General features: G+C 38.5%; 1 protein-coding gene across 2 annotated transcripts; it reads right to left on the bottom strand.

Moving 5' to 3' along the window:
• Positions 1-51,153: 51,153 nt before the first annotated feature.
• Positions 51,154-121,614, bottom strand: SEPTIN7 (septin 7). Of its 2 annotated transcripts, XM_031455176.2 has the most exons (14): positions 121,596-121,614; positions 120,171-120,273; positions 90,957-91,063; positions 82,396-82,496; positions 81,355-81,489; positions 76,113-76,230; positions 73,978-74,070; positions 72,705-72,801; positions 71,389-71,440; positions 64,576-64,701; positions 58,567-58,587; positions 55,782-55,917; positions 53,226-53,365; positions 51,154-52,217 (listed from the first exon to the last, which is right to left on the bottom strand). In XM_031455176.2, the coding sequence occupies exons 2-14, from the start codon at positions 120,178-120,180 to the stop codon at positions 52,178-52,180; spliced, it is 1,176 nt and encodes a 391-aa protein (XP_031311036.2). In that variant the 5' UTR covers positions 120,181-120,273; positions 121,596-121,614; the 3' UTR covers positions 51,154-52,177. The 2 variants fall into 2 exon arrangements, with proteins under 2 accessions (XP_031311036.2, XP_010986385.2); XM_010988083.3 differs by lacking the exon at positions 58,567-58,587.
• Positions 121,615-121,896: the final 282 nt, after the last annotated feature.

The raw sequence follows: 121,896 nt of genomic DNA on the forward strand, positions 1-121,896 counted from the left end.
CAGGAAGGCGGGGGGGGGGGGGGCGTGGAGAACGGTACTCCAGACTCCAGCGAGGCCTCCCTGCCCCTCCAGCTCGGGGTCTGTCCTGTCTCTGTTTTGCCCACGTCATGGAGTGCAAAGCTCAGCCCCTTCCCTCGCTCCCCCCGTAAAATTAAAAACCCACTTGCACCAAGCACTGCCTAAGGCTAACCACTTCAGTGGCCGTGAAATCGTGCGGGGTAGGAGCTGACTCCCACACCCCCTCCTTCCCTCACTGCTTGCCCCGCCGCCTCCGGGGGGGCACAGACCTCTTCTGGTCCCTGTGGCTTCAGCCACGATCCTCAGGCTTGACCATGCCCTCGGGGCCTTCTCCCTCCCAAGAGGCCGAGCAAACAATTTCTCTCCAAACAGTGTAGTATTTTCTCCAAGAGGAAGCGTGAGGAATAGAATTTCTCCATCCCATTACATAACCGTGACTGGGACAAATTTGACAAGGGCAAAGGTTTTTTTGAAGCCCAGAGATGGGACTGATTTCATACAAAAACTAGGGGAGTGAGAAGTTCACGGGGAGGCTGCGAAACTCAAGTTTGGGCCACTATTTCTTTAAACCTGCTGCCAGGGAGCCTGTGCCGTGAACACATTTCTGCCTCACACCCTCCGTCGGGCCACGTTGTACTCAAGTTGCCTTGCAGTCTGGGACAAAGGCCTGATTTCTCAACGTGAAATCCAGAGATGCCAGAATATTCTCTCCTTTAAAGACAGAGGTCATTCATACTTCCCGTTTGCCTTCATCTTTGACAATCTCGATTCTGCCAGATGCTTAATAAATGCTTGTTGAATGAATACATGAAGGAATGAGTGAGTGAATGCATAGGTCCTAATTGTTAGCCAAACTCTAGAAAGCTCTTGGCACCTTCATCTTGAACTTCTCAGCTTCCAGACACATGTATATACGTGTGTGTGTGTGTGTGTGTGTGTGTGTGTGTGTGTTGGCTGGTTCTGTTGGTTCTACTTCTCTGGAGAACCCTAATATGCCATAGAATAAAATAAATGTCCACAATCCCATACTGATATAAATAAATAATTGAATAAATAAATAACTGAATGAGAGGAAAAGAGACATCTCCTTATTACAGAGGCATTCCAGTTAATGAAAGAAGAAAGAATGAGGGAAATACAAAACCATTAGCAGGCAAACACAACAGTGAGAATTATTGCAGGCAACGTCCACTGTTTAGATCCTAAAATCAGGAGGTGGAAGTTTGCACAGTTTCACAGTAGCCTCCTCAAGGTATTTATCAATTGCAAGACGAAAATAATAACTTTATAGTGGAGATGCCCAGCTGACACCACCTTAATCAAGTGATAAAGATAAATACAGCCAGTAACAAGACATACTGACAACATGTGCCCCCGGAGATGACGCACTGAGAGCGCATTGCCTCTGTGGTATTCTTGCCGAAAGTTCACAGCCACAATCTAATCATGTGAAAGCATTAGATAACCCAAATCAAGACACATTCTATAAAGTAACTGACCAGTGTCCTTTAAAAGTGGCAAGATTTTAAAGACAAAGACAGAGGAATTATCACAGATTGGAAGAGACCAAGAAGATGCAACAATCAAATGCAGTGTGGGATAGCAAATCGGATCCCGGAACAGAAAAAGGATATTAGGGCAAAAACTGGTAAAGTTAAAATAAACATTGTTGTTTAGTTAAAAGCATTGTACTAATGCTAATGTCCTGGCTTTGATCATTCTGAGATTATTATCCAAATCGTTAACAGTAGAGAAAGCTGGGTAAAGGGTATGTATAAGCTTTCTTTAAATTTTTGGCAACATTTCTGTAAGCATGTAATTATTTCAAAATAAAACAGTGTTTAAAAGCAGGGAAATAAGGTGAAACTTTCCAAGCAACACCTTCATTAAAGGTCTAAGCAGAGAGAGCTTTGAAATAGTTGGTTTGAGTTGTTGTAAAGACCCCAGAACTCTGCCCAGACTTTCTAGCCCGTGAACTTGGCATCGTGTATGTCTCATTCTTTCTCAGATAGACCAGGCCAGGAAGATAAGCACCAAGGAACAGAAACCAACCCTCTGTGGCTCTCAGGGCACCATCTCCCCAGGCCGTTCACTGGCCCAAAGTCATTTTGAAGATACTTCTCTCTCAGCCCCCTCCGCATACCCCAGGCCCAGTCTCATGTGAAAAGCAATTAATTTTTTGGAGTTTTTCCCCTTCCTCTTCTTTTTTAAACCTACAAACTCTCACTCTGTCTCCCCACTCGGGCCAATGCTCCCCATAACTCAACCAGAAATGGAGACAGCTCACAAATCTTGCCTTTGGAAAATGCAACCTTTGACGTTCCTTCAACATGTGATCAGCAGCCTAGTAAGGGAGCGTAAATGGATGTCAAAAGGTCTCTCCACCCTCTGCAGCAGAGGTGTTCTGGTAAATGTTCAGCAATTAACTATCAAAAAAAAAAAAAAACAAAAAAAACCCCACAAACCCTTGATTCGTAGCGTTTGCTATTTTCCGTGGTAGAAATACCCGCGCCACGCAGACTTGCAGCTGAGACAGTGTCACTGAATGGGGTTCTGGGAAGGGATTGTGGCATCGGCTCTGCCAGGGGGGCCCGCTCCAGCACACCACTGCCCTGAGGTCTGTTAAGAGCTCTTCTATCCCCTCGAGAAGGGCAGCTTCTCTCCAGGCTTCCTGCTGACGCCAGTTCTGCGCGCGGAGGGGCTTCAATCTCCCATTCTCAGGGCCACCTTGGGTCCGGGGTCCTGGTTCTACACAGGCTGAACCTGCTCCTCACCACATGGAAGCAGACAAGGAAATAACCCTTTTCTGTAGCCTCTGCAAACAAACTCTACCCGTGAAAACAATTATCAGAGTTTCAAGCAGGCATAGGGAGCACATGGCCACTGACAACCGGAGATTTCCCCCGGGCACTTGGAGTCCTTTAGCCCCAGGCTGGCTCAGCATCTTGCTGACCGGCTTCCCCTCCTCTCCTCTCTGCCGCCTGCCCCTTACCCCACAGCGGGCAGCCAAGCTTCTGCTCTGTTCTCCTAGCTGACACTCCTCCCCTTCTGGCCTTATTACCCCTAAGGTGTTTATAAAGCTATCTAAGCAAATAAAGACATTCCCTCTCTAAAAAACATTTCAGCGTCTGCTATAAACAATAAAAATTTAATTCTATTAATCCACATTCTTTGCCTTCCCTGAACCTCGGTGCTCTGATCTGCAAAATGGGTATGATAGTAACTACCTGTAGAGTCATGGTAAATTAGAAATGAAATTATATATGTAAACTGTAGTCCCCCCCCCCAATAGCTGGCCTCCAATAATTCTAGTCCCCTTTGCCTTCTCTTCCCTGGACTTAGAGGGTTGAATATAACCTCCTTTTGTCCACCAAAGAGAGGTGATGGGGAAGCTGGCCTGGGCAGCCTTTCTGCCACATGCGGGAAGCATTTGAGAGCCTTTAGGAAGGTCTGCTGGAGCTGGGAAGCTTTTCCCTCTCTGAAACCCAAGATCAAAGTCAGGAGAAGAGAGCAGGGCAGCCCTGTCCCTCTGAGCTTATGTGTAGTGAGAGGGCCCCAGACCCACAATATGTGGCCAAACTTCATCACTCATTCATTCCACAGCACTTGTATCCCTTGCATGATCAAAGGTGTGGGGGTAGTTGCTATTTTTTTTTTTTATAAAGGCACATTCTGGGCTCTACTAGCTATTATGGAGACAGCCCATTTCCTGCAGGAGTCAGTGAGGCACAGACTTAGGTACAAATCCCAGCCTCACCACTTAGCATCTGTATTGTTTTGGGCAAGTCACTTCAACTTTCCGAGGATCATTTCCTCACCTTCAATTTCCCTTCCACTTTCTGCAACTCTGCAGGGCCATTAAAACCCACACAGCACCTTTCTCTACAAACTGTTTTGTTTTGAATCTCCTAGGAGTTCTTTTTTAGATCCTTCCTGGGTAATCCAGCCTGCTTTCTAAATTCATACGAAGCACAGAGGCCAACACAGGGCATCTGGTGAGCCAAGAGATGGTCATGGCAGGAAGCAAGGGAGAGTGGGAGTATTGGAAACAGAGCCCCAGTGGCCTCTGCAGGACCCCTGGGCCAGCACGTGGGGCCAGCCTGGATGTCATATCAGACCCTCCTGCAGCGCTGGGCAGCCTTCAGTGGGTAGAGACTGAGCATCCCAGAGGCTCAGCCGAGTCTACTGCTGGGGCGGGGGGAGGGGGTGTGGCATTGGGAATTCCAGCACCACTGGCCTGGCCCTTGCTGCTTAACAGACAAAGTAGGCTGCCAAGCCCATCTCCATTTCTCAATACTGTGCGATCCACTCAGAGACCTTGGAGGGGGAGGCTGCCAGACCCAGCTTTCAGGCCACCAGTTTTCAGCACAAAGGAAACTGTTCCTCAGCACAAATCATTAAGGAACTGATAACAATCTGTTGCCAAGGTAGCTATTCTTCTGAGACAGGTCAAACAGAGAAATTACTCAGATAGTCAATAGTGATGTAATTTTGAACCCAGTGGTTATCTGGCATTGAGTCAGGAAGCACAGCCAAAAGCCCATGCGCATTTTCCCCTTTGCTTGTGATTTTCCTAAGAGCCCAGGCATGGGAACCTTGTCCACAGCCCCCCCGACCCTTACAGCCAGGGGGAGCAGCAGTATTTGTCATCATGCCTGGGAAAGAGAAGAGGTCCTTTGTGGACCAGCTCGAGAAGGCTCCCGTGCCAGTCTCCTCTTCCAGCTCCGCCAATGCTCCCTGCAGAGGGGAGCCCAGAGAACAGCCTGTCAGCTCTTTTCAGGGCTGTGAAAGTCAGGCTTTCTGTCGCCTTGGCTGGGCCGCGGGACTGGGATCACTGGTCGGCAGCCCAGGATTTACACAGAGAGGAGCAAAGAGGGATGGGAAAGCTCAGACCTTTCACTGATGGAGAATCAGGGACTCGGAGCTGGAAGAAACGTCCAGCCAGCCCGCTCCCTTGACTGATGAGAAACGGAGCCCCGGGAGAGTCACACAGCTTAGTGGCCGTGGCTCCCGCCTGCCCAGAGCCAGATGGTCTGAGTGCAGAGGGCGTCCAGCCTGGCGTCTCCGTTTGCTGGGCAGCCCACAGCTTCAGCTCCACCTCTGTCACCTGACTCCTCAGAGCTGTGCCGTGACGCCCCCGACTCTGTCGTCCCCCAGTAAGAGGGGATTCATATCCAAACTTCTTCTCCACCTCCAACACCGCGGCCAGCCAGGCCTTCCCAGCTCAGCGTCAGTAGGGATGCAGATTCCCGGAAAGGCAAGTCCAGACTCAGGATGTGACTTCAGACGCCGTGACAGTGGAAAGAGTACAGCCAGGCAAGGGCTTGAAATCCGACTCTACCCCTTTCTCACATTTTATGTTGGTCAAGTTACTTTACTTTTTCCGAGCCTCAATGACCTCATCAGTAAAACACAGATAGTAAGATGTACCAAGGAAGGTTTTAAGACCCAAATGCGAGTCTACAGAGCCCACACAGCGTCGTGCCTCCGCCCCATGACGGACGGCTTTAGGGTCTTCCGTCTTACCGGGCAGCCCCGTCTCCCTGAGGGTCCCTGTAGAACCCTTCACATTGGCCATTATTGTGTGCTCTCCGGTGATCCTGGCTGTGACTGTTTTTCATTCCAAGTAAATACAGTTCATTAGACGCAGTTTCCTGAACACCTACTGTGCGCAGGCCCATGTGGCGGGCTGGGGGTGCAGAAACCACTCAGCTGCAGTTCCTGCCCCATGGATGCTCACGGCCCAGCAGGAAGGCAGAGGGAAAAGTCAAGCACAGAGCAGCAGCTCCACAGGGCAGAGAGGGTCCTGAGCGACGTACAGATACGACCTGGAGAAGTCAGATGGGGGTTGGGGTGCTTTGTGGTTTGAGTGTTATCTAAACAAACGCCTCTCCTGTTCCAGCAGGAATCAGGTTCCCCTTCCCATGCTAGAGATCCAGGGCCTGGGCTGGGCGCAAGGGTGGCCTTCTTGGGCCCACAGCATAGGTCCCAGACTTGATCATGTCTGAGGGGAAGCCTGGACGGAGAACTAAGCAGAGTATCTGTCGTGGACCATGTGCCCAAGAGCCTGGGGCAGGGATTCAGGGCACTTGATATATTGCAGAGATGCTCTTAAGGCAATGGGAGTGAGGGAGGGAGGGTAAGGCTGGGGTGTGGCCTTAGCTGGTGTGTGGCTTCAGCCTTCCCACAGATCATTTTAGAGGGAGAATTGCAGCGTGGAGTTGACTTCACCACAAGACAAAGAGGCCAGACTTCTACACCTGTCCCAGTCAGTCATTAGCTGGGCTTTGGAAGGGGGACATTGCCCCTGGGTGAGATGGTTCCTGTTGGGCTAAGGAAAGGAGGCAGCTTCGAGTCCTCAGCAGCCCATAGCCACAGCTCCTGGGGGATGTGCACCCTGGCCCACTGCACTGTCCAATTGGAGGTTTTCAAATCACAAAAGAGGCCCTGAAATGCTGGAGTGTGTGTGTGTGTGTGTGTGTGTGTGTGTGTGTGTGTGTGTGTGTGTGAAAGAGAGAGAAGTAATTCTAGCAGTTAACATTGACTGAGCGCTCACTGAACACTTGTGCCGGGCCTTTTATAAATATGCATTTTATACCTAAAACCTCACTTAATCCTCTGAAAAGCCTTATTAAAAAAATACATTTTGTATATAAGGAAACTGAGGCTCAGAGAAGCTAAGTCAGTTGCCCAAGTTCACACAGACAGGGCCAGTGCTGGGAGTTGAACTCAGATCTGGATTACTTTACCAATCTTACTCCCAGCCACGATGCCTGCTAAGGCTGCCAGGTCTGTTTCCACAGGCAGATTTTGAGAGGGGTCTTGCGTGGTAACTCGGGACTTATCCAGATAGAGGAGGTTGTGGCTGAGGCAAATCCAGGAGCTCAGCATGAGCGAGGCCTGGCGGTGGGAAGGTGCCAGCAGGGTTGTGTGTGGGGAGCAGAAGGTATTCAGTGCTGGAGATCGTGGGACCTAAGCTAGAAGGAAAAGTTGGTGCCAGGCTGGGTGAGCCCTCAAAGGCCTGCCTGTGGATCCCAACATCCCTTAGCCAGGAGGCCTCCAAGAGCCTGAGCACAGGGCACTGCGTCCAGAGTCATCTGTGGGGATGGGATCCTTGCAGATGAACAGAGGCCTCAAGCAACCTTCCCAAGGCTCCAAAGCTGGAGTCACTTTAACTCTCGCTGCACCCTCTTTCCTCCCAGCCATGTGTGGCCAAGTCCTGCCACCTGGGCCCTTGCAGCCACCACATCCTCTGTCCTTTCTCTCTGCCCCGTGGTCCCCAGCAGCTCAGGCCCCTTCCTTTCCCATTTAGAGCTGGACTGGCCTCTCCTACTGGGTCTCTCCTCCTGTCTCATCGCCTTCCCTCCCAGCCATGTACACAGCCCCACCAAAGTCATCTTGAAAACCCAGCTCCAATCATGTCTATTCCCTGTAAGGCTTTTCCCAACCCCTCCCCCCACCCCACATCACCGGCCGCGGTAACCACACGCACATCAGCCTGGCATTCAGGGCCTCCCAGGCATGACCCCAGACGTAGTGCCAAGCCTTGTCTCTGCTTCAGACTAATGAATGAATTCCCCTCATCCCTGCAGGCTCCTGACTCTGTGATGTGGCCTCTCCCAGGACATTTGCCTGTTGAAATTGGACCGTTTTTGAATTAAGGGAACCCTAGAACTTAGGATAAAAGCCTGATTTTCCAGATGAGAAAAATGAGACTCAAAAATACATATGTGCCCACAGCTGTTACGCAGGTGCATGAATGTGTACACACGTATACACACCCTCACTCTTGGAGTCTGTATCCTTAGGTTCTTGCATGTATTTCACTCTGGACCTTGGCCACTGGGGCAGGCTGTACCCCAGCTGGTTTAATAAAGAGCACACAGTTTGTCCTGGTGAGAGGAGAGATTAAGAAATGGGAGAGCAATTTCGACAATGGAGATTAGATCACAGTCATGGTCTCGGCCCTGACTACATGCTAGAATCATCTGGGGAACTTTTAAAACTCTTAATGCCTAAGCTGCAATGCAGACCAACTGTATCAGATGTCCGAAAGGGGGACCCAGGCATCAGTATTTTTCACACGAAAACAGTGTCCAGAAACAAAAAATTTTGCCTTGAACAAGCAACGAGAGAACCACCAAACTTTGCATTCTATTCTAGGAACACAACCAACATTCCTTTTGCAAATCATTTGTTGATTATCTACAATGTGCCTCGAACACGCAGGCTTTGAGACTGGAAGCTGGCGCCTGAGGACATGAAAATGAAAGGACACACATTCTGACCTGAAGGAGCCCCCAGTCCACGGGGGAGACGCCCACACTGAGCAGCTGGCAAGTCCCGCACGAGAGGCACACCTGGGGAATCTGGGAAGAAAGAGGATACAAATTAATACTCTTCCAGGAAAAGACTGCACCAAAGGAGCTGACTCTTAATCTAAGTCTTACAAGATGAAGCTGGAGAGAAGGTGATGGACTGGGTTTTCAGGAGAAGCACACGGATGTGTGCTCTGACAAAGGCCCACGGCTGTGTGCGTTGCACCCACATTGGAGGAGCAGTCAGTACTCTGAGGTGGTTCTACTGAAGGTTTTGACATTTATCCGAGAAAGCACCTCCGTTTTGCCCTTTGAAGGACTCTTGCTTCCATTGGTTTTCTAAGGCAAGGCCTGCTTATCTCCTCCCTGATTTAGTATAGACTCTTCTTTGGACTCCTTGCCTCTAGTCTCTCCTGCAGCATAGCAGCTCCAGGCGTACCTCAGGGATGCTGCGGGTCTGGTTCCAGACCACCGCAGTGAGAAGAATATTGCAATAAAGTGAGTCACGTGAATTTTTTGTTTCCCAGGGCACTTAAAAATTATGTTTACACTATACTGTAGTCCATTAAGTGTGCAAAAGCATTATGTCTAAAAAACAATATACACACCTTAATTTAAAAATACTTTGTTGCTAAAAAAAAAATGCTATCATCTGAGCCCTTAGTGAGTTGTAATCTTTTTGCAATACTAACCTCAAAGATCACTGATCTCAGCACCATAATGATGGAAAAGTTTGAAATATTGTGAGAATTACCAAAACGTGACAGGCACAAAATGAGCAAGTGCTGCTGGGAAAATGGCACCGACAGACTTGCTCGATGCCAGGTTGCCACAAACCTTCAATTTGTGAAAAACACAGTATCCACGAAGCACGATAAAGCAAAAGGCAACAAAGCAAGGTATGCCTGGACTGTAAAATTCAGTGTTTTCAAACAACAACCATTTTGTTACATCTTAAGATTGTGTTTGCATCTGAGCTGGGCTTAGCTGGGTGATTCTTCTGCTCCACGTGGGGTCCACTTTGGTCACGCAGGGCTTCACCGCTTGGCAGATAGGCTGGTCTGGGGGGGTCTAAGACAGCTTCACCCACAGGTCTGTCCGCCATTGTGGTCGGGCTGGCTGGAAGGTGGAGTGCCCAGATGTAGCCTGTCTTTCTACATGGCTCAGGGCTCCTGGAGAAGAGTTCTCAAGACCCTTGAGGAGATGGAAGCTGCCAGTTTCCAAGCTCAGGTGTTACTCCCACCAAATCCGTCTTAGGATCTGTTCAGCATCAAGGGGAGGGCGAAAAAGACCTTACCTCTCCGGGCAAGGAATGCCCAGGAACATGTGGATATCTTTAATCTGCCCCAGCCTTACACCCGTTTCCAGATTAACACCTCCCCTCAATTTAACAGTCCTTCCTTACTCCAAAAAGTTTAAGCAGTTTTCCTTTATCTACAGGATAAATTCCAAATTGCTTATCTTGGATCCATGGCCCTTCCGCATTTAACACAAAATATCCTTTCCAGTGTTGAGAGACTCTTGTCTAGGGGTCTCCTGCCAAGGCCTAGATCTCTCTTTAGCTGGTCCCAGCCTGTCTCTCCAGGCTGTGTCTGCAGCAAGCACCCCTGAGGGATGAGATAACGCCTCTTTTGGACAAAGAGCAGGCTGCTATACGGTAGTGGCTCCCAGGCCCAGAGTTCCTTTCCTGTGTATAACCTACCATGTGAGGGGCATCTGTCTAGACCCTCTGCCGGGCCCCTGTGGGCCTTGGAGCTCAGGAAACTGACATGACCCCACTGACCTCTGGATCCTGCTATGGCTACGAGTAAGGGAGTCCTTGGTCCCCGACTCAGGAGCCACTGGTCCTCTGTCAGCATCCTTGCACTATGGCAGGCTAACTCATCAGTGTGCAATGAGGAAAAATCTCAACCCCTTCCTAGCCCTTGGCATCCAGCATTAGTCATGACTGCTTCCAGCTACCGCAGTCTACTCACTGCACCCACGAACGCGTTGAAAATTCCTCCTCCGACTCTTACTGAGCCTCGGTCTCATTTCTTTCCACTGTTAAAGCCGAGTTGCACCTCATTAGTTTTTATTCATATCAAGTGTCTTCGTAGCACCCCTGCTCCTGCCTCTGGCTGGTGGTTCCTTCAGGAAAGTCTACGCAGCCCTGTGGGATCTACCCTTCCAGCTGTTATGGTCTCGTCTCTGAGCTCTCACTGCAGCTAAACCAAATCCCCCTCTTTCCAAAGCCCTTTTATGCTGTTCCTTCTGCCTGGAATTATCCTTCACTCTCTTTGTTGGACTCATTCTTCAAGGTCCAGTTCCAGAGACACTTCCTCTGGAAGGTGTCCCCTCTGGTCTAGCTGGCTCAGTTGGGCCCTCCCCCATCCCTCCCTCTCCCCCACCCTTCCCCCTCCTCCCCTCCCCTCACTGCACGCCACACACAGCAGCACTAACAAGAACCAGAGCCCTAAGTACTGGCTGAGTCTGCTCTTCTAGTATCATGAGCTCCATAGAACCAAATCTCGCTCATCCCAATATCAGTGCTTAGCTAGGGTGATGCCCAGAAATATTAAAAAAAAAAAAAAAAAGAATGAATTAATGATGCCCACTCCCTACATAAACACTTCCCTCACCACCTCTGGGCAAAATCATCTTACTCCTCTGAATTGCCATAGGACTGTTTTCCAACAGTATATATGGGGATGATCCGGCATTTCTCACATGCACCCCATGAGGGTCAAGAGCTTATCTCCTTGTTCAGATCGATCTTAGATCACTTTGGAGTTTTTCTAGCTTTCAGTTTTCTAGATACACTATTTTCAAACCCCTAAAAACCTAACCCAAGGATAAGAAGAAGAGCTATGGAATATGTTAAATTTTATTTGGATTAATGGACAGATTTCCAGCCAGTTCTGAGGACATGCTAATTTGCATTTCTATTTCTAATAGAACCAAATCAATCTCCCAGGAGAAGAGAAGGGTACTTTTTCTCACTCCTCTCTGTCTATTTACCATCTCTGAGTAGGTTTCAGGGGGTGAATTTATTCAAGATTCAACAAATATTTATGGAGCATCTAATAACATGCCTGCCCCCGGCACCTGGCTGGTGTCCCAGGCAGCATATTGGCAGGGAATGGAGCTCTGATTTTATTTATAGGTTGGAGACGGAGCGGAATCCCCATTGCAGCAGTGACATGCAAGCTTCCTAGCAGTTAAATGGAAAATCTGAGAATCCAAAAAGATTATGAACAAACATATGAATAGACGGATGGATGGCCATTTAGCAGCTACACTCCAAATGTGGTTTGTTCTGCTTTCTCCACTCATCAGAACACACTTCTCCCAGAAGCAGTCTGGAACGTTCAGCAGCTCAGTTCAGAGAAGGGCTCTCTCTGGGCAGCAGCGGAGGGTGGGAAGCGTGGAACCCGTCACTGGGCAGAGCTGCTCCCAGGCAACAAGGCAGAGAAGTCCTGTGAGGAGAGAGCCAGGCTTCCTTGTTAAGTCACCTTGAATCTCCTTTCATTCTAGTTTAGTTCCTTAAGAAAGAAAGACACCTCTGCTATTTTGTCACACCCAGGGGTGTAAGACGGAAAATGACAACATGTTGAAGTTAGAGTCCAGTCAGTTTCGTCACGATCACTGTGAGGTACAGCAGGCTCTGTGGTCCGAGACCCAAGATCTGGATGTAGCTGGTAAAACTGGGAGAAAGTGATGTCTCAGTTAAGAGCAGTAGTGTGGTGCGGGGTTTAAAATGTAGCCTTTCAAGTCGGACAGAGAAGGATTCCAGTCCTGCTTCTGCCACTTACCAATAAGGTGATCACGGGTGTGCAAAATGCAGTTCATCTTTGAGCTGCATCTTTCCAGGTCATTACGCTTTTGCCATGTGATGAATTCTACCCCTCTTGAAGTTCCTACTCTTCTCGACATACCCCTCAAACATTTGTGAGGTTTTCCCTGACACACACCCCCCAGTCCCAAGAAGAGGTGTGCTGGCCTCTGATCTGCCTTCCTGTCAGGCTCCTTTAACAAACAGGGCCAGTACCTGGTTCCTCTCATCTCTGTAGGACGGAGGGATTGTGACCGAGCCAGGTTTGTTTTGCCAGATGCACAGCAAGCCGAGACGCTGAGATGATGAGGTTTGTGGCAGAAAGAGGGTTTAGCTGCTAGGCTTGGGGCATTTATAGGATATCTAATAAAGCGGCAGGGCGGACTTGAGGCGTGGGGAGCATGATGAGCATGGGGCGAAGCGACTGACAAGAGGTGCAATGATCATTCTGTGCAGGTGTAACTGAGTGACGGCCTCTGCACGTTCAAAATGGAGCCACTTAGCACAATCTGAGGGTGGGGTTCTTGGCCCTCTGACGTCAAAAGGTCACTAAGCAGACATGCACATCCAATTGGAGGGTCAGTGGTCTTAACCAGTCTGAACCAGCTCAGCTTGAACTAGACACAGCTGACACCAGGTTCCTGGCAAACAGCTCGGGAAAACATCTTATTAAGCTACGTGCCACTTGGAGGACATGCGAGTCTCTTGCAGCAACAATTAAAACAACCTTGATGGGTGAGGGCAGGTTACAGGTGAAATGGATTTAACTCATGACTACCCATGGATTCAGAATGTTCCCTCTCTCCTCCGGCCCCTAACCAGCTACAGATAAGCTTGTCTGCCCCTTACTCCCTAAAACAGAGCTTAGTCTTTACTAACCAAGTTATCAAATGTTTATGGTAACACTGGAGACATGGGTAGAGAGAAACAGGCCCTGAACTGTAGGAGGAAACTGTGCATCAGAAAGTGCGCAGAGGGAATCTGACAAGCGGGATCTGGAGCGTCTGCTATCTGCTGGAAAAGAGACAGAAGAGACTTCAGAAGGGTTTGAGGAGTTATGGATTTGTCCCTTATTAATAATTCATTAATTCTTTGGGAAAGCAAAAAATTATAATTTGGTTTGAATTAATTTGGGACTGTGTGGTCTTAAATGTGTCTCGTTAACTAAACTGAGTCATACTGAGACTGAAAATGTGTCTGGGTGACACCCACAACTTCGGAGGCTAGGATGGTATTTGACACATACCAGGTATTACAGTTTGTGGTTGGACTGACTGCCAGAGCCCTGGGGGCCGAGGGGGAAACACCTTAATACCATTTCCTGTTGTCTGAGCCATTCCATCGTCACAGTCACAGTGATGTCACGATGGAGGGGGCTGTGGTAGCAAGGTCTGGACATTTGGAGGGACACGCTCAATTTGGTCACTGATAAACTTAGGGGTATATTTTCAGCCCTCAACAGTCCCCTGGAAGCCATCTTTCTATGACATGACAATGACTCCCAGACACAGTTCATTCAAATGAAGACCATCAGATTCTCTCTTTGGCACTTGGAGCTGGGATTAACACATTGGTCTCAGCCTGGGCTGCTTAGCTCAGACCAGTCAGTGGAAACCTGTCTGGAGAGAGAGAAGGAAAGACGAGAAAGAGGGAGAAAGAGGCCTGTGTACCCAGGGGTCTCTCTTTCCAAGCAAAGCGAGTTTGAGATGGCTTCTCTTACCTGCAACCTTGATCAAGGCAATGACATCAGTGTCCTGAGCCCCAGTATCTGCACTGCTGTTGGTCCTTCCATCGGCCCCGTCCCCACCGCCCTGGGAAGCCGAGGGGGAGCACTACAGAATCATGAGGGTCTTACAGGCCACGCTAGTGCCTCCTGCTGGAACTCGCTCCTTCCTGCCTGGCGGAGGGGGAGGAGGGAAGAGCCCTCACTGCTTCAGCCTCCCCTTGACGCCAGTGAAAAGAAAAACACCTCTTCCAAACAGCGAGCGGGCAGGACTCACAGAGCAGCCAGTCATCCCTTTTTCTAGGCAGCTGGCAATCACTTTTGGAGAGCGTTAAAGATAACCAGACATAAAAATAAGGTTTCACTTGGCACTAGCTTTGCCCTCAGGAAAACGGTACCGAAAGATAAAATGCACAGGCTTTGAAGAGAAAGCTTTCCGGGGGATCAATAAAAGAAGCCGGTGTTACCTGACGGCTATTTCTCTCCAAGTCCAGAGAACAACCTATTTCTTTTTTGGCTGTGTTTTTATTCTTACTTGATATCAAACGAAAACCACCCCCTCATAACTCTGCAAGCCCGTGGTCGGGGTGACCCCACCCTGAAGGCCTGGGGAGGTGGGGACCCACAGACGCGCCCGTCGTGAACACTGCAGAGATCTCCCCAGCGGAGTGCTCTTCAGGGAGAACCCGAGGGGGGCTGCCATGTGTAAAACCTTGGTGTGACTGAATGCAATGTTCTTTAAAGAAAATGAAACAAAAAGTAATGCAAGGCATTTTAAAAATTATTATTCTATAAGAATGTTGGGGAAAGGAAAAGATGAGGTTCTGCTTAGTTATTTATGAACTTCTTCTGTGTGGCCCTGGGTGACCATGGGCCAGCCCGGGCACACCCTCCCTGGTTCCGTGGCCCCTCCAGTCCACTCAGACCCCATGGCCTGTGTCATGCTCCCACCACACCCCCTCCTCTCTTCACTGGGCATTTCAACAACATACTGGTAACCATCAGCTGAGGTCCCTCAAAGACCCCACAATTAATCCAGCTCCCTTTGGATCTCTTTTTATATAGTGGAGTTTGCCTAAGATTTTATTTCAAAAAGGGTTCTGCGGCTAAAGAGAGGCTTGGAGACCCCTGCGGACGGCACTCCAGACAGAAGGGTGAGGAATTTTCACTTCTTTGCAAGAGATTCACCACATGTATGGACAGCACCCCAACCCCTGCCACCCCCACGTCCCCATCTGCACTTGGGAAGGGAAGCAGCAACCCTGGGGTTGCTCTGAAAGGTGGATAATTCACCCTCTTCTCCCATTTCCAGAAACAGAGAATGTTATCCAGAGAAAAAGCCCAGATGCTCCAGCCTGAAGCTCTGACCAAAAATTTCTTCCAAAGAAATAGTCATTTTCCAGTGTGTTTTACCCAACAGGGTGACTTCTGAGTAGGTCTTCTCTGAAAAGAAGTTAACTGCTCTTTCGCTGTGAAAGTTGAAACCCAGGACAGAGTTTGAATGAGGAGGTTGAGGCAAAAGAAGAAAATTTCCAGTTTCTCCCAGAATTTGTGGGGAGGAGGAGGGTGAGAAGGTGGCCTCTGGGGGGTGAGGGGGTGGAGCCACAAGAGGAACAGCGGACTCAGGACAGAGACTGGGGCCAGCACCCTGGCAGCACGGTCTGGGCTGAAGGGGAGGGTAGCCTGTCGGAGACTCTGCTATGGGACGAGGGGTGAGTTTTTGGAACAGTGACACCAGGTGCTCAAGCTCATGGTCTGTGCTGGCATCACCCTCCACTGTCTCCAAACCTTCAGTAAAATCTGTGACACACAAAGGAGGGTTGGGTGAATGTTCTGGAATGAGCCAGAGAGCTGCAACAACACAGAGAGGGAGCAGGAAGGTACCCAGAGGTGGTCAGGGAGAGGCCTGGCACGGGGTTCTGGGCGAGAGTCAGCGTCCCCGCTCCTCTCCTGTCCCAGAGCTCCCGCCTTCTCAGACCTGTTCCTGGACTTACCACGTTTATGTGGCAAAAGAGGGAGATTGGAGAGTTTGGTTATTAAAACAAATGGTGATCCCAGAAGGCTGGTGAACTTGGGGGTACCTGGGACGCAGCTGTCTCCAGCAGTTTATGCTCTAATCTCTCTTCCCTTAGTATTGCCACCTTTCCTTATTTCCCGGGGATGCAGGGGGCCAACTGTAAGGGACTTAAGCATCCACACATTTTGGTTCTTGTGGGGGTGGGGCTAGGGCTGGGGTGGAGGTGGTCCTGGAATCGATCCCTGGTGAATGCCTAGGGACAACTGTGCACACACAATAAGTCTCAAATGTATGCTAATGTGCATGTGTATTTATTTATTTACTTATGTAGCACTTAAATACGTCAGATACTTTACCCACGCGAGCTCCAGTCTTCGGGTCTCTGCAGGGCCACTATCTCCATCTCACAGTGAAGGTGCTGGGGCCCATAGGCACTTAATCCCAGACTAGTCAGGAGGATCTGGGAGCTGACCCCGAGCCTGTCTGGCTCCCAGAAGCCTGTGCACCACACTCTGCCACGTGTGTTTTTTTTTGTGTGTGCAAATTACCCCTCCTTTGACAAGAATTTCTGGTCATTTTTCTCCTCATGTCCAGCCAGGCTGACATCATTAAGAGACCACTCTGCTGGAAAGCTTCCTTCCTCACATTTTGTTTCATTTGGGCAGTTAAAACTTGACTAGTGAATCCAAGACATCAAAAACTCAGAAAAAATCAAAATTCTTCTAAAAAGGACACAGAAAGTGAAGAAAGTGAAAGACCATGTAACTGAATAAAAAGACTGCCTGTAATAAGGCTAGCAAACTTCCCTCCAACGAGTTCAGATTCATACGCTTAATTATAATAAGCACTCTGGTGGGATTTCTAAAACTTGTCCAAATAACCCTAAACTTTATCAGAAAGAAAAAAGTATTATTTGAATAGCTAGAATTAAAAAAAAAAAAAAACAGAATGAGAGGATCCTGTTCTACATAATATTGTAGTATCGTAAAGCTATGCCGACAATCTAAGAAGGCAGAAGGGCAACATTGATATACAACTCCACGGGGCAAAATAAATACCAGTGAAAGAAAACTCAAGTTACAGGAAAATTAAATATTAACTGGTATTCAAATCAGTGAAGAAAGAGAAGCTTGCTTAATAAATGAAGCTGAGATGATTGGTTAATTATTTAGGGAAAAATTAAACTTAGATCCTCACTAAAAAAACTTTAAAATTTCTGTATACTAAAAACACTATAGACAAAATTTAAAGACAAACCAGATTGAGAGAATTTTACAACAAATATGATCCATGACTGATAGTTTTGATTTACAGCTGACTCTTACAAATTAATCAGGAGACCACTAACATCTCGCAATGAACAAAGGACACACATAGTCTAAGAAATATTAAATAGAAATAGCCAATAAACCTTTAAAAGAAAGTCAGTCTCTGTAGTAATTGAGAAAGTACAAATAAAAACAACAAAAAGGTATTAACTCAACAGTCAAGTGACAGTTTTCTATTTGTTGTCCTTCATCGTAATAGCAAACTTTGACAGTTTTAGGAAAGCAACATTTTCATTTCTATTGGAGAAATAAATCCATGAAAATATTCTTGGATCAATTTGAAAATATCCATCAAAAGCCTTAAAAATATTTATTTATTTTTATCCAACAATAATAGTACTAGGAATTTTTCCTTTGAAAAATGGAAAAAGAAAAAAAGATAAGGGGAAAAAAATTATAGAAACCCAAAAAAGAGATTGGTAAAACACATTAGAGTACAAACATTCTATAAACAATGTCGTAGCCTTTAAAAATGATGTAGAACAGAATTGGCAAACTGTTTCAACGTACAGGCCTTCTGGAGTAAGCACCCAAGAGGGCTGTGTTAGGAAAGATTCTGAGGTCTTACCTGGGTTGGAGCACCGTCATTACTTCCTATCCCTGTGGTGGGACCCGTAATGATATGGAAAGATGTTCTGTTTTTTGTCAAATAAAATTATGTGAATAGACACATTGACAAAGAAGGGCACTTCACTTCTGCGTCTTCTCCCCCAAAGTCTATAACCCAAATGTCATCATGAGAAAAACATCAGACAAACCCAAATTGAGGATATCCTACAAAATACTTGATCAGTACTCTTCAGAAGTGCCAAGGTCTTGAAAAACAAGGAAAGACTGAGAAATTTTCACGGATTGGAGAAGGTTAAGGATGGTGTCCTGGACATGATCCTGGAACAGAAAGGGAACCTAAATGGACAAACTGATAAAATCCCAATAAAATCTAGTTTTATTTAGTAGCTTGGTTAATAGTTTCGCAGCCATGTGAATTTCTTATCTTTGACAAACGTACCACTGTTCTGTAAGATGTCAATGTGATGGGAAGCTGGGTGAAGGGCATATGGGCACTCTCTGTACTATCTTTGTCACTTCTCTGTAAATCTAAAATTATTACAAAATTTTAAAAATTAATGAGGGAAATGCATGAAAATGAGTCAATAGTTAAGCAAATAGTCAAGCTGGTATAATTCTATTTGGAGTTTTTTTTTTCCCTAATAATCATTAACAGGTTGAAAAAAAAAGACTAGACACACCCCTAGCAAAATGCTAATAGATGTTTGTGAAAGGCAGTTATAGATTACTTGTTTCCTGTATTTCTCAATTTCCTTCTAAGAATATATTTATTAATTTCGTAATAATTGTTTTAAAAAGAAAACATTATTTTAAAAATCATACGATGAAAAAGTGACCCAAGCTCTGGTTGTGGATCTGAGAAGGCCCGGATGCCAGGAGATGGTGGTACCCATTGCGATGGTGTCTGGGGCTGAGCAGACAGGAGACAAGCACTGGAGGCAGAGAGCTTTCCAGGAAAGCGGGGCATTGGAATGCAAAGCCTGTTCAGCTCTGACCCCCACAGTGGGACACAAAGGCCTTCAGCACTTTTGGCAGGAAATGTACTCCCTGCGTGAGCAAGAAAAGCATCTCAGCTGGGTCAGTCATAGTGGCCTCTCTGGTCCTCCCTGCCGACAGTCAGGAGGCAGGAAAGGGTTTCCAGGCTCAGGTGGCCTGTTGCCCATCCCTGAAAGGGAAACAGGGAAAACGTGGTCTGGCTGCCTGGTGGCGTGACCAAGGCATATGTGCAGGTGGGTGGCGGGCCGGGCAAGATGGCGCTCTGTCCACTGGGGACAATGACGTGCCAGATTCCACAGTAAAGGGGAGTTGAGGGTGGCACAGCGGCAGGTGTGGGAAGCATGGCTGCCTCACACAGCAGAGAAAGGCTCTCTGGTGAGTTTAGAAGCAACCAGACTGAAGGGCAAGTTCAGTCAGCAAAGCGCAGACATGTAACATTTCTCTCCTCCACCTTCCAGAGGTACTTGATGAGGCCATAGGACCCAGGGGAAGATTTTGCACCAGGAGTCAATCTCTTAGGTTTAATTAACCAGAGAACACAGAGATTCCATTTCTTGCAGAGAGGTGCCACAAAGGGATTTGGCAAAATGCAGCAGTTTCCTCATTCCATATCATAATCTTGGTGAGAATGAAGTGAGCCATTGCTTCATTCACTTAATGCATTCATTCCTAAAACCCGTGTGAGCATCTGTTTTGTGCCATATTACAGCAGTACCGACGTGCCCTCCTTGGCAAGCTAAGACATGGAGAGAGACAAGCTGAAGTTGGGGTCTGGAAGAAACAGAGCATCCCAGCAGAGTGTGCTGAGCTGGTGGCTTAGGTCCCCAGGCAAACTAGCAGCAGCAGATTTAATATGACAGGGCCCTGGTTTTTCCCAGATGCATTAACCTCAGGAATGCATCTGGGAAAAGGAAAAGAAAAAAAGAAAAAAGAAAAAAAATAATAATAATAGCAAAAGAAAGATCTTGTCAGAGCCAAGAGGAAAACTCCTAAGATTTCACTGTAGCTTCAAAAGGCTTCTCTCATTGCTGTGGAATCATGGCCTAAGGCAAAGGGCAAGTGATAGAAGCTTGTTTGACCATAATGACCAGCTAGGAAGTTTCAAAGAGGATTTCCTAAGTTTTGGTGGCAGAGCACCTGGAAGTTGTGAGACCAGGACTCCCTTCCCAAAGCCCCAGTTTCCGCTTCTATGTAATGGTGGTCATGGTACCCACCTCACAGGGTCCCTGCAAGGACGAAATAGATTCTGTGTAGGACTCAGTTAGCACTTGTCTGACACATAGTAGGGCTCAACAAATGTTACATATGAATTTAATATGGAAGCACTGTGACACATTATGTTAAATTCCATCACATAAACTAATTTTACCAAATGAAAATATGGCCATGTTCCAGGTATGCAGGACTTTTTACCTCATTTAAAATGCATAAATTATCAAACAGTTTCTTGAATTTTTAAAAATTTATACTCACTTAACATCTGTATATTTGTTTACCTGCCAGTTGACAAGTGGGGTCAGCTACCAAAGGTGTGTAAAAACTTGTTGGAAAAAAAAGTGAACTTGAATCCATTCTGTCCTCTGGCTTAAACCTTCCTTGCGCCATGGGACATGGCCACTGTTACGCGGTGCCCTCCTGCAGGGCTCTTCAGCAGTGTCCTTTGTAAGCAGAGTCTGAGAGCCACTTAGTTTAGACAGAATATTTATAACCTCTTTCTTGGATTTTAAAGAGAACCAGTTAGGATTCAAAATGAGGCCATGAAAATTGCCCTGCTTTCTGCCAACGTCTCTAAGAATCTAGTAAATCTGAGAAATCCTAGAAGTCAGGGAAATCAGTGCACGTGTGCAGGCTGATGGGCTCGGCAGCGAGGTACCAGACTGCTGCCGACTGGACCTTACCACTTATCTTATTAAGTGACGGGACATTTTAAGAGTGAAAGGGGCCCTATTAATCATTCCAAGAGAGCAGATACACACACAGCTTGTCCCTGGCAAACCAGGACACGTGTTAACCTCCTCCGCAGGCAGCTGAGCCCCTGGAATACTTCTTGGGAGCAGATGGTGCAGGGACTCAAGTGCTCACACGTGCTTCTCCACGTGGTCGGTGAGGGAAGGGAGAAGGCTGAAAGGCTCTGCGTGTGCACGCACACGCACACAGACACACACACGAGGGCAGCTCAGAGGTTGGAAGTGCTACCTTCAGCCCTCACTGCAACTAATGAAACTGACCTTTCAGAGCAAGCACTGAATTTTCCAAAGGAAACCAGAGTTTGGGGATATATATCAGAGGAGGCCTCCAAAGCCTTCCTCCCACAATTACCAAAATGATTCAGTCCGGTCCATAAGCCAGTCTTTAAATGGTGTCCCTGTGCCAGGAACGGTGCCCAGCAGCTGGGGACCCAGAGGAGAATGAGGTGCCGTATATGGGAGAGACAAAGCTTTCTGTCCATACCAGCAGTTTAGTGACTGGTTCCAGACCAGAGGCAGCAGACAAGCATTGGGGCATGGAGGAGGGAGGGGGGGACTCCACCTGGGGGGACCAGGGATGCTTTGCTGAGGAGAGCACACCTGCACTGAGCCTGGAAGGCTGGGCAGGAGGCTGGGAGGCAGGCAAGGAGAGGGCACTGCTGCTGGAGAGAACAGGTGTATAGTCTCAGAGACATGCAATAAGGGGTGATTTCGAGACCACAGTTAATGCATTCAAGGGAGAAGCTAAGTCGAAGAATGAAAATTAGGGGCACATGCCAGGCCTGCCCTCAATCACTGTGGTAATTGGAGCAAGAACACAGATGAAGGTCCCTGGCCCCAGCCCATCCCAACCCCCACTTCCCAGCCCCGACCACAAATGCATGCACGTGGATAGCTCAGCCCAATCCATTCACACCCTTGACCACCCCTTGGGTGCACAACTGGGGTGTATCATTTGCTGTAGTCTTCCCTGGAGAAGACGGAACCAGGGACGAGGCCCCACAGACCTGGAAGCATTTGGGTAGGTGTTCTGGAGTCCCAGGGAATGGAGCATGGTCTCAAAAGGAGCACACTAGCTTTGGGTAGGTAGGTACTTGGGGAGGGCCAGAGTGGGGTCTTCAAAAGAGCAGAGCTTAGGGCAGGGGCTGCAATTGCCTGGGACCAGAACTTCATCCCCACCCCCAAATCCCAATTCCCCTTTCATTCGCTGGGCACCTGGCCTTGCAGGCCTCCCCAGTGGCTCCTCCAGGAGCATGTTTACAATTGATCCTGCCAGGCTTGAGGTCAAGGCCTCCTTGCTGGCCATTTAAGAACCCTTTCAATTCCAGAAGCTTCCCTTAAGTGTGTGTCAATCCTTAGAACCTCACCTGGAGGTCCTATCAGAGCTCTCAACTCTCACCTGGAAAAACGCCAATGCCCAGCCCTACTCTCCAGATTCTGATTCAACGGGCCCAGGAGGAGCCCAAGGATCAAGATTCATAAAAGCTTCCAAGTTCCGCTGCGCCCTTTGTTGAAGACCCTCAAGGCTGCCTCCTAGGCGAGGGGTCGTCACTTCTGCCTGTAGCTAGCACTTTTTAAAAAAACGTGTTTTGCCTTTTTTCATTAAGAACTCTCATGTTTTCTGTTCAGAAGTGGGAACATTTCTTGGGGCCTCCAGGAAATGCTCTGTCCCCAGGCCTTCCTAAATATTCTTTCTTGAGAAGCAAGTCATACATCTCTCCATCAATTCATCACACACACAAGGGGCCAGGCCTCACTCCACTGGGGACACAAGTGTGAACAAGGCAGACACAGACCTGCCCTCGGGGAGCTTCCGTCCTCATAGGGGAGACACATGAAACAAGCCTGCCTCAGTTATTTATCACATTGCAATTATGATGTGCGCTTCCAATCGCAGGGGAAAAAAATCTAAATGGAGGGTATAAGTGAGCAACCTGCCCTAAGCGGGAAGGGTCTTCCTTGGAGACTTGACACTGAAGCCGATTCACAGGACAATTGGGATTAACTGAGGGTGAGGGTGGCTGGGGGTCGGGGAGTGGAGGTGGTGGCAGAACATCCCAGGAATGGAGTATTGAGGGAGAAGCCGAACGACCAAGATGGCTAGAGCGTGGGGAGAGGAGAGAGAGAGAGAGATAGAGAGAGAGAGAGAGAGAGAGAGAGAGAGAGAGAGAGAGAGGGAGAGAGAGGGGCAGGATGGGGTTCGGGAGGCAGGCAGAGCTCAGACCTGCGGGAAGGAAGGACTGGAGGGCGTATCAGTTACCTACAGCTGCGTAATCAGTTACCCAAAACTTAGCAGCTTAAAACTACAGAAACATATTACATCACACAATTTCTGAGGGTCTTGAACCCACAGTGCCTTAGCTGAGTCGAGTGGCTCAGAATCTCTCATGAGGCTGCAGTCCCTGAGGGGCTGAGGGTGCTGCTTCCAGGAAGGCTCCCGTACTCGGCTGGTGCCCGAACTCTGCAGGGCCTCGCCTCCTGGGCCACTGCACTAGAAGTGTCCCTGAGACGCGGCCACTGGCTTCCCCCAGAAGGAGTCATCAGAGAGGGTACCAAAAATGGAGGCCAGTCTTTGATGCACTGAACTCAGAAGTGACAAGCCGTCATTTCTGCCCTAGTTCACTGGCTAGAAGCTAGTCACTAAATACAGTCCACACCCAAGGGAGGGTGTTGCATAGGGTGAGATTACCAAGATGTGGGGGCCATGCGGGTTCATCTTAGAAGCTGGCTTCACAGGAAGCATAATCAGATTCGCATTAAAATAAATCATGTACTCATGAAGGAATTTCCTGGGGTGATGGAAATGTTCTGTATCCTGATAGAAGTTATACAACTGTAAACCTTTGCCAAAATGCATTGAAGCGTGAATCTTAGATGCATTATTTTTTAAAAAGATCGCTTCTCCTGAGAAGATGGAGTAGATGTACTCTTCTCTATCCTTCTCGTTAAGTGCAAATAAAAACCCTGAACATCCTGCATAAAATAAGCCTAAGAAGATTCTGAAAGGCGGAGAGAAGGTGGCAGGCCAGCTAGGCGCCTGACAACAACATGGTGGCGAGGTCCCTGGGTTTTCTTTTTGTCTCAGACACCCCAGATTTGTTGCTGAAGGAGGCAGCAATCTGAAACATCAACAAATGCAGACCCAGGAAGTCCCAAGGGAAGCCTGCTTTCTCAAGCCAAAGGGCCAGGAAAGGGGCAACTGCGAGACGAAAATCTCTTAGAAGGTGACGCTCTACTCCAGTCAGATGCCACAAGAAAACTGCCCCACGACCTGGGGAGACTCCACAGAACTCTGCTGAGTGAAAAAACAATTTTAAAAAGCCAGTTGTCAAAGGTTACACACTGTATGATTCCACTTATATAAGAATCTTGACAAAATTACAGAAATGAAGGAAAGATGAGTGTTACTCTAAGAGCAGTGGAGGAGGGGGCGGGGGCAGGGGGAGGGTGTGGCTGTAAAGGGCAGTGTGAGGGCCCCTGGGGTGACGGCCGTGCTCTGTGCCCTGGTGTCCCTGGTCAGTACCCTGGCTGTGATGCTGGACTGCAGTTTGGTGGTGGTTACCGTTGGGGCAAAGTCACTAAAGGGAGCAGGGGATCTGTCTGTCTGAATTTCTCTATGTGTATTATTTCTAACAATGGCCTATGAATCCACGATTATTTCAAAATAAAAAAATTTATTTTAAAAAAGCACCTCCGATGTTACGATTTCACTTACTTGGCATTTTGGAAAAACGAAAACAAAAAAGGGCGGCAGAAGAAAGATCTGTCTTGCAGGAGCTGAGGGTGGGACTGGCTTGGCGCTGACGCTACAGGGGCAGCGGGAAACCCTCTGGAGGGAGAAACGTCCTAGATCTTGACTGTGGTGGTGGTGCCAGGACTCTGTGTTGATCGAAACTCAGAACTGTGTGCTAAAAAGAATGAATTAGAATGTATATAAATTACACCTCCGTAGAGCTGTTTTATTAAAAAGATTGTGTCCAAAGCAGTGATTTTCCTCATCTTTTTGGCCTCTGAACCCTTTCTTCAAAGCAAATCTCATGTGGATTTTTTAACCTGTAGAACAGATAAAATTGGAGTCAGCACTTGAATTGAGTAGGAGATGCTCTGCCCATCGCAAGCAGCCCTAGTGTCTCAGGAAGAGTTGAAGAAAGCTGTTCTAAGTCACCGGAAGGAGGTTGTCAGATCCCTGGTTCTGTGAGTTGTGGGACTCAAGGAGCGACCTGAGAAAAATGACTCAAATTTGTGAGCTCAGTTTCCTAGTCAGCAACTTGGGAACTCTGAAGGTGGCTCCCTACTCCTGGGTGTGAGGTTAAGGACAAGAATTTTTGCTGGGAGCTGAGAGCCAGGAGGGAGCAGCGTTAATAAAAGCCAAGTCACGTTAAAAAGAGGCCCAAAGGCACTCAAGTGAAAATCAGAGGACAGCCTTGGTGATGCTGGCAGGGCCGCCATGTGAATGAGTCCAGAGAGAGCCAGCTACGCTCATTGCCAGCGGGACAGCCCCTGCCAGCTGCCCACACCCACCGGCTTTGTGTCTGTCCCTCCTCCAAAGGGGAAGCTTAGGGGAAATGGCTTATCTCACAATGTTCTAAGAAGCAAGAGGCTCTCTTGAGGCACATACAGCTTTTTTAGCTCCATCCTTAAAAAGAATCTCCCCAAAAAGAGATTCCTGCGGGTGCTTCTGGGATTGATTCTATCAGCACTGCATCTGCCCCTTCTGGCTGTCCTGGTGAGTCCTGCATCCTGACCTACCCAGATCCCAGCTGTCACCTTTAGAGTCTCCTTCTTTTGGGGGCTTTTTTTCTGAATCAGTTTTGAGTGATGGAGAATTATGAGTTTGGTGTTGACAAGGAGGGTCTCCCAAAATTGTCACATATGGTCAAAAGTTAGAGCACAGACCACTCACTTCTAGGAACCAGCCAGGGATAAGACCACTCTCCTTTGCCAGCCTCACAGCTTCCCTGGCTCCCTTCAGTCCCTGGTAGATATGTGCTGCAAAGGAGTGAGTTTGGAGACTGAAGTTGCCCGGTCACCATGGTGATGAAGATGTGCTACTTGCATTGTACAGGGTGTCCTATATATTTAGCAACAGCAATTAGAAAGGCTGCAGTTGCATTCAGCTGGGGCACAAGACTGGCTGGTCTAAGCACCCTGAATAAGATGTAAGTCTCCACAGAAGGGCTTTGCTGAGGTCCGAAGACCTCCCTGCAGCATAGTCCCCAGTCTTTCCAACAAGCCTGACTTGGGAGAGGCAGCATAGTAGAGCGAGCCTGAGTGGTTCTAAAATCAGAAGTTCTGCCAGGAAGGCCTGGAGCAGATATTAAATTAGGATTTCCCATGTGCCAGGCACTATGCCAGGGAGTGTGCATCACCCCTGGATCCTCACAATCCCCAAAGGCAGGCATTATCGTCCCAGTTTTACAGAGGCGAAGTGGGGCTCAGGGAGGTAAGTAACTTGCCTGGTATATGGCAGCTCTGAGTAAGAATGCAGTCTTAAATTAATTCTAACGGTCCTCTCCAACTCTCTTGGTAAGCTCAAAGAAAATGTATGAATCTTGCAAGACAGAGCATGGCCAGGGCTGGCTCTGGCTGCCTGCGTAAGAGGGCACGTAAGAGACAGAGAGGAGGGAAGGGGTGGGGGGAGCAGGCTACAGAGACCAGTCAGCTCCAGGCATCATGAGCATCACAGGAGACTCCAGGCCAAAAGTGAGACCTTAGTGCATTGATGAGGATCTGACCCAGAACAGATTGACAGGATAATGAGCACAGGAGCAAACGCAGTGCCCCCAGAACCCAGCAGATGGCTCCTTTTAACCGGTTGCATTTCACCACAGTGGAAAGCAGGTAGATTTCTCCAGCAATGATGCTAGAATAAGAGGCTGGCTACGAAAAACGGCAGAGGAAACAGCTAATCCAGACCAAGGGCCACTGTGTTCTTCACTTTACACACATAGTCTTACTGACTTCTGACCACTTACTTACCAAATACTTTCCAGGGTTATTCCCATTTTGCAGAAGAAGAAACCAAGGCACAGAGAGTGTAACTTGCCCAAAGTCATCCAGTTGGCATTCATATTCAGCTGTCCTTGGATTCCCAAAGCCAGGCTCTCGACCACTGCTATAAAACAGGGCTGGAACCTTATCTCCCTCCTCACATCAGCCTAAACACCCAAAGGAGAGAAAGTTTTCTTGGAGGAAGTTAAACCATTTACATTTCAGAGGAAAGCATGTGTGACTGCTTTATAATCACCCCGCAGGAAAGGCCTTGCAATCGTGACGTGAAAGTTGGAAACACAAAGGAAGAGACTGATAAATTTCATTACAAAAAAGTTTAAAACTTCTCTGTCAGCACCAAACAAAGGCAAGGAATTAACCACAACATAAGAAAACACATCTACATCACAAATTACAGTCAAAGCCCTAATAGCCTGAAAAATGAAAAAGTTCTTACAGGGGGAGGGTGTAGCTCAAGTCGTATAGTACTTGCTTAAAATGCATGAGGTCCTGGGTTCAATCCCCAGTACCTCCTCTAAAAATAAACCTAGTTACCTTCGCCCACCAAAATAAAATAATTAAATAATACAATAATAAATAAAAACATAAAGCTAAAAAAAAAAAAAGTTCCTACAAATCGATGTGAAAGAAAATGAACAACCCAAAAGTGCAAAGGACAGAAACAGGCATTTCATAGAACAGGAAATAGTCAATATGAAAATATGTACAACGTCACTACTTAGGGATTTCAAATGAAAGTAATCACATTATTTTCATCTATAAGAATTGTAATGCTTTTTTTAAATGACTAATACTCTGTGACCTTGAAAGGATGCAAGGCAAAGACCTGAGCACATGGCTTAGCTCTGAGTAAAGGGAGCCCTAGTTTCTTTTTCTTCTTTTAAGGACACTAATCCCATCATGGGGGCTCCCCACTCATGACCTCATCTAACCCTAGTCCCCTCCCAAAGGCCTCACCTCCTGTACCATCTTATTAGGGGGTAGGGTTACAACATGAACTTGGGGGGGACACAGACATGCAGACCATAACATAAAGCATCACCCATGTCAAGGGAGGGGTTTCTAGTGATGGAGAACATCAGAGAATCAAGGAAATGGCCAGAGGACAGAAAGATGGCTGTCGGCATCAGTGAGGCCCAGGAAGCAGGAAACCGATTTAGGAGCGTCCCTGCCGAGGAAGACCCCTCCTGCTCTTGTACCTCTCCCTCCTCCCTGAGCTCCACCCCCAGAGGGTTCAGAAATGCAGTTAGCTGGATGAGAGAGGCTGGCCCGGTTCTTGCCCTAATTCAGCTTGTCTGCAGGCCCTAGTGGGGGAAATGGGGGGGAGTCTCGACTCTGAAAGATGCTGGAGGCTTCGACTATCACCTGGAAGTGGACCCCTCAAGTCCTGCCTCGAGCCAGACCTTAGCAATGCAACATGATGGTAGGACTAGGTCTTGTCAGCGCCCAGAAGCACAGGTCCACCTGAATGTTCATCCAGGCACTAAGAAAAGTTAAAGGGGCAGGGGGAGAACAAAATGAAGCTGTTGTGTTGACCGCATCCCATGAGTGTGCTTCCATGTACCGACGAGCCCCGGGAAAGCCCTAGGTGTGTGAACTTTTCAGGAGACAGCAGGTGCTGACATCTAGAAATAAACTGCAGTCCCGTGAGATCACTGTTCATCCATCAGGAGTGTGGGGTTAGAGGGGGGTTCTCTCTTCATGAGTTGATGAAGGAAGGTTGCAGAAGGGACTAGAGGTTTCTCTGGGATCTTAAAGGTAGAATAGACGTTTTCCATGAAGAGAAAGAGGAAAACCAACCCAGGGAAAGACACAGCATATGTGTGCTTCTGTGCAAAGGCAGAGAGGGTGTTCAGGTCACTGCAAGGGGTTCACTGTGGCCAGAGTGTGGGTGGGCGGTGGGGGAGGGCAGCCTAGGGAAGGGGCAGACAGTGAGTGTGCTGGGAATTCAGACGTTGTGCTGGGGTGGGGGGTACTGTTTTAAATGGGGTTGGTGCAGGAGGAAGCCATGCTCAGATTTGTGTTTTAGATCAGACCAGCACAACCTAGAAGGGCACACCAGGAAGGCCAGTTCTGAGGCCACTGCACCCCTCAAGTGAAAGACAACAACTCTGCAAATATACTTGACTTTGAGACTATACTAAAAACCACTGAATTGTACACTTTAAAGGGGTATATTCCTGGCACACAAATTATACCTCAAAAAAAAAAAAAAAAAGACACGAAGGGCCTACAGAAGACAGTAATTGGGTGGAAAAAAGGTTATAGATGCCAGAGATATTTAAGCAATGGAATCGTTTTCCAACTTTTAATTCCTGAAACAAACAAGACAAAAAAACTCTCCAAAAATCAAAGATTAAATCCATTAGTCACAGAAAGTCCAAACCAGTCACCAAAATGAGGTCCCAACTCAGGTCTCTGAAGGCAGAGTAAGGACCCATGGGTCTCTGAGCCCCCTCGGAAACACTTACAGTGCAGGAACAGGCCTGCGAACCCCCTGGAGCAGACACTTGTGTGGGAGCTGAGCGCTGGAGGACTGGCCACATTCAAACATTCAAGCAATGATGAATGAATTATTAATTCAAGCCAAAACTAAAACTAAGTCATAATCATTAATATTGCAGGAGACTAACTCCTGGCTCGTTCACACGGACCATTAGCCATCCCTGGTGTGTGCTGTGAGAAACAGCATCCTTCTAGATTGCCAGGACCAAAGACTAAAGCTACCTCAGCGTTTTCTGCCTGAATGGGGGATCTGAACGAGTAAATAATTGATATTTGTAGACAGTACCCAACGATGTCAACCCCTTATCTTATACAACCCTTGTTGGAGGCCGTGCTTGTAACAGTCACATGATTTTTCATCTTTGCTCCCTTCCTCTACTTGATGGATGTGTTAACTGAGAGACTTGGCTGGGAAAAGGACATGAAAGGAGGGCAGAAAAATAATCACCCATCAACGGGATGACCAGCTGCCAAGTAACCAAGAGCCATCCATCCTGGGTCAAGGGTCCTTCATGCTTGTTTCTAAGCCACATGCCATGATTTAAGCAGAGCGTTACTGCTATCAGACCCAACAGGAGCAGAACTCAAATTCTTAAACTCCACTTCCAAAAGAGGTACACCCTATTCTTTTATTGATTTTTTGTATATATGCACTTCCATATGTTACATTTATTTAATGTTTCCATTATGAAACTCTTACAAGAGACATGGGAAGATTATTAAATATCAATTTACCGACTGCAGCATGGAACAGCCACTTCTGACCTGACTCCCATAATAGAACAAGGCAGAGTGTGACTTTTTGGCACAGTCGGATTCCTTGACTCAGTACCTGGAAGCTGGAGGGGAAAAGGGAACATGCAGACAGATGCTGTTTCCTTCCAGGTCTGCATCTCCTCCCACTGTGGTTTGATGTAAGATGTCCCAAGCCCTGAAACTGGTAGGATCAGAGCTGGGACTACATGTGTCCAAGTTCACAGCTGGAGCTTATTAACTTAGCAGCATCTTCAATCTGCTTGGAGTGTAGAACTAAAAGCTTACAAAATGGAGAAAACTCAGAGCTTGATACTTACTTAATTTCACTGTCTGGTTTGACCTTTGCTTCATCCCTTAAGCAGGGAGAACTGGTACTGCTACCCTGCTTCTACAAAGGAAGTTACTGACCCTTATAATGGTTACAGTAATCAGTTCAAGTTCACAGACCGAATTCAGAACCAGGATTTAAATCCAAGACTTCTGACTGTAAGGCCATGGTTATGTCCATGGCCCTTCTTCCTCATCATTTGCTATTTTCCCAAAAGAGGGCTAAATATACCCCCATCAGATACTGTTCATATTTTTTTTCCTGCTAACTTGACCATTTTTTTAACTATGAATTCCACTCTGAGTCTTTTTCAACCTATTTTTAAAATTGCGGTGAAATGCACATAACATAAAATTTATCATCTTAGGCACTTTAAGTGTATGGTTCAGTGGTATTAAGTCCATTCGCATGTCTAAGAGCACACACTATTTTTAATTGACTAATGGCTTTTTAAATAAAAACAACACAGAAAAGCTGGGCTTTAGAGCTCGTCATCTCTCCCTTTCACAAAACAAATGTTGAAAATAATGTTTTTCATATTCATAAGGCAAAAGTCTCTGATCTGAATTGTCCCCTCTGGACAGCTCCAGGGACCTCTCGACTGGCCTCTGCCTCCAGGCACCACCACCCCAGTCCACCGCTCGGCCCGCTGGGTCCAGGCCCTACCACCCTGTCTTGGGCATGTTGGTCCCTGGACAGAAAACTCTGACAGAGCCTCACGTTGATGGAACAACGCCTATGACCCTGATGCTGGCATTCATAAATCTTGACAGTGACCCGGATGTTGCTGCAACAGCTTCTTCTGTGGTACCACTACTTAATGTATGGCTTCTGTATCTACTAATGACGTATGCGCCCTAATATGTGCTGAACACTGTGTGCTGAATGCCACAGAGAGACACTAGTGATCTCACTGGACCCTCTCATCAAATTTAAGAGTTGTAGGTGTTGCTGAAATTATTTTCCAGGTCAAGAGATTGAGACGCAGCGGAGTTAGGCACCTAACTCATGGCTTCATTACTGGTTAGGCAGGTTCTTGTTTAGCCTCTTGGGTCAAACCTTCCAGCTCCTGTCATAAAATGGGATGATCATGATTTCATCAGCTGTAGCACCCCTCACTCTCAGGGGAGAAACCAGCTCCAAATCCAGACTCACTGGTAGAGGAAAAAAAATATTTAGCAACCTAGAGCAAACAGAAATTGGTAAAGCTACTTAGGAACCTGTATTGATAAACAGAAAAGTTACATATTCTTTAGACTCAGCCTTTCTATAAATGGGAATATATCCTGAGGAAACCAGCAGAGCCAAGAGTACACATCTGTCCACAAGGGTATGCACTGGAGCATCATTCATATTAGCGAAAAAGTGAAAAACCACCCTCATGTCCAAAAACAAAGGGCTGATTAAATCACACATACAGTTTATACACATACCCATATTATGAAAATTGCTAAGATATATTGCATGCTCACAGTGTGGTACTCATCGCTTTAAGGGCTTTCTCGGTATTAACTCATTTAATCCACGAGATGGATTTACAATCTGATCCTTAAAGTAAGATTGCACAGGAATATTTATAACTTGAGAAAATGTTCATGATCTATTGTCGAATGGATGAAGCATATTACAAAATCATGTTTACAAACCATATGTTTATAGCAGCTTTATTCATAATTGCCAAAATTTGGAGGCAACCAAGATGCCCTACAGCTGGTGAATGGATAAATAAACTGTGGCACTTCTAGATAATGGAGTATTATTCAGTCCTAAAAAGTAAGGAGCTATTGAGCCATGAAGACATGGAGGAAATTTAAATGCATTTTACAAAGTGAAAGAAGCCAATCTGAAAGGCTACATACTATATGATTCCAACTATATGACATTCTGGAAAAGGCAAAACTATGAAAACAGCAGAAAGATTGCGATTACCAGGAGACGGGGGTTGGTAGGGAGGGGTGACTAGGTGGAGCACAGAGGATTTTAGGACAATGAAAATACTCTAAATGATACCATAATGATGGATACAGGTCACATACATTCGTCCAAACTCACGGAATGGATGACACCAAGAGTGAACCATAATGTAAACAAACTACAGACCTTGGGTGATAACGAGGTATCAATATAAGCTCATCGACTATAACAAGGGTTACAGTTCTGGATGTTGATAATGTGGGAAGCTATGCATGTGTTGGGGGCAGAGGGTATGTGGGAAGTCTGCACCTTCCTGTCATTTTTGCCATGAACCTTAAACTGCCCTAAAAAAAATGGTTAAAAAAATCCCAAAACCCTATATAGTAGAAGTAATATGATAGTAATTATGTCTGAAAAACAGAATTACTCCTTTTATTTTCTTCTTTGTAATTTGGAGAATATTCCACAATAATAATCCTTTATTTTGTTGAAAAAATTGATTTAAAAAGAAATACTTATTCAAGGTATTAGCCTGCACCCGAGGACCTGCTGGCCAGCGCAGCATCAGCCATCCCCAGGAGGTGGGGTCACTGATAAACAAATAGGAGAGAAAGCCCAGCTGGCACCACGGCCAGGGAGCCAATGACCCCAGGGCTGACCACAGGTGCCCTCAGCAAAGTGACCCAACCAGGGCCCCTCTTTCTGCAGGCCCCGCCTACTGCTCTATTTGCTCACAAGTTCTGCTGCTTCGAGGTCCTGGCAGTGGGTCACAGGGGAGGAGTCCAGTCACTCTGGCTGGCACTGAAAACAGAGCTCAGGGCCTGACTCTCAGGACCAAGACCAAAGGTCTTATTCCAGCTGTGAGAGGCTTTCGCTGTCTGGCACTTGCTGATTTCTTGGATTCGGATTTCCACGGCTCTCCATCACAGAACTTCACTCCAGAAAGACCATTTTCTCCTAACTCTCCCCTGTACCCTCATGCACTTTCCTCCTCCTGCACATTTCCCAAACTTTCCCATCCTCCACTCCAAAAATATCCTGTCTTTGTTTGAAGCCTGTGGTTGATGCTGGTGAAACGCGATAGAGTTGATGCAGCTGCTCTAAGCTTAGGTGTGATCTCAGTAACAATAGCTACCATTTATTTAGCAGTTAGTGTGTGTTCTTTAAATACACTGAATCCCTGTACAGCACAGGGATCTATATTAGATATCTTGCAATAACCTGTAAAGGAAAAAAAGCAGAAAAAAAATGTATAATTGAATCAGTTTGCTGCACACCCAAAATTAACACAACATTGTAAATCAACTGTACTTCAATTAAAAAAAACAACTGAATCCCATTTAATCCTTACAGCTCATCTAGGGGTAGGTACTAATGTCCTTCTTTACAGATAAGGTATTGAAGCCTCAATGAGGTGAAGGAACTTTTCCAAGATCCCATCGTCAATAAATGGTGGAAACAAACTTCAAACCCAGGTCTGTGTGCAACTCACAAAGCACTTCCCTGTCCACGACCTAGTTGATCCTCCCCAAATCTGTAAGGATGGCTGAGCAGGTATGGTCATCCCCATTTTACAGATGAGGAAACTGCTGGTAAATGGTCGTGGGGGTTTGAGTCTAAGAATCCAGGTCTCCTGAATCTCTTAGGTACAGAAAACATTGATTATGCTGATGGACTAGTCCTGGCTACCTTAATCTGAATTCAGATCAGTCTGGGATTCAGAATTTCACTCACTGTCTCAAACACAATGCTGAAGTCATCACTGCCCGGGAGAGGGCCTAACGGAAAAGTCCTGTGGTTGGAATATCAGATATGTTTTCTATATGTGAATATAAAACAGTCTCATGAAAAAGCATCTGCCAGCAAGCCTGGATTCAAGAAAAGACTTGAGGTTAAATTTAAGGAGAAATGAACAGTTTTGCTCCTTTTTAACAAAAGACAAACAAGCAAAACCCCATTCAGGTCCTAAGAATGGAGAATAGAAGTCTCCTCATTATAAAGGTGTGCCCTTTGACCCCTGTTGTTTGGAACTAAAAACCACATCCGCGAGGAGCCTTGTGTTCCAGAGCGGATATGCTGATAAACCAAGGGAACTGTGATTACTTTCAGGTCTAAATAGATTGTCCCCGACCTTGCCGCTCAGGATCATCATCCAAAATATCTGATCTGTTTCTTCCTTACAAAACACTTCTTGACCATGAATTTGTTGGCTCAGCCCCTTGGTTGACCTCTTCCCTACGTTTCTGTACAAATATGCTCCATCAATATTTACTTAGGTTTGGCAACTTTTAGTTAGTGTCCTAGGGGAGGCATTAGGTGGCCCAGGAGTGGAATGAATGCTGAGGAAACCCTCAGCCCACGACTTTTGTCTGATTTCACCTGTCCCCAGGACTGGGGGTCTCAGCACACTCTGGGTGGCCCTGGCCCCTGCTTCAAAAGTATGGACCCAACTTGAGGAGCTGCACTGAAAAGATCGCCAGAAATAGTCTTTTTACACGCACGTTAATTCCTGAAATTCTTTTCTTATAGGACGTGGCGTTCTTGGGAGACAGCATCTAGGAAAGAGTATATGACCACACCTTGTTTGTTTGCTTTTGTTTTCATACATAGGAGTTGACTGAATTCAAGAATCTGGGAACTATATTCAATACCTTATAATGGCCTATAATGAAAAAGAACATGAAAAGGAATATATATGTATGTATAACTGAATCACTATGCTGTACACCAGAAATTAACACACCACAGGCTTCAATTAAAAAAAATTAACATCTTTTGCACAGGTGCTCTGGGGAGCAGATGAATAAATTTAGTTCACACATGTATCCCACACTCCTAACAATTCATGCCTGTAATATGTGTGAATTGAGCCATATTTTAAAATGCACCTCTTTAGCTTAATAGCTAAGGGAATTCTGTTGTGAATTATTTTTAAAGTAAGAGCTCTTTTTAAAATAATTCATCCCTAAGTTTTTTTGGTAATAACCTTGAGATATAATTCACATACCTTACAATGCACCCACTTAAAATGTACAATTCAACAGTTTTTGGTGTATTCAGAGTTGTGCCACCATCAAAATTAATTTTAGAACAATTTCATCACTTCAGAAAGAAAGCTGTACACTTAAGCCATTACCCTCCACCTCATCTGCCACTCCCTACCTACCTCCCAGTCCTAGGAAACCACTGATTTACTTTCTGTCTCTGTAGATTTGCCTCTTCTGGACATTTCATATCAATAGAATCATACAATATGTGGTCTTTTGAGACTGGCTTCTTTCATTTAGCATAATGTTTTCAAGTTCATCAATGTTGTAGCACTTGTCAGTGCTTCATTCTTGTTTTATAACAGATAATGTTCCAATGTAGGGCTATAGCACATTTCATTGCCCATCAGTTAATGGACATTTGGATTCTTTCCATGTTTGGCTACTCTGAATAATACTGCTATGGACATTCATGGTCAATTTTTTGTGTGTGAACATATGTTTTCAGTTCTCTTGAGTCTATACCTAGGAGTAAAATTGCTGGGTCGAATGGTAGCTCTATGTTTAAATTTTGGAGGAACTGCCAGACTATTTTCAGAATTGGAGGCACCATTTTACATTCCCTCCAGCAGCGTATGAGGGTTTTGCTTCCCCAAGTCTGCACCAGTACTTGTCACTATCTGGCTTTGTAATAACAGCCGTCCTGGGTGTGAACTGGTATCTGCTTGTGGTTTTGATATGCTTTTCTCTAGCAGCTCTCAAGGTTGAACATCTTCTCTCCTGCTTATATAACCACATATCTCTTTTGGACAAATGTCTATTAAGATCCTTTGTCCATTTTTAAGTTGAACTATTTGTCTTTTTATAATTAAGTAGTAAGAGTTCTTTAAATACTCTGGGTACAAGTCCCTCCTCAGATACATAATTTGCAAATATTTTCTTCCATTCTGTGGGTTGTCTTTTTACTTTCTGGATGGTGTCCTTTAAAGCACACAAAGTTTTCATTTTGATGAAGTCTAACATTTTTTTCTTTTGTTGCTCATACTTTGGGTGTCATATCTAAGAACCCACTGCCAAAGCCAAGGTCATAAAGATTTATCCCTGTTTTCTTCTAAGAATTTTCTAGTTTTACCTTTTTCATATAGGTTGTTGATCCATTTTGAATTAATTAGAGATCCAAGTTCATTCTTTTGCATGTGGATATCCCATTATTCCAGCACCCTTTGTTGAAAAGACTATTCTTTCCCCATTCAATTGTTTTGTCACTCCTGTTGTAATTCATCTGACTGTAATGTAAGGGTTTATTTCTCGATTCTCAGTTCTAGTTCATTGATATATATGGCTATCCTTATGCCAGTACCACACACACTCACTCTCTCTCCTCTAGTCACCAAGTTCCTTTATTATTTCCATCGGACACGTGGTGTTAGCCAGGCACAGGAATCACCCTGGCTGAATCCTTCAAGGAGCTTAGAAAGTTTCCTCCTCCCACTTGGTCAGTAGTGTCACCAGCAATGCCCCTTTCGGGTCACCTGTTACGATGCCTCCAACCTCAGATTTCTGTCACAGAGATCTAAGTATGCTGAACTCTCTAATTGCGGTGAAAAGCAGAGGAGCCTGGCTACCTAAGAGAGCCGCAGTGGAGTGCGGTATCCCGCGCTCCCCCTACCACCCTGCCCCAGGTGTCTTTCCTCCTGGGTGGAAATTGGGGTTGCAGGGGCTGCTTTGGATTTCCTGGACTTTTTCAAATGTCCAGATACGCCAAATGCCTAGTTTTTCTGGTACTCTTTAATCCATAGCCGGGGGTCCTGAGACTGTACTTGACCAGGATCTTGGGACCACGATAAGAAGAGGCAGGAAGGCATGGCCTCCGTGCGCACCCTGTCGGGGAAACGCTGTGGTCCCCAACCCAGGACTCTGGACCCCAGATCCCTGCAATCACCTGCAGTTTTCTGGGCCAGAGCTCTTCCGCTGCGCTCGGGACTCGCTGAGCTCCAGACATTGCGAAGTTTGTGATTCAAGGGCGATCTCTTCTGGTACATGAGGTCTGAAAAAAAGGCCAATTAGCTATGGGATGGAAAACAATTTTTTCTGCAAAAGAGAGTTATTTCCAGTAGAATCATATGTCGCCTGTTTGTGCTTCTGCTCCTCTGTCTAATCAGCTGGACTTCTGCCACAGAGGCACCGGCTAAGTATTATTTGAATGGATGTGACATTAACATTTCCCTATGCCAATAAAAAGGGTTCAAGAGCAGGATTTTCAACCAGGTGAACTATTACACTGATTGCATCATAATTGACATTTAACCACTTCCTCGAGAAAGAGGTTGGGGCCTCCGCAAGGGCACAGGCACTCAGTCCCTAATGGACCTCCTTGGAAGAAGCTGTGTCACTGGCATCCGTGTACTGTCACCAGCACTACAGTCACCCCCCCACCATCTCCCCAACTGGGACAATCCACAGGCTCTCTCGTCACTTAAGAGTCAGCAGCCAGGTGGCCTGGCCCTCAGTTCTGGTTCTTCTGTAAAACCTCAAAGCCTGATAGACTTTGGACCACAGAAAAAGAGACTTTTCTCAGTGGGGGTGCGTAAAGTTCTACACTTTAAGTAGACAAATTTACTTTTAATATCAATCCTGAAAGAAATGAAAGAGGAAATTCCTGTTAGACATGGGCCGTTTGTGTTTATGGGAACCTGAGAAATTGCCAGGTGAGCCCACATGAATCCACCCAGATGCCAGGGTCTGAGTGAGTCAACACAGGCCCCTCAGTGTGAGCAGAAGGGCAGACACAGGCCTGGAGAGCTCCCTGTGCATCCAGCGCATCCCCTGAAGCCTCATGGCATTGCCTCTTGGTTTGATGGCGTCTGTGCAGAACCTCCATGGTTCAGGCCCATGATTTTTGCTGTCCCTCACCTCACTGGATAGCCCCTGCAGAGCTGCCCTCGTCACCCTCCCCACCTCAGGACCTAGGCATCACTGCCAGGGCAGGTGGCCCTCTCTTCATGTCTTTTCTTTACCAATGGTTTCCCTTCTGTCCCCACATCCACCTCCTTCACCCGTGTGAGACGTATTCTTGAGCGTATGACGTGCAGTGCCCTTGTGTGTTCACATGTGTGTGAGTCCATATAAATGGTAGTGGGCTTTATTTATTTATTTTTGAAGGGTTATTTTATTTTTTTTCCTTCTTATTTATTTATTTATTTATTCACTTTTTTTTAAATTGAGTTATAGTCAGTTTACAATGCTGTTTCAATTTCCAGTGTAGAGCACAATTTTTCAGTTATACATGAACATACATATATTCATTGTCACATTTTTTTCGCTGTGAGCTACCATAAGATCTTGTATATATTCCTTGTGCTATACAGTATAATCTTGTTTATCTATTCTGCATATGCCTGTCAGTATCTACAGATTTCGAACTCCCAGTCTGTCCCTTCCCACCCGGTAGTGGGCTTTAGACTATGTTCTGTTTCTTGCCTTTTCCCCTTGGCCCTCTCTGTTTGCTGTGTGTATGTGGTTTGTTGTCCTCGGGCCTCTATCAGCATGACATCAAGAAAACCAAAACCACCAGATGAAAAAGCACACTTCAGCAATTTTGTCTGGTGCTGACCTGCTGAGATTCCAAGACCCGAAAAAATGTTAACCATATTACCTTTGCATTTTCACTCACAAGGAATTACTCTCCCAAAATGCAAATAAGGTCAGATTTTCCCACTCTGATTTATTATGAACCATCCACTAAGACTGGGAGGCCTTAAAAATCAGGCTCCTCCTTTGGATCCCAAAAAAATCTGGGCGGGGGTGGGGGTCCCACAGCCCCAGAGAGGTCCTCCAGGTGTCCAGGTCAGGGTGGCTCCCCCATCTGGGCAGCACTGCAGCCTCACCCCATAGCACACAGTCACTGGCCTCCTGCCTCCCCTGGGGAGGGCCCTCCACACAGGCCCACAGTGCCCTGTAGCCATCGCCCACTCACAGGCGAGCTCAAGGCTGCTTCTTCCAGCCCCCAGGAGACAGGTGGCAGGCTCAGGCCACTGTCCCCTTTTCAAGCCTCCAAAACACAACACATACATTCTGCCCCTTTGTGCCATGACAGGGCAGCAGCCTTGAAACCACAGAGGCTTTCTGAATGTAAGGAGGGGTCAAGATCTTAAGAACAGCGAAGTCTGGTTCTCTTCCTGGAAGAAGTACAAAGCTTTCATTTTCTCCTAATTAGTCCTAAGCCTACTCTGTCCCACCCTACAAGAATGAACAGAATTACTTAAAGACAACATCCAGAAAACTAAACAACCCAAATTTCTCAGCCTTTCACCCAGCATCCTGAGCACTTACTGGTACTCACTGCACACTTACTGCACTCTAGATGCTCTGTGAGACACTTGATAGAAGCAAGCTCATTTTATCTTCACAACGAGGCTGCAAGGAAGAGACAACAGTCTCCCTTCTCCAAATGAGGAAGGTGAGACTTAAAAAAAAAAAAAAAAAAAGTCAGGGGACTTGCTCAGAATCAGGTAGTAGAGCCAGGATGGGCACTTACCTGATGCATGTGGTTGAAATTTGTGTAAATACTCTGGGCTGAACAGACATTTATTCCCTGACACCTTTTAGAAAACTGATACCATCTGCTGAGCCTCCCTTTGTCTAACAGTAAGGGTGACTTGCTGGATTATCCAGTGCATTCTGCCTGCCCCTCCCAGGCTCTTCTAAAGCTCCAGAAATTCATCCTGTCATATCTTGTGCAGCCCTGGCCTCACTGCCTTCCTGGGGTGAGCAGGACCAGGCTCTTTCAAAAACAGTTGACAAGAGGTTCAGTCACCAGGAAATCGGTCTCCTGCTTCTTCTCCCTCCTCTCACTTTCAGGGGGATTGTTTGTGTTCAGCGATAGAACCAGACAGCAAAGGGAAGTCCCTGCACTGGACATCCAACAGCGGGTACCATAAACTACCCCTCTACTGCATCCCCGAGAGAGACTCCCAATTGCTGTGAGGTCTCCACTGGCCAGCTTCAACCTTGACTCTGTGGGTCATCATTTCCTTTGAGGCCAAACTAGTTTGTTGCTCTGCCAGCCCACCCATGGTCCCTTGGCTATGTCAACTTGTGGAAGCCGGAAGCCTCACTCACCTGCCACATGTTTCCAACTCTGGAAAATTAATTTCAAAGGGTGGACTTATGAGTCCACTTGTAAAGGGGTGACACTGGCACATTTCTTCACTGTAGAAATGCCCGCGACTATGGGCTGACTGCTTTGAATATGGGGGAATCATTTCTCATCATTGCCCCTTTTGGTGCAAGAATTCCTTAAGCTGTGGGTGGGGAAGAGATTGTTCCAGTCTGGCAAATGGAGAAACTGAGGCAAAGAGAGGATGAAAGGCTTGTTTTCCACCAGAGAGCTGGAGAGCAGAACCTGTCTCATGCTTTTCCCCTCAGACCGTTTTGCTACCTGCTGCTATAAGGACATGTACCAAGTTCATGGCCCTCAAAATGCCTTTTATTTCTTAAGACCCAAAACCATTAATACAGCTCCAGGAACTTAGTGCCCCTCCAGCTGCTGAGGCCGGTGAGGGGAAGGAGCCTGTTGTGGGACAGTGCTGCCCCCTGGTGCCCACTGGGAGCTGGGTTCCCAGCTATCGAAGGAGAGGTCGGGGCACACACTTGCCACCCACCCTTCATCTTCTACAGAGAAGGACGCAGGGCACAGCGTGAGGGCAGACAGAACATCCATTCCTATAACCAGACTACCTGCCAGGTAAGGTCAGCAGGCTTTTCAAGTGGCCAAAATAACCCTGTGAGGGCCCACTGTGCTGGCACAACTCCAGGAAAAGCACATGAGTGTGTGTCAAACCCCTTTTCCAGAAGAGCCCCCTGTCCCCCAAGGACATGGGAAGGTCACTGGGGACTCAAGTCCTAATGTCTACTCCCACCTTGCCAGGCTGAGACTCTGAGGAGAGGTCGGTGTCTCCCCTTCTCCAGTTACCAGAAAGCTGATGCCCTACTGTCCTTGACCACTGCCCCAAATGGGCACCACTAGGGGGGGTCATCCTCCCCTGACCCAGTCCCATTCCTCCTAAGTGTTTCCAGTGGGCATTCGGGCTGCCCAACACTGCATTGCATAGACAGCCAACTCCTGGGACAAGCTGCAGTTTCCTTCCACCTCCTACTCTCCCGGCTCCTCTCAGATCTGGCTTCCTTGTGATGTTCAGGCCCCCATAAGAATAAGCAAGAAGCAGGAGGAGGAAGACCCACCACCAGGCAGGCTGTGCAGGGACAAATCAAGGTGTGTAGAGGCTGTAAACCTTTAAAGACTAGCACCCCACCACCACCCAACCTTCCCTTTCAAAATAAAAACAATTTAAAGCTGTAAACAGGTGCAACACAATCCAGGATTCTGACAAAATCCTGGTTTCCCATGATAAGTAATTTGATATCTTTTAAAAATATATCAAACTTCAAACATTTCCCCTTCCCCAATTTTTGGAGACATAAGCAGAAGTTTGATGTGCCTGTTGGGCAGTGCACACAGGGTTGGGGAGGGAGGGAGGTGAGGCAGAGTGTGGAGTCTCTGAGGTAAGACCAGGAGTGGGTAGAGACAGTGATGGGATGGAGAGAAAGAGCTTGAGATTTCAGAGGGGCAGGGCATGGGGAGGGGCTGGAGTGGACGGGAAGGTCTCTGAAGATGAGGTGATCATGGTGGTCCCAGCCATGGGGCCTAAGGAGCAGCAAGGGGCCTCTGGGAGGCCACCAGAGCATCCTGCCATTGTGCTCATTGGGCTTTGAACCAGCTGCACTGGGTTCTAGAACAGCCACTGTCACTCTCCATCTTGGGGAAACTTGGGGCCAGTTTACTAAAGTTCAGAACAGGCCCAGGTGAAGGTCAGTCCCCACTGGAAAGCAAAGGGAGAAGGATGAAGACGTGATAACTTACCAGATGGCGCACCCAGGGAGGTGTGAGGGTGTGGGAGGCACTTGAACCACCGTGGCGGCTGGCTGCTTAGAGACAGGCTGTCCACAGTGATCTTGCACAGTTTGCAATCAGCTCAAACCCAACCCCTTCATTTACATGACTCCAGACTCCAGTTTAATTACTTGACTTCTCCTGGCCTTGGGGAGGTAGAATGGTAGGTAGGGAGGTAAACTCAATGCTTCTTCTCTTTTCTCTTTCTTTTCTCTTATTTTAAAAAATATACATAACATTAAAATTTTCATTTTAACTATTTTAAGTGTATAATTCAGTGACATTAATTACATTCACAATGCGCAGCCATCACTACCATTTTCAAACATTTTAAAAATCTAAAAAAATTTTTTTTTCAAGATTCCAAATAAAAACTCTTTACCCATTAGGCAATAACTCCCCATTTTCCTTCCCCTCAGGGCCCAGTAACACCTGGTCTACTTTCTGTCCCTATAATTTGCCTATTCTAGGTATTCCATATAAGTGGAATCACACATTTGTCCTTTTGTGTTTGCTGTCTAGCTTTTTTCACTTAGCATGTTCATTTATGTTGCATCCTGTGTCAGAATTCCCTTTCTTTTTATGGCTGATGAATAGTCCACTGTATGTATACACCACATTCTGTTTATCCATTCATCTGTCATGGACACTTCAGTGGCTTCCACCTTTTGACTATTGTGAATAATGCTGCTATGAACACAGATGTGCAAATATCCGCTTTAGTCCCTGCTTTTACTTCTTTTGGGTGTATGCCCAGAAGTGGAATTTCTGGGTCATATGGTAATTTTAACATTTTGAAGAATATTTAAATTGTTAGTTTTCTTTATGTTTGGTTGAAATATTCTGTTTCAAGAGTCTAAGTAACTTTTGTAACATTCTTAAAACTCTTCCCTAAATAAATAAAAATAATAGGTCTTACATTTTTGATACAAAATAAAATCCATCTGTTGAGTGGAATTCAGGGGCAGCTGGTGCTCTGGGGAGGCCCCTGGAAGGCCACCTCCTGGGGTAGGGTCGGAGTATGTGTGGGGATGCTGCCACCTTCTATCCCAACGCCCACCTCCCGGCACTGACATTTGAATGGAGGCCCCTGGGAGTAAGGCAGGGAATGTCCCCATAGATTCTAGCTCCTGCTTGACCTCAGGAGATGGGAGGCCCCAGAGAGAAGGGCTGGACCTGCACGGGGTGGCCACACAGGCTATTTGCATGGGGGGCCGGGCCCTGAGAGGGTGTCTACGGCTGCCAGGGGGCGAAGAGGAGCCTGCCTTCCCCAGCAGCAGTGGGGACAGGCTGGGGCCACCACCTTCTGCTGCTTTAATCTTCAAAGCCCCTGGGAGGTGGTGGCGGACTCCTGCCTTACTCTGCCAAAAGCAGAAGTCTAGGAGCAGGGTGGGAGACACATAAGGCACCGCCTAGGACATGGGAGAGAGGAGCCTGAGAGTGTTGACAGTTGCCGGGCCTTGAGATGGGAAGAAATGTTGACTACATCCAATTTTCTACGACTGTGGCCCTGAGTGGAGTGTCCCCTCTGCATGCTTCACGAAGGGTTCACTCAGAGGCCTGGGCTCCTGAAGGGCAGATTCATCACACTCCTGCAAAGAGTGGGAACATACACCCATGCCCCTGACCATCCCTTGCTCAGAGATCAGATGGAGTGAAAGAAAAACAGAGAGAGAAAGAGAGAGAAGTAGAAGAGAGAGGAAAGAAGGAAGGAAGGAAGGAAGGGAGGGAGGGAGGGAGGGAGGGAGGGAGGGAGGAAGGTAAGAAGGAAGGAAGGAAGGATCCACCCCACATGGTGAAAAGTGAACTGAGAGCCTGGACCCTAGATTCAGGTGTCAACCTGGCCCCTGATCCCATCCAATCAACTCACAGGGTTTATTGGGGCTGAAGAGGTCCAGGCCCAGGAATGCTGAGTTGATCCCTTTTAAATTTATTTGAAGGAATATGCAAGCACAGCAGCCAGAATTGGGAGCTTTGGGCCATAATACAAAATATAACATATATAAATATGAACACACAAATATATACTTGAAGATAAGGACACTCAAGCAGGTCCATGTAACAACGGACTGAGGCCCCCTCACATCAACTTGCGAGTGATCTGATAGAGGATGTCTGAAAGTTTTTAAGTTTTATTAAGAGCTCATTAAATTTCATCAAATTTTGATGATTACTTTTATTAGAATTTCCTTGTTTCTAGGCAATACACACCTATTCAATATAAGGGGTATGGGGCTGCAAATGACTCAAAAATGGATCAGGAAAAAAGTATTTTGCCAAGATAAAAATTAGAAGAAAAAAAGTTCATTACAAATCTATGAATGGGGAGGAAGTATTTGACAATGTTGGGCGTACCAAGAGGAAGACAGCCCTGGGAGGAGGGAATTGCTGAGATGTGGGCTTTGGGTGCATCCATGGCCTATTGGGTAGGAACCAGTGTAAACTCTGGCCCAGGGCAGGCAGCAGAGGGAGGGAAAGAGGGACAGTCTCACGAGAGCCACGGTTCAGGGGCTGCCTGGGTGTGAAGGCTGTAGGCCAGGTGGAGCTCCACACCAGCCAGCACAGGCCAAGTCCCAGAACTGGAGTGTAGGGTGTGGGTAGGTTGTGCTGATTCAAAGGCCCAGGTTGGCTGCAAAGCTGGTATCCCACTTACCCATAATCCTTACGGGGAGACAAGTGTGTAGGCGAGCAGGGCTGTGGTCTGGCTCACAGCGGTTACCTGTGACCACAGCTGTGCCACCCACCCTATGGGGGCCTATTGCAGTTCTTCCCTGAGCTTTATCAAGTTTTCAAGCAAGGAGAGAGCTCCTGCTCTCTTTTCTGATTGAAATGAGAAAGATGTAAGCCTGGAGTTAACTAAGGCCGTGGGTTAGGCCTGTGAGGTCATCTGATCTGAGTAGGGAGGGGGCGGTGGATAGAACATTCTGCATGATGCCTCCCAGAAACCTTGACAAAAGCTTAAGAACCTAAAAGCCACAGATTTGTTGGCTCTGTTCAATGCTGATACATGAGCCTACAGAAACTCACGTATTTGGGCAAGAAGATGTGTACAGAAATGTTCACTGCAGCATTGTTTATAAAAATGAAAATCTGTTTATTAACCAGAAAATAGATAATATGTTGTGGTAGCAGCCCCCTAGTACTCTAGCTTTTGTACAGCTGTCTCCCAAATTGAACAGGGTTGAACTGCATCAACAATAAAAAGCATATTGCAGAAATGACATTGTGTGACTTCCAAGGCTAGGTCATAAAGACATTGTAGCTTACACCTTGTTCTCTCTTGGATCACTTGTTCTGGGAGAAAATCAGTCACTGTGTCACAAGGACATTCAAGCAGCCCTATAGAGAGTTTCATGTAGTAAGGGACTGAGGCCTCCTGAGATGAACTTGCCAGTGATTGGACTGAGCCATATTGTAAGCAGGCCCTCCAGCTCTAGTCAAGCCCTCAGATGACTATAGCCCCAAGCCAGCATCTTTAATGCCATCCCCCATCCAGAACCATCCAGTTAATTCCTGACCTACAGAAATTAAGATAACAAATGTTATTATTACAGTTTAAATTACTGTTACTAAGGTTGGGGGCAGTTGTTGCTTTGCATACAGCAATGGATAATACAAATATTATATAATTGTACAGTGAAATTTTAGTTTTTTAAATTTTTTTGCTTTTCCTTTTTTTAAATTGAAGTATAGTTGATTTATAATGCTATGTTAGTTTTAGGTCTATGGCAAAGTGATTCAGTTTTTTATAGTCTTTTTCAGATTCTTTTCCATTATAGGTTACTACAAGATATTGAATGTAGTTCCCTACGCAATACAGTAGGTCCTTGTTTATTTTATATATAGTAGTGTGCATCTGTTAATCCTAAACTCCTAATTTATTCCCCCACCACTACTTTTCCCCTTTGGCAAGCGTAAGTTTGTTTTCTATGTCTGAGAGTCTGTTTTGTAAATAAGTTCATCTATAACACTTTTTAAGATTCCACATGTAAGTGATATCATATATTTTTCTTTGTCTTACTTCACTTAGTATGATAATCTCCAGATCCATTCATGTTGCTGCAAATGGCATTATTTCATTCTCCTTCGTAGCTGAGTAGTATTCCATTGACTATATATATACCGCATCTTCTTTATCCATTCTAATCTCCTTGTTTTTAATAAGGGGTTAAAATGGCCATGTCACAGAATTCTACTGCGCTTTAACTGAGGATCTATGTGAACTCTGCATTTGGCATATAGGAGGTACTCAACAAACACTTGTTGCTGCACTTTTCTCTGATTTTGTTTCCTTGCTTCAATTTCCAAGTGAGTTTTCTCTCCCTTGAAAAACAGGAATTCTCCCCAGTTTGAACACTTTTGAAATGTTCACATTCGGTAGGATGAATTCATCAGTTCTCATAGTACAACTTGGAGAGAAAGCTCTTTTCCTCTTTAGGACATGGGTTATACCTGGGTCAGTCCCGTCTGAGTGAACAGCTAACAGAAGTGAGCTTGCATCAGTGGCCTCTACTCCATCCTCCAAACATGACTACCAGGGATAAAGTCTAAGCACTAATGAAGTAGAGGCTTGGGAAAGATAATGCCACCTTAAGCTTCTTACACCTCTACCCAGTAACCAGGTCTAAGGAGGACTTTATTTTGGTGTCTGAGAGAAGTAACTGTGTTCCTAAAATGTTAACTACAACATTGTTGTTTTTGTTTGTTTGCTTGAAAAGTAAACCATGCTAACATATATTTGTATAATCACATGAGATTTATCCCTAGGGGAAAAAACTGACAGCTCCCCCTACTCCCACCCAGAAAAAATATTTATTCCTTGACTTCTGAAACACAAGGGGAGAAAGTTCACATTAATTCCAGGGTCCATGTACGGCACCCATCACTTCACCCATCATTTGCCAAGTTGCTTAAATAACTGGCTTTCCCAAAACACAGGGAACTTTTCTGTGCCTGCAGTCCAGTGGAGCATACATTTAAATATGAAAGAGCCCAGTGAAATTCAAAGACAACGGAATTAAATGAGGAGAAATAAGTTGTAAGTCCCTGCTAGACCTAGTTCAGTACCCCACACTTGGGTGAGAGCCAGCCCCCTACTCACAGGTCTTCTGTGGTCTGCTGTTTCCTTGTAAATATCCAGGGTGAAACGCTATTCCTTGCAACACACCTGGAAGGTAGGAAGCTAATCAGGGCCCACTTTGAAGAGAAAGAGAACAAAAAATAGGCATTTGTTGGCGGTGTCTTACCAAGAGAAAGAGAACAAAAAATAGGCATTTGTTGGCGGTGTCTTACCACCTCCCCCAGTTAGTCTCCCACCTTATGCCGCGTCCTCACAGATCTCTATTCTCAGAGATGTCAACTGCAACTCCCTCTCCCCACCCCAAAGGATTTCAGAAAGCCTGAATGGCATTAGGTTTCAGCAGGTCCACAAACACTGCATCTAAAATGGTTCTGGGTGGCCAGTAGGGTTTCAGGCTACCCTTTGAGAGCCTGGCAAAGAACAAGGTCTCCTTTCATTTGACCCTCCTTTGCTAATACAATGCTGTTTGGCTGGGCCCAGCACCCCATGGGGCAAATGTTCAGGCCAAGAATAGTCTTCATTCTTCCTGTGAAGCTTTGAAAGTCTTCTAAAGAACACAGGAAATCGTCAGTCCCTATTTTCTGTTGAAAATGGCTGACACTAAACTTTGAACACTGTATGGATTAATCCCAAATCATGGGAACCAAGTTTACTTGAAAAGCAGCAACGTTTTCATCAGAGATGAAATACTGATAAACCATCTCAGCATTACTTACAAAGAAGGACATATTTTATAACTCCCATTAATAGTACTGTAAAAACCCTGCTCTTCTCAAAAATTACCTTATTTCCATGGTGTACCCTATTGTTGAAACATACATACTTCATTTAGTAATTCCAAAAAGTTCTGTTTACAGTGAAGCAGGTCTGGAGACCTATCATGGCACCACGCAAAGTTGCTGAAAATGAATCATCACCTAAAACTGGAGAAAAGCAATAAATACTCTTGGTTTGTCATGGCCCTGGCACACCACATTCATCAACATTCAAGGGGGAGGGCAGGGCGGCGTGTGTATATGTGGTTATGTATGTGTGTGAACTGTTTTTGTTCTAGTTAAATAAACCTTTTTTTTTTTAATTCAAGGATAACCCTTCTCAAGGTCCAGACACCTTCACATGTGCAATCACAATGTAATCTGCACTCTGAACCAGTAAGGGATACATGGGTCCTATTTTATGGCTGAAGAAACAAATATTCAGAAAGGAAAAGTAACTACCTAATTTACAGAGAGATGGGGTTTGAATCTAGATGATTAGTGTGTCCAGTGTTTTCTAGCACACACCAGAGTCCTACAGGATAAGACTGAAGCACATAGGCCCTGGTGTTGCCAAGACTGGGTTGAACTCCAGCTCTGCCAGTTACCATCTGTCTACTGGTTAAGTCACTAATCATATACAAAGCTGTTTCCACATCTGTAAAAGAAAGACACTGGTATCTATTAAAGATTAAATGAAAATAATGCACATACACTATTCAGCTGACTGTCTGAAACACAGTAAGTGTTTAGTATATGAATGGTTATATTACAAAAAGGGTAGGGTAAACATACTGAACGAAGTATGTGGACTTTTATTTTCATTTGCGAGCTATTTACTAGAAAGGATTTCAATTTACTGGAGTGGCATCCCTTTACATCAAGCAGGATGCCACAGCAGTATTCACTAGGAGTTTCTTGAGGATTCAACAATAACTGAATAATAATGATCTACATACTACCTATCGCCATACTAAATTGATGGCTTCCAAAGTGGAGTGTGTTAGGTAATTCATTGGGGGTTGGGAAGAGTGCCAAACTTTTTTTTTTAAATCTTTAAAATTTTGTTTCATAATGTTCACATTAACCTAGTATTACATGTATATAACTTATTATAAATTATAATTATGGATACATGCTCAAAAATATTTTAATAAGAAAACAAGATCTTTTTTCTCACCTCTATACCCTGACCTCCACATTCCTAGGTCTTTCTCTAAGAGGATAAAAGATATGAAAGGGGCAAGGAGTCAGGATGTGTAGGTGGTAATGTGACACTAAGCTAATGAGTCTGAGAAGCAGGAGTCTGTATTTCCTCAGCTTTCAAAATTACAACCTGAGCTACATAGAGATAAGCCGTTTGTCCAATTTATTATCAATTTCCCCAGTTTCTGGTGAACTTGATTAAAAAAAAACAATTGGATCTAATTTCCACTAGGTGGCAGTAAAGCTCTGCCACATGGTGCCCAAGATGCTCACATGTGTTTACTTGGGTCAATTTCACTTAGAAAGATAGAATAGTGATTAATAAGTTACTTCAATTATATAATGCCTCTGACAATGGAGACTAGGTATTGCCCGTTTTGCTGTTTACAAGCTGGCCTTTCCTTATGCCTTCCTGAATGTCACATGTATTGTGAATAGCCATGTAGCAGTTCTCAAAAATCCACAGGCCGGGCCATATAGTTAAAAAGCCCTTGATATGCTTGCTCGAAAAGCCTGGAGCTAACCATCAAAAGACCCAGCCAAGCTGTTCAGGTACTATATCAGATTCAGATAAAACCTTAGGCATGGCACGGATAAACACCTCTGCAAGTTTTCACTAGGTGAAGAATAAAAATGACTTTACAAAGTTACCACAATGCACAGAATGTTTAAATGGCTCCCGTGAGAACCTGCTGCTAGAAGCAGCAGTACTTACCAGTTAGACAGGTGGTCAACATCAACGTTCTCATTTTGCATTCTCCAAATTCAGTAGGTTGTTCTTCCTAAAACCAAACCTTTCTAATTAGGGATGTTAACACAATCTCTTTTAACACAAGAACCAAAACAGACCAAAAGCCACTGCATATTAACTTACAATTACTCCTGAATATCTAATCCTGGTCTTGGAATAAAAGTCAATTTTTAAAAAAGCCATTAGCACCATATTATATCCTCCAACAGCACAAAGCATTTTTAGATTAACAAAACTTTTCCAAGACAATCTTTAACTAGTGACAGCCATCAAAGAAGGATAAATGTTTACTGCAGTATTCTTTAAAAGAAAAAAAAAAGTGCGTGTGTGTGTATATATATATATGTACGATTTTTTTAGGTTTTTTTTTTTTTTTTGGTAGGGGATAATTAAGTTTAATTTTTCATTCTTTTAAGTGGAGATACTGAGGATTGAACCTAGGACCTCGTGCATGCTAAGCATGCATTCTACCACTTGAGCTATCTTCCCCTACTGCAATATTCTTAAATCATGTTTCTAATGCCTCATGAGATCTGCTTTAAAAGCAGCACCCCCAGGTGAACTTTTATATAAAGTCAATATTCTATAAAATGAATAATTTTCCTAATATGTTTTATACTTTATATCTATATATCTTTGAAAAGCAACAAGGATCTTTCAAGCATACTGATTTATTTAACTCCTTCAGCCTCTATGTAAACAAAAATATTGGCTATTCAGAATTATCAATTCCTTCCTTCTGCATTAATTTTAAAAAGTAACAGATACAGTGAAACTTTTCAATGTAACAAACTGGGTTGAATTAATTATACTTAAAATACCATAAAGCATTATGTTAAAATCTACATCATTGACCTTAGTGAAAAGAAATTATACTACTTTCTTTCTAGTTAAAAACTTCCCCAAGGACTTAAAAGAGTTCACCAAGGGAGTTAAATTCATTGCTAGAGAAATAATATGTTAATAGGAGATAGTAAGGATTACAGAGATACAACATCGTATAAATTAGAAAATCAGCACAATGCATTCTAAATGAAACAAACATGCAAGAAAAAGAGTTACAATCATGGAGGAGGCAAGTTCAAGTTGAAAAGCTTATTCCCAAACATATTCTAGTCTTGTATTTCAACTGCAGAATATTTAAGACCCCACACTCTTATTACATCACAACATTGTTTATTATGTGAATTTTTTTTTACAATACAAACAAAAAAATACAGAAATGCAGTATATGAATACAGCTAAATGCAGAATGGTGACTTTTTTTCTTTTCAAGAGGCCATGATTCCCATCTCTAGTAAAATAAAGAGACTGCACATAGGTAGAAATAGGTTGGTCGTTAGCTTCACAATTTTGCCTAGAAATGATCTATAAATGCATTTTCCCCCCTGCTACTTACCATAAAGTGTAAAAAGGGAATTAAAGGAAAGTTTCCTTGTTGGTTCCTACCATATGAAAGATGCTATATTCTATTTTAGCAGGGCCAATATATGGAAAATACCTAAATTAAATGTTATTACAAAAATGAAGCAGTAATGAGATTCTGGCTAAAGAGGGCACTAAATGAGAATAATATATATTTAAAGAATCCAAAACAAACAAACAAAAAAAGGTTGTTATAAAAAAGCTCTAGGTGCATTGTAAGCATATAGGTTTTTTTTTTCCATGTGTATTTTTAAACAATGGAAGTGTCAAAAAATAGGGTCAACTGTGTTAGACTAAATTACATTATTGTATATGCTGCATTGAATGGAACCTTTGTATTATAATTATCATAAAGAAGCATAGCTTGCATCATATTATGGCAATTTATCCTCAATGAAAACCTTCCAGAGTCCTTTTATTTTGGAATATCTTGTAAACAATCAAACCACCAGAACATGATTGTACAACAGTAAAATGTTTTCTTGCATTAAATTGAAGACATCTGTTTAATAAAAAAAGAAAAGAAAATATAGGAAAGGTACTTAGAGCTGTTAGTTTCTAAGTACACAACACCCTAGACAATTCAAGGCATCTTAATCTCCATCAAGAACAAAAAAAAATAATAATTTTTGTCATGCTGTTAAATCCATCATTAAGGATAAAACTGGTGCAAATTGGTCAAACGGATCCAACAAACACTGATGTCCAAGCTGGCATATTGGCAACTAATACGTAACTGGTGGTCAATAGAGGGTTTAAAAGATCTTCCCTTTCTTCTTGTTCTTTTCCAAGGTCCTAAATGATTAAAGGAAAATAATCAAAATGAGTGATCACTTCATAAATATTATAGACAACATATGGTAGTAATAGCTAACCCAACTACAACTGTGTTGGATTTTCAAACACTACTTTTACATTTAAAAATTAGAAGATTTAGAAGTGAACAATAAGGACAATGCTAGTCTATATTATTTTCTTGGACAGTCAAATATTCCAGGACAAATAGTAAAAAATATGGCAAAAACCCATTTTTAATACATAAGAACAACTTTTCCTAAATGAAATAGTGCAAATCAAAAATGATCAACGGACATCAACTAAGATATCCTTTTCTCCTATTGCCATTTGCTTTTACTGAACTGCTTTGCTTTTACAGATATATTTTCCTCTTCCTTGGGAAGAAAGTGAATAGGATAGTGTTATAGAACAAATGTCTAATCTTGAATATGTTTAGCAGTAAGGCTAAACTGTAAAACCTTTACAGGGGTACAACTTTTCAGTTTTAAGTGGGACGAATTAGAAAAAGAAGAAAACCAAAGTACAAATATTATTGATTTCTGTATAAATCAAGAGCAAGTAATGATTAGCTATATTAGGAATTAAATATCTAAAATTTTACCTTAATGAAATAATTCAACGCATTAAAAACATATAAAAGACCTTTGTAGCAGTGTTCTCTATGCTTGCCAAAAGTTAAACACAACCATTATGTCCAACAATTGGCAGAAAGAGGTAAGCAACTGATTATGGTGAGTCAACTGAAGAGAGTGTTATGAAGCTACTAAATTATAATTATGAATATTGTTAAGTCATGGAAAATGTTTATAGTGAAAAAAATACTATTATAGTAGATAGATTGCATCCATATATAAAATATTCATCGAGGAAAATGATTTGTGCTCAGGAATGTGTGTTAATGGGTGATGTCTTTTAAAATGTTATTTTAGTGTTTTTTAAATAAATAGGAAAATAATTCTTTAAAATATTAATACATACATTTCTTGGGAATTTGATATTAGTTACCTTGAAGAGTTCTGCTGTTCTAAGATACGTTGCTGGGCTTCCCAGTTTGCTTTCTCATCTTCAAACTGACGACGTTTTTCCTCTAATTCTTTGTGCTGTGCTTCCAAATTCTTTTTCATTTGCTCATGGCGCCGTTGGAGCTAAATCATAACACAATATATAAAATAAAACTGAGAAATCAGGAGCAGAAGTACATTCCACCCAGGCATCCTAATGTTAACAGCGTGAGCACTGAATTCTTAGTTATAAATTCAGAGTACTACCTGGAAAGCACCATCTCTTCCTGTAGGACTTACCACCCAAAAGGCCAGTGACCCAAGAGAATAATCTCAGGTAATAGGGAAAAAAAGAGTGCAATAAGCTACAGTCGTGTAGCACTTTATAATGGGCACACTCTATCTTACCTCATTTTTCCTTACTCATCACCCATTATCATACATGTAGGAAGTTGGGAAGGGAAGACACCACTGCTCCCACTATTACAGATGAGCAAACAGTTGCAGAGTTTAAGTCACTTGTCCAAGATCATTAGCTAGAAAGTGGCAGAACCAGGATTTGAATCTATCTCCTAATTCCAAATTCAGAAAGCTGAGATAAGCGGAAAGAAAGCAGATAGGTAAGGACCTAAGAGTTGTAAGATCACAGTAAGGTCCACTGATTCTTAAAAAGCAGTGGCTCTCAAATGTCAGTCTTCATACAAATCACCTGAATGCTTGGCAAAAATACAGAATCCAGGACCTTAACCCAGACATACTGAATTAGAATCTCTGAGTGTTAGGTCTAGAAATCCACATTTTCAACAAGCTCCAGTGATTCTAAAGCAACTGATTCCTCCTATGTTGAGAATTAGTGATGTAAAGAATGCTGGCTTAGAGGTGGAAACACTCATGCAAAGTAACTGCAGAAACAAAGAGCTCATCTAATGTTTTATCAGATAATTTCATCTAGGCACTAGTCAGTCAATTTCTGAGGAAAACAATCACAGCAAAAAATAAAAAAGGAAAAAGAAAAAGAACCCTCCCCCTCAAAAAAAAAAAACCAGATAAAATCTAACTACACTGAATAACTAAGAGCTGTTAAAAATCTTCAGATGTCCAGGAATTATGTTCTATTAAAGATTATATTACATCACTGAGTTAGCATCTTGAATTTGGATTATAATATAATTTTGCATAAAATGTGTTTTCCTAATTTGTAAACCCACAAAAAGTGACTTCACATTCATTCCTGTTCCAAATATTTCATGCCGTTACTACAAAACAACACCATCCAAGATATATTTAAGCAAACATGAGTCAAATTTGAGGTAACATCTTCCTGATGATAGCAACAAGTTACTAAGAAGATATCAGAAAATAGGAACTGGGAATACCTTTAGTTATTAAAAAAAACGCAAAGGAATCATATACACACAATTCAGAACAGTTACCTCTGAGAAGGAAAGAGAGGGAGACAAAAAGGGAGAGGTACATAGGGGCCTCAAATAAACTGACGATGTCTTATTTTTAAAGCTGGGCAGTAGGTCACAGGGTTCCTCATTCTTTACCTGAACATTTCTGTCACTTACATGTATCTTTTGTGTTAACTGCATGTAGAGTTAAAAGTATAGGTTACAATCCTCACTTCCTAGAAGCCCTTGGGGTTAGATGTGTTTCACAATTCAGAATTTTTCAGATTTTGGAAAGGCAATACTACTTAGAAAAGTCTATATATTATTACATTTACAAAACAACTGGTAGTTGTATGATAGTGCCAAATAATCAAACACATTAGTATTTCTGGCAGTGAAATAGTTTCTTCCACTGTTCTCAGACATCAAGTCAACTACTTACTCTATAGATTTCTATGTTAGTGGCTTTTTTCCCCTCATCTTTTTTTTTCTTGTCACTTACTGAAGGATATGTCTTCAAGATCTTTTTAATTAACAGAAATTAAATATATGCCTCAGCATCTACAGGGATTCCAGGGTAGCTGATCAGCTTACTGACTGCTTTGTCACTATCCTACCTGATTTTTTTTAACAGTGGGAATTTCTTTGACACAATATTACAAATAAGGCCCAACTCATTTACAAAAAAAAACACACTCCTTCAATTTCTCCTCTTTGCTTGTAATTTATTCTGGCATGTCCTTTCTTTCTTTCTTTACCTTTCTTTCTTCTTCATTCATATGCAAATAAATCTGGCCTTCTATTATTATTCTAACACTAGTTTTAATTCTTACATCCACCCAAAACTCTGATCTGTACTATTCTTATATTGACTGTATGGAATGGCTTATAATTTCATTTCTTATAACTTGCCTATTATAGCTAACAATTCATTGTAAGTATCTTATGTCTTCCTACCAAGTATACTTGTATCCAACACATATTAAAACATATACTATCTTATTATAAACATAATGTTTGCTTTTACATCTCCATTTTATTATATTAGCGTATTATATTAAATTTTAAAAATATCTATAGAAAGGTTTTATTATGAATTTTATTAAAGATATTATTTTAAAAAGGAATATCGTGTCTATAAAAGGCAGAAATATTAGGTTGATTACCTCAGCTTCAGAGTCCTTCAGTTTTTGAACTTTTTCTTTGACCTTCATCTCAAACACCTGCTCCATCTCCATCTCCATCTTCTTCATCTTAGCTACATGCTCCCTTCTTTCTTCTTCCATTTGTGCGAGAGGGCTCCTGTTATGAACGTTAATGATAATCATTAAACATCTTAAAAAAAAAGTATAATATGAAACTCTGAAACAGTGATGAAAACAGAGATGCTGGATGCCATTACTAAATTCTTTGCCCTCTGGTTTTTGAAAATACGTTTCAAAATAATTTTTCAATTATTCTGATACCACATTAAATGACACGGAACACAGACTTGAAGTTTTATGCATAAACATGTTATAAACTCTTTAGAAACTTTTAAAATTTATAAATATTTGTAATCTAGAACGTCTTCCCATGAAGTTTCGTATCTAAACTTGAAAATTTCTGTAAATACAAAAACAGACCTACCAAAGGTGACTATTAGTGGGATGCTTCTCTAAATCTAATGCATATCAAATCAAAGATAACACATAAAATAAACTGTAGAAGGAAACTGGAAAGGGAACATTCCCTAAATACATTTACAGAATGGAAACGAGAAGAAAATTACTTAATTTTGTACTTCAAACAAAATTTTATGTGAAAAGTTACTGAGTTATTGAAGTTAACATATGTAAAATATTTTTAGTTCTGCAATTTTCCAAGTGTTATAATCTATTCTTTTAGACAACTACTGACATCACAATCACACAATTAACAATAATTCAAACCTATTTTGGTTAACCAAATTGATACGCTGGAAAAAACTATCAGGCGATACTTAGAACACTCCTCATTTAGGCAAGCAGAGTATTTCTAGTTCACTGTGATGTCAATGCTCTTGAAAAATTCATTCCACCTAACTCAAATATTTCAGTCTTGATTTTCAAAGATGGTCCGTGATAACACATACATAGATATGAGAGAGAGAGAGAGAGAGAGAGAGAGAGAGAGAGAGAGAGAGAGAAAATGAATCAGAAGAAAATAAATATCCTGACATTTCTGAAATGCCAGAAAATAGATACAAGCATAAATAAAAGTAGTTCACTCCACTAACATTAAAGTCCACAGGCTCAAATCTCTGCACAATTTTGTCCAAAATTTTCATGGTGAAAAGTATTACAAATGAGCTTTATGTTAAGGCTAATATATTTATAGACACAAGAGAATGCCAAAGTATCAGTAACCTACTACTGCCCCAGGGAGGAAAGAAAAGTGGGCTCTGCGGCTTTAAGGATCTCTGAAAACTATTCAATATACTTGAACAACTTAAAAGACGCAGGCCCTTTTTCTGACTTGGTTGATAAAATGTGTTTATTTTGCCTCCACAAAAACAGGCCTTGACCATTTAATTGTACATTTTAAATTGGTGAATTTTATCTCAATAAAGCAGTAAGTTAAATCAGGGCTTAAAAACAAAATGAGGCGTTGTATTTCACCCATAACTTCAAAGCTAGTCACTTTAATCCTGATTTGACACACTCTGATTATGGTGACGTCTCTCCTAACAAGGCTGAATATTTCTAACTATTACAGCACTCTTCTTCCCTACCAAGCAGGAGGACAAGAGAGTAAGATGGAAAATATTAAACAAGCAACAGGACAGAACACTGGCTACTGATTTTTCTTAGCAAAAAAGGAACGACAATGATGTGAGACTATTGTGATCAAGATTCTTCATTTTTGCAATTAATCTAAGTTAGAATAAAATGTTATTTAACTAAAGGATATTCCTTCACCAAAAGAAAACTTAACAAACCTACAGTATGTTTTAACAATTAAACAATTAATCAGAAGTTCTGAAAATGAAACTAAACCAAACATTAATTTAGAAGAACAACCTACATTAGAAAAGTGAGGTCAACTGAAAATAAATTTTTAAGTGTAAATATCATTATTTCATTAAAAGCCAAAAAGGCCCTACATATTAATACATTTTTCATCATTATGGCAGGTGTTTTTAATATAGGGGCCTCAGATCTCTTGGGCAGTGTCAATGAATGACCTGAAAGGACATACCAAATGTGTGTGTGTGTGTGTGTGTGTGTGTTGTGTGGTGTGGTGTGGTGTGGTGTGGTGTGGTGTGGTGTGGTGTGTGTTCATGTAGTATTTTTCCGGTGAGAGGGTTCAAAGCGTTTGCCTGATTTCTATAAAACGCACTTCTACCAGCCCCCAAAACATTGTTAAGCTCTAGAGGGGAAAAAAAAAACCCTCTAATAATGATTTTTGAATTGGCAGTCTTAAGTAACTGAATATACATGTTTAAGCAATTCAGATTATCCAACAATATTGTTGGGATTTGAAAATATATTAAATAAATACATTGTAACTATATTAAATAAATTATAAATGAAAACTAGAACTTAAAAAATAAATTAGAATTTAGGTAGAACTGTGATTTTACAGTTAAATACATAATCCTTATATAACCTATATTATTATGTTACTATATAACGTATAAAACCTATCTATAAAATGCTCATTTAATTTCACCCTTGAGGGGAAGAAGGCAATTCATTTGAATGTAAAGAATTCATAGTATAATCTGCACATGAAAAGGTTAACTACCTTATCAAGAGTAAACACGGTGATCTAGATTATTATTTAAATAACTCTTGGGGGAAAGTAGAAGCCTATAGAGGAACATGCTATGATGTTCTGAAATTTGCTTTTAAATTCAAAATTTAAATATTGAAAATTTTTACATACTAAAATTGCTTATGTCTTTGGAAAAACAAATTAACCACTTACATGCCTTCAACTGTGTCATATCTAAAAGAACAAAAAATACAGAGACTTAGCACACTCAAAGTAAACCATACTAAAAGCAGCAATTAAAGGCAAATTCACAGATTTCACAATAAAGTTATGTGCCCCAAAACAAAAGTTTACGGCAAAATTTGTTAAAGTTAGTTAATTTCTTTTCCAAAATTCGTTCAGCAATCCCTACACCAAATCATTATGAAAATAAATATGTTGTAAAGTTATCGTCTGACAGCCTGCTCAAATTTCTAAAGCTATTTAAATATGTGTACTTTCAGAGAAATTTGCAATATTTCACATTAAGTTTTTCAGCCTTGTAAAAATACTTTACTCCTGACTAAATGAAGTGATATTCCAGTATTATAAGAAAATGCTCACACATATCTAAAATGAATTTTTTGAAGCCTCTCACCAGTCAAAACAATCTTTCAAATCGAATTTTTAAATAAATTAGCACCCACTTTTGGTCATCTTTATTAAAGTGACATTTAGAAAACTAACACAAAATTTTATTTATAATGTGGAAAATACAGGGAAAAGGATCACTTTTTGTTGTCATATTTTTTTCTTTCAAATGAAACTTTTTTTATTAGATGTCTGGAAAAACCACTTAAATTATATCATTGCCTGCTTGCTTTTTAATGGAAACTCTTCTTCATGCATATAGCTATGCTAAACTTATAAACTTACACTTGTCAGAAAAATTTAAAGCAACTCAAAGAAATGAAAAGACCTGGTAACAGATTTTCTTTAAGAAGACTGCAACATAACCTGAATATCACATTAAGTCTCCAAAGATATAACTTAGTTCCTTCTAGGGATCTCTTTAAGAGGCTATAGTTCCTAAAAGCCACCAGGTGACTTACTCTTTCCATGTAACCAATAATAAATCACAGCAAGGATCACACTTAAGGCTGTCTTAGTAAGGTTCTATTGTGGTTGTGTTACATGACCCACATTTTGAGTGCAATGGAAAGACAACCACATTTCATATAAATTATGTGTGGTCTTTGCTGAAGAATACATTAAGCAAGTACATTTACATACTTTTGCTTCAGTGGTTGATAGGTCACTATGTATACAGACATGTAGCAATTTTCATACAAAATTTTCCAAAGGAATTTCATTTAAGTAAAGGACTTCAAAGAGCAACAAAAATTTCCAAACATTCTGGAAAACAATAGTTACCAACATTTTATTTTACAAAGTGAGAGTGTTAAAATTTAAAACCAAATATAAATATAACAATACTATCATCATATTTTCATGAAAGGACATATGAACAAAGAGTAAAAGATATAACTGAATAAATTTATTTCTTGAAAAACTTTGGAAAATTTCAGATCAATGAAACTGTGTCATATACCAAGCGTTCTGAGGATTAGCCTTCGGAAACCTGTATTTTCAGTCATTTCTAAGAATTTAGTTATCTACAAAGTTTTCCCAAGACTACAGATGAAGGTTATAGAAAACAGTAATAAATTAACCTATGGAAAAGAGGCAATAGTGTGTACACCAACTTAGAGCAAGATATTAACTGTCATAACAGGTGTCAATGATAGAAAACTATTCAGAGGGTCACCAATCAAATGTGATTTTAAGTTCAGGCATACCTCAGAGATATTGCAGGTTTGATTCTAGGCTACCTCAATAAAGGGAAGTAAATACAGAAATAAACTGAGTCACATAGATTTTTTGGCTTCCTAGTGTATGTAAAAGTTATGTTTACACTATACTGTAGTCTATTAGATGTGCAATAGTATTATGTCTAAAAAATGTATATATCAATCAAAAAATACTTTATCACTAAAAATTGGGAACCATCATTTGAGCCTTCAGTAAGTCATAGCAGGAATAAAGATCACTGATTACATATCAACATAACAAATAATAATAAAAAAGTGTGAAACATTCCAAGAATCACCAAGATGTAGCAGAGAGACATGAAGGAAGCAAATGCTGGTGGAAAAACGGCATAGACAGACTAGCTTAACGCAGGGCTGCCACAAACCTTCAATTTGTAAAACTCCCTTATTGGGGATCACTTTCTTTTAAGACATCTACAATCTGGATATGGTTAATTCTTCTCCCCATTCCTTTACAACCCCTTGTTGAATCCTTTTTAATTCAGAAGTTGACCTCACTTTCTGTTACTTCTAACACCCTCCAACCTCCAGACAGAGGTGGGCAAGATTCATTCTTCCTGAGGTAAACAGATGACTTGATATCTTCTTTGCCCAACACAGGTAATAGCTGAACAAAGAATAGTGCTCACTATTCCAGACTCCAGACTTGAAACAAATCAGCATTTGATGAGACAAGCTCAGTGATTTTTAAGATTTTAACCATATAATCTAAATCCTGTTTTTTTCCCCTAGCTTTATTAACATATAATTGACATACAATATTGTCTAAGTTTAAGATATACAATGTGATGTCTAAATCTTGTTTTAAGTTCTAAGACCACTATGACAGAAAGGCACGTTTTCAATCATATAAACCAGTTATTTTTATTTTTAACCCATAGTTTAGTACACTCTACAGTCTGTCCAAACTGTCTCCAGAAATTATATATAAGATAGACTAATCTATTACTCAATACTTAACATTAAAAAATTAACTTATAATCTAAAATCAAGTGTGATTATTTAGCACTTTTCAGAGTGTACACTGCCAGACAAAAGTTAATGTAATTATAAATTTTAAATAGATGTATATACATATGTATATGTATATATATTGTATAAGAGCAATGAAAAAACAGGTCCATCAGCAATCAGCAGATGAATAAATGACCTTATCATCAATTTTATTTCTTCTTCTTATTTTTAAATGGAAGTACTGGGGATTCTACCACTGAGCTATACTCTCCCCTAGCCTATTTCTTTTTCAAATTGCCTGCAGATGCTGTTTAGAGACCATAGGCAATAAAGAAAGTGATAAAATGACATTTTTTTTTTAAAGGGCCAAAGTTCAGCGGTCTTCAAAATGAAGTCTCTATTTATATGAAGAGAGTTACTTTAGCTTGTGCAGTTTTAAGAAAATCAATTTCCAGATCCTCAATTTCCATACAAAGTTTTGCCTCAAGTGATCTGCCTGAAAATTTCCAAGTTACAAACAACCCACCTATCACATTACAGAAAAAAAGACCTACTCCCTCGTACCCATCCCTTATCTAAAGTTTGAAAACCTCCAGGTGACAAAACAGGAGTCTCTTTCAGTGATAAATCAAAGTACTGTAACAAAAACTTAAAGAGTGTATCTCCCAGTATCGAACATGTTTCTATTAAGGGCATGATGTGGTGTTAGCTGGTAGAAACATGGTACCTGGATCCATGTCATAACACTCCAGGTTCAGATATATAATAGAGGGAGATGGCTGGAGAATTGGCAATTTTTGTTTAATGACTCTACCTTTCCCACTCAAGATCCTTGAAACCTCAATCTCTCCCTGTCACCATTATCAAAGGATACATTACCATGGAGGGAAGAGTACCATGAAAGTAATACAAATAGAACATCAGAAGAAGCCTAAACTCACATTTGTTATTTTTTCTAAATATTTAATATTAGTCATTAATATTTAAATATTAGTCATTCTTTTTAGTTGTCCGTGGATGGGTCCTAAGCTATAAAGAAAAACACCTTACATCAGTTAAAGTACCGTAAATTGCTGGTACTGATTTTTTTTTTTTCAAAAATTCAACTGAAATGTTTTCTGAAATTGCTAATATTTTCAAGACAGTATTAGATATAACCAAAGTGTAAGACTTCCAACTGACTTCTTTCAGATTCAGTATGTGTCATTCAATAAAGTAGTAAAACTCTAATTTAACAAATCATATATCAGTATCTGTTCCAATTACAGCCATTCCCCAGTTGGTACAATCTTTAAAAATATTTATTTTTCTATTTACTTAATATAAAATAAAATACTAACTCCTGGAGCAATATGACTTTTAGCAGTACAAATTTTATTATTATTTTCACAGGCAAAGTTTAGACATGATTAATCTCATTAAGAAATACATTTCCAATAGAATTCTACTTTTTATGTTTTCACTTGGGTTATAGTTTAACTCAAGTAATCCACACTAGAATTCTGTATATGCAGAAGCATTTTTAACAACACTAAAAGGTTTACTATTTTTCTCTGAATTACTTACCTTCATCCAACTGCAAAAATATCCCAATGGCACTATTTTAAAAGACTTATATTTGAATTATGGAAAAAAATTTATTTCTAACACATGAATAAACGTTTAAAAGAAAAAAATCAAACTGATAGTACATTTTCCTTTAACATATTATAAAATTACCAGTGGCTTTAATTGTGTATGTTTTTCTTTCAAACAGTTAAAAAATTCATAAGCTAGTGAAATGCTTAAAATGGATTCAAATTTTGTGAACAATATTTACTTAGACAGATCCTTATATTTTTGTGCTAAAGTTGTCTAATAAAAATTTTGCTAAAAAGAAATTAAAAATTCTTGCCTTTTTCTCATGCACAGAATCTTGCCTCAAATAAAATATTGTCTTTTAAATATAAAAAACCAAATCAATTTTTAAAACAGCAGTAGTAAATTCCCATAAGTCAGTGTTCTGCAAAACATGCGTTACTAATCACCTATATCAAAACCATTTAGGCGCTCATTAAAACCACAAACCTTTAGACTCATCCCACATCTACTGAATCAGAATCTCTTGCTAATGATTGAGCCTAGAAATTTACCTTTTTAAGAATTACTCTCAGGAGATCTCTGAAACCAGAAAATCTAGAGATTGTTCAATAAAGTTCCTCAAATAAGCATGCTAACAGCTCTATAAGAAGAAACTCAAAGTTAAGAAAGAGACTGGGGCTATGATCCAAACATCATTAGGAAAATATGGAAGAAAATAAACATAGAGTTAGGTCTACGATCAGTTTTAAAAGAGAACTGTTTAGGACTTTGCCAATAATTGTTAATGCTTTCGGTGCTTCCTTACTGAATTAGGGCCACTGTGGAGACATAACTGAAAAACAAAAAAGGAATGATTTTCTTTTCCATTATAAGGAATGTTGACCACTGTAAAACACAGTATTACTACTTTGAGAACTTGCCTTTGTCATTATTTATCATACAGATGATCTTTCAAGATTATCCTCTAACAGTGGGTTAACACCTGGCTAAAAATGTACATACATTGCAAAAAATTGTCTTCATAATACTTATGATCTTCAACAGCCCCAAATAAAGGAAAAACAGGGCACATACACGGTTACCAAGTCTGTAACAGCTAACTCACCAGCCTCCTCACACATCTCTTTTCCCTGCACCACCATAAGACCACCACAGCTTGAGGATATGAGCTTGGCTGGGTGAAGCTGTATATTCAGTAGTCACTCACACCACTAATAACCAACAGGAGAAATCCAAACTCCAGCTAATCTACTCCCTGAAAATGTACAACAGGAATAGAGGAGGTAACCAAGACTACATTAATCTAACTACTCCTTTTGTTTGGTCCTGTCCCTTATTTCTATATAACCAGTTAGTAAACACTTGCTTATCAAAATGGTTTATTTTAAAAAGACATAATAAAAGGTAGAAGCTCTATGTTTAGTCTCTTTAAAGAGACTATGGGACGTTTGTCTCAAGAGTAAAGTGAATTAAGGGTTACTTGGTAGTAACTGTTCTCTTCCTTTAAAAAAAATTTTGCTAAAGGAGCTGTTTGATTTCTAATTGGGGATCTGCTAAATGTGTGGTATATAGATTATTAAGATGATGGCAAATGACCAGAAGAGAATGCATGGCTCTTTCACCTAAGGAACAAGGTAATAAAACTACACTTCCTCCAACAAACAAAAGCTTAACAGTATAAATGTCTGCTGTTGTGCATAAAGAACAGTATCCCAATTTTCTATTCAGTAGCCAAGAGGAATCTGATGAAAACGAAACAATACAATTATTCACTACATAAATAATACCTCTTCTGGAGGAAACGATGTATACTTACTTCGTAAGCTGCCCTTTATTCTTGTTATTATCAACTCCATTATAAGTCACAGCTGCCAGTTTTCTGCTCCTGTAGTTCTCATAGTGCACATTATTAGTGACATCTTTCAAGTCCTGCATGTGTGTTCTGTCATAAATAAATAACACATCAAGAGTTTGCAACTATTACAAAAGCTTTGGTGTAAATTTAAAATTTCACCAAAACAAAAATTTCAGACTTAAAACAAGCAGAAGACTGTTCTTAAGGATGATGGCATTCATCTGTCTTCATTCACACTCAAGGCAGAGCAAGATACAATGTGGTAACTTGACACCAAAGGAAATTTAGGTTCCAAATGAAAGCACAGGAGCCATAAAGCCCCTCAAGCAATTACTAAAGAATGACATTTCTACAAGAGTATTTACCTTTATGGTATATGTTTTTACTCAAGTAGGGAAAGTAGATTAGCTCCTACTGAAGTTCATAAAACCTAAAAGAAATTGCTTTTCTTTTAGCAATATCATTAATATTTGAGTTTTTACTCATGTAATGCAAGGGGATACTTCATATCACATATCAAGTTGGATTTAAACTGGGAGATTTTAATATTGAGTAATCTTCTGTTTATTCAAATTGTCCAGTAAATGTGGTATTTTGGCTAAATGAATGTCTGCTCATTGCACTTCTATCATATACAAAATCAATACACAGGCAATAACTATACAATGTATGCGACAATTTCATCATCCCTTAAAGATTCAAGATGCTAAGAGACTCCCTGAGCTGCTCTGTGGTATTCTTTACCAATGCGGTGTTCTGGATATATATGGTGTGGCAGGACTCTGTTATCACTTCATTTTCTCTTTTCTCATCATCCATTCCTGCACTTGCCATCTCTCACTTTTCATCTCTACCACCTTACCAAAACTCCCTTCTGGGAGACAAACATAAAAGTGTTACTCTGTTTTTATTTCTGATACCCAGAAAACTTACTATTACTTTTGCCTTTGTGAATAGAATGTGATGTTCAATTACTCTGGTTCATCTCCTACTATCAGACATTTCCATTCAGTTCTCTGATGGTTTATTCCTCCTATTTCTGAGTCTGGGTTTTCCACAAGATTCATCTCCCTTTATACTCTGTCCCTTGATGAATAATATCCTCTCTATGGCCATTAGAGTTACACCTAAAGCTCCATCCCTCTCTACTTCAGTCAAGTCAGGCAGTTCCTTACTCGTAGCATATCTAATAGTTGGGACAGAACAGCTCAGGTTAACCTATCACTGACTCTCAAACTTCTAAGTTCTACTGCTTTAGGAACTCGTCTCAGTCTTGACAGTTTTCTCTTTGGCTGTCACTCAGTTTTTTGGTACCAGTGTATGTTATAGGAGACACAATATAACCTCTTCAACTAATTGTAAACACCCCATTTTACAAGAAACATGCCATCACCTTTTGTACTCTTGCCACAGATAGCACATAACAGGCCCTTAAAAATTGATTTGAAGCTAAGATATGATAAACACTGTTGACTTTCTTGAATAAATTACTGTTATCAATTTCTCTAAGTAGAGAATAATTAAAACAAACTGCCAATATAAAACAATCTTTTTGTAATTTTAAATATATATTATCTCATCATTGTATCACTGAAAAATCATTAATGGATCAGAGGTAAAGTACTTAGCAGCCGAAATATAAGATGTGGAAAACAAATAACTAGTTGTTAAGCTATTTTTGTTAATGTCTTCTTACATTTTAGATAATGAAAGATTCTTCCCTTTCACTAAAATCCCACCTGGTTCTGGTTTTTTCCCAGATATAAAAGTCTGTGTTTCCACTTAATTAAACATGCTTTACTTTATAAGTTTCAACCCATTACTCCACTCTTAATTAGATAATTAGTAATACAGTTTTCTCCACAGTTTTGGGAGTTTATCCATCTTTTCCACTCCCATTGTTGACAAGACAGCACTCTCTTCTCTCCTTCTATATTCCTTCCCTACTTGATTTCTGCACTGTCCGTTGCTACATCCTGAAACTATTTTTTACCAAGTTTTCCTTCTCTCCACTCCTTGGTTTGTCTGCCACAGCCAGTTCTCTTAATCAGTAAAATGACACTGCTTTGAACTTGAGTCTCTACTAGGAGCAACCTCTATTCTTAACTTAAATCTACATGATTTCAATTACTTGGAATTGACATCTGGAATACTGGTATTGATATTTCCTTCAAGTGTCCACTGACTGCCTTTATCTTAAAGACAATATTTAATAAGACATTAAATATACATCTTTCTCACCTTTACTCCAAAGTTAAAAGGAAAGGCAATAAGGTAAAATATTCCTAAAGTTATCATTTTCAATGAATAATACTTTTCAAGAATGTTTTACATATTTCACTGCAAAAACTATAAATGAAAAATTGTGTTAAGAAGCAAAGTGAACATCTAGCATAAGTGAACATTTATGCCTTAGGAAAGAAAAACAAGTGTGTTACAGCACATTTAACAAATGAATGAATTTTTTATTAAGCAAAATTGCTTAACCATCTACCTCAAGGAGTTGAAGCCAATATCTCCATCGTACTCATTGTTAAAAGTGTTATATAGGATTTTTTCTGGTCAAGATAGCAATTTGTAGTAGGACCACAAGCTTGTCCCTCCTTATGACTACAACTGACTGTTAAACAACCATCAAAAAAAAAAAAAAAAAAAAAAAAAAAAAAGACTGGAACCTAACATAAAAGATCTTCTTCAACTGGAAACATAAAGAGGGAACCACAGTGGGATGCTAGAAAGGGTGTGCGTGCGATATAATCAGGTCCCAAAACCCCTGGGTGGGCAACATAGAAGCTGAAGAATAATTAAGTCACAGAGGCCCCCACAGAAGTGAGAGTTCTGAGCCCCATATCAGGCTCCCTAGCTCAGGGTTTCGACGTTAGGAGGAGACCCCAGAACATCTGGTTTTGAAGGCCAACAGAGCTAAACCCCAGGAGCCTGACAGGACTGGCGGAAACAGAGACTTCACTCTCTTGGGAAGTGCACACAGAATCTTGCTCATGCTGGGCCCAAGGGCAGAGGCAGTGATTTCATAGGAACCTGGGCCAGACCCACCTGCTGGTTTTGGAAGGTCTCCAGGGGAGATAGGGGGCAGCTGTGGCTCACCCTGGGGACATAAAAGCTGGTGGTGGACATTCGGAGAGTATTCATCTACATGAGCTTTCCTGGAGGCTGACATTTTGCCTGGGTCATTAGCACTAAGACCTAGCCCCTATAGGCTTAAGTGTTGGGATGCCTCAGGCCAAACAACATACTGGGTGGGAATACAGCCCCACCCATCAGCAGACTTCCTGAGCCACAAATGCCTCTACACACTGCCCTATCCACCAGAGGTCCAGAACCAAGCTCCACTGAGCAGTGAGTAGGAACCTGACTCCTCCAGCCAGGAAACCCACATAAGCCTCTAGTCCAGCCTCATCCACCAGGAGGCAGATACCAGAAATAAGAAAATAACAATCCCAAAGCTTGTGGAAGGAATCCACAAAAGCAGGCCAGACTCTACTCTGGGACCGGCTGGATCCTGGCCCTTGGGTGACAAGAGAGGAGTGTACTTCTGGGACGCACAGGACATATCCCACAGAGGGCCACTTCTCCAAGGTTGAGAAACATAACTAACCTACCTAAAAATACAAGTAGAAAGACAGACAATATGAGGAGGCAGAGGAATATCTTCCATGCCAAGCAAGGCACAAGATAAAATTCCAGAAGAAGAAATAAGTGATAAAGAGATAGGCAATCTAGCCGAGAAAGAGGTTGGATGGTGAAGATGTTCAGAGAACTCAGGAGTATAGATGCACAGGGGGAAGTTTTTAGCAAAGAGTTAGAAAATATATGGAATACTGAAACAGAGTTGAAGAATACAATTACTGAAATGAATAATATACCACAAGGAACCAGGAATAGACCAAATGAGGCAGAAAAATGGATTAGTGAGCCAGAAGATAGATTAGTGGAAATCACTACTGCAGAAGAGAAAAAAGAAAATAGAATGAAAAGAAATGAGGATAGTTTAAGAGAACTCTGGGACAACATGAAGCACACTAATTTTTGCCTTACAAGGGCCTCAGAAAGTGAAGAGAGAGAGAAAGGACCTGAGAAAATATTTGAAGAGATAATAATTGAAAACCTCCCTAACTTGGGAATGGAAACTGTCACCCAAGTTCAGGAAGCACAGAGAGTTCCACACAGGATCAACCCAAAGAGGAACACACAGAGGCATATAGTAATCAAATTGACAAAAATTAAGGATAAGGAGAAAATATTAAAATCAGCAAGAGAAAACCAACAAATAACATACAAGGGAACTCCCATTAAGGTTATCAGCTAGTTTTTCAGTGGAAACTCTATAGGCCAGAAGGGAGTGGCATGATACATTTAAATTGATGAAAGGGAAAAACTTACCACCAAGAATACTTTAGCTAGCAAGGCTCTCATTCAGATTTGATGGAGAAATCAAAAGTTTCACACATAAACAAAAGCTAAAAGAATTCAGCACCACCAAACCAGCTTTACAACAAATGTTAAAGGAACTTCTCTAGTCATCAAACCACAAGAAAAGAGATACATGCACCCCAATGTTCACAGCAGCACTACTGACAATAGACAAGACATGGAAGCAACCTAAATGTCCACTGACAGATGATTGGATGAAGAAGTTGTGGTATATACATACACTGGAATACTACTCAGTCATTAAAAAAGAATAAAATAATGCCATTTGCAGCAACATGGATGGATCTGGGAGATCATCATAATAAGTAAACCAGAAAGAGAATGAAAAACACCATTATGATATCACTTATATGTTTGTGGTGGGAAGAACACAAATGAATTTATTTACAAAACAGAGACAGACTCACAGACACAGAAAACAAACTTATGGTTCTGGGGGTGAGAGGGAAGAGGGTAGGGAGGGAGTTCTGAGATTTATAGACACTAACTACTATATATAAAATAGATAAGCAACAAGAACTACTGTATAGCACAGGGAACTATATTCAATATCTTGTAGTAACTTCTAATGAGAAAGAATATGAAAAGGAATGTATATATACATATAAGTGAATCACTCTGCTGTACACCAGAAACTAACACATTGTAAATCCACTATATTTCAGTTAAATACTTTTTAAAAAACAAACAAAAAACGTTAAATAGGACCAGTCTCAATCTCACAAATAAACATTTAATGACTATATTTATCTATTTATCCTAATCCATCATAAGGCATCTATTTCCATGAATCCTTTCCTATCTGATCCACTCCATAACATACCACTTACTCTGAATTTAATACATCTAAGTAGCCTCATCACAGTGCATACCTACTTATATATTACATAATTTTAGATTTTTAAAAAATATTTTTATACATGTATGATTGTCTTGTTGCTCTCCTGGACTAAATCTTCCTGCAAGAATGGTCCATTTACTTGTAATGCTTCTATACTAGTGAGTCCCACTCAGTAGATGCCAGGCTTCGTTTGCACTTTCCAATGTTCAAATTCTAGCTTGTGACGCAGTAACTAGCCTTCCTTTCAACAGTGTTTTAGGCATACAGATAATTATTGATTGCATATTTTTAAAACACATAAAACAAAGTCATAGAATATCACTGTGTCAAGCACTCGGCAAGTAGCATAGAAGATTTAAAATTGAGGAAATGAATAAAATCAGAGGGAATGCACTGGCAATTAATATTTGTGAAACATTCCTTACATATATAATGTCATAAGAGATTATTAGTTCTTCTGAAGTCACATCTTAAAAATGTAGAGAAAGGAAAGAGTTCGTAATAGAATCTGAAGTGTTGTATTCTCAAAACCAAGACCGATGATTATTATCCTTTCACGTGCATTTACTTTTCTTTCACTGTGTGAGGCTTGGTAACCCCAATGGCTGAATCAACCCTGTCATCTACTTTCTATCAAAACATTTGGTCATGAGCTCCTTTGAGAAAAACCAATTACATGGCAATCTCTTTGATTTCAAATTTTACTTCATCTCTTGTATTTCTTGAGGTAGCAAGACTCACTTAAATTTGCCCCCTCACTTTTAAGAATGATCCTGTGTTGTTCCATGACTTCCAATTATCAATATGCTTGTTATTACTTCTACTTAGCTAAAAAGATTCCTGTGTATTGGGAAAGTAGACAGGAGTATGAAAAGAAATAGACATCAACTTAAGACAACCACACAGAACTGGAGGTTGAAGAGACCAGTACGTAGCGAGGGTCTGGAAAAGCAAGCAAGATGCAAGATAAGTAACAAAAGGGTATGAAATGGCATGAGGAAGGAATTTATGAGTAATGTTTTCCCACCTGGGCGGAAGACTGGTTTTGTTCACATGGTTCGAGTAACAAAAATGCTCCATTTACCAGTTACTAGGCTGGGAACTTTTAAATATTCAAAGTTCAGCTTTTGACCCAAAACTCAGCCTTCCTTTCCACAGTTTTCACATTAAAGAAGAGCAAAAGCCTTTTCCTTCCCACTTTCCATAACTCCTTCAGTGTTAAACCTCAACACAAGGTATAATGATAAATGACTTTCCTATATATCCCTAGCCACAAAGCCTATTTTGTATTTTTGCTCACAACTTTACCACTTTAGCAAAATAATCCAAGTTGTCTCTATGCAGTGGTCACTTTACTGCTAGAATGAAGATACTAATTTAAATTAGCTAAATTTATAGAAGGCAAAAAAATAAATCTGTCTCACTCTAATCTTATTTAGAGAAAGAAAAAATTTATTATTTTCAAAACTGCTTACACTTACCTTATCAACATATTTCTTAGAATTGTAAAATCACAATGTTCACCATTTTCAACTATAAAAAAAAAAGACCACATATATTATTTCCACTAAATCCAGTCCCTTTAAAGATAATTGGGTATAACAATAATGAGAGAATATGAAAAATAGTTTAGATCAATTTTTCATTAAGATTTAACACTACAGCATAGCTTAGTGTTGGGGGCGGGAGGGGGCAGGGAACACTTTAGAAAAACCTCCTTAAGGTAACCAAAATGAAATGATGAGCCAAGAATATTAAGGTTCTTTATTTTTAAAAATGTATCACTAACAGTTATACTCTTTGAGCCAAGGGTGGAGGGGTACCTAAAACTATAGATACAAAGCAATTTCTTCCATGCATATTTCTAGAGCTGTACAAGTTTTAAAGCCTCAGCTCAGCAACTAAAGGTTACATGGGGATGACAGAGAGTTGGAAATGAGTATAGTGTCACTGGTGGGGAAAGTCACTGATAAGAGCGGTAGCTTGGAAAATATCCTAAAAATTACATAATTTTTCAAAGCAATACCAACAAATAGAACAATTATGACTCAATTTTGGTTCCAAGTTACTACAACACAGAAGATTAAATACTAGGTTAAACTAGTGTAATAAACAAATTTGGGGAAACATCTGTGGTTTGATGCTATAACTAAGATTTTATTGTTGTTTAAAACTCCTTAAAAAAATTAGTAGAGAATCTATTAATAATGAAATTTTTTACTCTAAAGATATGATGCCAAAAAAGGTGACTTTTGTCCTGAAAAGAGGAAACTATTTATTCTGTAAGTCAACTGTTTAAAAACACTGTTTTAATTGGGTTTCTGACAGTCGTTCTCAATCATTTGTGACGTCCTGGACCTATCTGAGACTCAGATAAAAATGATAGGCCTTTTTTCCAAAATTGTTTTCAATTTCAGAAGGTTATTAGATACTTTGGAAGCAATCTTTGAGCCCCAGTAAAGAGCCCATTCATTATAAGTGTTTTTTCAAACACGAAAACAGGAATAGACCTAATGGTAGGGCAGAGGTGGGAGGGCGGGTATGGACAAGTGACTTCTAAAGTTCTAAAACGTTAGGATTTAACACACATTTGCCTGGCTTAGTAGACACAAGGTCTGATGAATCTGAATGTACTTATGAGGAAATAAGACTCAACGAAACTGAATTCACAACTATCTTTGAAAATCTAGACTATATCAATGTAGTATGCATATTATACTACTCACTATGAATACAAATTTTTTTAAATCACATTTGTGAGATCTTACAGAAAGCCATTCACTGAAGAAAACCTTACCTTCAGCAACACCCCAAGGATACTGCCTTCCTCTGACCCTTTTGCCATTAACTTCAATGATAGTATTACTACCTACCACAGCAAGAGGTAAACGGTCCTATAAAACAAAGTGTTCTTGTTCAAATACATATAAATATGTATAAGACAAAATGTTCTTATTCAAATACATCTCTGTATTTTATTATTATGTATACCTCTCAAATTCAAGAATAAAGGAGTCACATTACTCAACATACAAGAAAAAAAATTACCCTGATAGTTTCTGCATTTACTTTCATAGGCCATTCAATTACTATTTGGTAAACTGTTATTTACATGGAATTATGTAAACAACATAAACAATTAATAAAATTATGTTTTCACTGAAAATATTCTTAAATATTAAGGCATATACCAATCAAATTATTTGTTACAAAATCATTCCAAAAAGAAGCTGTCCCATACTGGAAAATTTTTCAAGGGTAAAAAATATATTGGCAGTTAGAGGGAAAAAATGAGACTTTTACTAGCCTTCGTACCTGATCACAAACCAACCCTAACAGCCCTGGAAGCAGAGAATATTACGCATGCTAAACTCTACCTTTGGAACTCTAGATCTGGGGGACTGCATTTGTATTCATCCAGACTAACTCAGAGTAGTGTTTCAAATTCTTGTAGCTCCCAGAAATATATAAGGATATACAAAACATACAACTTTTATTTTTATAAAACCTCAGAAATTTTTCATTAATCAGGTCCAAATATTTTATTATTCCAAGATAGTTATCTGCTTACATAGTGCCATTAATCAATACATCATTTTAAGGTCCAGTGTACTTAGGAAACCACTATAAATTAAAAATACAGAAAATTATGTTGGTATGGATTTTTGGTTGATCCTTATAAAAGGACAAAAGAAAACATATTTTTGGCTCTTAAAACAAAGATTAAGCATAACAGTGCTTCATAACAAATCCTCTCCCTTCTCATTATCCCCCTTTTTTCTCTCATTACCTGTTTTTTAAGTGGGAAAATTATAAAACATGAAATCAGTTAATCGAAAACCACATGGAGACCAGAATTATTTTATCTCTCTATTCCATAAAATGCTTTATTATACATAACAGCTAATCGACAAGGTTAATCACAAAGTTGAATTCAACACTGAATAATCTCCCTATTTATTCTGTGAGTCAACTATTTAAAAACACTGACATTTTTGGTCTTTCCAGCAGATATTACAGTGTTTTTAAGGCCCTAAAACATTTTAGTATATATATGAGAATGAACTTACCTTTATCTTTTTAACAAGCTTATTTTCTTCTTCATCATCTGTCTCTGGAAATTCATATATTTTAATTTTATGTTCTTGGATTTCTTTCATTATCTAAAATGAAAGAGGAAGTTAGCAAAAGTACCACACATAATTTCAATACATTAGCTTTATTTTTATTATACCCTTCTTAAATTCCTAAGTCCTTAGCTCCAGGTCCTTTACTGTTTTTCAATAATGCAAAACTGTAATCTAAAACCAAAGTACAATGCTGGTCTTTTTTGTTTTTAACTGTAAAGTTGACAAATAAATACCATTCTCAAAATACAATTATTTCAGAAGTGTTAAAGTCATTTGGTTGTAACACCAAAAGAGTTCTAAAAATGATGTAAGATTCTAGAAAGGACTTTCTCTAGTTGATTTCTATTATAATGGCTTTAGGTCATTTATTTACAATGACTGAGATACTTTTTCTAGATAAACTCTCACCAACTATTTTATTCAGCTCAATCAACAGAGCTTAAACTCACCTAAAATTTTCAGTAGAATTTAGCAAAGGTAAGTAAATCTAAGTATAGCATTGGCTCCAGAAGAAAAATGTGCACACTGATCAGAAAATATCCTTGCATGTACATGTGCATATACACAAATTAAAGAGCAACAGATACAAGATCAGGCAAGCACACAGGAAGAAAACATGCCCTGGAAATTAAGAAGGTAATAATAATAAATTAAGGAGTTAATAATAATAATTAATAAGGAGAATTATTTTTTAAGAATTATTTATTTTAAGAATTTTTTTCTGCATAAAAAAAGACAGGAAAAAAGACAGCTTATTAATAACATCAGAAATGACTTCATTTAAATTAAACTCTCATGTGGGGAGGATACAGCTTAAGCAGTAGAGCGCATGCTTAGCATTCACAAGGTCCTGGGTTCAATCCCCAGTACCACCCGCCCCCAAATAAATAAATAAACCTAATTAAATTAAATTATCTTGTCCAAAATCACTCCAAATTCTAAACAGAATACAGACATCCAAATAATGTTGATTACATACCCTAATCAAACTCATAACAAACTGATGGCTATACTTGTATGATATACCTGTAAGTAGCTCACTGACTGTACTGGTATTTTCAACGTTACATTCACTTCAAGGGTCCCCAGCAGCAGTAAAAGGTCCCTAAACAAAATGTGCTATGTGGTTACTAAACCAGACAGAAGTAAAATTGTCACTGAGAAAAATGGGACCACATGTCTTTTACAACAGGGTTATGTGTCTATATGGAAAAAAACATAAGAATAAATGATGAAGTGTCAAATATATGACTAGAATTAAAAAAGAACAATAGCTAGCTAGCTCAAGAGCAGAGGTTCTTAGTCAGAGGCTGTATATTAAATTGGCTTGAGTAAGCATCTTCAAAACAACAAAAACTAAAGCCCCATCTTAATCTACAGAACCAATTGATAGAGAAATGCTCCAATAACTTATTGTGAGAAAGTTCTCTAGATGACTCCTGGGGGATAAACACCCCTGGTTAAAAATCTTTTTTTTAAGCATAAAAAAAAAACTTGTACAACCACTACAATGTGACTGATCTGGAAGTAGAGATCATTGCTTATTCATCTTTTTTATCTCTTAGTTCATATTCTCAGTACAATTCCAAATCAAGAGACATACAAATGGGGGCAGGGGGAGGGGCAGGTAATAGCTAAGTGGTAGAGCACATGCTTAGCATGTACGAGGTCCTGGGTTCTATCCCCAGTACCTCAATTAAAAGAAAAAAAGATACATACAAATCAAGATACAAGAGGAGAAATGTATTATACGATTAGTATTTGAACTTAGAAACAGCACATTACAAAATAAAAAAGGGAGTTAAGTGTAAAATAAAAAGAGAAATATGTACTCCTGATAGAAATAACAAATACAGTAAAAATGATGTGCTTTACAAAGGATAAGGGCACTATGACTCTGAGGAGAAACCTAAAGCAGAAGATTATTTTCAAGAGTTATTTTTAACATAGTATAAACAACCATATTGTAAAGTAGCAAGAGAAATACACTGTAACACATTATACTGAAAATACAAAAATCTACAAATTACATGAATGATATTAGAAACTCAACAGTTCAAGCTCATTCTGCTTACCTGTTTTTTAAACTGTTGGCACTCCTCCGGTGTGAGTGTGTCTGCTTTGGCAATAAGTGGAATGATATTCACTTTTTCATGCAAACGCTTCATAAACTCAATATCCAATGGTTTAAGTCTGAAATACACAACACTTAATATGACTGGATTGATCAATTTGGGAGAATAGATTCTTCACATTCCCAATGCTAAATTAAATACATGGGAACTACTTTACTTACTCATCAGAAACACTCTCTGAAGATGTATTGGGCCAGCAACAGTTAGGAAGAACAGGACTTCAAGAAGCATTGGAGTGGCTAAGAAGGCTTTGACTCCTGCCCTTGAACACCCTGGTCATAGGGTTTTGGCCCTAAAGAAGAATTAGAAAAACCAGAAAGGCTCCTAATAGACTTTCCTACAATAGTCTCTATTCTTCTTACTCAAAATTTGGAAAATCTTTGTTTTTAAATGAAAAATGGTAGTTCTTTTCAACTTCTTGCTACCAACTATATTTCTCAGAGAAGGGGCTCATAAGAGAATCTTCTTCATTATCCTTTTTACCTGTTACACTCTGGCTGCTGCCTCCACTTTGTCACTATACTTTCAAGAAGGTCACCAAATACTTGCATGCTGCTAATATAATTGGTAGCAGCTAATTCATAAATACTGAGGAGTTAACTATTATTTTTTAATTTGCCCATCATGTAGCATTTGACATTATTCTCTCACACAAGCTGTTCACTTCAGGTATATTTCAGGATCCTTTTTGTAAGCTAGTCTCTTAAGAGGTATGTTCCTCAGAATTCTCTAGGAGGTCCTCTTCTCTTCTCACTGCACTCTGTATGCTTATCATTAACTACAGTGACTTCTATTATCCTCTATGGATCAATGACTCCCAAGTCTTTATACCCAGGCCAGGTCTCCCTCTTTCGTTCCAGGCTTGTATTCATCCAGTGCAAATACTACTTGGACATTCCATTTTGGAACTTCAAAATCGAATGCTCATATGAACCCCCAAATTTCCCATCCCTTTCTGCATTTTCTATCTCAGTGAAAGGTACTACAATCCACCTACTTGCTCAAGGCTGAAACCCAGGATTCCTCCTGCCTCTAATTTTCAATTCCAAAGATTAACCAAGACCTGCTGAAAATAAATATATTTATACATTTATCTTCATTTCCATGACTTTGGTCCAGGGCCCCAAGACTTTTGGTACAGATAATTACAAGAATGTATCTGGTTTCCCTCCAAACCACGCACACTGCAGTCAGAATGGTCTTTCTAAAATCCAAATATGATCAAGTCATTCTCTTATTGAAAATCTTACTAAAGGCCAGATTCCTTACCTAATGTGGCCCACAAGTCCTGTGAAGACATAGCCTCTCCATCTGTCCTCATCTCTTAGCATCCTTTAGCACTTTTGCCACATCCTACATCTAACTTGCCAGCCTTTTTGAACTCACAGTTCCTTGAAAGCACTGTACTTTGACCTCTGGTCATAGCCTGCTGCCTCTCCCAGGAACACACACCATTCCCATCCCCTTTCTACTTGGCTTGCCTAATTCCTATTCGTCCTTTAGAACCCAGCTTACAATTTTCATTTCCTCTGAATCCTTCTCTACCCTAAGACTAGGTGTCTTTCTAAGAGATCATAATACTTAGTTTGCCATATAGTAACTGCCTACTTGTGTATTTGTTTTTCCCATCTTCTCACTAGAAGATATTTAAGAGCAAGGGCTTTGTCTCATTCATTCATCTGTATCTCCAATACCGAGTACAATGTCAACACTTGAGAAGATGCCCAAGTATCTGTTGACTAAAAAAGTAAGCTGCTGTGATTTTCCTTCCATCTCTGAATAACTTTAAATAAAAACCAAAGATATTCGTCACATCTATAGTACAATGTAGACTAAAAATTAATATTCTACAAAAATTAGTGAAGATAACAGGAATATTTTGCATAGAAATGTGGTATTCCTTAACTTTTATAAAACACGATGAAAATCGGAATAATTTCATTCTAATTTCATTATAAATTTTACAGACTAACACTTTAAAATAAAGAGAAAGCCCTTGTTAGGGTTCTCTTAGAGTACTACAGTTTAATACATACAGTATTGAGGGTACTGGGGGCGCAGAGACTAATGCGGTATTCCTTTCTAGTAACAAATAACACCATACCTCTTTATGGTAGTGATGCTGACTGGCAGAAAGAAAGGCTAAGGAGTGGGGGAGGCAGGTATGGAGAAATAAGATAGCTACCTCCTATTCTAATTCTCATCATCTTAAATCCTTCAGATTTTGATATTGGCATTCAGACAACAGGAAACACTATAGAAAAGAGAGTGGCTGGAATAACACTATACTTATCTGTAAATAGCACCCTTACCTCATTAGTGCTAACTGAAAAAAACCTATTCATTTTTGAAAAAAATTAAAGTTTTGCTGGTTTTCATCAATCATTACATATAACACTAAATATAAAAGCTACGACCCTGTCAATCAATCTCAGATTTGTAAATTTTTAGGGTTCACTTTCCAGATTATACTCATGACAAATTTAAATTACTATCACTACCACCTCATTAAATTGGTGACAGAAAAGAATTTAGTTAATCTAAGAGTTTAATCTTAAGAGCATTTAACATAAAATATTAAAATCAAACTTAAAAATAAAAAATTTGAAGAATATTTATTATATTATTTCAACTTTTAAGGAGAAAGACACTTGAAAATAACAATGACAAGGAAATTGGAAAAGTCAACTTCTCAAATATAAAACCAAATACTTGCATGAAGAAGATGTAAATCAGTTAAAAAAAATTAAACTTTAGATATAGCTTTATAAAAGCCCTGATAAAAAACCTTTTGCCTTTTTAAATTAGAATACAAATTTCAGAAGCTTACAAAATACCAACAGTAGAAAATATTTAGTTTACATGTAGATTACATTCTGGTTGAAATTTTTCCTCAGTCCATTTAGTTTTATTTCAGGTCATCTTTTCCAACAAATTCAGTTTTTAAATGTTGCTTTTAAACAATGGAAAGTCCTTTATAGAATTTCTAGAAGATAAACCCACATCAGAGGGAAAAGACTATTCAACCTCAAAGCCTACAGCAAAATAAATATAATGACTACAGGGCAAATAACAAATATTTATAATAATATCATACATATATGTATTTTTTTTTCCTAAGGGAAAAAACCTTCTTCTCAGAATGACATTGTTTTTTCAATGTGGCAATCAGTATTTAAAAGGTTTGTAAAAGCATCATTTTAAAATTCATGGTCCAAGTTTGTTACCCTGAACAAGGAAAACAAAGCACCAACAGCTGAAATCATAAACTAACCCTATGTTTAATAGGTTTAATACTTAGTGGGGTGGGGTGGTGGGCACTGAAAATATACTGTTGTACCAATTTACAATTACTCCAAAAAGGGGCTCTAAAAGGGGAATCCAAAGGAGTACCCAGATAAGATAGAAAGGTCCTAATCCATCTATTATGCTGCCTGGAATTTCAGTCTATAGTGAGCAGGGAATCTGGAACTCTCTATAGAATATTCAGTGTCATATTCTTTTACTTAATCCACAGTAGCACATAACAATAGGCAAAAATTTTGTTCCATTTCTAAAAATAAGTTAAGCTGAGAAACTACTCAAAAGCACACTTTTATATGTAAGAAATTAAAATTTTGAATTCTCATCCCTTGTGACAAATTATAAATGGCCCAAAGCAAGTACATATACTATCAAAATTTTTTCTTAAAAAAAATTGTATTTCCCATGCAATTTTAAGAAATATATCTTCCCTCAGGGGATAAGAGAAATGTGATCTTACGAGAATTACTAAAACTTGGAGAGAGCCCAAATGATCTAAAATAATAAAACTGGATCTAAACTGACAAATTTTTATTGACTTAACTGCAGGTTAAGATTTTACTCTGTTGGCTTCCAGAAAAAGCCCTAACAAGTTAAACTAGAATGCTAAAAAATGTATAAAATTCAGGAAGAAGCTAACAAGTACTCACAAAAGGCTATACAGTGTGGTATTTTTGAGATTTTTTTTTTGACTTTTTAAGTAGATTAGTCAATTTTGTGCTTTACATATATAAACTTCTGAGAATATTATAGAGGAATATTAGAAATAAAAGAAAAAACATTTGCACCACTACAATCCAACAGTGCAAAAATGGTAAAACTACATAAATTAAGGTGAGATACTGAAAATGGGCACTAGTCTAAGAAAAAAGTGATGAAAAAAGCATAAAACAGAAGAGAAAGGTACTCTTTTGAAGAAACTACTGTAATTTGGGTGTTAGATGACTTAATACTATTTAGTCTGATGTATAAAACAGTCTTCGGTGGAGAGATGGTTAGAGTTACAACCATAAGGTGCCTCAGTTATGCTGAGTCATTTACCCAAAGATTTAAGAAGAGTAATTACAAACATCTGCAGCTGCCAATGACACATATATCTACTTAAATGACAAAGAAGTACAAACAACAAAAAAAGGAGTACAGGCTGGTTGTAATAACAAACAGAACAATCAGATCAGATTAATGTCTAGATACCTAGATCTTAATTTTAACTCCTATTAAGATTAGTACTCAGGATATGACACCCAGGATAAACACTGTGACTGTGATAGCTAAGATGAAACAGAAGACAAGTAGATTACTGAAGAAAGACATGGCACATGAGAACCTTGGTATTTAAGCTTTGTTGTAACATTCTCTACCAGATCTATATAGTAAATAACATATCTGGACACTGAGGTGCATATATCTTTTTGAATTAGAGTTTTGTCCAGTATACCAGAAACCAACACAACACTGTAAATCAACTCAACTTCCATTAAATTAAAAAAAAAAAATCTTTGGAGTTTCATAGAATATGCCTACACTAATTGCTATGGCTGTTTCTCCTTATTTGTTCAATTAGTGGCAGACTGGTATTTAAAATGAAAGCTAAATTAGCCACACTGAGACATCAAACCACAATGGAAAAAAAAAATTCTTTTCCATGAAGCAGGTAAAGTCTTACGTATGAGAAACTAAGAAGTAAAATCATTGTTAACTTAACCTAGGACTTTAAAAGATTTTTGAATCAGCCATTTTTAAATGGAATTTGGAACTTTACAACTGGTATAGTTAAATGTACTCCAAACAGATAGGGATTACTAAAATAAGCACCCAAAGTTGAGTAATAATAAAACAACAACAAAAAAATGGTTATCAGAAGCAACAAGGTACTGACCCATGTCCTGAAGGAGCAATGAAGTATAAACAACACTGCACTCTGTTATCAGGCATCTGGCGTCTGTTCACTCGAGATTCTGCATTTAGGTAGTCCTCAAACTTACTATCAATGTAGTCGATAACAGGCTGCCAGCTATAGGATGCAGATAGATAAATAATTAAGTTGTGATTCTGCATATAAATATACCACTGATGACTCTGTTAAAGAGGAATAATTAAAAATTTTAAATAAGCAAAACCAATGTAACTAATGGAAGACATCTTAAATTATTCCACATATACTGATTCAAAAAAATACATAATGTTGAATAAAATCTTGATTCATTATTTCTAAACTTTCCAAATGAAAGGAAACTGCTTAAAGTCAAAACAAAACTAAGTTATCATATTATTTGCATTGATAAGTATATGATGCTGAGACACTTGAAAATATGAAAAATTATATCCAAAGAGTGTTACATTTCAAACGAAAAGATTAAACAATACAGAAACCTCATGATGAACTTATTTAGGTGTTTTAAAAGTTGACAGAAATTTATTTCAAAACCAATATGGAACTCAAAGAAAAACTAAAATATTGTTTATAACCTACTAAGGTATTATTTCCAAATAGAAAGTCATGCATGGATGTTTTCTTCACTTATGACTTGTGGGAAAACAAGGTCTAAAATCAGGTTTAAATTACGATGTGACAGAAAATAATGTCTACAAATTGATAAAATTATAGTAGAGAATGAAAAGTTTTAAATTTCTCATAATAATGAGAATTCTTCTATCTATGTTTTTCTAGAATTTGTCTTCAAAATAATTCAAAGGTAGGCGTTATCTCCATTTTACAGAAAAGGAACTCAGGGCAAAGTTAAGCAGCATTGACAAGTAAGTGGCAAAGATGATGTATGAACCCAAGACATATTACTTAAAGTGAGCGATCTTTGCCAAGATGAGAAGTTTTAAAATGTTAAGGATTTAAAATGTTTAAAAGTCCAACCACCACTATTCCCAAATGCAATGGAAAACAGTAATGAAAAATCCTTCTTACCAATTACTATTATCCACTGCATCTCCAAATCCTGGAGTATCAACTATTGTGAGCAGCAACTGAACACCACCTTCCTTGATTAAAACTTTGGATTGTTCCACCTGTAAGAGTCATTGGTGCAGATATTAATACCATACATTATACCTGTATTTTCCTATAAGGTAAGAGGTAGGGAGACAAGTGTTAATCAAAACCACTGGGAAGCTTTTTGCAAACTAAACCTACCCACCCCCACTCTTTCTTTAGAATCAATTACTGTGGACTTTAGAAGTCTTGGTTACTTGAAAGAAAAGCACATATGTAAATAGTGAGTTTATGGCTCACAGTTGATATAAAGAAGGAAAACAGGAATGATAAAATAGAAATAATCACTAAAGCCATATAATACTTATATAACCTAAATGCACATCTAGTAATACAAATGTGCTTAAACAATGTGCTTGAATGATTAAGTAATTCATAGTATATAATTAATCAGACAAGTACATCTAATCTACCATTTACAGTAAATGTTTTCCTGGACTGTCTCCATCTAGTTTGGTCCAAACCAATTACTCAAGTGAACTTATTATCATTCCCAAATCTTTCTCAGCATGGCTATAATTATTTACACTTGTGTTTATGTTATGGCTAAGATCCAATTCTCTTTTCAAATGTGTTATTGTATATTCAGGCCAAAGCAATCAGCAAAGGTCCAGGCATTGAAAAAACATGTATTCTGGTAGGGTAAAATCCTATTAACTCAGATTAAAATCTTCAGTTCTGTTTAGAATTTGTAAAAGTGTTTTTTCTTTGGGAAAAGGCATTGGATGTAAACGATAACAACAGTTCCTCCAACAATCGAACCCCAATCTCTTGTTCCAGAATGTAAAAAATCATTCATGGGCATATGCTGCTGCTAGGTAAAGCAAACACTGATTCAAACAGAAAAGGGGAATCATTCTCCCAGAAAAAGATAGGCTTTCATTCAATTTACAGCAAGTGTTTATTAAGACTAAGAGGTTCCAGTCATGCTGATAGGCTAACTTAAGAGGCAAGAATTACTCAAACTTTGAGTGTTATGTGCCATAAGATGGTATAAACTAGACTTAAGGGAGAAATGTAACCACATGAAAAGCAACTTCAATTCTTTACGCTGATTAACAGAGTTTGGAAAGGAAAAGTGACTAATATCTAGGTAGAAAACATCTGGTACACCTTTACAGATTATAGAAACGATTATGTCTTTCCATTTCCCTTTGGCATTTTCTTACAGACCTAGCTGATGGATGAAGAGACTGAGGAGTTGACACTAAGACTGCTGAGCAAGTAGGTGTGTAGCAGCACTGTCCAACAGAATTTTCTGAGATGATGGAAATGTTCTATATCGCCACTATCTAATATGGTAGCTGCTTGCCCATGTGCCTACTTAGCCCTTGAAATGTGACTAGAGCAAGTGAGGAACTAAATGTTTCATTTTATTTCAATTAAATTAACTCAAATTTAAATAGCTGCATGTGACTTAGTGACAGTACAAGCTGAGAGTAATCAGAAATTGTTTTGTTAAAAGAATATTATCAAAAAAGAAACTTGCTGAAACTGAAAATACTGAGATTTGGACATGCATGTCCATGAAGAGGCTTCCAGTCCTCTAGACAAATAAGAGGTAAAGCTCTCATCTTTCAGACCAATGGTCTTCAGACTGCTTTGATCCTAGTGTAAGCTAACAGTGAAAATTTTAAACATTCCAAATATAAGTATATTTATTTATCTACCAAACATATACACTTGGCAATCTGAACATTAAATATTAGTATTAATTTCTCTGTAGATTAAAAAAGTAAACAATAAATAAGGGTTCTAAAATATTCTGGTCACCTTCAATATTAATGAAGGACACACATTGGGAGAATACTGTTTCTCACACATAGCTAAGATAATATAGTTTGTCTGATATCAGGTTACTCTAATAAATATGAAAGGGGCAAAATAACTGTAGAAGTAATCAGACTCATCAGTGTAGGTTATCAAAACTAAAAAGAAAACAAGTGATATTACTTCATGTGGCTCAGGAAGTTTACATTTTATTATCTGGTAGGTAGTCCTCTATAGTCAAAAAGGACAATCAGGTTATATGTCAATTATATCTCAATTAAAAAAAAGAAAAGAGGAGGATAATTTGTTCAAATCTAACATCTCAAAATCTCTTTAATCCACCCCACCTCCTTCATGAAAATAGGTCACTCATTCATAGTAACTATTATTGAAACAGAAATACCCAAAGTAATCACACCACTGCTTCACCTAGTAATTCTTTTAAATGACACAGTATTGTATATTAGAACTGATGTAAAAATACAATTGTTCTATATGATTCATCTCCTGATTTTACTCCAAACCATTTCTGGTTCCCTTATTACCAAAGCCTATTTCTACCTTCAGTAATAGGCTGTATACTAATCACACAATATAACAGTTTAAATTTTAAGATCTTTGCTTCCTTGTTTTAAAAAAATTAGTTCAACAACTTGTTTACTGAAGTGACAAGAAAAATGAAGATCTGTATTTTTACATACTTTAATGAGCCTGTTTACAAAGCTTCTTTTCTGCTCTGGCCTATGAAATTCTATGTATCCATACATGGTCAAATACAAAGAAGACAGCAACATATGGAAGAGATCCAGAAAACACAACTGTAAACTAGTGCCATTCACAGGATCCAACTGTATCCTATCATCTGGTTTTGCAAGTATCCTCATGGGATCCATGGAAAACAAATTAGCTCAAGTCCAAGAATTTCAAATGTTTCTTAAGAAATCTATTCCAAATGGCTACTTTCCCATGCACTTTATTTAAGCAGGTCACATCAGCATATTTTATGGCATCGCTTAGAGTTCTCCAAGATTAAACACATTATACTGAAGGAATGAATCAAGGGTAATTTCAACCGTGTTTCTCTCCGAAAAATTAAACTAAATGAAGCCTATTGGATTATCTATGTATAATTAATTCATTAAATCTTCTTTTGGATTCCTAGATTCTAGAAACTCAAGGCATGCTTTTTTTCTAATATTGTTCAGTTTACCAATCCGAAGGAAAAAAAAAGTAAAACCTTCAATGTTTACACAGCTTTATTTCTTCCATTTTTGAAAGACTATTAAATACATTAAACATTTCTAACATAATGTTTGAGTCATTTCTTAAGGTAAATAAAACATGTTAATTAACTATATTAAAATTGAAAGGAGAGTTAAAATTTTCTGCCAAGAGCTTACCTCTACCTATACTTGCTTAGGAGGTGGCATTACAGACAAAGCTCTGCACAGACTCGAACAGTAGAGACTTGAACAGCCTGAGGTATTCCACTTTAGCTCAAACACAAACTATATCTATTTTGATCATTTAATGGCTCAAAGGACAAACATCATCTTAAATACTTCATTATGTTCAACAAGAAACTAAAAGAGGCAATGGTCAACAGGATACTTATGCTTATGGACTACTTCCTTCTCATCAAGACCCTAAACTAGTTTATTGAGAAGAAAGTTGATTCAAAGATTCTAATTCTGCCTTCTACTCTCTGAACCACTGCACCTCATTCATTCCCCTATCTTCTTACACTGAGCTCTTAAGTCCCTTGTTCCTTTCATTTTCCTTTAAAATCCTTTATTTTCCTTTCCAGCTCAGATACCATTCCATAAAATTCATGAACTTCAATCTTGACAGGAATTTCCCTCCTATTTGATAATCCTCTTATTTGCTCCTTCGTCTCATGCCTCTCCCATTTCTTGGTATGGCTCTTTTCAGGCTCTGTCCTACCATCTCTGCCACCATGCTCAGCAAAGTACTTGATCTCTACTTGAAGACGAGAGCATCCCCAATTTGTCTGAAGCAACACTGAGTCTTCACTCCTGTTCAGTGGAATAGATCCCTTTTCTGCCTAAGGCTAATTTTCTCAATCTATGCTGGGGATCTGACCACTTTCCATTTTAGAGTCATCTTGACAAGTATTTTGACTATTTCCCCTTTATCTTCAATCTCTCATCTCTTAGGGACTGATTCCCCTTAGGACATAAACATTCTCAAGTCTTTTTTGGAAACAAAAACCAAACCACTCTCTGTCCCCTAAACTCAACCTCTAGGTATTCACTCCCATCCTTTCCTTATTAGCTATCCCCATCTTCTCTGCCTCACAAGTCACTTCTCAATCCACTGCCATCTTGCCCTCTATTCTTACTGCTTCACTAAAATATACCTTGCCAAGGTCACCTCTATAGCACCCTATAGGAGCATCTTTCTCACTAAATCATAATTGTTTGCTTTATCCTTCACTTGATTGTGACATCCTTGAGAACTTTGTGTCCATCTTCACTGTAGCCCCCAAACCTGGTAGAAGACAAGCACTCAAATATCTGTTCTGTGTATGACTGATTCAAAAAACTATCAACACTGGCCCAACATCAATAGGAGAGTTTCCTAACTGGACTCTAAAAATGTTTCAAGAAGTCATAACATGTTATCCTAGGAAAAGAATTCACTGCTTTCACCTCCAAAACTTTTGTGTCCATTTAATCTAAAATAGTGATTTATAGGACTTCACAGGCCAAGGAAAAGTTTTAAAGGGGACCAACATAAGGCTGCCAACTAAGACCTTGGAAAAAAAAATCTAGCATTGCCATTTCACAAAAGAAACTGGGAAAACATATGTATGAATGAAAACGAAAGTAACATGGTGTTATTTCATTCAATATGAAATATTCTGAAAGAACTAAAGAAAAACAGTTCCCTTTCCCTCTCTTACTTTCTTCCCACAAAGATAGGATGAAACCAGTTTGCAGCAGGCCAGAAGTACCAGAGAAGTGGTCCTCAAAGTGTAATACCCAGACTGGCAGCTGCATAGTTTGGGAACTTATTAGAAATGCAAATTCTTTGGGCCTTGCCTCAAACCTACTAAACAGTAAACTCTGGGGAGGGGGACTCAACAATCCGTTTGAATAAGGCTTCTAAGTGATTGTGATGCATGCTGAACTTCGAGAACCACTGCACTGGTATGAAGAACTACAGGACTAGAATGTCAGGTCACATTTGGAGCTACGCAGCTCAGGGTCCTGAGGCCCAAGACAGGAGATTGGGAATTAATCTCAGAAGACTTCTACCTATTACTGAAAAGTTCACTCAAATCAGAACCTCTGATACACTGGAAACTGAGAATCATTTCTCTGTTCAGGGTAGACAGCTTCTCCATCCTTCCAAGACCGTGAATGTAAAAGAATTTCTTCTTTAGATACAAGTCTCTTTCAAATAAATAATGCTCAGGAGAGAGATTATGAGACTGTGGTCTTTATTAAAAGTTTACTCCCTATTTGGCCACATGACAGGATTTTTCTTCTCTCTTTTTTTTTTTTTTAATAGTTGGAAGTGTTCCAGAAAGCCTTTGGGTCAGGGAAACTGCAGACATTTGCCTTTTGAAACTCAGGACTCCATGTTTTTCCTGGTCTAACATGTCTGGGCTGAGATGTAATACTTCTGATCACTCTCCACTGAAAGAATTTAAGAACTTCCAAGAGCAGATCATCTACTAGATTACTAAGCTTGGTGAAGAGCCAGTCAACTGTAAAAGAAAATTACATTTTATTCTCTAATTACATTGAATGATGAGGAACATGTCATGTTCTCTCCTGGGTGGGTGGAGAAAAGAGTTCAGATGCTCTTCATCTTATTGACAGTGTATCCAGGAATACCTCCATTGTACAGTCAGGAAAGGGGACTTCTCTGGGATGCTAATCAGGATCAATCCAGTTCTCAGATGTTAAAGGTCTCACTTTTGGTAAAAGGGGGAGTTTAACAGTGGTATACAGGCTTTTCTCTTAAAAATCTTACTAGAGATACCCTTAATCCTAATTACTCCTTTGTTTTCAAAAAAAGGAGAGCTGGGAAGATATTCAAAGTAGAAGAGGACACTTTTAAAGTGTAATCTTAAAGGAAGATAAAGTGAGTTTGGAAAGGATTATTTTGGAGACAGACCCATGTAAATAGGATTCCGACAAACTGAGAACCTCTCCCATCACCTTTAACAGACGCTAGTCTGGAAGAAATTACCTGCAAAGACTGAAATGTGAGGGACTATTATATAGATAAGAAACTCCTCCAAATCAAGAAGGAAAACAGGAAATATTAAGATAGTCAAAGCAGTTCAATGAAATCTGAACAATTAATGAATATAAAAGACACATTTAATCAATCTTCAGTGAAAGAAATCAGACACAAGAATGTATCTTTATAAAGTTCAAGAACAGACAAAATTAATCTATGGAGATATAAGTCAGAAAGGCATTTATATTTGGGGGTAGGTGTAATACTGAGTGAGAGAAGGCACCAGCAAGCTTTCCAGAGGCCTAGAAACATACTGTATCTTAATCTGGGTGGTGGTTACCTGGATATATGAATACATACAGAAAAACTCATCACAGTTTATGCTTAAACTTGTGCCCCATCTACACAGCAATTTAAAATAAATTTAAAAACTTCTGCTCAAGACAAAATAAAGATAGTCAACAAAACTTCAAAAGAGATCATCATCAAATTTAAAATTTCAGAGTGTCAAATTTAAAATTATTCTACTTAATCTATTTTAGTGATTTATAAAACTTCACAGACCAATTAAAAAAGATAAATAAAACATTTGAAGTTTTCAAAAATCCTCAAAGTGTGAAATATTCCAACTAAACACTTTCATAAATTTTTAAAAATTGTTTTTTCATTCAACAAATACTGGATGCTAATGTACAACAAATGCAGTTCTAGAAACTTAGCTTGCAGCAGTGAATAAAATGAAGTCCCTACCATTATAGAGCTTACACATTTGGGGCCTGGGATAGGAATTAGAAGGAGTTTACAGGGAGGTCTGGGAAGGTCTCATGAACTTAATGGTACGTGACCATTAATATTTAACAGATATTTTATACTAAATATTTCTGAACTTAGGCATCTACACTGTGGGGTTCCTTAAACATTTCTATATACCTAGTTTACTAATCTCAGATTTAAAATACGTAAATTAAGAAAGTTAAAAGCTTATCTTCTTGCTTAGGGTTAAAATATATCATAAAATAAATGAGTAATATAGTATCAAGTTTTCAGAACACATTTTTGCAGGCAATTTGAAATCTCAAGCTCCATGAAGGATATTTTAAAAATTCCTAAAACAGAAAAACTTTAAAAAGGAGAAATAAAATATTCACTTCACAGACTTCTTAGCGACCTAATTACTAAGCAGTATCCTGCAGTTTGATGTATATGAGTTTCTGCCCAAATTTCCCAGACTGTCCTTCCATCTTGCGCACTGAGATAATCACTACCAACCTTCAAATCTAGCTCAAGTATTACTGCCTCAGTAAGACATGCTCCTGCCAGAACTGTCCACTCCATTCCTCTTCTGCTTATGTATTATGTATTACTGTATCAATTCACCATTTTCAGTCAATAGTTTAAAGGAGTGCTACCCCCAAAAATGTAATGTGAGCCCCATAAATAATTTTAAAAATTTAAGTAGCTACTTCAGAAAGTAGTAACAGATGAAATTAATGTAGTTTATTTAACCCAATATAACCAATTATCATTATTGCAAAATGTAATCAGTATAAAAAATTATTGAGATACTTAACATTCTTGTTTTACATACTAAGTCTTCAAAATCTGGGATGTATTTTATTGTTGCTTAACATCTCAATTTGGACTACCCACATTTTAAGAGCTCAACAGGGACACGTGGCTACCAGCTACTGTACTGGACAGCGCAGAACTAGAGTCTAGCACTCTGCTCTATGAAATGGGGTCTATGCATTAGCAATATCATCACCTTGGATTTTGTTAGAAACACTGAACTTCAACCCATCTCAGACCTACCAGAACAGGGACTACATTTAACAAGCTCCCCAAGTGATCTGAATGCACATTAAAGACTGAAAAGTACTAAATTAGACCACTCATAGCTTGGAAGCCTTAACAACTTGCTATCGTCATTCAGCTATCATGTGCTTTCATGCCACTCACTAATACAGAACACTGTATTCAACTAATGACTTTCACATGAATCACGTTTTCTCTACGCTGCCCAACAGAACTTTCTGCAATGGTGGAAATATATCTACACTTCCCCAAATAGTAGCTACTTGCCATATATGGCTACTGAGCACTTGAAATGTGACTGGTGCAAGTGAGAAACTGAATTTTTAATTTTACTGATTTTTAATTTATTCAAACTTAAGAAGCCACAAACGGCAAGTAGCTACCATATTGCAATGTAACTCTAGAAGTATTATTCACTACATCACAATATAATCTCTAGGAGGGTCCTCAAGACAAATTTAGAAGGTTCCTATCAAGAAAATTTCTCTAATTACCTGCACTTCTCTCAGTGAATCAACCCCTCCCACCTCTCTATCAACAACCATGTTTACCACTTTACATTGCCTGAGGTCAAATTTGAAACCTGCCTCTATGGAGGTATAACACAAGTTATAGAACGTGTTTTGTATTTATTAACATAACTCCACTTTATAATCAATTAACAATATACCTACCTGTACAGTCTTTTTTATTCTATGGGAAGGACCTGGATACTCTGGAGAATATAAATCTGTGAGGAATAGTGAGTTGATTAATGTTGACTTTCCCAGTCCAGATTCACCTAAAAGAAACAGGGGGAGAAAATCTGTTAAACTCAGCCACCTTATCAACCTTAAATATTCAACCAATGCTATAATCAAACTTACTTCATGCAAGTACTTCTTGGTGGGATAAGGAAGTGACGTTAGAAAATATACTATAAAGACTCCCTACTAGAATAGATTCTTTGCCCTCATTTTCTTATCAAATTAAAATTAGACTCTTGCTTCCAAGAATTCTTTTTAGCTTTACAATTCTACAGTCTGTGTTCTTTAAAAGTAATGTATCTGATACAATAGTCACCATTTTTAACAGTAATGTATTTATTCCTAGAGACCAAAGTTAGTCATGAAGGAAACATCCCAGTCAGATTATATATTGCTGCTTCAGTGAAAAAAAATGTAGACGAGGTTAAGTGTTTATTACAATTAATCAGTGACCAAGAAACCATGCAGCTATAGAAGTAGCAATCTGATGATAAAAAGAAAATCACAATGCATCTTAGTAGAAAAGTGAACCACAAAAAAATACTTCTAAGTTATTCACCCAGGTAATAATCAGCTTAAGTATAAAAGGTATCTCTCTATAAACCAGACTTCAAAAAATTTATAGGTAATTACTTTTTATAGAAGTGTTTCTGCTTGAAGTAGGAGGTGGGAAAGGAGGGAGGTAGGACACAATTTCCATTAAGATTCACATACTCTTCTCTGACCCTCCATGTCAAGTCTAGTACACCATACCAAATATACAACTAATTTTTACCAAAATATAAACAGCTTCAGTATACACATAATACAAAGTTAAAATACATTAAAATCATATAATTATCAATTAATATGGCACTAGGTTAAAGAATATACATACTGTTAATAGTTCAGTTAGTTTAATAGCCATCATTAGCCTAAATAACTGTTATCACAATATTAACCTTACTATTTCTAAGTCTAAGCTGAGTTCTTTCTACACTGGCTCTCAACAAAGGTAAAAGCCATTCTAGATGGTCTGGGCTTACTCCCTTTGAATGACGTGATGCCACCTTTTCTAGACGTAAAAATTCCAGAAATTTCTAAGTCACAGGAAAATATGTTATAGCTTCTTTCTAAACCCTTAAGCCTTGAATAAAGGAGGAAAAACTAAAATAAAATCAAAGCAATTGGGGATAATCAGAAATATTTATAACACTTCCATTAGAAGCTTAAATGAAAAATTGGGGTACTTATAAAAATGTTTTTGGATGTTGAATGTTAAAGTACATTGTATTCAAATATTAACACTGTACTGACTAAAAGTGTGTTTAGACCTTATTTTATACATTTAAGTTTATTGATTTATTTTTAGCAGTAAGGGGTGGGGGAATAAAAGGAAGTAGGACAAAATTAAAGGAGAGATGAAGGAAAGGAAAAAAAAAAGAAGAATCCTGAAAGGTAACACATCAAAATGCTAATAGCTGCTATAAAGAAAAACTGTAGGTGAGATTTTTTTTTCTTAGCCTTCTACATTTCTGTGTGCCCTAAATTTCCTTCACTAAATTTGCATTATTTCCATAATTTAAAAACTATTCTTGAGTGCTGTCAACATAATAGCAGAATAGGAAGTTTCAAGCCCTCACAAAAATATCAAGACATCTAGGTATTTGCTGAATTAAGCTTATAGGAGCGCTGGAAAAAAAGTCAAAGGTCTCCAGCAACCAAGCAAATACCCAATCAGAATACCATGAGAAAAACAGTAAGAATTTCAAGCATTTTTATTTGCTCTTGCATTACTTTCTCTATACTATGTCTGGGTCTCAAGGAGGTGGCAGCCCAGTTCCCAATCCTTCCCTCAAACTGGAAGGAATAGAGCAGACTTGACTTAAAAGATTCCAACCCCTCTGGGACTGTAACTTAAAGGACTAGTCTCACCTAACTGGGATTTCAGGTGGGAGAAGCACTGGCACCACTGGTGAAAGTGAAGGAGGACTACAAACCTGCAAATGCCTGGAATAAAAGATTATGGGTGGATAAATACAACAGACTACCTAAGGCCTTGAGGAGAAGCTGGGGTGAAACTCCTTGGAGAATTAAGACAGTCAAAAGAAGTCATGCATACAGGGGGAACGAGAAAGCTACATGCAAGACCAGGCAATATGCATGCTCAGAAAAGTCCTGAGAAAGCATTAAACTTTCACTTTAGGCTGGATCTCTAGGTTCAGAGCATGCATCAGAAATCTGCCCTTAACATATGACCAAGTCTGCAAAGATGGGGAAGGGTGACTTTTCTCAAATGTACATTTTTTAGTAACAACAAAAAAATCACAAGGCATGCAAAGAAACAAGAAAACACAGCCCACAGAAAACAATGAAACAAATTCCCAGAAACCATCCCTGAAGCAGTACAGATAGTGAACTCACTAGATGAGGACTTTAAAATAGCTGTGTTAAATATCTCCAAAGAGCTGAAGAACAAAATGGACAAATAATTGATGGAAATCAGGAAAACAACGTAAGAACAAAATTAGAACCTAACAGAGAAACAGAAATTGTGTAACAAAACAAATAAGCAAAACAAACAAACAAACAAAACCCAAATTCTGGATCTGAAAAATACAATAAATGGAAAAATTCACGAGAGGTTCAACAGCAGAATTGAGCATGTTGAAAAAAGAATCAGCAAACATGAAGACAGGACTATTAAAATTATTGAGTCTAAGGAGAAAAAAGAATAAAGAAAAAGTAAACACAGCCTAAAGACCCATGGAACACCGACTGAACCATTATATATACTATGGGAGTTTCAGAAGGAAAAAGAGAAAGAGTCAAATAGATTGTTTGAAGGAAAAAAATCACCAATATTTTCCAAATCTGAAGAAACACATGAATCTACAAATCCAAGAATCTCACAGAACTTCTAGTAGGATAAACCCACAATGACCCATACTGAGACACATCATGATCAAATCAATGAAAACCAAAGACAAAAAGAATCTTGAAAGCATCAAGAGAGAAATAACCTACCACATAGAAGGAATCATCAATAAGATTAGCAACTGATTTCTCAGTAGAAATCGAGGCCAGAAGGCAATTTGATGATACAGAAGTCAAATGAGAATTTTATCTGGCAAAATTGTGCTTAAAAGCTGAGGTAGAAATTAAGATATTTCCAGATAACAAAAATTGAGGGAATTCATTACCACTACACATCCCCTACAAGGAATGCTAAAGGGATTCCTTCAACTGAAATGAAAGAACCCTAGACAATAACTCAAAGCCATATAAAGATATAAAGATCCCCAAAAAAGTAAATACATGGAAAAATATAAAAACTGGTATTATTGTAATTGTGGTTTCTAACTCCACTTTATATTTTCTATAAGACATAAAAGATGAATGAATAAAAAATTATAAGTGTATGTTAATGAATATACAATGTTTAAAAATACAATTTGTGAAATCACTAACAAAAAAGCGTATGGAATGATTCAACAGAAAAAGAAAGTAAAGAAACAATCACCTTTAAAATAGCACCCAAAGTAATAAAATACCTAGGAGTAAATCTAACCAAGGTGAAAGACTTACACATGGAAAACTATAAAACATTGATTAAGGAAATTAAAGAAGACTTTAAAAAATGGAAAGATATTCCATGCTCTTGGATTGGAAGAATTAATATTGTTGAAATGGTCATACTGCCCAAGACAATCTACAGATTTAATGAAGTCCCTATCAAATTATCCAGGACATATTTCACAAAACTAGAACAAATCATAATAAAATTTATATGGAACCACAAAAGACCTAGAATTGCCAAAGCATAACTGAAGAAAAAGAAAGAGGCTGGAGGAATAACTCTCCCAGACTTCAGACAATACTATAGAGCAACAGTCATCAAAACAGCATGGTATTGGTACAAAAACAGACATATGGACCAATGGAACACAATAGAGAGCCCAGAAATGAACCCACAAACTTTTGGTCAACTAAGCTTCGACAAAATGGGCAAGAAAATACAATGGAATAAAGACAGTCTCTTCAGCAAATGGTGTTGGGGAAACTGGACAGCAGCATGTAAAACAATGAAGCTAGAACACTCCCTTACACCTTACACAAAAATAAATTCAAAATGGATCAAAGACTTAAACATAAGACAAGATACAATAAACCTCCTAGAGGAAAAATATAGGCAAAACATTATCTGACATACATCTCAAAAATGTTCTCCTAGGGCAGTCTACCCAAGCAATAGAAATAAAAGCAAGAATAAACAAATGGGGCCTAATGAAACTTACAAGCTTCTGCACAGCAAAGGAAACCATAAGTAAAACAAAAAGACAACCTACGGAATGAGAGAATTTTTGCAAATGAAACCGACAAAGGCTTGATCTCCAGAATATACAAGCAGCTCATACGACTTAATAAGAAACGACCAAACAACCCAATCCAAAAATGGGCAAAAGACCTAAACAAGCAATTCTCCAAGGAAGACATACAAATGATCAATAGGCACATGAAAAAATGCTCAATATCACTAATTATCAGAGAAATGCAAATCAAAACTACAATGAGGTATCACCTCACACCAGTCAGAATGGCCATCATTCAACAGTCCACAAATGACAAATGCTGGAGAGGCTGTGGAGAAAAGGGAATCCTCCTACACTGCTGGTGGGAATGCAGTTTGGTACAGCCACTATGGAAAACAGTATGGAGATCCCTCAAAAGACTAGGAATAGACTTACCGTATGACCCAGTAATCCTTCTCCTGGGCATATATCCAGGAGAAACCCTACTTCAAAAAGACACCTGCACCCCAATGTTCATAGCAGCACTATTTACAAAAGCCAAGACATGGAAACAGCCTAAATGTCCATCAACAGATTACTGGATAAAGAAGATGTGGTATATTTATACAATGGAATACAGTTCAGCCATAAAAACCAACAACATAATGCCATTTGCAGCAACATGGATGTTCCTGGAGAATGTCATTCTAAGTGAAGTAAGCCAGAAAGAGAAAGAAAAATACCATATGAGATCACTCATATGGGGAATCTAAAAAAACAAAACCAAACATAAATACAAAATAGAAACACTCATAGACATAGAATACAAACTTGTGGTTGCCAAAGGGGTGGGTGGAAAGAGACAGACTGGGATTTCAAAATGTAGAATAGATAAAAAAATATTATACTGTATAGCACAGGGAAATATATACAAGATCTGTGGTAGCTCACTGCGAAAAAAAAAAAAGTGGCAATGAATATATGTATGTTCATGTATAACTGAAAAATTGTGCTCTACACTGGAATTTGACACAACATTGTAAAATGACTATAACTGAATAAAAAAATGTTTTAAAAAAGTGTATGGAGGGCTGTATAGTTTGTATATGTAATTTAAGTTAAACTGGGGGAGAGGGTATAGCTCAGGGGTAGAGCACATGCTTAGCATGCACGGGTTCAATTCCCAGTACCTCTGTTAAAACAAATTTCTTTTTAATTAAAAATAATAAGGAAACCTAATTACCCCCCCAAAAGTTAAACTGGTACAAGTTCAAATAAAATTATTTATAACTTAGAATTTATATACAATCTCTATGATAACCACAAAGAAAGTATCTATAGAATATATAAGGAAATAAGAAAGGAAATCAAAAAGTGATGTTATAAAACATCAGCTAAACACAAAAGAAGGCAGTAAAGCAGGGAATGATATATTTAAAAGCTGTAAGACACACATAAAACAACAATATGACAAAACTAAGTTCTCAGTTATCAGTAATTACATGTACAAGGATCAAACTCCCTAATCAAAGGCACGGACTGCCAAAATGGCTAAAAAATACAATCCAATTATATGCTATCTGTAAGATTTAAGGACTTTAGATCTAAGGACACATACAAGTTGAAAGTAAAAGGAGAAAAAAGATATTCCAAGTAAGCAGTAACCAAAACAGGTGAGGTGGCTATGCCCGTATCAGACAAAACATACTTAAGTAAAAAATTGTTTGTTATAAGATACAAAGAAGGACATTATATATCAACAAAAGGGTCAGTTCATGAAGCAGATATTAGAAGAATAAGCATATATACACCACACTTCAGAGCTCCAAAATATATAAAGCAAACACTGACAGAATTTTGAAGGGAAAAATAGACAATTTTACAATAATAATAATAGAGTTCAATATTCCACTTTTTAAAATGGACAGAAGAACCAGATAGAAGATAAAAGATTGATAACAGAGGGTTTTTTCCTTTTACAAGGGAATGAGACTAGAAATCAATAACTGAAAGAAAACAGAAAAATTAATATATATGAGGATATTAAACAATACACTCAAACAACTAATAGGTCAAATAAGAAATCACAAGGTAAGTTAGGAAATACCATGAAACAAAGGAAAATGAAAACACAACATACCAAAACGTATGAGATACAGAAAAATCATTGCTTAGAGGAAAATTTATAACTGTAAACATATACATAAAAATGAAGATCTGAAATCAACGATCTAACTTTACAACTTAAGGAACTTAAAAAACAGAACAAACTAAACTCAAATTCAGAAAAAGAAAGGAAATGCTAGACTGAGAATAAAAGAAAGATTCAAATTACTAAAATCAGAAAGAAAATTGTGAATATTACTCCTGCTTTTACAGAAACAAAAAGAAGTATAAGACTGTACTACTGGCCACTCTCCCTTCTGATGAGATGGACCACATTCTGCCTATGGAGTAACTAGTTTTACTTTAAACACCCAACTGCAGACCTTGTGGCCTTTCTCCTTCCTTCTAAAACAGCCTGCACTCTGTCTATGAAGTACATATCTCTCCAAATAAATCTACCTCTACTCAAAAAAAAAAAAAAAAAAAAAGAGAGAGTACTATTAATAACTATGTCAATAAATTGGGTAATGCATATGAAATGGACAAATTCCCAGAAACAGACAACCTAATAAGACTGAATCATAAAGGAATAGAGAACCTGAACAGACCTATAACTAGTAAAGAGATTAAATCAGTAATCATCCCCCTACCTCAAAAAAGCCCTAGACTAGATGGCATCACAAACATTAAAATCAGAATTAAAACCAATCTTCTCCAAGCTCTTTCAAGAAATTGAAAGGAGGAAACAGAAACTCATTCTAAGCCAGCATTATCCTGATACCAAAGCAAGACAGACACTACAAGAAAAGAAACTTATAGTTTAAAATCCCTGATGAATATTAATGTAAATATCCTCAACAAAGTATTAGCAAACATAATTCAATAGAAAACATTACAAGGATTATATACCATAACCAGGCAAGATTTATTCCTGGAATAAATGATGGTTCAACATACAAAAATCCATCAATGTAATACACCACATCAACAGAATGAAGGGGGAAAACCATATGATCATCTCAACTGATGCAGAAAAAGCATACGACAAAATTCAACATCCTATCATGATTAAAAAAAAAAAAACTCCACAAATTACAGATAGAAGGGAACTATCTCACTATAATAATGACCATGTATGAAAACTCCACAGCTAACATCATAGTCAATGTGAAAGGCTGAAGGCTTTTCCTCTGTGATCAGGAACAAGACAAGAATGTCAGCTTTCACCTCTTCTACACAATAAGTAGTCAGAGAAATTAGGCAAGAAAAAGAAATATTAGGCATTCAAGTTGGAAAGGAAGAAATAAAATTATCTTTTTAACAGATGGTATGATCTTACATGTAGAAAATCCTAAAGAGCCTACACACACACACACACACACACACACACACAGAGTTAGAGGTAATAAATGGATTCAGGGAAGTTGCAGGATACAAAATCAATACACATGTGTGTGTTTCTGCACAATAATGAACAATCCCAAACAGAAACTGAGAAAGTAAGTCCATTTACAACAGCATGAAAAGTTAAGTACTTAGTAATAAACCTAACCAAAGAGGCTAAAGACTTGTACACTGAAAACTACAAACCATCACTGAAAGAAATTAAAGACCTAATGAAAAGATATCTCATGTTCATGGAGTGGAAGATTTAATACTACTATAATGACAACACAACTTAAAACAATCAACACATTCAACTCAATTCGTACTAAAATCCCAATGACTTTTTTCTTCAGAAATAGAAAAACTCATCTTAAAGATCAAATAGAATCTTAAGGGACCCCACATAGTCAAAACAGTCTTGGAAAATGAAAACAAACTTAGAAGGCTCACTTCTTGGCTTCAAAACTTACTAAAAAGCTATAGTAATCAAAATAGTGTGGTGTGGCATAAAGACAGACAAATAAAACAATGAAATAGAAAAAAGAGTCCAGAAATAAACGCTTGCATAGTCAAATGATTTTTGACAAGGGTGTCAAAACCATTCAATAGGGAAATGACAGTCTTTGCAGCAAGTGATGCTGGAAAAAGAGAATATCCACATGCAAAAAAATGAAGTTGGATCCATACTATACACCATGATAAAAATTAATTCAAACTGGATCAAAGCTAAAACTATAAACTCTAAGAAGAACACATGGGGGAAAGCTTAATGACACTGGATTTGGCAATTATTTCTTGAACCATTTCTTGAATCAAAATATAGGCATTAAAAGAAAAATAAATAAATTGGACTTCATCAAAATTAAAAACCTTGTGTGTCATCAAAGAACACTATTAACAGAATGAAAAGACAACCCACAGAATAAAAGGAAATATCTGCAAATCATAAATGTGATAACGGATAAATATTCACAATATATAAGGTACTACAACTCAAAAACAAAAAGCCAAACAACCCAATTTAAAAATGGACTTGACCAGACATTTCTCCAAGGACAATATACTAATAGCATTTTAAAATATGCCCAACATAACTAGTCACTAGGGAAATGCAAATCAAAACCACAATGGTACTTACTACTTTACATCCATTAAGATGGATATTACCCCAAAAATAAAAAACAAGTGTTGGTGAAGGTGGATGAATTGAAGGCCTTGTGCATTGCTGGTAGAAATGTTAAATGGCACAGCCACTCTAAAAAATGGTATGACAGTCCTCAAAAATTTAAATATAGGAAAACCATATGGCTCCATAATTCTACCTCTTTCTGGTTTATACCCAAAAGAACTGAAAGTAGGGGACTGAATGACTGTACACCACAAGTTCGTAGTAGCATTATTCACAATAATCAAAAGGTGGAAAAAACTCAAATGTCAACAGACAGATGAATGAATAAACAAAATGTATTATAAAAATACAATGGTGTATTTTCAGCCTTAAAAAGAAATGAAATTCTGACACATAGCAAGGGTGAACTTTGAACACACTATACTAAGTGAAATTTGCCAGACACAAAAGGATAAATATTGTATGATTACACTTATATGAAGTTAACAAGAACAAATTCTAAGAGACAAAGTAGAACTGCTACCAGGGATTGGCGAGTGGAGAGTTACTGTTTAACAGGTACAAAGTTCCAGTGTGGGCTAATAAAAATTTGTGGAGCTAGACAGTGGTGACAGTTGCACAACAATGTGAAAATACTTAATGGCACTGAATTGTACACTTAAAAGTGGTTAAAATGGTAGTGTGTCATGTACATTTTACCACACATATAAAAACTGGAGGTATGGGGGACTGGAGGACTGCCATGAATTGATAATTGAAGCTCTACATCTATGTTGAATTTTTTTCAATTTTAAAAGTAATACACATGTGTATATATATTCTTTCTAATCTATTTTAGAATTCAACTATTAAATTTTAAAAGCTATAGATGCTTGTGTAATTCAACAATAAAAAGTAAAAGTAATTTTCTCCTTGAATATCTTCCAAATTAATTCTTTCAATTCTCAAAATAACCTCACTTACCAGTTTGGTGTATCTTTCCAAACTTTCTCTTTCACAAATATAAATAGCATGTATATGAATGGATCAAATACAAGCAAACAGGAAAAACTGACTCATCCCATGCATTTTATCTTTTTTAAGAAATGAACACATCATGGACAGCCTTTCAAATAAAAACTTATTCTTAATAGGTGTCCAGTATTCCACATTAGGCATAATTTATTCATCTTTTCCTTATTAATGCACATGCAAGATGTTCCAAATCTTTTGCACCTATAAATCATGCTTTAATAAAAAGATCTCTCTCTCTCTCTTTATGTACTGTTATCTTGTGTATATCTTTGTATACTGTTATTTCCATTTGTTACATAAACTCCCAGAAATGAGATCTTGGATTCAGAGAATATGTGTATTTTCAACTTTGATAAACACTGTCAGATAATTTCTCCAAAAAGTTGCAGCAATTAACACTGAAGAAAAATGTATATATGAGAATCTCATACACAAAATTCACATAGAATTGCATGATAATGTATGAGACCCGTTAGGTGAGCTGAATTTAAATTATGAACACAGAAGGAAAAATTACAAAGAAAAAATTTTAAAGAGATAAATGGGGATGTGGGAGTTGCTTTAGAAAGAGAAAAGAGGAAAAACACAGTGAACAAATTTAAGATAAACATGAAGAGGAAATAGCATTCTCAAACGCAGGGCTCTGAGAATTCTGGCAATAATAGACCACTCTTGGTCAAGTACGTAGGAATGTAAAATTGTGAAAGCCTAGGAAAGCGTAAGAATAATATGATCCTTCTGATCTTCCCATAGAGAAAAAAGGGTGTGCTTTTTCTCTGAATGTATAGGAAACAAGTAAATTTCCCTCTATTCAGTTTACAATATATTTCCTTAGAAGCAGCCTTTTTCATCATACCTACAATAACCTTTTGAGCACACATTAAAAGAAAAGTCAAACTTTGAAACTGCTTTATAAATACAAACTGAAACCATCTTTTAAGCTCCTAGAATTGTTAGCATTTCTATTTTAGGCTGCTTACTTCCTACTTTGATCTTTATTGGCATAATTACCTTGGAAAGGAATTTGATCAATTTCCTCAGCTAAATTTAAAAAGGAGGGAGGCATAAATTTCATATTTAGGAATTATATGTCATAGCTGATTTTACACCAATAAGTTTCTTTCCTCCTTTACTATCATAGAGGAAAAACTGTGATACAGTATGTTTACAGGCTTTCCTTTAACCCCCAACAGCTGCTCACAGGAATTTAAACAAGTTACTATAAAGCTAGTAAATAAAATATATTAACGAAAATACATAATAAAGTTAGCATATATCTGACTCTCGAAAGCTTAGACTCATGATTTTCCTATTTAGGGACAAGACTGTTTTGTTTGTTTCATTTTGTTTTTTTCAGCAATTATCTTTTAGGGAACAATCATCAAGATTGCTCCCTTAATTCTAAACAATATGTACTTCATGCTATTACAAAACCTGTAAAGATCTTCTGCTTTTGTAATACTCATTAAAAATCAGAAAATACCTAACTGTATTTCATTTATGATTTTTTTCTCCCACAGTGAATTTTTTCCCTCTATCTTTATCTAAACTCTTAACATTGACTATATGAAGTAGTAGCTTCTATACCCTGAATTAAAAACTTAGCTATGGCTGATTTTTGACATCTCAGGAGGTAGTTAAATTATTTTCCATCCGTTCCTAGACAACTCACAGTGAAATTATGCATCAAAGCTTTAAGATTCAGTTCCTATGTGGTATCCCTGAAGGTTGATTATACCAACAAAAGATAAATCCTCTTGCTTAAAATCAAGACAAACATTTCAAGAAACTTTATCAACAGTTATGGAGGTTAATAAAATGCCAAAGTAAATTATTAGTGAAAGTCTAGAAAGACACCTAACTTGCAATTTAAAGGTAAATAAGTTTTCTATCTGAACAGTTTGTTCTCTATGTTATATTCTTCTAGACTAATTTACAGTGTAAGTGATGACTACGCTAACTAGGTGTATCTTCATCAAAGTAAACACTACAAATATTACAGGGTATCATTTGGCCAAGGAAAAGACAATTTTAGAGTCCAGTTCAACATTGTTCACATGTAATAGGTGTCTCTAGTTCTCATTTTGCATTTATGTTTGTAGTCACTTCTAAGTTATTTAGATTTATTTATCTAAAGTAAAATGTTTTCTTAGAAGAACTGCCCAATTTCCTTAATTTTGAGATACACATTTTCCTCTCCCCCATCAACAATTCTAAAAACAAATGTCTCTTATTATCAAAATGTTCATTTACTGTACTATTTCTTACCTCCCCCCAATCAAATCTGATTATGTTTCATAGATAGTATCCTGGAATCAGGAAAACAGGAAGCTCAAAACACTTCCTCCCTCAAATCCAAACTCAATTAGAGGAGCCATATCAAAGAAAATATATCTTAATTATTTTTTCTTAAAGTTTAGAATTTGATATTTAATTTTTAGCGTAAGTTACTATGAACTAAAATGATGTCTATTTTTCCTAGTCTGCAGGGCCCCAGTGGAACAGGAGGTTTCAACAATAAGCAAGGTAACCGAGACCATCTCCCTCTTGTCTTGGCACATGAGGTGAAGAGAACAAGGCTCCCCTTTAAGAAAGTTATAAGCTGTAGGAGAAATGGGCCCAGTTTCATTGAGGGCAAAGAAGTAGAAGGACTATATTAAGCAGTTAAGAATCCAGTACAAGGGAATGCGTTAAATGCTGAATGGGAGATCCAGAGAAAGCAGCAGGAAGGTGAGGTGGCCAAGTAAGGATTGAGAATCTAAAGGGAATACAGGAGAGAATCCAACACTGAACAAGAGACCAAGTGTGAGGCATGGAGGCCTTAAACCCTACAACAAATCCCTACAACTTCTTAAAGAAAGGAAGGGACACTCTCATTGGTGACGAGAAGGGAACCAGAGCTGTGTTTTCACAATCAATATAATTCACAAGCTGGGTCTCGTGCAGAGAAGAAATCCATGAACATTTTGACTAATAAGAATTTCCTCTAATAATTTTTCTTTTACTTATCCTGATAAATAAGGTTAAGATCATATTGAAAACTGAAAACAATACCACATTCCAAATACAAAATATCCCCAAGGAGCAAGATGAAATATGACATGCTACTTTGCATGAAATATAATTCAGCAAATATTTATTAATCACCTACTATGTACAGGAATTAAAAGGGCAAAAAAGACAGAACTCCATTTCTCATGGAACTTACAGAAACAATGAGGAGCTAAGAGAACATACATAGTAAAAGGCTAAGAGGTCTCTCAAATACTGAGTAACCAAGTGACTAAAAATTAGAAATGATCTAAATAATCAGTAAGTTTGATTTTCAAAAATAAATGCCAAAACTTCTACCCAGAGAAAAACATTTTTCAAATACCTATGGAGCCCTTACATAATCGGATCATATATTTGGCTACAAAGAAAATCAATCACTAATGAAAAACACAGAAATCTACAGATCATATTCTCTGACTACAATGCAGTGAAATTAAAAATTAATAACAAAATAACATAACCCATCTGCCCATGGAGATATAAAATAGCAACTCCCCTCAATTAGTCTTATCTGAAAAACTCAAATACAAACAAAATGAATACAACCTATGAAAACTTGAGATAACTAAAGTGGTGTTCAGAGAGAAACTTGTGCCTAAATAAGCCTAAAGAAAATAGATCAACCCTCAGAGTGGCTCTTGAAACTATAAACTGGTGTGGCTTTTCTGAGGAACAATTTGGTAGTCTATCACAACTTAAATGCATATGCCTTTTGACCCAGCCCAGCAATTTCACTTTTAGAAATGTACATTATACAAGCATTTATATGTATGCCTAAAAATTTAATGAAATTAAGCATTAATTGTTCATTAATAGCAGACTGAATAAATCATGATAAACACATACTCTGAAGAATGAGTTAACTTCATGTACTGACATGAATATAAGTAAAAATACTAAATGATACAGAAAAAACATTCACAGAACAGTATTTATAGCATGGTACCATTTACATTAAAAAAGAAATCTATCTGGGAATGACTGCTGTATATAAAATTATAGAAAAATGCCAGGAAACTTCTAACAACTTAATTTAATGGTTGTCACTATGAAAAGGGAATGGGACTGAATGAAGGAGAAAAAGGAACTTCACTTTACCACATGTCTTTAGAATTTACATCTTTTAGAAAATAAAAATGTTTATTCTTATAAACTTTTCTTTTTTAGGGGAAATAAACATGTGAGACATTTGAGAATAGACCAGGAGGGTAAGGATGGCAATATGAAGATTCTAAAGGGTACTAGCCTCAAAATACATGAAAAGAAATGTTGGATGCAATGAAGTTATGCCTGAGTTTGGACACTAAATTATTAATTCCTACTTATCTGTAATAAAGTAATATTTACTTACATACTAAAATGTCAGACATCCTAATCATAAGACAGCCTTGTCCTAAGTCTCTCAAGGTAACGTATAACTACAATCGATTCTTCCTCATTGGCTCTGCTAAAGGGAAAGCAATAGTGTTGCTAATGCAAAATAATAGAGAGCTATGATCAGTCCCACCAGCTCAAACTCTACTTAAACAAAGAATCTATGGAAACAACTTCAATCAAGTTATTTATTATTATTTAGGAAACATTTAAGAATAACAAAATTCAGAATTATATACATCCTAGCTTAAGCAAACAAAATTATTTAATAAAATATAAACAGAATAACTAGCTGTAGCATTTTATATTTCTTTATAATTAATATTTTAAGATCTGTTAAGTGATCCAAATTAATGACTATTTCACATGTATTTGACTTTGAAATGCACTATATATGGTCTGCAACAAAGTCATTATCATTCCCTTATTTTACTGAACTTCAAGGGGAATTAACTGAAATTAAATTTTTCTGCCCTTGTTAAGACAAAACACTGAAATACTTACAATTTACGATGATGCCAAATACGTTATAAAAATTATGGAATAAGAGTAACTAACTAGAGTCTAATACTATACCTGTAGTTTAACATTATCAGGTTAAAATAACCCATGTCCTCTTTATCTCTGAAGTCTAGCCCATTAAAGCCATGCCATCATCATTCAAGAATACTACATTTCAAGCCTAAGAATGAAACACTCATGAATGTTTGTTCATAATGGCTTTGAAGAAAGTCACACATCAATAATTAGTTAAAGTCAAGTTCCTTGAGATCCTTGGGCATAAACCCAAGATAAGGGCTCTGAGAAGTCCTACAATTAAAGAAACTGCTTATCTTTGTTTCACCTAGCAACTCCTCAATTTTGCAGCTTTAGATCATTTCACCCAACCCCTAAAATATTTATTAACATTCAACACATAAAACATACTTTAAGACATTATACGGTATAATTCTTTGTTAAATTATTTTCCTTAATCATATACAGTTACAGCAACTAATATAAATAATGATATTATATTAGTTAAGTAGAAAATTCACAGGCAGCTTAAACCTTGATTTTTCATTTGCAAATTGCACATAAATTACAACAAAGAGATGCTCCTCTTCAGTTTTATCATCAGTGGCTTGGAAAAATCCATTTCATTACACAAACTATGTAATAAACACATATAATGTGTTCAACACCATCTTGCTAAACTATGTAAAGTCTCAGAACATTAGAACTGGGACAGTCCTTAGAGATACAAATCAAACCAATTTCTAACACTAGAAAACTAAACCAAAGAGAAAGTAGCTGACTGATGCCAAGAGTACAATTGGTTAAGCAACAAAGCAAGAACCAGAACAGTGGTATTCTAACTCTCAGCACTCGACTCTGCTCCTCATGTAAAATCTGCTTCTAAATGAAGTCTCTTCATATTCCCCATTGGACTCTCCCATTGGATAACTATGCTAGGGTTTAGGCAAGAGGAAAGTCCAGTGCTTGAGAGGGGCTATGGACCACACTGTGCTCCTGTTCTGTTCCTCACCTTCCTACTCTCACTTTTCCTGAGATTTGAAAGCAGTTTTACTCAAATTCAAATCCTAAATCAGCCACAATATGTGATCTCAATAAGATACTTATTTTATGAGTATAGTGCGAATTTTATTAGCTTCTTTTAATAAAATTTATTAGCACAGTATTTGACACTTTAAAAAAATACTCAAGTGTTACATATTAGGAAGATGCAGATGTTAATTTCAACTGAGGTAGAGATGAGACAGTGTCAAGCTAGAGTTCTTAAAAAGAATGCACATTAGTGTCATTTAAGAAATGACAAAATAGATAAATATACCCTACCTAGGACCTAAAGCCCAGAATTTAGGCAAGTATTTCCAGATATATTTGGAACATGCTTCCCAAAATGATTTGAAAGGCAGATGAAACTAAGAAACTCTAGTAAGTTTAAGACAACAGTGGGCAAAATGCCAGATTACACCATTTAAAGATGGCCTGTGGAAAGGACCCTAAACAACCAGATAAACCAGGAGGAAGTATCACACACACAAACACACCAAAAAAAAAAAAAAAAAAAGAGAGAGAGAGAGAAAGAACTGCAAGGAAAAAGTGGTCAACAATACCAAATGGGAGGTTAAAGGGAAAGTGACTAAGGGACAACAAGAAGGCCTTTTACTGACCTTTAATAAAAGCAGTTTTGTATTAAGGAGAGAAAATGGTGAGAAGTGATGAATGGGAAATTTAAAAGTAAAGATTTATTGGGGGGTAGGGTATAGCTCAGTGGTAGAGCACATGCTTAGCATGAAAAGGTCCTGGGTTCAATCCCCAGTCTCTCTGTTCAAAAATGTTAATAAAAGAAAATGATGGAATAAATATTTGACTTCTGTAATATAAAATATAATAACAATTAGGGAAATTTTTAAAAAGTAAAGATTTATTCTTTTTTTACATCTGGCTATAAAATGAGGTAAATAAAAATATGTAATCAAGGGAGGGAGCTAGACTTTGCTTTTTAATGTGCTTATCTCTGAAGATTTATTCTATCAAGAACATTCTAGATTATATTAGATACAGATTATTTCCAAGGTAGTCTATACATCTGGGATTTACTATAAGACTACTTCATTTCCTCATAATCTATTAGGGCATCCTTTGACATACAGAACTGTGTCCATGCTAACCCTAAAATGCAAGCTAAACAGGTTCCCTATGTCCTGGCTCTGCAATTATCTAAACAATGTTTACTTATTCTAATTACAGTGATTGACCACCAGCACTAGGAGCTAAGTAATAATTCTGCTGTGTAGCTAGTAGCAAACATTCTAAACAGCCACTCAATAATTACCTCATTCAACAAGCCAAAAAGTTTGCACTTGCTATGCATCTAAAGCTGGGAGGCCTTAAGGAGGATGTTTATGATATTTCTTAGGATAAAATTACTCTTTATATAGCCCAGTTCAAGTGGATAACTACCCTTTTTAAAATGTATCCTCATGTTACCAGAAAAATCTAAATGCCTAGTTGGAAAATTTTTCATGATTAATTATTCCAAAATTGGATTATCACAATTTTGTGCTCAAAATGTACAGCCTTACTTAGGCTAGGGTCTGCAGCCTTTCCTAGGCTGGCTATCAAGTTTCTGTAAGTTCTTCTGCTAAACTGAGAAACAGGTGAAATGGACAGATAGAAATGTCTGTGAGTTCTCTCTCCCCCATGTTCTTCTAAATTCTTCACATCATTGCCTGAAATTCTAATTCATTAAATATTCTCTTTCAAAAATCAAGTATTCTTATTAATACTATCAGTCTTTCATATGGGGAGGGGGATCAGACTTTTCCTCTAATTTCTAGTTGTGTCCAGTATTCACTAAGGAAACTAAGAAGTTTAATTTGGAGAGAAACAGAGCTAGTTTTTAAATCTGTGAATCATAAAAAGTAAGTATTTTGTCAAAATATCAGAGTGGAGGGCTCTGTGAAACTAGAGGGCAGCTTAAGGCCAATGGCCACACTTGAGGGTAAGTAAAAGGAGAGAGATATAAGGAAGGAGATAAGAGCATAGCAAAGAAGTTATTTTACATGAATATCCAGTGGATAGAAAAGAAGCAGCAAGGAGTTGATTTTTCATTCTACAAAGTGGTGCTAAGGAATGGCTTTGCAAGTGCACAAAGTTTAATCATCTGAACTAGAATGACTCATAAATTCTTTCAAGTTCCATAAATCTATTCACATACCAAAATTTATACCTTAAGGACCAGCAGTGGCTTGTGTGAATCACACTGGTGACTATGTGAATCTGTCTCACCAGTATTTCTTTATATATATATGCAAATATATGAGTATGCATGGTTATAACATTCATAATAAAACAAAGAAATTGTTAATGGTGTAACTATGCTTAATAAAAAGCTAGACAAAAAATTTTCAAATCAATTATCAAAGGCATGCAAATTAAAATGAGAAGCCTTCGTCCAATGCTAAATTAGCAATGTCACTTTGCTTTATTTAGCATTTTAAAAAGATTTCTACTCAATATTTGCAATGATGAGACAAACAAGAGCAGTTACACATCTGTGGTAACTATAAATTGGTATAAAATTTTCAGTTCACATCTTTAGCACGTCAGCTACTTCAGGGAATCAAACACACAGGGAAAAACACTGCAATAATATTTTTTAACAGTAAAGTAGTAGAGGGGAAAGGAAGGGAACCTTTCAGGGATCACAGAGTTCACAACAAAAACAGGTTGAGTGTAGTACTCATAAAAATAATATTAACCAGCCACTGAAAATTAGTTTTTAGAAACTCATTTGACATCAGAAAATGTCTGCCATAGCTTTAGGTAAAGAAAGTATATAAAAATATGGTATTACAACTGTGTAGAAGAGAGAGAAAATACACCACAATTAACAATGGAGACCTTTTCTCTTTTTAAAAAATTCCATCCACTCCTCTATTACGATTTCTAATGAAAAACTATTTTGTAACAAGTAACAGTTTCTACAGGAAGAATATTTTAATATATTTGTTATATCAAAAAACACAACTACATTTCAAAGAAATATACAATTTGATTCCTTTCCCTGAACGTTAATGTATGCTTGGAGCAGTACTCTTTAAACTTTAGAATGGAGAGTAAGGGCAGCTCTTGTTGAAACATTCCTAGGAATGAACATCCTGATTAGGCAGCCCAGATGATTTTCACTGAAAGGGTCAGAGAAATACAGACCTAGTACAATCAAAACTTAGTTCATTTAATTCCTTTGTGTATTTGGCCTTTTAGATGATTAAGATTTTATGAAATTTCTTCTTTAGTCTAAAATTATCTATAATAATGGCCTGAACCAAGAAATACTACTGTTAAGTGTTGAATGGTATTAAATCTGATTTATTAAAACATGATCCAACAACAACAGCAAACATCAATGTATATGAAAAATTTAATTTTGAGACTCAAAATTAAAGTCTTACTGTCAATCTTTGATAAAAAGAATCCCAAAGACTCTTTATACCACTGGCATTAAGTACCTAACACACTCAAGGGAAAATAAGATACTCAGAAGGTTTGCAAGAGACAGGATTTAACATTGTAGGAACTATAAAGCAAGTGTACTCTTAAGACTCATGATGTCACATAAGTAACTTCAGCAAAATACTTAAACTTCATGTCTTTATTGAAATGTACATAATAGCAAGTACAAAAATCAATTTTGTTAATGAGAATGCAAGCTACCCAGCTAAATCTTATTTACAATGGGGAAAAGAAAAGAACAAATTCTCAACCATCTTTCAAATTAGCTAAATCTCAAGCTCACCAGAAAAGTTTTACCAAGCAATCTAAACTGAATTGTAAGGTAAGGGCACAACATGTGTGCCTTGAATGTTTATAATCAAAGGAGTTCAACCAAAGCAGTTCAAAGTAAAGATTAATCAAGTATTTAACCTGTTAGCTGCCATATCATTCTCAACCATCCTGATCTTTATCTTCTCTTCATCCTTGGTATTTAGTATTTAGATCTTAAAACTTAGGTCGTAAAAATACACTAATAAATATATGCTTAATATTAACATTTTATTTAGTTATTGATTTACTAGGTACATTTTATATATATATATCCACACACACACACACACACACACACAGAGTACATGTACAAAGTGCATTCATATACACAGTTATCTCAAGCCCTCTGTGAAGTATAGCTAGTTACACATAGGAAACAGTATTATGGTCCAAGTGTCTCCAATCTACCCTTGTCCCACACATCAGGTTCTTAGGGGATGTGGCTATCTCGGTTTGTTTTAAATTTCAGGGCAATGCGTGGTGTAGAAAGACCAGGTAAATGTTTATTGTGATGAAGATATAGATTCAAAGTGATCTGTCCAAGGTTAGAAAGCTTATCTGTGGCAAAAATTTGAGTTTAAAGCTAGGTTAAGTACAATATTCTTTTTACTTTAGCAGGTATTGTACTTAGTATTATAAGGCAGATTTAAGTCAGTTTAAATGTAGAAGCTGATTTTCACAGTATGCTAAAAACATAAATAACAAACATAAGTATAAATAGCTGTTTTATAAAATTTCCAAAATAAATAAAACATTTGAAATTTAAGCACAATATGAGCTACTGGCTTCAGGACTCTAATCTATCCTATCAGGCAGTAAGATGTTTTCCCCATTAAGTCCAAATAATAGTTTTCCTAACTCTTTACACAGCATACTAAACATATACTACTAAAGCATTTATTAAATTAAATTGTAATTAGTAGTGTGTGTTTCCCTGGAAATTCCTTTAAAAGTTGAAGTGGTCACTTCCATTTTTATATCATCAGCTTAGTCAGTGTATATCAGCTGAATTGCTGACCCTTCAATTAAAATCTATTCTCAGGACCATGACAGGAATGCTATGGAAATCTATTATGCTATTACTGTAATTATTACCGTCTGTAACATAGTAAACAATTTATAGTCTCCTATCATAAAAACTTGAGTTAGTTAAGAATCATGCTCACATCTGATTCTTTGAAATGCACAATTATTTTATGTTTATTAAATGCTTACCTGAGAGTTCTAGGCAGTGTAAGACAGAGCCCCCAAATCTAAAGTTTTCTTCTTCCTCCTAAATATTAACCTATTTGTATCAATTATTAGTAAGTTTGGAGGCCATCCAAAAGTTTTCCAAACTTAGTTTGTCAAAACATATGTAAATGTAACAAATGGTACCTCTACAACACTAAACACAGCTGTAAATAACTTTCATTTCCAAGCTAAATTTTTCCAAAGTTTTATCTCCATTTAGTCATTTTTTTCTATGGCAGCCCCAAATTACAACTTTATCAAATTTTTTAACATAATAAAAAATTATTTCTTCTATTCATATGCCAGTTAATTCTATAATACAGTTAAATACTAGTTTTTAAAGCCTTCAAAATTATTTCAGTTTTTTCTTCCATTTTACTTCCTGAAAATATTCAGTACAAAAATCACTATCTGGGGCTGAGAAAGACAGGTGAACATGCTAGAGGGAGGGTCACAGTGGTCCAGAGCAGAGTCTCAGAGCCTGCAAGATAAGGATGGCTTCCAAAGGGGCCTAGGAGAAGGCCTGAACCCAACGAGGATGAGGAGGGCATCTGTGTAAGAAGAGTGGCCTGGTATGGCGGGGCATAGCACTTCAGAGGGGTGAGCAAGGATACTCCATCAGAGATGGGGAGAGAAGAGTTAGAGGGATACGGCAGAAGACTAGTTACATACAAGGGAATTGATCAAGTAAGTAAACATATTAAGTTAAAAATTGTGAATCACTATACTGTACACTTGTAACTTATGTAATATTGTACAGCAACTATATTTCAATAAAAAAGCTGTGTATTGTACTTGTTAACTTTTGTGTTTAGAATTGTTACAAAATTGATTAAAACATATTTCAGCACAAAAATCACGATAAATCAATGCCACATATTTCCAATTACCTAAAATACTTTGTAACTATAGTTCCCAATTTTTAGGTGAATAATAACCCCTTTGATAATCTAAATATGCAATCTCCTTCCAGAACATAAATACATGATAAAAATCTCAATTATATTTCAGGAACTTTAGTCAGTGAACCCATTTAGTGCCCCTTTTCCCCCAAAAAATCTGGCCCATGGTCTTAAGCAGCTTAGTCACTGCTTAAAATTATTACTATTATATAGTAAAATATGTCAAAGGGACTTGAAAAATACTTAAAATGTGTTCCTGTTTTTCAGAAATAAAATTGGGGTAAAATTAACATCAGCTATTTTAACTACCTTTGAAAGATGGGAGACAGGTTATACCTTCCCAACCTTTAAAATAATTCTGAGATTCTGTATTTCACTGGTGAAACAAGTATGATATACTGACTTAAAACTCTTCTCAACAAAATCCACCTACTGGGTACCAAAAAAAGTACTGACAGAAAACGTCCTGCTTTGGGACAGAGTAAACCTGGTTCCTAACACACACATATACACACTCAATCTACAAAAGCTTTGGAAAGAAAGGTGGACTAAGAGTATAAAGGGGAAATTCTGACCTCCTGTGGTGCTGGACTGTCTGTAGTAATAGGTAGAAGAGACAATAAGACCACTTCATATTTAAAACTGTATTTCAGAGACATGTGATATGGCTACCTAGGAAAGGGACGGACCAATCTGACCAACAACAGTATTTGATCTCCATGCCCTAGATTAAAGAAGATTTAGAAATTTCCCCTTAAGAATCAAGAAATAGTAGTCTGCCACATCAAGTGGAAAACCACACAAAAACAATCTTCTGTGCGAATTCTATTTCCATCTGTAAAGAGGTTGCTTTGACAAGAGTTCCCTTCATTACCTTGTTTTTAAAGTCCTAAACACTTTCTTTGCATAGTGCCCAGTCATTCTAGACTATGTAACTTTCTCATGTTTGTATCTAAATCTAGCTAATTAAAATCAACAAATGTCCCCCAACTTTTATTTCAGTCCACCTACCCAATGAATTGTGAGTATATTCAGTATTAAGAATACAATTTCTGTATGGCAAAAAATATCAGCATTCTCACCTCTCTTCCTTAATTTAGCCCACATACTATGAAGTTTATCTTAATTAAAAGGGTGGCTGTGTTTTTAAACTTGAGAGTACTATAAACGGTCTATTTTCAAAGATAGAATATGAATGAAAAGCAAAAATAGATTAAGAATTATAATTTGAGGATTAAGCTATACATATTTTAAAAATCACAATGAATGTCTTTTTTTCCTTAAGCCTACTAAATGAAACTGGGATATCATCCAGATTACATTTCTTATATATGTCAATCCAGGCATTGCCCCTATTACAAAATTAAAAGACTCCCAGTCTATAAAACTATTTTGTGTTTGTCTGAATTACACTGCTTTATGATTAAGGAAATGAAATTACATCAGGTAAAGAATTACGTGTGTAAAACATTAATACATTCATCACTGAAAAAACCATTCACCATTTCTCCATGAGTTAGTAGTATATGATTTGACAGTAGTATGCTTTTTATCTATAAAGTATTATTTCTCTAAACTCCAATAGCATTTGGTTTATACATTTCTTATGTCACTTATCACATTAATGATTCACAGTGCAGTTAACTTGTATACTTTTGTCTTCTTCTACTATTCCCTTAGTGTCTACATTTATCTTTACATTCTTCCCTCAAACATCTAAAACAGTTACAGCATCCATAAAATTGAATAACCTCACCTTCAAATATACCATAAATCTCCTCAAATTCAGGCAAAAAATATTCTTTTAAAAAATATTTAGTAACACAAAAACTTTTAAGAAAACAATTTGCCAACATGTGTCAAGAGCCACAAAATGTTGGAACACTTTGCTACAGTAATCTTACTGCAGAGACCATAAACAAATAAATAACGATACTGCCCTCTGCTCTCAATACACATACACGAACCCTGTGTGTTTAAAGATCTTCATCACCATGTTATTTGTAAAACTTAATGTTCACTGGTGGAGAAATAAATTACAAAAACTAAGATATATTCAGTCACAAATTATTTTCATTTTGCTTTTCCTAATTTCTACAATAAAACACATTAACTTCATTACAAAAGCACTTAAAAAATGCAGATAAAAAAACCCAGAAGGAAAACAAAAATTTAAATAGTAGGTATGTGATTTTTTTCCTTAAACTTTCTCTGCTTTGGTTAAATTATTTCTTTGAAATAAAATTCACATAACATAAATTTCATCAGTTTTGAAGTGCATAACTCAGAGGTTTTTCTATATTCACAATGTTGGGCAAATCATTGGCTAAATTACTTTTATTACTGAAAGTAAAGTAAAAATACAGAGCTCAAGGAAGAAAATTTTAAAATATTACTCAAAGCATTTCAAGTGTCCAACATATCTTAACTTCAGAATTAAGCATAACACTACTAAGTGCCCTAGATACAAAATGCACCTGAACAGCCTTGATACAAAACAAAAGTGCCAGCATTACTTTTCAATTTTTTAAAATAACTCTGGATGTTATTACATCAATTCAAACACCAACAAGAAGGTGGGGGGAAGCTATCTACTACAGTCAATGTGTCACTGACTAAGTACCTCCTGAACTTTTACTAGTAGGTCATATACAAAAAACACATTATGATAAACGTTGAATCCCTAAAATGGCTAAACTAGCATGTTCTAAGCTTCCTTCCGCCAAAAAAAAAAAAAGAAAGAAAGAAAGAAAGAAAGAAAGAAAGAAAGAAAGAAAGAAAGAAAGAAAGAAAGAAAGAAAGAAAGAAATGTCAATGATATAGGTCAAATACACTATGACAACAAAGAAAACCTCTGCTACAAAATTTTTGCAAAGCTTAAGATTATAAAAATAATCAAACTATGAATTTTATTTTCAAATAATTCAAAATGACAGATTTAATATCATTTGCTCTTCAAAATATTTTCTGGTTAGATAAAGCAATCTATATATTCCTGAGTTCTACCTCCTTGAAAGATTTGAGTAAAATCAGGATCTTACAATTAACATTTTATTCTCAGAGCATAGGCAAGTCTAATTAAGAAGCATACAAAGGACAATAAAGTTCCAAGCCCAAATGAGTTTGACACTTTGCTTAATTAGAGAACTAAGTGTCTCCATTGTTTGATATGCCTGACATTGGGTTTTAAACCAAATTTTTAAACAAAGATTCAAAATCAAGAATTCCAACTCTTCATCTGGGGGAAATCAAGATCTTCATAATCTAAGCTTGCACTATTATAAAGTTACATCTTAGGGGTCAGATACTAAAGTCAATGTGCAGTGCAAATTAATCTTGAAACTGCTCTCTGAATCATCTATAAACACAATTACATATAAACTGACAACCTGTTTTTCTTCCTGCACTAAAACAGATACCTGTTTCTTTGAGCACATAAGAAGTAACTAGTTCATATTAGCGTACCTAGACTAACTCAGCAAGGTAAGATGCTCACATATGAAAGTACATGGAAGCTGAAAATGACTGGAGGAATAGAAAATTAACCTCTCTCACTTCATGCTCACCCTAGGCCAGACACTCATTCCAGTGGAATGACAGGATAAAATTGCTTGCACAATTTAAGATATCTAATTCTCATTCATTTCCTCTTTCTCTCTGTCTCTGTCTGTTCCTCTGTCTCTTTAATTTTTTAGGGAAAACAGAATATCTAGTTGAAATCATACAAGTTCAAGGCATAATGGATGCACTCTACTGAACCCTGCACTATATGCAGTACTCCCAAATAAGCTTCTGCATAGTGCTTAAGAACACACCAGACTGTGAAACAGTCTGCATGCCTCAGTTTCTTCAACTCTAAAATGGAGATAACAATAATACGTACATCATAGGGTTGTTGTTAAGGATTGTATGAGTTACATACATAAAGTATGAGTACTTTATGTACTTGAAATACTGCCTGGCACATAAGTTATGTAGGTACTGGCTATTGTTTTCCCACTGGACTGCCCACTTTATGTTTTTCCCAATAGTAGTCTTCAAAATCTGCCCTACCACAACTTCTTTATCCAGTCATCTGTCGATGAGCATTTAGGTTGCTTCCATGTCTTGGCTATTGTAAATATTGCTGCTATGAACACAGGGGTGCATGTATCTTTTCGAATTAGTTTCCTCTAGATATATACCCAAGATTTCTGGATCACAGGGTAAGTCTATTTTCAGTTTTTTTAAGCAATCTCCATACTGTTTTCCATAATGGTTGCAACAAACTACATTCCCACCAACACTGTAGGAAGATTCCCTTTTCTCCAAACCCTCTCCAGCATTTATGGTTTGTGGACTTATCAACGATGGCCATTCTGACCTGTATGAGGTGATACCTCATTGTAGCTTTGATTTGCATTTCTCTGATAGTCAGCAATACTGAGCATTTTTGTGGTATATATATCTATATATACATACACAAGAATACTACTCAGCCATAAAAAAAAGAATAAAATAATGCTATTTGCAGCAATATGGATGGACCTAGATATTAACATACTAAGTGAAGTAAGCCAGAAAGAGAAAGAAAAATACCATATGATATCATTTATGTGTGGAATATTAAAAAAAAAAAAAAAGACACAAATGAACTTATTTACAAAACAGAGACAGACTCACAGACATAGAAAACAAACTTATGGCTACCAATAGGGGAAAGGAGGTGAGGAGGGATAAATTGGGGGCTTGGGATTTGTAGATACTAATTACTATACATAAAATAGATAAAACAGCAAGGTCACAGGGTATAGCACAGTGAACTAACTATACTCAATACCTTGTAATGGCATATAATGAAAAAGAATATGAAAAGGAATATATATATATATATGTATAAATGATCACTATGCTGGACACCAGAAATTAACACATTGTAAATCGACTGTACTTCAACTAAAAACAAAACAAAACAAAAAAACCGCCTCCTCAACTATGGCACTAATAATCTCCAACCAGGGACAAGATCTCCCATACCTTTAAATGTCTATGGCTCAATTTCTGTATGGACTCTACTAACTCATATTTACTTCCTGAAAATGTTACTTATCTTTTTATGTATACTTTATGTTGTCATATAAATTATAAGCTCCTGTAAGGGAGAAAATATTGGAATACACATCATGACTCTTTTACATAAAAAGCCACTCAAGTAAATACTCAATAAATATTGCTTATGAGGCAAGGTTACTGGATAAAGGTTTTCCAACAAAGGACAAAGAGATAAAGAAATCAAACTGTTAAATACAGATACTCAGTTTGTATCAATGTATAAATCTCAAACCAAGATCTATCATAAGAGCCAAAACTGTTCTAAGCATAAATCCCAAAAATAACAACTTACCTCATAAGGAATAGCTTGTAGTCTCTAAGTTAAGAATATTAAAGCCAAGGTTAGTTTTAGCTTTCTATAATTTATAAACAACGCTGTCAGATTTGGCCTAAAGTCTACAAAACACACAATGTATTAGACACTTACTAAAAGGTAACTATGTGTTATACATTGCAACTATGTAGGTGGAAAGATTTAGACCCTGTACTCAACAAGTCTATACAAAGATAGCTAATTAAACAGTAATGTTCAAGGTATAATGGGGAAAACAGAGTAACAATATTAACACCCATTCTCCTTTATCCTCAGTTGAAGTCTTATCAAGGAAGAGAAAAAACAAAAGCTGTAGTTGACAAAAGCGCTGGCCAGAAAAACTAATAAATGAGATACATTCAGAAACTGCATACATTCTCTAAAAATCAAAATCAGCTAATTATTAAATATTTTTCACCTGGAAAACTGTCACAGAAATTTTAAACCAAATATCTGGCCTTGATTCACAGATATTTTATTCCATTAGGATATATTTTAAAATTACTCTTTAAAGTAAATTTTAATGTCAAATTTGGGGGGGAAATTGCTATGGTTCTAATGGACCTAGGAAGTTTTCTTACAAATTAAAAAATAATCTCATATTTGTCTACAGTTTGTTATTTAAGAACACTAACATTACATACGTAAAGGTAAGATGTATTTCTTCATATATAATGATCATGATTACAAACCTATGGAAGAAGAGGTATGTATGCTATGCACATTTTATCCATCTGTCTAGACCCATCTTTGCTCTACAGCAGCAATCTGTAAGCTAGGTGTACTATGCTTCTTACTCAACCAGAGAAAAACAAGTTAACCAACTCTACCAAGTATCAAGTTTGCAGACTTTGTACCTCCAAGTTTTAACTATGCAAATTATTATAATGCAGATGTTTCCAAACAGCCACAAACTGACCCTCAGGTAAAATATTCTCCTCGGTTGATAAAATATTCTTCCCTTCAATGGAGTATTTTATACCTAATTCAATTAATCTAATTCAACACCAAAATAAACATACCAGTTGAATGTAATTAGTAAAATTTAATGTGCACTACATAAAGGCCCAGTCAGCATCAACTCAACTTTCTTTGTCAAGAATAGTCAATCCTATTCTGCCTTTCACCTTCCTAAGACAAATAGAGAAATACAACAAAATTGCATCAAACTTAGGAGTTTCAGTGAGGTGAAAATACTATATAGCCAATTAAGACCAAAACTGTCATTTAAGATTACTAATTTTATATATGGTACAGTATTTTTTCACATGTAATGATGATGTTATCAACCTACAGTCAAAATACCCCTTGACAATCTCTTAAAATGGACTATAGGCAGGGGAAGGTGTTCATAGGATACAACACACCCATGAGAAAAATGAGACTGAATTAAAGAACAAGGAGAGTCATATTTTATTCATTCCAGGGCTTATACTCAATGAATGAATTCCCAGGGTAGTCATTTGCATGATTATGATCCTCTACATCATCCCTCTTTTTCAAATTCGGAGAATATATGTTTAAGTTCAACACTCATGTGGTATGACTCTACTGCACTATATGAGCCAGAGAATAAAATTATCCTGGGGTAATAAGTAACCACCAGATGCTCTCTCCTTTCGTAGCATTATCAACTGAAGAGAACTTCTTGTATGCTCTTTCACCACCCCCCCCCAACTACTTCTTAACTTTTACTTAGTTTCCAAAACTGTGCCGTCTACAAAAAAAAAAAAAGAGAGAGACAAGAAAGTACTTAAATCCCATCATGCCATCAAGTTAAATTTTTAAATGTATTTGCACAACAAAAGAAAACATATAACACATGATCTCTGCAGTTATTTGGGCTACTGTTCACAAATCATTCTGAGCAGCTCATTAATAGTTTAAAACTTAAAAGTCAAAACCCAGTTTTAGTGAGAAATCATATCTTACCCACAACCATAAGTGTGAATTCAAACCCTCTCTTCACTGATTTTCTGTATACTTGATTTGGGAGATTTGCAAATCCCACATAGCCTTCAAGGTTCTTCTGTTGCTGAGAAAAGCAAAAAAGGGTCCAGTTATTTATGTTTCCACAAAATGCTTCTGTCACACTTTCAAATTCCCTTCATTAACTTATTTTAGAAAACTCAAACTGTTATTCACATGGCAAATCAAACTGATTTTATAGTGTTACCAATGAAAGTATTAGTTACTTGCAGCAATGGACAAAATGAATTTAGCATGATTGATCGACAATATAATAGTCAAGAATAAAAACCCAAGGGAGTAAAATAAAAATTAAAGAAACCTGCCTCAGAACAAAGATTTTACTCTATAGTGAGTTAGTAATAATAACATTCTCACCAATCAACCAAAAGAAAAAAAAAGAAAAAAAGACTTTTCACAATAAAAAATTCAAATCCCTTAAAATTATATTAAGAACTCTTTTAATTATCCCCTTGGCTCATACTAATTACTACAAGCATGAGTTTCTTGAAATTTGTCTTCTAATTCATGAAATAAAATCAAAATGTCAAATTCAGAATTTTTCATAAACTCTTAAAAGCTCTCATGATCAATGTCAATCAGTAAACAATATCTTTCAAGCTGTTTATACCAGGTCTAATTATGTCACTTCAAAGTTTTCACATGATCCTGCTGCCTCCATAATCAGGGACAGGTTTGAAAGTAAGTTTTAATTCAGTTTTTTGTATGGCTTTTAATTCTTTGATGACCTCAACAATAGTTTCATGAGTAATTCAAAGAAACCTACTTCTAAAATGGGTGTAGTAAGTCTGATTTTCAACTTACCCATTGGTGAGAAAAACTGTCCATAGTTCAGACCATCTGAATGAGTAGAGTCTTACTGATTAATTTTACTTAGAGGTAGGTCTTATTCATCATTAAAATATAACAGCAAAATATTCCTAAGAGATGCACATTTCTCTTAAAGGTTTTTGCCACATTTAATTCTCATCCAAAAAAACTCATACAAGATCAAAGTATTAATTCAGTACATTTGGATTTAACAAAGAACAACAATCTGCATTCCTCACTAGTTTTACATATGTAACTAAATATTCCATCCATAACCTTTTATCCTTTTTAAAAATCCATATAAACTAATTTTTAAAACAAAATGTTGAGAAGATAAGTAAGCCAATTAAACTAAAAAGCTAATTTTAAACATACTATTTAGGATACTGATCAGAATATAAGGTTTTAAAATCAAATACTTGAAAGCCTATGTGTAGAGATAAAATTTTATGTATTATATTTAAAGCTTCCTTGTTTCATACTTCATCCAACTATAACTGAAATTTAAGTTAACTTAGACTGAAAAAAGTCTCTGTATAAATTATGTAGTATACTCACAGCTACTTTGTAAAGACAACATTTCCATCATTCCAGTGTTCCAGATTCCAACAGAACAGATCCACAGAAGAACAGTAAACAAGGAATTCCAAGAATCATACATGGCACATTCAGCCCGAACAGGAGAGGAAAATCCATTGGAACACAGTAAAAAATAGAGGGGAAAAAAATGAAAGTTACTTACATGTAACTCAACAAATTAGAGGTAAATTACAAGTAAATTGAAGGCAAGTATTTTTCTATTCATGTCAGGTATTTCTAATCCATTTCATCAGCTTGCCTGATGAAATACAGAACCAAA

Source organism: Camelus dromedarius, chromosome 7 (genome assembly GCF_036321535.1).
Source record: "Camelus dromedarius isolate mCamDro1 chromosome 7, mCamDro1.pat, whole genome shotgun sequence".
NCBI classification, from domain to species: Eukaryota; Metazoa; Chordata; class Mammalia; order Artiodactyla; family Camelidae; genus Camelus; species Camelus dromedarius.

What these genes read in the sequence shown, in the direction of transcription:
- SEPTIN7 (XM_031455176.2), bottom strand. An exon ending in ATTGCTCCTTCAGGACATGG is followed by an intron (nt 76,231 to 81,354) that starts GTCAGTACCTTG and finishes TGTGTATTTCAG; the next exon opens with ACTTAAACCATTGGATATTG. An exon ending in TATGACACAGTTGAAGGCAT is followed by an intron (nt 55,918 to 58,566) that starts GTAAGTGGTTAA and finishes CGTTCATAACAG; the next exon opens with GAGCCCTCTCGCACAAATGG.